This window comes from Ochlerotatus camptorhynchus, unplaced genomic scaffold (genome assembly GCF_037179485.1).
Source record: "Ochlerotatus camptorhynchus isolate MF236.1 unplaced genomic scaffold, CSIRO-AGI_Acam_v1.1 ptg000598l, whole genome shotgun sequence".
Classification (NCBI taxonomy): Eukaryota; Metazoa; Arthropoda; class Insecta; order Diptera; family Culicidae; genus Ochlerotatus; species Ochlerotatus camptorhynchus.
This window is the reverse complement of record NW_027041078.1, coordinates 831062-975240: the sequence shown is the minus strand read 5'-3', so window position 1 is coordinate 975240 and position 144179 is coordinate 831062. Positions and strand designations below refer to the sequence as shown.

General features: G+C 36.9%; 3 protein-coding genes across 8 annotated transcripts; 2 read left to right on the top strand and 1 right to left on the bottom strand.

Moving 5' to 3' along the window:
* Positions 1–1297: 1297 nt before the first annotated feature.
* Rtnl1 (Reticulon-like1) lies at positions 1298–36759 on the bottom strand. Of its 4 annotated transcripts, none has more exons than XM_065237241.1 (6): positions 35682–36759; positions 23625–23660; positions 3428–3635; positions 3153–3361; positions 2982–3087; positions 1298–2920 (listed from the first exon to the last, which is right to left on the bottom strand). In XM_065237241.1, the coding sequence occupies exons 1-6, from the start codon at positions 36505–36507 to the stop codon at positions 2866–2868; spliced, it is 1440 nt and encodes a 479-aa protein (XP_065093313.1). In that variant the 5' UTR covers positions 36508–36759; the 3' UTR covers positions 1298–2865. The 4 variants fall into 4 exon arrangements, with proteins under 4 accessions (XP_065093313.1, XP_065093314.1, XP_065093316.1 ...); XM_065237242.1 differs by lacking the exon at positions 35682–36759 and adding an exon at positions 24215–24678; XM_065237244.1 differs by lacking the exons at positions 23625–23660; positions 35682–36759 and adding exons at positions 15132–15221; positions 15293–15616.
* Positions 36760–44291: 7532 nt separating this feature from the next.
* Positions 44292–53522, top strand: lace. The gene is made up of 7 exons (XM_065237205.1): positions 44292–44689; positions 44969–45154; positions 45214–45368; positions 45436–45581; positions 52030–52574; positions 52635–52897; positions 52961–53522. Exons 1-7 carry the CDS (start codon positions 44576–44578, stop codon positions 53175–53177), a joined length of 1626 nt encoding a protein of 541 aa, XP_065093277.1. The 5' UTR covers positions 44292–44575; the 3' UTR covers positions 53178–53522.
* Positions 53523–70740: 17218 nt separating this feature from the next.
* Positions 70741–139122, top strand: Syt1 (Synaptotagmin 1). 3 transcript variants are annotated; one of them, XM_065237247.1, is made up of 9 exons: positions 70741–71071; positions 71409–71575; positions 89226–89476; positions 89820–89918; positions 89993–90187; positions 90662–90838; positions 122025–122142; positions 122317–122450; positions 137441–139122. In XM_065237247.1, exons 2-9 carry the CDS (start codon positions 71425–71427, stop codon positions 137630–137632), a joined length of 1317 nt encoding a protein of 438 aa, XP_065093319.1. In that variant the 5' UTR covers positions 70741–71071; positions 71409–71424; the 3' UTR covers positions 137633–139122. The 3 variants fall into 3 exon arrangements, with proteins under 3 accessions (XP_065093319.1, XP_065093318.1, XP_065093317.1); XM_065237246.1 differs by having other exon boundaries at positions 89226–89509; positions 122034–122142; XM_065237245.1 differs by having other exon boundaries at positions 89226–89509.
* The last annotated feature ends 5057 nt before the right edge of the window (positions 139123–144179 follow it).

The window sequence follows — 144179 nt, the reverse complement described above, 5'->3', positions numbered from 1 at the left end:
ACCTCCAAACTTTTGTTATTGCAAACCGGTGGAAGCTAACGATTTAAAATTTGCTCACTACTTGACTAGCCTATTGGTCCCAAGCAAATCGATTAACGTACCACATTATAGTTGAAATTCTAGTACTACACTATGTTTGTTTTGATTCGCTATGAAAGTTTGACAGATAAAATGAGGGGTTCGTGGATTTTCCTGGGGTGCATCGATTAGCTTGGGACCAAAGAGAGTACCTGAGCCAATAAGTAGAGCACGTTTCTTCGAGATCTTCTGGTCTTAGAGTTACCTCTATGTTATTACTGCGTTAACAAACCTAATAAACAAATACCATAAACGAACTGTATCCCGGATGGGTTAACTATCCCACAAATGGTTTGGATGATACCCCGAACACGTCGTTAAGCTCTCTTTTATGGTTATTTTTATTAGGGAATAGGGTAAACGCTCCTATAGTTGCGGTACGTTAGAAGCGTTAGATTCCTATAGTTGTGTATTGAGTCTCCATGCACAACTATAGGAACCTAACGCTTCTAACGTACCGCAACTATAGGAGCGTTTCCCCTATAGCCGGGAGTTTCAAAGCTACTTTCACAATCGATAATTCTCTGCACCAACAGCTTCTTCTTTTTCCTGGTTTTCACGCTCTGCTCTCAACGTAGTGTTCTTTGAAGCACTTCCAAAGTTATGATAATTGGGAGTTTTCTATGCGAACCAATTAATGGGCAATTTAAAAAATTAGCCGACTATTCATAATGAATCCCTCTAACCTTACATCAAATATCGTATCAATGTTTAATATTTCAATATACTTACTTGTATATAACTTTTTTTTCTTTCCTTTATTTAACGTCGGTCTCTGTTCCGCAATCTAGTGCCAATCACCGACGGACATCGATTGCCATCCATTGACGGTAATCGAATGTGCAGGAAGGCAGCTTCCACACCTGCGTAGGATATCGCACCCATTCAACACACATACATGGGGCGGGAATGTATATAACTTGCAAGCAATCTTTCTAACACTTGCATTGCTTATGCTTAGTGCAGCTCAAAATCACTCGATGTAGATTTAACGCTACGTTCAAAATCCATTTTTTTTTTTCTAGTGTAGAACAATTTTCAACGAAAACCATCTTATTAACAAACACAACTTTTGAAGTAAACCCTCAGTATTTCCCAAACAGTATTGCATTCAACCGCTTCCATACTTACCATCAAATGATCGTTCGAACAGGTTCGAACGTAGCAAACGAACCATCTTTCAAATTCGCGACGATATCAATCCAAGCAAACCAAACAATGAAAGAGTTCGCCGATGAAAAACTTTCATCAGAAAAATGCTTAGCTGTTTTATTTACTATCTATGTATGGGCAAAACATTTATACTTCGCAAAGTTATAGGTTCATTTAACTGATTTTGTCTCTGTTGTTCAGTTTCTCATTTTCCACTTTATTACTTCATTCTTTTGCATTGATGACAATTTTCTTATATAGTTGTTTTGTTTTGTTGTTTTCCTCTTACCTTCGCTTCAATAATGAATTATAATAATAAAGTTTTTAAGCATTTTGTTTTTTTTTCTTCGTGTATGTGCTTGTTATGAAGTATATTCATGTACATGCTACGATTTGCTTTGCTTCTCCAATTTACTTCTAGAAAAAGGTGAATCGAAAAATGGTTTCTGTTTATTTAGGCTAAAACAAACTCTTACGATAACGAGTAACGAAAAAGATTCGATATTTACTTTTTTTATATTTTGCTTAAATAATGCACAGGATTTCTTTTATTTCAACAGAATTAGCTTAGAGATTCGACGACGCGTGTTTTGTTGCATTTAGGTTTCTTGCTTTGCTTTGCTTTGCTTCGCTCCACTTCAAACAAGCTCTTAATCTTACGAATTACAATTACAAATATGAATATAGCGACTTTTCTTGCTGGTTTCAATCACTTTACACCGATTTAAGCGAATTATGTCTCTTGCACAAACAATTTCACAATCCCGATTAAAAGCGTGAATCTAAAATACCGAATTCAAATTGGAACAACCAAAAACATGGTAGGCGTAAAATGCGGGCTAGAATTTCCTTCTCCTGCTTGAATTCTAAACTGGATTCGTTGAAGAAATATATCACGCGAACGAAATAATGATCACAACCTCACAAAAGAAAACAAAATGGATAACGGAAACAGGGACTGTCAATGGAAAACCTTAACGATGGTTATGAGATTTAAAAAAATCAATCTTGACGATATCTGCTTCTTTCTGTACTGGTAATACTTAGACTGTTTTGATAAACATTTAAACCGAGTTTGTGGTGTTGACTTCGATTGATGAGTGAACTTCAGGTGAGTGTTCCGAATGAGTGAGTTTACTTTTGCTACTATTTCCAGAAAAAAATGATACTTCGAAAAGGATTTGAGTTGTTTTAAACTTGTTTATTGAGTGTCAATCTCAGTTTTGTTTTCGACTTCCTTCTATTTAAAGAGCTTTGTTTGGATTATTACAGCTATTACTACTACGCATATCTTTTGCTATGAGTGTGTGAGAGTTTTTGTTTTGATCCATTGAATAATCACGAGGACAAAATAAAGGCAAAGGAAAGTTAATCTTAATTTTTTATTTGTTTATTCTTCTTATCGCAATCTTGGTAATCTGCTTAACTTTAAATCGTTCAGTATTTAGATTTCATGGTTCATATCAGTAGTACTTGGCGTTAAAACGAATACATTTTAAACAATAAATTTGCGTGGGAATAAAACGTTCGAATTTTTCGTTTAGTTTAGTTTTCATTCTTTCTCCATTTTTTGTTAATAGTTCAATAAATAAAAAAATAAAAAGTGATTCTTTTACGAGTATAAACTACACCATCTTATTTATCTTTCTCGGACTCGGCCTTCTTTCCAATGGGAACGGCTGCCTTTATCCTGAAAGGTAGAAACATTTGTTAGATTGAGAACTACAGGTTGAGACATTTAGGCAACTTACTTATCGGAAACCTCCAGAATTTTGCTTCTGACCAGTTCCAAGTAAGCGTCAATGGACTGCTTGTTGTTTTCGTAGACCTTTGGCAAGGTGAACAGTGCGACGAATGCTGGAAAGTAGAAAATATGTCAGTGAAACTGTTCATTTTCGTGTTTACTGCTACGATTGCCTTACCAATGATGACGCACGTCATTCCATTGAAGATGGCACCAACATATGTTAAACAGTACAGGACAACACCAAATTTAATGGAATCAACCAAATCTTCCACCAGGAACAAACGGCGCAGTTCCGTCAGCAGGGCATTAACATGTGCCACGGCCACTGTGCTCAGCTGTTGTACCTTTTCCTGGGATAATGCCAAATCAGTATCTAGGTATTCTCTAAAGAAAAAACAAATGAGAGCATTGATTGATTTCGCTTCAAAACATTATGAATCATTCTCATACTTGAAAGGATGTCCCTCGGAGGTCTTTTGCACTGCCTGCAGTACGTTCTTGTAGATCCGGAACGAGACGGTACCGAACAGGGCCAACAGAGACACATAGGAAAATACACTGATCAACGAGAACAGCGACATGGCAATCAGGATGGTCAGGCCAGCACCGAACACGACGCCGGATTTCTTTATATCGCGCCAGTAGATCAGGGATTCCACTGAAATAGAAGAATGAAAATTGATTAAATGATATACATATAACATCGTGTAACTTGGATGCCTGCACGATGCTTTGGTAGGTATAGGAAGTTCTCAACACAGTAATGCGATAATGCCTTGCTTCAGTAGAAACGTGATAAGCTCTAGCATAGAAGTACGATACATTTGAGTAAAATATTTCACGAATACGTTGCTACTGTATTGTTCATAGTGAATATGACCACCAATTTAAATGAGCACATTGCATAGGTTTGGAAATATTTGCAACACTGATTAAATTATACAAAGGGAATGACTCTAATTTTGGACTATGGATCTAAAGATTGTGTCCATCGATAAAAATCTGCTGTTCTTTAAATTTTCTTGGAACAATGTATCACCTAGAGTGGCCTACCCAACCTTTCTGAACTTGCTTTTTAAAATGGCTGTATTCGATGAACATTTTTCAAGCTGCATTTTGTATAATCCTCATTCATTCCAGGCTAAAATTTATAATAATGAATAAAATTGAACTAGAACGAAATCATTGCTGCGATCCAGATATAAAGTCAATAGGGAATAAAGTGGTTACACTTGATTCCCTATTTTGGTTTTAGATATTTCGCAGTTAAAAAATTTAAACTTGATGCGGTTTTGGCATAGGTTGACAGGGAAATATCTTTTGTAACTTTATAAATATTCAAAAGGCTCCAAAAGTTTGTATAAATTCCCAAAACTACATAAAGAGATAGAGAGAGAAGGATTAGTAGTTTCCATTTAATTACTCTACCTTATTTGCTTATCCTTATCCTACAGTCGTGTATTAGTACAAGACACTGAAGAAGTCTGCACATTGTAGACGAAATACGCGTATCTGTCAAGGATAAGCAATTAAGGTAGTGGAATTAAATGAAAATTACTAATCCTTCTCTCTCTCTCTCTTTATACAGGTATTCCAGACGCCCACAAATACTACGTTTTTTTAAGATGAAAAATTTGGGGAGAGGTTTTATGAGGGTTCTGTAGACAATGATTTGGACTTGTAGAATGCTTAAAACCTCTTTATAACATGTAATTTTACTTGTGTTGAACTGAGGGGGACGAATCTATCTATGCTGCAGGAAAGATTGTGTTTTGCTGTGGGTAGCTGTTCACACGCTGAGTAGATAGAAAGACGATTGATGACGATTCTGAAGATTTCAATGATGCGCGATAGGTAGGGTCCAGATGTGGAAGCTGCTTCCATGGCGTCAGTAGCATTGGTGCTCAGCACGGAAAACAAATCTTCAACCTCACATCATACTGAACAATAAATCAGAAGAAGCAGCACCAATTCAATGATTCTGCTTATTCACAACTTTGAAAATTTGATGCTTTTGGGTTGAATATCCAAAAATATATTACGAATTTGCAAGCTGATTCTTCTTTTTAGTTCTTAGGAAGTTAAAGCATACGAACTGTTCTCAACAGGTCAGAAGTTAGAGAAATCAAGGGATTGTTTGTGCTTGTAATTTACAAAAAGAGGTCGTAAAGTATGTGTTTGATCCATAATACCTGTAAATTTCGCATAAAATTAGTCTTATGTAAATCTGCCTACAGTCTTTGCATATAGAAGTTGATTGTAAATTTATGTTTAAGAATATCAAAAACATGAATGTAAATATAGTTTACATCATACGAAATCTTTGTTGTTTAAGAAAAGAAATAGCAGCAAAAAGGAAGGCAGCTTAATGTTGATAAATAGTTCATCCAAGATGTCAAAAATCATTGCTGCGATATACCCTGAAACAATTGCTCATGTCATGCCATGTCTCGAAAAACAAACGTAAAAGGTCTTAAAACTAATTCAAGTCCCAGAATCTTTAAACAAGGAATTTGCACACTATGTTTTGGGATCATATTTATTTTATTTTATTTTTAAGATACAGCATGATGCGATTTGGGTGTGTAATTTTGATTTTCTTTTCGAAGATACAAAATCTTTATAAAATTTCATGTCCAAAATATAAAAAGCGTTTCGTTTCATTCCGCCTGTATGCCCAAGGTTTGAAATACGCATTTCGCATAAAAAAATGTTTATCGGAATTATGAAATCATTGGATGCATTAATATGTTTGTTTGTAAGATTCAATAACAGTTTGCAAAGCATGTGTTTGACACGTAAAACCTGTCAATTTCACGTCCTCAGAGTCGCAATGAGTGATTTTCATTTTTCACTCATTTACTCAGCGATCATTAAATCGTTGATGGTAACTCTCAGAAAGCTAAGTTGACCGATTTTATTATGTGTTTTTATGTGAAATGAGCATTTGCCACCTTGTTAATGGCTAATGTTCTGTTCTGCCTTATGAAGAATGGTTTTGGTGGTCTGCTTTGTAAGATTGTGATTCCTCCTTTTGATAGGCGCCCAATTTTGGTTCGTTATAACGTAGGTTTTGAAAATTTCCGAGAGAAAAATTAGCGAATGTCTCAGGAAAACTTTTATAGATTGTATTGTTTTACGTTGTAATTGACTCAAAATTCATTTGTTAATTGAGTCAAATTTACGCCGACAAGTTTAATGACAATACTATGTGAACAAAATCAGAGTTTGTGACACTTTAGCCATGCACACTTTTATTTTTTTTTCATAGGTAATTGTTGTATCGATTCGATATAACGTAGCGAAATGAAAAACAATGTTACTTTATATCGAGGTATGACTGTTATCCGGATTTCACAGTGCGGCGATAAAACCAGGCAGCTTTACCAACAGATTAATGAAAAGTAAATGAAGTAACCTTTCCAAAGGCTGTGAAACTAACAAGTTCGTTTTTGTTTGCTAATCTGATGAATGTTAAACTTAATTATCTTTAAGTTAAATCGTTCAGCTCAAGTGTAGGGGTAAGAGGTGGGCCCATCATCATCATTTGAAAAAAATGTTGACTTCATTTTCAGTGTATTTCTCGAAACGTTAAGGGCAGTTTGTCTTGAAAGAGCTCCTCTTGCAATGCAGAAAGTTTCATCTCGATTCGTGTTGATTAAAAAAAATATATGGTAGATGTAAAACCGAAACATGAAAATGTATTTTGCACAAATCGTCGAAAATTTGGCATGGTCAGCTCCAAGAATCGAGAAAACGTTAAATTTTGCTGAAAATGATGTCCCCGGCAAATCAAAGTTCGTTTTCGCCGACAAATTCGACCCAAAGCTGATGATATGGCAGTAGATGTGCAATTGTGTTAGTGCTAGTGAACTCTAGCCAATTTTTCTTGAAATAGCAAGCATTGTTAATCCCCAAATAATGGTCTAGTATTAACACTACTGGAATAAAGCGTTTTTTATAGAAAGCAAAGCAGTAAAAAATCGTATGTTGCCAAAAACGAGAAGTCACTGTATTAAATTCTTGGCTAATATGAAGGAATTTAGAAGTTATGATTTGCTTTCTGATGTTCTACAACTCAATACCCCCTTAAGTCTATGGATCCCTTAAATATCTAGTATGAAAAATTTGGCTATATATTGAATAGTTGTTTGCACTTCATACATCTCTTCATCGAACCATTGTGTTATAGTAGAAAACCCTGAATAAACATCTATAGAAGTTCTCAGAAATCAACCCGCTGAGAGCAGGCATAAGTTCCGATTAGAACCAAGTAAACTAGGGACAACAAGAAAATAAAAATATATTCCCGCGGTGCCTTCTTTCAGGCTGACATTGGGACTTGCAGTTAAACAGGTTTCAAAAGAACAATTGAATGCCAAAACTAAAAATACCGGTTTTCATAATGCAACTTCAAGGAGCAGGATGACAGGCAACATTACGTAAGAGAAAACAAGTTTTTTTCGTGGTGAATGTAATTTTGTTCTCTTGGTAGGAAATTGGAAATGAGTTTCCCTCAGCTTATCGGTTTTATCTAAAAATCAGTAACTTTTCATGCACAGATAACGATAATATTAAAAACGTGTGTCTGCATTGCCAGATCCTGGCCTAACCACGTTGCACTACGAAACCCTTATCACCTTGGGAAGATAAGCCGAGTAAACACGAATCTTGCCAACGTCTTCCAGTTGAAAAGTGAATGCATTTCACTTTCATCAACAAGTAGCTCTCCGGTAATGCCATGTGTTCACACCGTAACTGCTCTCATTAAGTTCGATGACATAAAAATTAAATCGACAGCTATGGTGCAATATGAAACCGAAAGAAAGTGAACGTTTTTTTTTTGTTTCTTCTTTTATTTTATTTTAGCCAAATTTTGTCTTATTTTAACTCGTCTTCCAAGATGATCATCGTCGCCAGCATCACCACTGCTCGGTGCGAAGACGGAATATCATATTTTCATTTGCGCAATGCAATTTTCCTTTCCTTTCGCTGTGAAATCGTGTACGTCCACAAAAAAAACCTTTCTAATTTCTAGCGTACATACAACCGGCGCTCGTAAATAGTCAAATGATGGATGAGCAATGCGCTTACGTTGGACTACCGTTTTGTGTAATCAATGAATCCAGTTCATCACCTATTCGTCGGTGAATTGGAAGTTCGAGTGCCAACGTGGAGGAGATACGTAAAGGACCTTGACAACTATCATCAGGAGCGCGCAACTTGGCGATCCTGTTTCCAAATTGCCAACGCACTCGGTGCCAACAAACCAGCCAACCAGTAGTATGGTATTGGCACAAAAAATACCACGCGGACCGCTTACTAATGCGGACCGAAGAAAAATAAGAAACATTTCGTCGTGAGAGATAAGTAGGTGTAGAGCTCATAAACTTACTGCCTCGGAAAGCTGCCAAGTTACCGCAGCTTCTTCACGCTTCAAGACATTGAACAAGCACTTCTCGTTCGGAATGAAATTTGAGCGGTTCAAAAAAAAAAAACAAAACTCCATTCACTAGTCCCAACGAAGATTTGACGTGATCTTTCGAATCCATATAAATCTGGTGAACACTTCCATTTGCACCGCAAGCCAGCTGTAACGCTAACGAGATAAATTATATTCAAATTAATAATGAAATTAGCGCTTAATCACGGCCCGAAACGGTTCCACATTCACTTTGAATATCCATCGAATCGAAGAAGTTGTTTGCGATCTCTTCCACATCATGACACGTTGCCAATTAGAGCAGCACCATTTCCCCGTGTAAGGTCTGCGCCATAGCGACAATGATAAACCGAAGATCTTTTTCTTTGTGTGAACACGATTAAATACCTGGTCCTCGCGGGGGCAGCTCTTGTCGGTGATAAGCATTCCCGTTTCCATTTCCGTTAGCATATCGAGAGTTCTGACGTTTCACCATTTTTGCTAAACTGTATTTCTACTTCACTACTTTAAAGTCTAAAAAGAGCTACGTCGATGACGTTGAGATCTCGGGGTGGCAGCAGCAACAGTGGCAACGAACTGAACCTGGACAACGCAGGCTTACTTATGAGAATCTAAAGCATTGGTTGTTGATTGATACACCTATGCTGCGTACAAACCCACCAAGCTTATGGAGGCCCAACCAGACAGATAGCGAGCGGTGTGAATGGCAGACAGAGCGAGAGAAACGGAGAGTGTGAATGGAAGGAAAACTACGGGACGTGTAATAACTGAGTACAAACTTTCACCAACACTAGCGTAAGCAATGCGGCTGGTTGAGCTATATCGCTCAGCTGGAATCAACAGTGCTGGCAGATTATGCTGTTTCGAACATAAAGCATGTCGAGGCAACATAAGCACTATAAATTAATTGATTGAATTTGTGTACCATTTCATTCTGTTTGCTTAATCTACTAATCAGCTCTTGTGCGAATCAAATACATAGGGTTAATATTTAATTTCCGTCGTACTAAGCACAACCTGCACTTAACCTCTTTTACACTTGATTCGTCACTTTGAGACATTGTTGAAAATCTAACACTGCTTCTTGATTCCAATTCCGTCATATGAGTTTCAATTCCGTTCAAACACATTGAATGGTCATTGGATTCACTTCTGCAACGGATGAAAGCAGACAAAATGGATCCCTAATAAAAAATAACCATAAACGAACGATAACCCAAATCATTGAACTATTCCACAAATGGTTTGGATGATACCCAGAACACGTCGTTAAGCAAATTAACCATACAATTTTTATTAGGGATTCGTTGACCGCATAAGCGCGAATCATAAATTGACCTTACCTAAAATGGTTAAAATTGTTTATAATCCCTGCTTAACTTCAACTGAAATGGTTATGGAACTTTACATGAACGTTTAATGATAAAGTTTTAACCTGAAGTATTATAGTTTTTTGGAAGTGGACCTTACAAATAATGGGTTGTTAAGAACCATTACCATTCAAAATTCTTGTTTTCTCCATACATTTTCGGAAAGAAAACTATACTAAAACCTTTTAACTTATGGTTTGAGAACATTAATGGTAATGGTTATGGTAACCAGTAAGGTTCATGAATGGTTTTGTAACATCGATCAACTTTATGTGGAATATATCGCGAATTGGTTGCCTGTAAATTACTGATTACCAATTCACGATATATTTCACGTAAAGTTGAGTGATAATACAAAACCATTAATAGACCTTACTGACTACTACAAGAAGAAAGCTAATTGTCTTCAAGTTTTGCCTTCAATATCAAATTGAAATCAATTTGGGCAAAAAAGTCGTAAAACTTGAGGACGTCATGATATAAGCACCATTGCATACTGTATAATTTTTTTAAGAGACTTCCAGTCTTAGGCTGGTTCGTCTCTAAATATACTATACCAAAAATTGATCTGAAGATCCTGCGCACACCGTCTTCCATCCATTTTTATTTTTATTTACTTCAATAAATTAAAAATCACTCATATTACACACCAATTTGCGTTTATTAAAAGGAACACATTTCCAAAACTTCACAATGTGAAAGAGGGAACGTTTCCCTTAATTTTGAGACTACCAATAAAAAGATTCTCATGAGCGCTTTTTCATACAAAATATGCATTAACGTGAACGTTTGTTTCGATGTGTAACATTTACTTCCATCTGTTTTGTATGGAAAATTTTGAAAATCAAATGTTTTGTTCAAGATCCCGAACAACAAGAGTCACTGTCAAGTGGTGGAGGTGTCTAGAATACCAATTTTTATATTTTAAAATTATTCTATCAACACACACCTTGTATGTCATACCTTGAAATAATCTTCAAAATTCCCTTTAAATTCTGTTCAGTACTACTACTTTAGAATTCACATAATTCACATTCAAAATTAACCTAGAATTTTCCTCACCATCTCCGTACAACTCCCTTCAGAATCACATTGAAATGTTATTCTATTATAGACATTCGGATCTATCAAAGAATTCTCCTTGAAGTACTCCTCACAACATTCATGAATTCTTCTCAGAATCGCATTGGAATTAAATTCATAATGCGCGTTCTATTTCGCCACAGAATACGCTTAAATCCCCCGTAGGAATCCTCATCATTTGTCTACAAAATTAAGTTCATTTCCTGAATTCTAAAAACTTTCAATTCCCAAAGGTTTGAAAATATCCTCTTAATTTTTTATTTCATATTCGACAACTTACACATAGGGGAAATGGCTCTAATATGGATGGATGGATCTAAGATTGGGCCCATCGCTAAGAATCTGCTATTTATCCATTTTATCTAGATGAACGCGCCATTGGGATGGTACTAATGGATATTTTTGGTCGCTATTGAAAATTTAGTCGATTGCTGAATTTATGTATGGGCCCAAATTAGAGGCATTTAGGCCGAAATTATATCCATTTTTAAATCCAGATTCTTGTAGATTTCTCCAAGTGGGAATTTAATTTTTTTTTTCGCAGGCACAAATATAGGTTCCAGAATTTTAAATTTTCTCTCAACAGTGCTCAACGGTTCTAAATCGGGTCCTGATCATCCTCCCAAAATTAAACCCATTTAATTGAAAACTGACAACGATTTGAAGTTTATATCGAAACTATTATGGGCTTTTTGATCATATATTTCTAACACGCAGATAAAAGCATCACCGAAACAAACATATTTGAGGTAATTTTAAACGTAAACTCAGTTTTTTCAGGCCTCAAAAATAAACTAGGTTGATTTCAAACGATTGAATTCTATATTGTTGGAATAAACATGCTTTTGAATTTAATTAAAACATAAATATTTTTGTTTTCAACATGTTTTCAATTTGATTTGAATAATTTATCTGTTTAGAGAATTACCATTCCGACAGTGAGCATGCATGAGGGCGTATACGCGATGATCGATTCTCTTCATTTATGTTTTTGATTTAAATGAACAAAATTCGTATTTATTTACAAAAAGTTTTGATAGCTGTGGTTATATGCTCAGCTACAACTTTGCTTAAGACCGCTTTTCAGTTGATTTTTTGTTAAGCTTTATTAGCGAGATTTTGAGCTCATTGGCTAGTTCATCTCGTGCTTTTCGGAAGAATGTAAGGAACAAAAGTTATTACTAGAACAAGTCGCTGATGTCTTATGATCTTATTCAATCAACTGCTCAGCATGCAGTATTGGCCTGTGGTCCAGAAACCGTATTTAGGTGAAATATATTATTAGCGCCTAAAAATCGGTTTTAATTTCTCGTATACAGAATATTCTAGAGAATTTTTCAAAATTTTATAGCGCACAACTCGTGCAATCTCTTTTAGTTGGTAATTTATAAACAATCCTCAGTAAACAATGCACCCTTTTCAAAAGTTAATTAAATGAGTAATGAATTAAACAAAAATGACCTTCACACTTTTTACAGTGAATATCGTTTATCACTTTTCAACAAAATCTCGATGAACATTTCCAATGGTCCTATCTGCTTTGATCGATTCTCTTTATCGACTTTCTTTTTTCATAACCACTGCTATGCAAACAGATTTCGCGCTAATTCTACCACATAGTTTGATAAAGGAGGTTCTTATCTAGCGTCCAAAACGTCAAATACAACAGGAAAAGGTTTTGCAGCTGAGTTATTGACGAAAGAGAAAGTCGATGAAGAGAATCGATCAATTCAGATAGGACCTTTTGAAATGTTTATCTAGAAATAAGATGGCAACTCAGTTGCTTCGGCAAAAATGTGCGCCATAGTAATTTTAAAAAGTTTCTAGAACATATATTTCTCGCGTAACATTTGAAACCGACACAAAAGCTTTTGTAAACAAAAGTTGTTAGGCCCTTCACACGCGAACCGAAGTACGTCCACGACAATCAACAACAGGGGAAATTCTCTCTTTTTCGTGGTATTGGTTTGTGTTGGCATTCTTCGGTTCACATGCAAAGGGCTTTACAACTTTTGTTTATAAAAGCTGTTGTGCCGTTCTAAAATATTAAGCCTGATTTTACGAGAAATCAATAGGTCTGTTCCCGTACTTGCTTTTCTGTAAGATTCTGTACAGCAAAAATCAAAAGCATGTTCCCGTACTTGCTGCACCATATTTATTATTGTCTTACAGCATCTTACAGAAATATGCAGCAAACTACAGTAAAAGTAAAAAAGCAAGTACGGGAAAAGTTAATTTTGAAAACCCGATTATTCAGGGGCCACTCTAAGTTACATATTAAAAATCAATATAAATCGTGAACCACTAGAGATAGAATTTTTTTTCTATTATAGTCACTTTAACACTCTTGGGTTATTCGTGACTTGCCCGCGGGTGAGATTTGAACTCGTGACTTTGGCGTGAGAAGTATTGATGTTAACCCCTACGCCGGAGCTGCCCCCAGATAGAAAATTGCTTCCTTCAACAAACTTGTTTCAAATAACTTATTCTACAACTCGAATAACTAAAAAGTTTATATTTGGAACTCATCATCTGTATAAACAACCCTAATATCTTGGACATAAATAGATTTTCAAAATAAATTATAAAAAACTTTCCCCAAGACAGTATATACATTAAACTATTGATTTAGGCACACACAATTTATTCCCCCTAAATACGGTTTCTGGACCACGCTGCATGCTCAAAAACCATGACTACTATGTCGCACGGCACAATAAGATTACCATTCCCTTAAATAATTAATAACTTAGTTGAAGATGCTAATTTCAAATAACAGACTGAAGTGGTAATTTTTATAAATTTTCCGTTTAGAGTACGGCAGTGTGAAAATTGCATATAGAGAGTTTGGTAAAGAGAGAGTTTGGGGAGTTTGGTAAAGAGAGATGATCAAACCGATTTGTACCTTCTTAAAAGTTGTCCTAGTTCGCTGTCTACTCTCTATATGCAATTTTCACACTGCCGTACTCTAAACAGAACTACCTATCAATTCTATACTTTCATCTCCTCCTCATCTATCGTATAAAAATTACCACTTCAGTCTGTTATTTGAAATTAGCATAGCATCTTCAACTATGTAAATCGTTGACTTCACGCAGAAGTAATACTACACATATAGTCAAAGTAATAAATAACTATTGCATTTGTAGTTTGGCTAAAAAACAAGCTTCATCAAAGTTGTAGCTGAGAAAATTTCATACAAAAATAACCATTGAACTATCTCTTAGAACAATATAGAAAACGGGTAGAAAGCAAATAGCATAAAGTTTGGATTTACTGTAGTAATTCCAGCCCATTTCTAAACAAACGAGTTCAAATTGTGAAACCTCCCGATTTGGAACCGTTTCAGCATTGTGGAGCATAAATTTCAAATTTTGCATCAGTCTAGTAGACATCATCTCATTTCTCATATACCTTGCTAGTTCACAAATTAGTCCATCAAGTTGATAGGTCAGCATAGCATGCAATAGTCACGGTCGCACAAATGCTTGCATGATTATCATTTTCAAAATAAACACTACGCCGTCCATCCATCGTTGAAGCTACGAAAGAATGAATAGTCACACTCTTAAATTCACGCCAAGTACATCATGTTGCAGTGTATGCTAAACTCACGGTGCAGTGTGGCACCTGCACTTTCTCTATTGCTTGCCGAGCACAAATTCGCAGAAGCGTGAAAAAGAAAATCACAGAATCACGGATAGATATTATTTTGCTGCTGTTACGCTGGTGTGCTTTTTGCTCCCGTTGCGCTCATCGAATTAAAAAAAAAACGACAACAGTAGCACACCTATGAAAACTGCGGAATGTGTATTTTTATAATTCCTCCACAGGCTGGCAAAAGGCAACAGAATACACTCGACGATGATGACCAAGTCCGCGGCTGGCGATTGATTCAGCACTGCCCGCTTCAAGCTCTTTTGTCACATTTCAAGCGGATGATTTTTTTTTTACGTAACCGAAATGACAGAATGTGAAAATGAGAATATATGTACATATATCTCAGCTCGTTATAGCACCCTCTGTAGTTTTAAGCGTCTATTCACATCACGGCACATTACATTGCAATACACACGTCCCTTCATTCCCGGTGCATTCCGGACGCGAAAAAAAGGGTTGAAGGTTTGCACATTTGAAATATCATCGAATACCTGCACTTGCTTGCAATCCGAACAAAGAAAGAACGACGTAATTAAAAGAAAAGGTTGATCGAGCAGCTGTGCTATCAAATTTCACTACGATCGGCGTAACCACTTACATCCCTCCTTGGTGAACTCGATCTTCCCAAGCAGCTTAAGGTCTTCCAGCGATACCATTTTGCAGGTGGATTTCCTTTTTCTTAGTTATACTGAACAGAAGAAAAAAAAAACAGATGATGGGATTTTCCAGAATAAATTTTCCTTCACGCAGCCCACACACCAAAAACGCACACTATTCACACGCGAATTTTCCACTGTTGCGAAGGCGCGATTCTTCAATCGTTTCAACTGTGTTAAGTATTCTCAAGAGGATCAGATCACACTTCAGTTCGATTTTGGTCCGCTTTTCTCGTTCGGTTCAGCCGTCTAAAGCCTTCTAGAACCTTATTATAGAATGCAATTTACCCCTGTGGGGGGGAAATCAAAACTGGTCGAAGGAAATCGGTTTTATTAATAACTTTTTTCCTTTACTCCGTCTATTTTCGACTAAGACTTAAATTATTTTCGCCGCCGTGAGTGAGAAGTGCAGTTCTTCTCGCGAGTGCTTTGCGTCGATCACGGTGTCCACGGCATGGGCGCTTGATCCATCGGCTACTGCGCGCCTTGGAGCGAGCACCAATCACACACATACACCCTCACTCACTCATAAAAACGATGCGCACATGTTGGAGAGAAAACATAGGCCCTCACTACACCACCCATCCGGCACGCGGTTGGCAGGTAAAGTTTGGCGCTTTAAGAACATATGTCATTTGTATGAGTACGGTCGGTTTAGCCAGAGACGCTGACAGTTTTGAATGTGCTTGTATTATCTTAGTCGGTGGTTTAAGCCTGGCGTCACAAATGTTTAAGCAGCTACGTTTCGACTGCTTACCATGTCGTTTATGTCGTTTCCACAATAATTCTTCTTAGCTATGGTTCAAATAATGCTACAACTAGTGTACTTTATACAACTGGTACCTAAAAGCTAATGTAAAGTTCTTGTGAATATGATGAACATAAATGGAGTGTCATATATCATACAAGTTTAGAATATTTATCGTGTAAAATTTCATGAAATATATCAAAATGGTATGAAAACCCTAGATTCAAGATACTGTAGACACATTCAGCAGGTGGTTTAAACATAGAGGTAACTCTAAGACTAGTAGGTGCCGAAGAAACGTGCTCAACTATTTGGCTCTGCTCTGGTACTATCTTCGGTCCCAAGCTAATCGATTCACCCCTCGAAACATAGGAAAATCCACGAACCCCCCATTTCATCTGTCAAACTTTCATAGCGAATCAAAACAAACATTGTGTAGTACTAGAATTTTGACTAGAATGGGGTACGTTAATCGATTTGCTTGGGACCTAGTCAAGTAGTGAGCCAATTTAAAATCGTTAGTTTCGTATTGATTGTTGGTTTAAATCCTTAGGAGCGGAAAAATTGCGCAAATGTTCCTTGAACATCAACAAAGTTCCCGTATGCTTGCTTCTTAACTTCTACGAAGTGCAATCAACTTTTTCCAAGGACTCTCAATTCGACCAAGATCTCAGAACATTCTCAAAACTTTAGGAAAGACTTTGAACCTCCCGAGCAGGAACCGATAGCTTATCGATAACAAATTAATATCTTAATGGGGTATGAAACCAGATTTCGGTATGCTTGTGGTATAAAACCTTGTTTTGATATTATTCAGTTACTGAAATATTTTGTAAAATATCCCGAGCAGGAGAAAATAACTAATGAATACCTCATTCTGATCTAATACCAAAATTTGGTATTGACCAGCATGACATAAGAGGTAAAATACCAAAGAATAATACCAAAAAATTACATGGAAAATACTTTGTAAATACCAAAAATTGATATTTGGATACCAAGAGAATACCTGGGTGGTATTGTTTTGGTATTGCATTATCATAATTTGGTATTGGAATGGTATTGTGGGAACATTTTTTTGGTATTATGTTTTGGTATTTTACCTCTTATGTCAGGCTCATCCATACCAATTTAAGGTATCGAGATATTCGTTCCTGCTCGGGATCAAATGAATACTGCATCAGCACCTAAAAGAGTTATTGAATTGGTATTAGAAGATCTTCAAAATAACAAACTTTGGTATTCTGGCATAAAAAAAGCGTCTGTTATCCGTTTGTTATTGTAATAACTAAATTATTTATTTGTTCGTTATTCGTAGAACATTTTTGAGGTATTATTTTTGGTATTTTACCTCTTATGTGAGCCTCACTAATACCATATTTTGGTTGCCAGTTATGCTATTTTCATACATGAATTTGGTATTAATAAGTTAATAGGAAAACCTGCTCGGGCTGTTCTACGATTTTTTTAAACATCTGGGCGAAACAAAGTTTCTAAAATTTCGGCTTATCTTCCAAATCAAACCATGAAGTTTTAAGATGAATACTGAACTTTTACAATTCTCTGATCTTCTACGAAGTTCGTTAAGCTTCTATAATTTTGGAAAAAAAGTTCCTCGAGCTTCTCATAATTCTTATGAAATTCACAGAGTGAACCGGAAAATCGGGAAAACCGGGAAAAAGTCGGGGATTCGAAGACACCGGGAAATATCAATGTTAAATCGTAAAAAATATACTTCGTGGTCTCTTCAATAAAAATAAAATTTTGGACCATGAAAAAATACAAAACCATTGGAATAGACTGGATATTCAGGATACAGTCACTTCGAAGAATTATTTAGAGAATTTTTGAATTTTTTCCAAGGTAATTTTGTGCATATTTCAAAACGAATCCTAGAGAAAACAGTGAGGAATTTCAGAGAAAAATGTAGATGATGTTTAAGAGAGTGTTTTGACTAGAATTGACAGTCAATTGTGTGAGTTCAGCTCTGTAGAAAATTTCATGGCGATTGTGAAGAGGATTCCAGGATCCACGAAAAATACCATTTGTATTTTGTATTTGAAATTATGTGAAGAGTTTTAAGGAAATTTCTATGATAATATCAAGGTCATCTAGAACTGAATTTATGCATAATTCTGAAGAATTTCAAAAAAATTCTGAGCAAATTTTTAAGACAATTCTGAGGTGAATTGCATGGGAATTCTAAGGACAAGGTGGTCAGTGAACCGGCAAAACCGGGAATACCGGGAAATATACGGGAATTTGAAAAGTAACCGGAAAAACCAGGGCATTCGTTGAGAGAACTGGGAAAAATAAATGCATAGGAATAAATTTTTACATAAGACTTTCAAAATAAACCATAAAGACAGAGTGATTCTTTACCAAATGAATGTCTTTCTCTATTTGCTGTATAATTTTCCAAGTTCAGATTCTCGTCTTATTGTTTTTTTTTAAAGAATTTAATCACTCAGCAATATTTCAAATTGATTTTTGTCGTTTCAATTTCAGATGTAAAGTGCATGGACATTGAAACAAAATATTGAAGATGCTGGACTTAAGAAACAGATATTTGTAAAAACTGAAACTGAACTATTCTTTTCTGGGGTTTTAATTTTATTCAACATTCTCATGATAAGAATTCCAGAATTAACTAGGAATTCAATTCTGCTCTGAATTATCATGGAATTCTTCTTAAATAAATCAGAAAACACTTCGCGTAACAATTGCCGTTGAATTCTTTTTGGAATTTCCAACCAACAACCGGGAAATTTTTTAAATTTGAACCGGGATTTCAAAATTAAAAGTCACTGGCAACCCTGTAAGGAGAATTCAAACGAATTAAAATAATGGAAGGAACTCAAGTAACCACGAAGCCCGCTCATGACCCGATAAAAGGGCCCTTTTTGCAATACATGGCTAATATAGAGCTTCCAAGTTTTATATCAGCAATATATCAGCTTTATATTGCAAAATGGGCCCTTATCGGGCTTGTTAGTTACTTGGGAAGCTTCAGTGAATTCTTAGAAAAAAATAAATGCGAAGAGAATCTGAAAACGAACTTCATGATTTTTTGGGGTGCTCTGCAGAGAATGACTGGACTATTATAAGAAATATTCAAGTGACTCCCAGAGAGAATCTCAAATTTACTTTAGAAGAATTCTGAAAAGAACTCTGTGAAGGAAAATGCTTTTAAATGCTATAGAACAATCAAATAAAATAAATTTTGAAGTCTTCGACGCAGAACCAAATTCCAGATACAGAAATTCTGTCTTTATAATGAAACATTCAACCTGCTTATATCTTCTGCTCAATCACATTCGCTTTTGCGTTGGGATTTGCTGGTCACCATGAGTTCACTGCATTTCTTCAAAGTTCCCTTAAATTTTTAGAATTCTATTGATTTCCTGCGAAGGATCTATTTGAAACCCATTAAATTTCAACGAAGTGCCCTGAAGCTTGAGGAATGGCGTCCCAATTTTTCGAAGCTTTCAATTTTTTTTATAATGAACATCGAAAAAGTTTTTGAAGTTTAAAAAAGTCTAATTAAGTTGGAAAAATCCCTGAACTTCAACGAAAATCCCAGAATTTCTACGGAATTCGCTAAATTTCTCGCTAATTTTTAACAAAAATTGAATCAGCTCTATAAAGTCCTATGATCTTTCACAAAACTTGCTGAAGTTTCACAAAATTCTATTAAATTTTATTATGATCATTGAGCTTCTACAAAGTAAGCTGAACATCTATAAAATTTGTTGCACTTCTAGAAAGTTTCTAGAACTTCTACGCAGTTCAATGAATGTTAACGGTGTTTCCAAAAGTTCTACGATATGTCTTGAAGATCTATAAAGTTCCTTGAAATTCTACAACGTTTCCTTTGCTTTTAAAAAGTTCTCTGAAGTCAAATATATCTTAACTTTTACGAATTCCTCCCGACTTTTAGGAAGTCTCAGTTTTATAAATCTGAAATATTGAACACCCCACCCGCAAATTTTGAAAGTAGCGGTGAAGACATCTCGTCGATCTACATCGTTGAAGATTTTTTCTAAATACGCCCAGCATCCCTGGGCTGAATAATTCATGTCAGGGAGCTTTTTGCAATCTAAAATAATGCGCCGAAAAAAACTGCTTTTGAATTTTTAAAAAAATGCATCAAAGTAAATTGAACCTTAAGGAATGTGATCAGGGCATCGTAAAAGTGTAAGAGCCTGGAGGAGGATTCGCCATCTAATCAAAAATCCTGGGTACGGCTCATTTTGAGATACTTAAATCAGAAACTCTTGATCAATTCTTATAGGAAATTTACGCCACTTTTCAAATCTGCAATAATATTTAGGGGTTACTTTTAATTTGTTGAGTTACCGTACAGGAAAAAAAACTGTTGTAACGTCACGTAGAATGTGTATGTAGATATTTCCCATGTCCAACTACGAGAGTTTCATTTACGTTACACAAAGAGATAAGTTGTCTGACTCTAAGTGAAAAAAGTTTCTATACTGGTTCTGTTATCTATATTATATAGATACCGTAAAACGGGGTATCTTTGACAATGCGGTTAACTTTGATAGTAGAATTTTAATGATTAAATTTACTCTCTGTGCTTTTTTTCCGAATTAGAATCATTGCTTTCATATTGTAGCTTAGGGTATTTCCGTTGATATGGTATATAGTTTTTTATATAATATGTGTTACATATTTTTCAAACATATTAAAAAAACAAATTTTCTTGTTTTCCGTCTGTTCGAAAAAGCACTCAAACCATCAATTATGAAATGTATTTCCAATATAGCCATCATAAATGCAATGTTGTATTCTTATTGCTTATGATGTTTTCTGATTATATACTCATTAAAAATTGCATATTTCAAGAACTAAATTATTTGAGTTTCACACATTTGCTGCTACCATCATCGAGCATTATCAAAGTAACCCCAAATCAAAATACTGATGTGCGGTCACAAGACTAAAAAATAGTCTAATTCTTTAATTTTCGTTAAGCATATTACTACGAATTGACTCTAGGATCCTCTGTACTAAAATAAAATTTGAAAAACAATAATTACTGTAAAAAATATTTAGAATATACTTCAAAAAACTATCAAAGCTACCCCGTTTTACGGCACCAGGATTTTAATGATCCGTGTCATAACTAACTAGGCTATGGAAGACCCTACTTAATGGAAACATTTTTAATTTAAAAATCTGTCGAATCAGTTTCGTCAATTTCGATTATCATATCAATTTTGCTTAGTATCATCACCGATAAAAAAAAATCAATCAACGTTAGCGATGATAAAACTGTAATCAGCGCTTTAACCTATTTTTGTAATCAATTGTTGAAAAAAATCAACCAAACATTGTTTGATGAAGTAGTTTATTGAAACTATGATATCAGGTCGAAGGACAAAATTCGGTTTTTATTCGAAGCAACCCCAGTCTCGTCACTATCAATAAGGCTAAAAACGTAACAAGGATTAAAATGTGTTCCTTCGATTACTGAAAAAAAACCTTATCACCCTAGTTTAAAGTAGTCAGGGGTTCTAGGGTTCGGTGGTAGATCTGTAACCGTAACACACCACGAAGACGTGATTTTCCAGCGTTACGGGGCTCAAATTTTGTTATTAAAGGTCCACTCTCGAAACCTGCGTGAGAAACAATTTGGGTTTTATTACAGTTGTGCAGACCATGATTTTCACTAGAAGAATGTTTCAAAATTATCACCCAACGGAGACGCCCCGGCGAAGTGATTAGCATCCATACCCCTCTTACCAATGTCACGAGTTCATATCTTCTCAACTGACCATAATAATAAAATATATAAAACCTGCCATTTTGCTTGTCTGCATAACCAGTTTCGAGCCAAAAACGAATAAGCGAATCGAGTCAGTCGAATTCGAGACCTGAAAAACTACAGTTAAGTTTCTCCTTCTCCAAATTATCACCGTCTCTGCTCCCGTCTGATAGATTGGTTTAAGAACTGGCGTTCATAAAAATGAATAGTCGCCTTGAAGTCTTCAAGAATGAAAATAAAAATCTATGCACTATCCTTGTATCTATAATTTAAAACCTACCGAACAGCTCACCGTAGTAATGATGGTAATATGTACCTAATAATAGCTACAGAAGTTCATCAGTCTTAAAACCAAAATGCACTGAATGAGCTTGCAAAATGTGCCGGACCATCGCTAGAAGTACATATATCGAATCTCTTCAATTTTATCCAGAAGAGTTCTCCTGAAGTCCCCAGAACGTGTCTATTAGGTCCTCCCAACACTCCTTGAAAGCTCCCTAGTCTACTACTATAAGATCTAGACTTACACAAATTTTCCAAACCATTATTTTGTGTTTTCAAAAACAAATCACTTTGCACATTTAAAAAATACATTCAAACAGATAGGGAGAAAGGGCTACCCAACTAATCTTGGGTAACTAAGGTTAACATGCTTGATGTATGTTTGATCGTTACCCTGTACATCGAATCCCTATTGAATTGTCGAATTTACTTATTCGTAATTGTTGGAATTTAATGTATTAATCTTACCCGGAATTAACTGCACAAATGACGTACTTAATTCAATCAATAACAAAGTAGACATAAAGTATCTTGTGTCAAATCCGCAGTCTACCTGCATAAAAGCGTTCATGTTTCTATAAAGTGAGACAACCTTCGCTCAATTGGTAAAGGTAATTAGACCATGCTAGTGGCTGCTGGGTTCAATTCCCAGTACGGCATTTTAAGAGCTTTAAGTTCCTCCTGCCAGGACGCTGATCACATCCTTTGGTCTTGTACGGAGTATCGTGGAGTCAGATCACATTTTTATGATTCCCTTCGGGCTCGAGGTAGACAACCTAATGTTCCAGTCGGGATATTTTGGCTAGAAGCGATCTGGAGCTAATGAAACTTATATATGTTTACTTTAAAAATATTAACCTTAGATTTTAAGTTTGATTAACCTTGTGTTTAGTTTGTATTTTGTACGTGTGGGTTTTTTTTTTGTCAATGTTTGTTTTCAAGATGAATAGAAATAATTACATGTTTTAGGATTAATTGAATATTTGTATCGTAAACCACATTTCAAACCTTCTTCTTCCCTTTTCCCATCCAAAAAATTGTAAATCTCCACTAACCTCAATAATGTATAACGGAAAAGATAACTCGGCTCTGTAAAGTTTATTCGATTGACCCTGTACAAATAAAGTAACTATAAAAAAAGTAGCCAAAGAAGGAAAAAAAGTTTTTATCAAACCACAATTAATTCATATGTCGATAGGATTGTTTGACCTTCTCCGTATTGTTAAATGTCAATCAGAATAACTAAACGTCAAACGTCACTGCAACGCATGGCTAGCAGCTGACAGACAATTTAAGAAAAAATCAATTTCGCCATTTGAACATATAGGGCGTAAAAAACAACGATGTCACCATCGTCCAGATTGTACATTGCCTCTTTCATGCCCTCTACAAGAAAGACCGGGTCGGCTCGTTGCCATGAACCATACGAAATATGCTCACTTAACATGATGAGCGACATGTGAATTTTATATCGTGGTCGATAGATTGCCTCTTGAGAGCCTTTTCCATCGACCGCAATCTCGTGGTTCATAGTGAAATCTAATTACACTTCCAACTGGGTCTATACCGCAGTATAGATTCGAAAAATTAAATAATGAAAAGCACGTGTAAACTTACCTACTGGGTGCAGCTTTTCCGGCTTGAACCAAGCATCTGTGAAATGGATGAAATAGAAATAAAAAGTGTTATTAAGTGTTATAATGGAACGAACATTCAATTGGGAGATACCAAGCACAAGGTTTCACTCGTTCTCGTGTATTTTCCATCCTCATGCATGCTATGCAACTGAATATAGTGAAGAACTAACACTTGGCACTACTTCAACTACTACAATTGCATTTGCATTTTTATGCTAGATAGTATCATGGAACAATTGCTTCTGAGTTGCTGATTTATAAAACATTTAGTATTAATAATTAATGCATTCTCAATTAGCTGGACAAAGGAGTTGGGTTTCTCTGCGTGCATCGATTCAAGATTTATTGTAACAATCTTAATTGATGAAAATCTTTTTCTTGGAAAAAAAAATCGCGAAGAGAATCCCCACCCATCAGTTAACCCCTGATCGGTTTGACTAGACTGATTTCATAATAATCTCATGCAGTGCCCGTTTGAGTGCTTTCCATTACCAGCAGGAAGCGAATCAACATTTGGGTCACTAATTGAGTTCATCGAAACTGTCCGCCAGCAAAAAATGGACTACTTACAAGGATTCATCACACTGCAGATTATGAGCGGGTTACAAGATTTTACGTTTCCTTCCATTCCGTTCATTGAGCCTCGACGAAACGGGAAAAAAAGTAGCTCTTCCGCCTTCGGTTCCTCGAAAAATGAAAATTATGCACTTTCCACCTTTGTTAAGTTTCGACCGTCACCTTTCGCGTACCGGAATGATTAGTTTTGCTAAAGGGTGTCACTTTGAAGTATAAACAAGTTTCCACGAATCAATTTTTGCGAATTTGTTTCTTCCGTACAGTTAAAACCAGCGAGTACGATTGTTCTGGTCGTATGTGGACACTTTATCGAAGAGTTCTGTGCGAATATCGATTTTTCCCCAAAACGTCGTCACTTGGCTCACTCTCTTCAGCTCTGTCTCTATGTCTATTCCCTCTCACCAGCACGACCACTGAGCTCAACCACGTTCCTCTTTTGTGTTCTATGACCGAAGCATGCGAAATCAACTGGCCAACTACTGAGCACAGTGGACCCTGCCTAGTACCTATAGGATCACTGCGTGGATACTCTTCTGCTCTCGTGGCCTCTCAATGTCCACATCCCATCACAGGATGTCTCTCGCATGTTCCTTTCCAGAATAGTATTTGTGTGTGAGAAGGATACATCATTTTGCGCTGTTCCTAGAAACGCAATATTAGCGCATGAGCAATACCACCCGATGAGTGCGCTATCCTTTTCAGGAAGAAAAACATTACCCATAAACAAGAAGAAACCGTTTTTCCGCAAAACATTGCCCTCAAAACCGATCTGTCATACTTTGTTATGAATCATTCGTGTCTATCGGAACAGATAATCAATATCAATCGTACCAAATATGTTGACAAAAATCCCTTACATGGTCAGTTTATGCCTTTCCTTTGTCTCATTGGTTCTAAATATTGAATCGCAATCAATGCGTTATGTACAAACAGATAATTGCTATCCCAATACTGACTAGACTTTGCATACAATCCATACATATGGGTAGCCAATAATTCAAAGAAAGTCAAACAACATATTACGACACGTGACGGATGGAGGTGACCTATCGGACATGTGTACCTGCTGCAATCAATCGTACACATATTCGGATGCGTTGTAAAGGTAGCATTTTTTTTTTTGTTCGAAGGATAATTGCGGATATGAGTCATGCACCTGCCTGGTACGATGTGGTGTAGTTTCCCCCGAAAAAGGACGAGGGTTGGTTTGCAGTAATTGCGACTTGTTGAATGAATCACTCACAGTAAGTTGGGAAAAGAAATAGGGTAGCAATGCATGATGTACGGGAAAAACTAGATGGAGTTGCAATGGTTTTGCTTTACAATGTATAGTTAGTGTTGTAAATTTAGTAGTTCTTTTTGGGAAACTAGTTTTTTTTTTTAATTAATTGATCACAACATTTCTTTACCGGGAGGCCACTCTACCGGGAAAACCGGGAGAACCCGTAAATAACCAAAAATTTGATGGCAATCTCAAATATGTTTATACATTTTTTAAATCGATCTGTCTTAATGTTTATGTAAATTTTTCTTCTTTTATATTTTCATATCAGAGGTGAAGTACTTAACAACTTTCCTTAGATTGCGATTTAAAATCATTAAAAACATCAAACATTTCCAAAGTCCTCAGGGAGGTAGGTTCTGTGTCTGGGATCTTTCAATATTTTCGATTTCTTAATTAACTAGGGAAAATGCACCAATAGTGGAGGTACGTTAGTACAATGTGTTTCCACAGTGGATTATGGAGACTCCATAAGCCACTATAGAAAAATATTGCATTAACAAACTCAAATATTATCTTAGTACATATTCACAATAATTCTCACGAGAATTCGCTCAAATTTTTCTACATAATTCTTTTGAAAAGTTACACTTTGAAAATTTACACTTGGAATATACCTTAGAATTTCCATGGAGTTCATCTTGAAAATCTAAACAGAATTATCATAGAATTCTCATCAGGAAATTCATCCCAGTAGCCCGAATGTATCTTAAAAAAATCATTTTAAATTCTCCTCAGAATTCATTTGAATTTCTTGAATTTAAATTCTTAATTCTAGTGGCCACCCTGGTTTTTAATATAGGTGTTTTATATTTGTTTTTGAAGATTCACTACGCTTTGACATAATTCGTACAGTAGAACGAAATTGGACGTTTGAGTATCTAGAATAAGGTGGACGACCTTGGATGAAAAATTCACATATCGCAAAGCTCCAAACCTTTTAAGTAAAACATATTCCATTTACAGAAGCTCCTATTCAAGCTTTACAACTTTCGCTTACAGAGCCTTCGTGAATAACAGCAGGGCTGAAAGTTAGGTTAAAAGTTACTATTTTCGATTGAAAGTTTAGGGGCACTTTATTCGTGAATATTGTCACTAAAGTCAGTTATTTGATGAATGCAAAATAAATTTTAGAGGTGCAATTAATTTTTGGTATTGCTAAAACGATATCATTATCAATATTGATTTATTGATATTCATTATTGATATCGTAATGAATACATTAAACTATTCACATGATCGTTATTGTACTGCATTTTGTTATTTAGGTTTTTGTTCGATGTTTCGAGATCGAAGCAAACGTAATTTTTAAAAAGGTTTGATCAAATTCAATAACAATAATCAAGGTTGCAAAGACTCATTTCAGCTAAAACAATGTTTTTCTAAATTATGAAATAATTAGATGCCATGATCAAATTTTGAATTGATAGGATACAAGAAGAGGTTGCAAAGAATGTTTTTGACATATTAAACCTGTTTATTTCACTTCATGAGAGTCACAGTCAGCGATTTTTCACAAACTCACTCACTCACTCACTCACTCACTCACTCACTCAGCGATCAGCAAATGGCTGATTGTGACTCATAGAAAGCAAAATTTACAGGTTTTATGTTTCCAACGCATACTTTGTAACCTCTTCTTGCAAGTTACAAGTAAAACATGCCATCATACCATCTTTTGGTTTTATTATTCCGAAAAACATTATTTTAGCTGAAATGAGTCTTTGCAACCTTGACAATAATAAGAAAGCGTGAAATTAAGGATGGCCATACAATCAGAAAAACCAACAATTAACCGGGAATCGAAATCAGCCGGGAAAAACCAGGAAATAACCGCGAATTTGGTGGCAATCTCTACATATATTTGTATATATTTTGACCGAATTCTATCAATGATATGTACTTTATTATTCTCTACTACACTATGTTTGTTGTTGTATATGCAAACTGATTTTTAATAGGTGAAATACTTAACTTAACGACGTAATTTCCCTTAGTCCGGGATAGAGAATCACTAAAAAGTCTTAGTTTCAGACACTTTGGACTCTTATAATTTATTCGATGTCCTGAGGTAATTTTACCTATCACACTCATAATGGGCTCCGAATCGTGCCATGCGAGTCAGACTCCAATCTTAGCAACTGCTCGAAGTTTTAGAATTTTTAATGCTATTTACCAAATCCTGTATCTTGAATTTCTGTGCCCCAAATTATGAATTACCTACGTAGATTATTTAAAGATTTTCACAAGACTATTCTTCATACGATATCTATGGAATTATCTCAAGAATTTCCTTAGAATCATCCCAAGATACTTTCAGAGTTGCTTTCAGGATTCCCCTGAATAATTGTATGATTCTTTCAAGCATTCCCTTGAATTTTGTTTCCTATAACATCCGTATATCGTGCATATCACTTCAGGAATCCCTACTATGAAATTTTAAGAATGCGCACTACGACTATTTTAGGTTTCAAATAATTCTTTCGAGAATTCATTTAATTAATTCTTCATAATTCTCATTGGTAAAATATCATTTAAGAATTTCCTTGGGATTAATTTCGGAATTGTCTTGGAAATCTAAACAAACCTATTTATGAATTTTTAGGATTTTTTTCAGTGAATTCCTTTGAAATTCAGCGTGACCGAAATGCCCCTTATATTCTATTAAGATTTTCCTTGCAATTTCCTCACATTCCTCTTTTGAATTCTTTTGAAAACAACGTATTTTGATCTCACATCTACAGACTGTATTCCAAAAGGTCAAAAGTTATCCGAAATTATAATCTATGTACCAAGCAACAATTTAGGTTGTATAATGCTTTTGATGACCAGCATTTGGGCTTGAATTATGCTTTAAAACCTAGATATTTAAAAGTTTTGATGTTATTTGGAGTATTTTACCATATGTAGCTGTTTTTATTAAAAGCTATGTTAGACATCCGTGAATATAAATTATTAAATCGAGTGGCCACCCTATTATTCAATGTATATATTCAATGGGCATAAAATGCATATGTTTTATCTGAATACATACGACTGAAATAGTTTGGACGCTCGGATAAACTTTCAAATAAAATCTCTACAAGTTATTACCATTAACTTTATTAAATAGAGTGAGTTTCAAACGATAAAGCTATCTGGAGGCCTAAAAATACATTATTGATAACATAGCTAAAGGCATAAAAAACATTAGTTTGCCTCAACAGCTCCGCAAAGAAGCTTGTTATGATCCCATAACTTTGCTCAGTAATATTTAGTTTTAATATGATAGGCAATTCTAATCTCATTTGTCTCACCCTGCATTTTTTCTTATCTACCTCATATTTTCGTAAGCAAATTGTCAACAACCTGTCAAAATATTAAATATAGTTAAGATTATTTAGATTTATATTACGAATGGGTAACTAGATCGAATTTCGGGAAGTGAAAGGTAGAACGTTGGCAAATTTTGGTCCTTAAAACTTTTTTTCTTAACTAAGGTTTTACGAAACCTTAATAAACGCTGCATGGTTCTGTTGAAGCTGCGTAAAATCCAGATTAATTTTTACAAAATGTTATTACGGGCAGTAGTGCAACTTAAAATGTTATTATGGTGTCATTTACCATGCAGCGTTAAAATTATCGAATTAGATCTTTTAAAACCTTTTGAGAAAAATATGAAAAATAATATACTTTCCAAAAAGATAAAAACAACATCAGTTAAGTCATCCGTTTAAAATTACCCAATGTAATTAAAAAATGAGCAATTCCACGCCACAATATACCCAGTCCCAACAAAAAATAAATAAACTGCGTCTTTCTCGGCTTGCTGTTTTTCCACATGGGACTTTTTTTTCTTGATTTGTTTTCCGTACTGAGTAGCTATGCGACCGACCCAGGGAGGCAGCTCCCACACCTCCCAAGTAACAATCTAAATGCTTGGAAGATTTATTTTTATGTTATCATTCTTTGATCATAGCATCCCTTGCAGCCTATGGTTGTATTACGGTTTTGTGTGGTTGTCATAAAATCAGGCCGTCAAGTCGTATATAAAACTCAGACTTCATAGCTTCAACGGCCATAGTTTAATGGCACTAGCGCTCCAGTTTTTGGCCTTAGGGTCTAACTCAAATTTGAAATAAATTTTCATGGTTTTATTTGCGTATTGATATGGCAAAATCTATGTTCTAACCTTGCTTCGAAATAAATTAAGTGAAGAGTGAAAATAATATTTAAGATAGGGCCAAAAACTGGCACATTTACCCTACCAACAAATACATTTATAAAACATATTTTATCCAACAGCTCTTACAAAACACAGTTTTGTACCAGTTCTGTCTGAATATTTTTAAGGACTTTTTTTTATCCAGTTCGTTTATTTGGAAGGCTCAACCCCGTTAGCTTTACGGAGCCGATAACTCATTGTTCCCTGTTTGTAACAAAATTCACTTAATTCTATGTCTAGTAGGAGTTGGGCTGAATACTGGCGGCTTACTCGAGGTTAGAAGGGTACATTGTTGAAGGATAGGATCAGAGGAGAAGCTTAGTGGTGGGTTTTCGTTGTCTCATCAGAGAGTTTTCGCCAGTATGAACTGTAGTTCAGTTCTAGATTCGTCTGGAGTTCGATTTTTTAAAGGACTTTGATCCTAAACAAATGCTTAGTAAAAATCACGATTTTCAATCCCCCCACAATTATGGAACATCTAATAACAATTATGTAACGGTCCGTCCAGCGTATCGTATCCAGTGCAAGTATTCCATAATTATGAGAAATCATTTTAATGCCACACATAAATCACTGTGTAAGAAATGTGTTCGATGGTTACCACTGCATATTGACGGGAATCATTGCGCAAAACAGTCAGGTTCAATGAGTCATTTTCATGTGAATATGAACTGCCATCTGGTTCATCATTCACTGCCTCGTGAGAGTCTGAATGATTGAGAGGTAAACGAGTCACTGACAGCCGAGCACTCAGTCATCACGTTTATTCCATAGAAGTAACTCTAAGACCAGCAGGTCCCGAAGAAACGTGCTCAACTTTTTGGCTCAGCTTTGGTACTATCTTCGGTCGCAACCTAATCGATGCACCCCTCGAAACATAGCAAAATCCATGAACCCCTCATTTTATCTGTCAAACTTTCAAAGCGAATCAAAACAAACATAGTGATGTACTAGAATTTTGACTAGAATGGGGTACGCTTATAGATATATTTGGGACCAATAGGCTAGTCAAGTAGTGAGCCAATTTAAAATAGTTTGTTTCCACCGGTCGTTTATTCTTCCGTGATGGTACCCAATCCTTATTTTTAATGACTGAGCGTAAATTTTTTTTATGAAAAAATGCCTCAATTACATGGTATGTAAGCGAATGCAAGCGGTGTGAGTCACCTGTTGGTGATTGACTGAATGTTTTTGTAGCTCTTTCATTGCCTCGTCCTTAACCGTATGGTACAAACTAGAAACACTCAGAGGGAGAGATAAGCGGAAGGAATGTTTTGAGCCAAATGAACTGTCAAAATCTGAGCCAATCGAACATTCCCATTAGAATTTTTCAGAGGATTTCTTATTCTTACTAGATTAATTAAGAGAGTATTGCAATCGAACCGAAATTCAATCACCTTTATGTTTCGTGTGCTTCTCAAAATTAACTAGTTAAAAAAAAAAAACAATATTCTAACTCTATTAATTTATTGACCTTAGTAGGTTAACTAATAGCACCAAGAAATGTGCAAAATATTGCCATGCACTCAATTATTATTTTGCACGTAAATCGAATCAAAAGTAAAAAGTCAAGTGAAATGCTAGCTTCTAGCAAGGGTAACAAGATTATTTAGGTACAAATCCCTGCTGCCGAATTGTATTTTGTTTTCTCCGCCCATCTCTCCCTCTGAGTATTTCTAGTACCTACCAACGGTCTGCACAGAGCAATGGACTAAAATATATTCAATACTCAAAAGCACTGAAAAATATTTAAATAAAATATTGTCAATACTCAAAAGCACTGACAATCATATTGATGCAAATATTGACGACGACCCTAGTAGCACACTTGTCACAAATCAATTGTAGAAACTTATATACGACTTATTTCAGTCATAAACAAGTTGCTGTAACTTATTGTAATGAAAGTGTGCTACTCGGGGAAAATATTGACGCAAAATCAGAAAAGTTTGATTTCATGTTTCAATATTTCCCCTCATTTTCTCCTTCTGTTTGACTACAGCAGCAGATAGTGCCTGTTTCTTGGTAAATTTTGTCAAGATGGTTGTGATTTGATTCGGAATATTCCATCGGATACATCAATGTTAGTGAGGAGCGACCCTGTATTGATGAACCCCCGAAAATATTGTAGAAAGTATTGACATGAAAATATTGATGGAAACATTTCTATCGTGTGGAGTGCACTGCACACTCAGCCTAAGCAGTCAATAATGTTACGCTCTGCCGGGTTTGAGGGCCTGGGGCCAAACATATGTAAGGAACCTTTAGTGCATATTCAACTTTTACAGCCATTAATTTGCTCCAAACCAGGCTTCCTAATATGACATTTCTGATGCTCAGCTCTGGTCCCCAGTCATAGTTTCAAGTATTTTAAATAAGCTTATAGAGTTTCTAGGGCAAGTCCCAATTCAGAAGAACTGATATTTAGGTAAAACTGGAACCCATTGCCAGTTGATTCGCCGTTCGTGGAGAGTTAATAAGCTGATAGATTAATGAAAGAACTGATCGAATTTGATTTTCATTTGGAAAATGTTTTGATTCAAATGATTTCAAAGAGACAAGAGAAAAAAGTGCGTTTTGCTCTTGTCGGTTTCTACATCGCATTTTTTTGTGGAAATTACCCACAATTCTTTATGAGAATAATATTAAAACATAAAATTCGGCAGTAACGAATTCTTCACTATTTGAAAAAGGGACGTTTTTCGACATTTCTATGCTACTACTGATCTTTTATTAATTTTTTCATTATTTTTTTCTGCATAAGAAAATTAAGAGCAAAGTAGCCTATGGAAATAAACGCTCAAATAGATCCATTTTTTATATGAGAAAAAATCCCCTATCGAACATTTCAGTAGTTGTCTCAAAATGACGAGGAAAGACCTCTCAAAAAAATTGTGTTTTATCGTACATTAAACTTTACAAAAAAAATCTACGTCCATAAGTAATCCGTTCACTCTCACTTAACAATGATGACATGATGAAATGTCAGTCTGAAATATTTAGCTAAAAAAAACTTCTACTCAGCGTTTCATAAGGAGTTTCTGCAATGGTTGATTCTCTTCTTGATTTTCTTATTTGTTAATAACTCGGCTGGTTTAAAATATTTCGGAGATTTTGTTGTTCTTTTTGCTAGCCAACCTTAAGATTACTGTAAGGCTTTGGAAAATTTACGGATATGTTTCACCTGTATAGAGAATCGATCATCGTATGCATAATCTTTGCTGCGCTGGATCTCGGATGCAACGTATATTCGTTATGAGTCAGATTGCACACTGGATGGTTTTTCTAACTATAAATTAGAAATTTGTACAATTTATTGAGAAAATATAATGCTTATCACTTGCTATCAACTTGATATTATGTAAATGAAACATGGTTCTCAGTGTTGATGTTAAAATTTCTAAAATGTATGAGGGCCCGGGGCCGTAGCGTAGCCCCTCTTGAACTCGCAAATCCGGACCTGCTCAATGACTATTCCAAATAGCCGAACAGCAAAGAAAAATTGAGTTTCAGACTTGACCTTCTTGAATTTGCATGAAACTTGTTAATTGTTTGTTATGGACAATCATTTACATTTCTGCTGAAATTTGGTCATTTTTAATACACATGAATCAATGCATGAAATCGTCACTTCTAATCGAATTGACGTCTGAGACCAAGCTTTAATGTAAAGTAAAGTCTTTCTAAGAAAAATATATACGGGTAAATAAATTTTAATTAATGATAGGGGAAAATGTCTCTAATGTTGGCCTATGGATCTAAGATTGGGCCCATCGTTAAAAATCTGCTATTTATCAATTTGATATAGATAAACGCGTCATTGGGACGGTACTAATGGATGTTTCGCTATTGAAAAATTAGTCGATTGCTGAATTTATGTATGGGTCCAAATTAGGGGCATTTAGGCCGACATTACATCCATTTCCCCTATCCAATTAATTTTATTTCCTTGATTTATTTTCCGTCGATCTTGTTTTTCGTATTGAGTACCAATGGTACCGATGCCAGGGAGGCAATTCCCACACCTGGACCCTACTATCGACCCATCAACTCATGGACCAAGGTAGTGTAGCAATTTTCTATCTCTCAACTGGACGAAGTTATAAGGTACAAACGGTAGTATACACTTAAAACCCGCTTTTATCATAACTTTTTTGTTTGAATTTTCCAATTTTTCAATATTCTACAAAGTTGTACGTGCTCTGAAAGGGTATTCACCACTCAAATAAAGTATAAAAAATTGAAGAAACATTCTAGAAGACATCGAAATGCTACACTCAATTCGTCGCAAATGGCCATGTCCACCTTTTTTTTCATAAGGCTGATGCAAATTTTATTTTTAATAACCTTAAAAAAATTCAAAATATTGAAAAGAGAAAAAAATACTTTCTTCAAAATTGTCTTTCGTTCTGTATCTTAACCTATTAAGTAATCTATTTACAGATCAGATTTTATTTTTTGAGATACACCGGGCAAGTTGAAACGGTAGATGTATCTCTTAGCGGAAGTGAATAATCACTGAGATTAATTCTAATATAGTAGTTTGCGGTAGTACACAATGCCTCTCAAAAATAATTACAGTAAATATTCACTTCCGCTAAGAGATGCACCGATGCACGTATCGTTTCAACTTCCTCGCGCATTTCAACTTGCCCGGTGTACCATATCATATTTTAACAGAAATGGGAACGTAAGTATTTTTTTCAATATCACTAGAATGATCCTTGGAATATCCCTAACATCTTGTTTTCAAATAGTTTGAAAATAATCCTTGGGCTACTCCTGGAAAATTTGCGCATTGCCCGGAGGTCAAAAATGACTTGGGTGTTAACGGGTTAATAGTACACTTTTTTTTTATTAATTTATTAATTTATCGTTGACGTCCCTTAAGTCCCAATTGTTATTAATGTTTGCCTTACCACCCCCCCCCCCCCTCTCCACGATGTATGTTGGACATAAATTCAAAATACTATTTTTATCAACCAAAATAAACTGAAAACAAAATCAAAACTAAATAAATAAAAAAAAATGTGTCTTTTGACCGCATGAACCAGCCAATGTAGTTTCATTGACTAAAATAATTAGGTAAAAATACTAATAATCCATTCTAAAATTACGGATAATCGAGTATATTGATAATCACCCTTGACCTGTAATACAAAAAAAAAACCGAAGCATACAAATTCTTCGATGCATGGAATAATAAAATTGAAATTATTTGACAAATCTCAGTTTGATTATCGAAAACAAAATAAAAGAAAAAAGAAACCTAACATGTCATAATTACCAAGGATGTGTCAAATATATACAGTAAATATTGCATTGGATTGATTGCAGCGAAGAATATGAGAACAATGCCACTTCTTGCTCAAATCCCTAACCGAAATCTAAATCCAAATTAGATTGAAATTCGTGACCTTCAGCGAACTAGGGAAAATGTTTTTCACCAATCAATAAAATTAAATATGCGCATCGACTATGATAGAATAAATACAACTACTTAACGTTATTGCCACATAGTGATATTTTGACAATCACAGGGTACTATTTGATGATGGTTTTTGTAATTCAATAAATTGTATTACATATTACTATTCCAATTCTACTCTAACTACCACACTATCAAAATTGGAATTGCTGCGTAAAAATACGTTCCAATTGAACTTGAACTTGCGAGTAGCTAACTCTCCAAAAATAGCTGATTAAATTAATCATTCATCCTTGCGACGATTATCGCTCGCTCCAGAGCTTTCATCAGCAGATCTCTTTTATCGCAATTCAAATTTTCCACCCTAGATGTGACACACAACCAACGATAAGTTGCATTCACTCATTCCTTTGCTAGACACCTACGACACCGAACGAAATTAAAATGACGTAATTTTCAATTTCCGTTTTCTCTGTCTACAGTCCATCCGCGCTCATTCTGCTTGCATTATGTTGGTGATAAGCGATAAGATGTTGTCCATACTTACCCAAACCGATTTTTTTGAATATCTTCTCCGCTTGAATGCACTGGTCATTGGACGATGAAATAGATGGTGGTGGTTTCGAATTCTCTTGCGGTGGTTCAACGGGAGTTTTTGGTTTGAGATCCTCTACCGGTTCGGGGACAACAGGCGCTGGAGATGGTACTTCAACAGGAGCGGGAATGGGAACTACAGGAGCGGTAACAACAGCAGCTGATGATGATGAATCATCGAACATAGGTTCATCGAATTGGTCATTTTTGGTGTGACTAACAAAGTCGTCAAATATATCATCTTTGGTGAAGGCTGCAGAAACAGCTGCTGGTTCTTCGACCTTCTGGCTTTGTACTGGGATGGTACGAACCTCTGCATACGGGTTCATGTAATCACTTTCAATTTCATCTTTCACATGTACTAGCTCATCTGGACCAGCACCGAATGGAGCGGAATCGGTAAACAGAGGCTTCTCTGGTTCGTTGTGGGATTTCTTCTTTGGATCGAACATATCTGGCTCAAGAACATCGATGAGATTGTTTATTGGAGATGCTGCTGGCTGGGAATTGATCTTTTCCTCTACTCCCATAAAGAAGTCATCAAAGTTTTCTTTTTCTTTCTCCAGCACTTTGTTGTCCGGCGCAGTATGGGTAGACGGCATCGTGAAGGAATCACCCAGTAGATCTACCTCTGGTGGAAATTTTTGTGAAATGTCTGATTTTTCTTCACCACTGGGAAAACGGGAGTGGTCCGTTATGAGGTCACCAAATTTTTCCTTTGGCAACTCGCCCAAATCCTTCGGAACACCACTGTCAGAGCTTCCCAGAAAACTATCCATTTTCGCTCTTTTTTCCTTGCACTTTACACTTTAACACTGTATGAAAGATGATCCTAACAGATATCCTGCACTCGAAGGACGAATCGACCGATGGACTGGAATTGTAACAGTTGAGGTGCAGCACCTTGGCCAAGACAACAGGATGTTTCTCTATCACAGAACGCACAGAGATTCTCTCACCGTCTGGATGGAAATTATTTTCATCTGTTTCCAGAGCACAACCACAGTTGACAGTGTATGCGGTCCACGGTTTTCAGGCTACTGTGTGATACTCGGATGTTTATTTGTGTGGCCCACGAATGGTGTTGTACATGCGCGTGTCGGACCCATAACGCATACTGACTCCCGTGGCAATCACCCGAAAGGACATTAAATGTCACCGTTGATGTATGAGTGAATGCACCCGAACAGTTGATGGAATTGAAAAAAAAGGATCAATGTCAGGCGATAGATGTCAGAGCTTATCTAGATTCTGTGAATCCTTCGATGCGCAATTTTTGGGATTCAGGGATGTAGTTCTACCACCAGACGATAGGGGTTGTCGCTATAGTTAGCTTTGTTTGCATGCTAGCATTCAAATTAGCAGCTTTTGCTACCCATGGTGATTCATTAGCGTTTCCAGTTGTGCAATGTGCCGGTAAGTGCATCGATCAGGAACGTGTACGATACGTAACAAATGACAAATCGATCTGGGCATAATATGGTCAATATACGCGTATGACACATATACAGATTTACACAGACGCATGCAACTATTATTTACCCTCATATGTAACGGACAAAGGCGCTAAATAGCGAATGCGAAGCTTTAAAAGGGACAACAGAGAGGAGTAATTAGTAAGCGATTTTGTATCTAGCTCAGTCTCTGCGTTTATTGTTGTTAGTCAGCTGAACATAAATAAATACTTTTAATTTTGATTACGATATTTATCTTTGGTCGGAACTATCGTCAAACTTCAGCTAGTCCATTTGAATTCTTTGACCACCGTCGAGCAACAATACCCGGGTAGAGGCGAATAGAGCAACATCTTATTGTGTTATTGGTAAATTGTGGGCTCTAACAAGTTCTGGCTTGACCCTCTCCGCTTTTCATGAAACTTTGCATAATTGTTCGCTGTGGAAAATCATTTAAATTTATGCTGGGACTTAGCTATTTTGAATATCAGCTCTTTTTTTTCAAAATGGGGTATTCTCTTTATTTTTTTCTATGTTTTCCAAAAACGACTCTTTAAATCGAAATTACATCTGAGAAACATTTGTAGGAATAGATAGATGGCCATTTCAGAAAAAAAAATCAACTAACGATACAGGCAATATACTAAGGCGTAAAGAATAGAGTACACAAATTCAAGCTACTGTGTCATAGTGCAGTGTCGCTCGTAAAGTAGTTAATTAATCATATCGGACAGTTTTTGGCTTTGATATCAATTAATAACTCCCTCTCCTTGGCTAGGTTTTGCACCTTACTGTTGGTGGGCGGACTTAATTTCATGCTTTATAGTGGAGTGTTGGAGACGGTAGGTTTATGGCCAGCGTTGTTTGCTCATGCCGCGATAGAATGGCGCCATGGGCAGGCGATGGGGATTACTAAGCTTCCCCACTCTGATAAACCTCTGCATGAGAGAACCAAAGATCTAGTCTAGCAGTGATAGTATCACACTTGTTACTCCTTTGTTTGAGAGCCGCGTTGTAGTACGCTTACGTATAGGCACTGACGTTGGGTGCGATACTGGCGGGTTTTGCTGCAAATCACTCTTATTTTTTTTTACGCAGATAGATTTATTTGGGTTTGCAAGAGAATTAAGCTATTGAAATATTACAGAAGGTGCCCAACTGTGCTCCTTCTTTTTGCGTGACAAGCTTTCATTGTTGTTTTTTTATTGAAGTATAACTCAGGGAACAATGTTGAACACCATTTTTGTACATGGTATTGTAACTAATCTTATATGTGCTTCATTTTGATTTGGGATAATTATTTGAACTATGGCTCGAGATTTACACTGTGGCGTGCTTCTATTGTGAAATAATCACTCATACGTATTTTTGTGGTGTGACTTAGTGGAAGCGTGTGAGCATAGTTGGAGCATATACCCTATATAATTTAAAAATCAGCTAGGAAACTAACTTCAAAGTGAAGCATTTTAGTCACTGGATGGTATCACTTGGGTCGAACTAAGATATAATAAACAGGTATAGGTCAAAATCACAAGTACTTGGAACACGTTTAATTTTAGATTAAAGCACAAGTGCAGGTACTTAATAAAGCATGGGTTATGATTGACTAGGTGAATTAGAAATTCAATCATTTATTTATTAAATTAGACTAATGAGATATCATAATCATCTAATGAACTTAAATAAGAAACTTTAAAAAGTCTAATAACATTAAGTAGATTAACAAAAGAATTAGGATGCGGGGAGTCCGCTGAGGGAGGCAACGAACCTCTAAAGTTGTAGAATAAATCTTCCTATTTAGTCTTGAACTTCAATAAGAAAACGCACGCAGACCAATAGCATTAAGCAGATTTACAAAAAGAGGAATAGTTTAGGAAATAAGTAAAAGTAGAGGTATGTGACAATTGACAGCGTTTAATATTTTGTAGGTATTGTTTTCCCCTGAGTTTATTGTACTCGATTACTATATTTTTCTCTCAATACGCGAAATCTCTGATATATGAGAGCCACATGTGAAAAGGGCATACAAGTTTTTTGTAAACAAACCTGTGTAGACCCTCTTCTCGCCAACCGAGGGTTGCCAACGCAAACTAACAACATTATCGGGAAGGGGAAACCGAAGGCGATGTTTATGGCTTGCGTTGGTGTCATATGGGTGACGAGAAAAGGGCATAAGAATGTTTGCTTACAAAAAGCTTGTATACCCTTTTCACATGTTGTTCTTGATATGCGGTTAAAGCATTTGAGTTAACTTATTTCTTAGTGTTCAAGTACTTACATTTGTAAACAGCAGTCAATGTTAATCTATAAACTAAACACTACGTGACTGTAAAATCGATCTTTCCTTATGTGGTATTGATGCATGTTTAACATTTAGCGGCTGTCGGATTCAACGCGCCTACGTCTACGGAGCTTACGCAGAAGTGATACGCATTTCGGTAGAGCTTGTCAAACGCTTTTGAGCTTATGTAGTATAGAATTTGTTCGGCACGGTCGCGAAATCTTGAAATGATTGATACGTTTTTTAAATTAACTAATTTGATACAAAGCTCAGTAGTAAATAAGTAGAATATCTAGGGAGGAAACCAAAATTAATCAACTTGCCAACATAGGCTATCACATTTATTTTGGTGGCACTCTTCAAATGATAATCAGCCGGTTTTTCTCGCTTCGGTTGTCTCGCACGGCTCTCGGAATTCGCGCGGTTTTCGTAACTTACATAATTTGGATATTTCGTTCGAAACGGATTTACTTATTCAAACGGTTTACTACGCGGATGTATATTTTTCCATAACTATCTTGAAACAATACACACGGAATCCAGTGTTCAAGCTGCCAACATAGGCTAGTCTTTCTGTCAAAGATAGAAGCAAAATTTATTCAAATGGGTCAAGTCTTGAAAACTAAGCTGTCACGCAGCTCCAGCTTGATACCCAATAAAAAAATCATCGAGGAACATGAGCATGGATTATCCACAGACAAACAGACATAACTCTTGCAAGTTGTTCATCGAACAAGCATTTAACGGACAATTTAAAAGTATCGTACCTGGGGCGCGCATAGTCAATTCCCTTGCGTTTGACGTTTACACACTACTGCCATCTGTTCAGCGTATTTAGTGCCCACCACAGTATACTCAACAGATGGCGGTAATGTTTTAGCGACGATGTTTTACAGCGTGAGAAATATTCAATGTATTATGTCTGTGGATTATCGTTCAAAAAAATCTCTTGAAATTACACAAGCAGTGCGAAAAAAATATATTTGGCCTGGATACAGCAGACATTAGCAAAGTAGAGGCATACGAAGAGATGATTGTGCAGCTAAAGGAGAAATTCAATTTCCCTACAACTGACAGAAAAGATCAGATAACAGTATTATCAGCATTGCCAAAGTCTTGGTCCGTGAATAAAGTCATAGCAGAATTCAACGCACCAACGTACATGGTGAGGCAGGTGAAGAGCCTTATTAATGAGCAGGGTATTCTAAGTACACCCAACAAAAGAAGTGAGCATGAGGTCAACGATGATACAAAAAAAAAGTAGCGGCAAAAAGGTATTCTAATTCAGAAGATGAACCTAAAATATTTAAATTTATTGGAAAAAGGAAAAAAATAGCATGTATGAAAATTGGTTTAAAACATTGAAAATATATAAATAAAAGATAAATGAAAAATCTTGTCTTTTTTCTCTCACATATTATCAGATTTTGCCAGAATAAGATAATGGTATATTTTTGACAAGGTCTACATGTCCAGAAAGTTTTATTGAACTCTGAGAAGGTGTTGCCAATTCCGAATACGATTTGGTGAGAAATGCATCATGAGCCCTTTTCATATGAAATTCTCGATTATTCAAAGTGAACTTAAGTGCTAATTAGACAAAATTGAATCGCAAATTGAGCTTCATTGGATTCTGAGATGATTTTGAGCTTCACTGTCCAAGTAACCAAAAGTTCTGATAAAAGGCTATTTGTGCAGCTTGGTTGAAGGTGGCCTATAGAATTCTAAGGAGCCTCATTTTTAAGTAGTTATAAGAACTTGAAAGTTCCGGTACCATAATTGAAGAGCATTCTAAGCAGCTTCTGACGGAACTTGAACGGAAATTTTAGAAAATAAATTGAAAAAAAAGTTTTTTGTCCTCTACACCAATTCTATATTTAGTTCGCACCGAGGGGCACGCAATACAATGAACCGGTGCGTTGAAGTTAAAATGCAATCAAAAGTACTTAAAGTAATTAATGTGTTTTGAAGTAGTACTGTCTGTAATTAAAATTATCTATCGGTAATTAATGTAATTAAAAGTATTGAAAATGTAATTGATGTACTTTAATTACGAAATTACGACTGTAATGAATGGAATTAAAAAGCAGTTAATGTTCTACATTGTGTAATTCATGTAATTAAAGCAGTAGTTAGTGAAAATAATTTAATTACAGCCGTTGCCTGCGTTGGAGTTAAAGGTTATTGCGTGCCTCTATGTTCGCACTTTTATGAAAGTTATTTCTAAAGGCAGGTATTAATGTGTATTGATTTATCAAGCATTAGCAGTAGAGAATTGGAGCTGTTTGAAGTATTAAACCCAGTCGTTCTGCGTGAGAGCCCCAGCACTAACCGCTTCGTCATCTAAGATATATTATAGTGAGCTGTTGTCCCGCCTACTGTTGGAGTTTTCAGTGCCAGCTGACTGACTTGAATACAAAACACAACACCTTGATGAATTTTAAATTGGTGCTTGCCCGCATGGTATTCCAACACACTTGTGGCGCAGTGGTTAGCAATCGTAGATCGCATGCCGAATACACGGGTTCGAATCCACTACATAAATATAAGAATTGTGATTTATTAAGCCACTGATCATTTCATATTGACGTACATTAAATTTTGTTACTAATAAAGACTTGTGCGGATTGCTTCCTGTGGCTTGAAAGTTCTGTCGGAACTTTATTTGAACTTTATGGAACTTGAAAGTTCTGTCGGGACATTATTCGAACTTTATGGAACTTGAAAGTTCTGTTGGAACTTTATTTGAACTTTATGGAACTTGAAGGTTCAGTCAGAGCTTTATTTGAACTTTATGGAACTTGGGTGGTTTAGTTTTGTGAGAAAATGGCAAATTAAAAAAATCAGTTCAGACATGAAAAAGTTTTTGTTAGAAAAAAATTTTCCATTAAAAGTGCCCATCTCGCGAATAACTATCTTGAGACAAAATTTCATCCAAATTAAACTTGGCCATTTATTTTGATCGACTCCAAATTTTAAAAATCGATTTTTTCAATGTAGGTCTCTAATGGAATTTTTTTTCAGTACTTTTTTTCGATAATTTGGACAATTTCCTAAAAGTCATCCATACAACACATTTTTCCATAATATTTTTTTTTAAATCGATAAAAAAAAAGATTGGCTTTTCTCAAAGGTTAGTCTAGATACATTTTGGAAAAAAAAACTAAGTATATGCAAAGTGGCTATAGATACTATAGATTCCATAGATAAGCGGAGGAAAAGTATAATGTAGCCAAACGAACTGTCAGCTAGTGTAGCCAAACGAGCAAGACGTCATCATGGTGTTGTTTGAAGGAGAAGTATTGTAATATTATGAGCACAAAACGCGTTCCACATTCCGATTTATTACGCTGACAACGGAAGAAGGAAAGATAAAGCAAACCATTCCTCGATACATTGTTGCAAAGATTTGCTTTGCACTTCATTTTGAACTTTTACGCACGAAACAAAACAAAATTGCACAACGAAAAGCTCTATGATGGCACGAACTTTTTTCACGGATGCCAGTAAGATCATTTATTTTTCATGATCGCCAAAACAACATTTTGTGCCTCCGCTTATCTATGGAATCTATAGTATCTATTGGCAAATCAAAGTTGCCACTCGTGGAGAATAGACGAACTATGAAAGTGATGATGGTTTCAAAATTTTCCACGGACAGGTATACGAGTGCAATCTTAAAATGCTTTTATTTTGAAAACTGAGAATTTAAATCTGGTTGTTGCTACAGTTGTAGAAAAGCTGAAATCTATGCATACACCTAAAAATCTGAAAAGAAATTATTTTTTCTATATTATATATCTATTGAGTAGTCCTTAAGTTTTCTACTAACGTATCACTAACCAGATTTAAATAAAATGCTCCATTTGCAAAATAAAGGCATTTTAAGATTGAACTCGTATACCTCACCGTGTAAAATTTTGAAACCATCATCACTTACATAGTTCATCTATTCTCCACGAGTGCCAACTTTGATTTGCCAATAAAAGTGGCTTAAACGCTGTCCAGGCTGAGCAGTTATAACATGTTATTAAGGTTGTCAAACAACACAGAAACCACCATCAAGATAGAGCTATAACATGTTTTAACTCTGTAGTCTAAACGCACTATTATTTAGTCAAGGTCCACACATCCAGAAAGATCCATTGAAATCTGAGAGGGTGCTGCCAGCTCCGAATACGGTTTGGCGCGAAATGCGTCAATATAGTGATGGAGTAATACACGACATGCACTAAACTAAGGACACGGGATATCAATATCAATAGATCAAAATTGCAGTGGTTTGATGTCCCGAACAGAGGAAAAAACATATACGAATGATAACCCAAATGATAGAACCACAGACAAACAGACATAGCTCAGGGAATATTTATCACTGTAAAACACCGTGTCTAAAACACTATCGCCATCTGTTATCGTGGGAAGCATGCTCAAAAGACGGCGATAGTGTTTAAACGCCATGGTACTTAACAATGAGCGCCACAGGTGGTGATGCTACCAACCAACGAATCTTTATATTGACCATTAATTGCTTATTCGATGCTGTTATATAAATGATTTGGATGACACCCCGAACACACGTCGTTAAGCAAAATAACAATACAATTTTTATTAGGGTCATGCGTATAATTGGGATTCCACTGTATACCTAGTCGAAACGAAGCTTTCCGGCCACCACAAACACAAATGCAGCATCAACTCGACGAAGCGCGTGTATCGGTCGTTTTTATGTTTACAGTTCAGTATGGCTGAATATCAAATTCATGCATGTATTTTAGCTGTTACTACGGCATGAAGATGTGTTGGCAGACGACCACCAGGCGGCACATGACTGATATATAACTGTCAAATTCGGTTAGTGCGGCAGAAACTGAGAGCTCGTGCGTACCTTCCGCACCGGGAATCCTTGGGCCTGCCTGTCGTGTGCGTGTGTGTCCGTTTATCTATCGTGGTTTTGACTTTTCATTAGCATATATCGATTTTGTGTGGATCAGTGGTGCGCGAGTGGCGGAGCAGAGAAAATCTGTGGCAGTAATTTTTTAGAAAGTTTGCTTTTCTTCGGGTACGACTCAAAACGGGGCACTGCGGATAGGTGTGTTTTCTACCGTAGGCATGTCAGGACTTAAGGAAAACGGCCACGCCTTGCACAATGGCATGATGAATGGCCATCACACCATTCGGCCCCGATTCCCGGAGCATCAGCAAACCAATGGCAAGAGCATCTCGGTGAGAAGTGACTACTTTTCCTTTCCCATCGTTAGTATGAGTCATTAGACGTGTGTAAACCATTGATAGTGGTATCGCCTGATACCACAAAAATGGATGAGTGAAGTAGCGACAAGAGTGTGTCCAGAATTAATTAATGCATCACACACGCCCTTGGCTATGGAATTTTGACCTAATGGGCAAAAAATAAATGGCTTCTCTTTTTTGTATGTGTCTTCCATTCGTGTCACCTGCCTTCCCCCTTGTGCGGTTTGCGCGGTTCCAATTTCCTGTCTGTAGAATGGCTTCAGCAAATACCAGCTCGAACCACAGCCGATGAACAAGGAGTACCAGAAATCATCGTACGAGCAGGTGCCACTCCACACTGCCTGCTTCACCTACCTGGGTTTCTATCTGCTGATGATACTCGGTTACATAAATCAGTTATTCTTCACCCCGAAAGTGGCAACCGAGAAGCATCGAGACGTGAGTTAATTGAAGTGACCGAATCTAATTGAACAACTTATAGAATTTCCATTTTTTAGGGTTACGTTCCACTGTATGATGCATTCGAGAAGTTCTATCTTAGATACGTCTATCGACGGGTGAAAGATTGTTGGAACAGACCCATCTGTAGTGTTCCAGGTGCGGAGCTTACGCTTAAGGACAGAGTCACGAAAGACTACGGTTGGTCGTTCGAGTAAGTGCTGTTTGTTACCAAGCAGGTGATAATTTGCACTGGCATAATGGTGATTTTTTTTTTGCAGATTCACCGGTACTGAGACGCGATGTCTAAATCTGGGATCATACAACTATCTCGGTTTTGCCCAGAACGAGGGGCCATGCGCAGATGAAGCGGAAGAATCAATCAAATCATATGGGCTGGCGGCTTGCAGCTCGCGGCGGGAAATTGGTAATGTAGCCATTCTAGAAAACTACGTACTAGCTGTTCTAATTAGTTGGTAGTTGACATGCAAATGGGTTTCCTGAATGTTTCGAGATCCTTGGATAAACAGTTTTCATGCGGGGGCTTCCATGTGTGAAGCGTAGCGTATCAAATGTAACAATGTAGTGGAATGTGGTGCGAGCTTATGAGATAGCAAAATTACGTTTCATCAGCTGATAACGATTCTGGTGCCATTCTCGGTGAATAATGTGTACATACACGTGTGACGTGTTGACATTGTAACACTTGTACCGTTGTCGTAGAAAATTGACTCATCATTTGTTGTGTGAGGAATTCCAGGGGCATCCACTAATGCTATGTATGACTGTATGCTGATCTTTACTTTTTATTTAAAGCAGCTTGCCGGTAGTATTGTGAGATTGATTGATTGGGAAAATTATTCCAGACCATTCTTTTAATTTGTTTGTCTTGGAGATCTTCAATTTTTAAGTTCAAATTCGCTCAAATTTATCCCGGAATATTACAAATTTTTACGAGATCGAGATTTTCAGTCTGCATGCAAACTTTTCAATGTCCCCGATCTTTCCATCTTGGAAAACTTTCCTCGTTCCAGAATAATGAGATTTTCTCTTAGACTGCTATCTAGAAAAGCTGTGTAGGTCCTAGAGTTTTGAGGTGTTGCAAAAGTTTCTTTATCCGAGAACTAAAACTAAAATTGATTGTTTAAAAATTGTTAAAATTGATCTTACTCCAAAAATTTTAACATATTTCTCTGTGCCTCAATCCGTTCTAATTAGCAATTCGCGATTTGACTCTAAAATAATCTTAGTAAATTGTTTGTTGTCATAAATCGTGTCAGAAAAATGAGTACAGAGTGAGGAAATGGGCAATGCACTTGCTTATTGAATTAATAAAATCATTATTTGCTTACCTAATAATAAATAATTAAACAAAGTAGAATTTTTCGAGATCAAATTTAGGTAATCCTTCAACCATTATTTGTTTTATTTTAAAGGACCATGAAACATTTTCACTTGATGATTTGTGATTGTGAGTTTATGAAAGTTCTCGAAGTGGGTCACTGTCAACGAAATATTGGAACCATTTTTTGTCACTATTTGGTCAGTTTTTTCGTTATTTTAATCACTAAAGTCACTACTATTATATTACATATCAACTACCAGTCATGGTATAACCGAAGTTTATAAAACGTGTGTAGCGTACGGTTTATGTAGAAACCAAAATGGAAATTTAAAAAAAGATGCACTTATCGACTGGATAAGTAGATTCATAAGCACCCTCCTGTCACATTTTTTTTCGCCTCTACTATACAGGGTAACTGGTAATTCCTGGGGGGGGGGCGTGCTGTCAAATCAGCCTACTGATCATTCTTGTATGAAACTGGTTCCAAACGTAAACAAACGCTGTAGGTTTCTTATGGCTTGTTTACGTTTGGAACCAGTTATGCGAGGTAGGCGACGATTGTTCGTATTTGATAGCCACCTCCCTCCCTTGGGTAATTCGTGTTACGCCCGAAAGGAGGGAAGGTTGACCACATTTGCAACAACAAATTGTATGGCAAGGTAGGTCGAAAAATCATTCCTTACCGAGTTATTGATCCATTTATTTTACATTGCCGAGCAACACTACCACTCGGGCACTCGCGAATATTACCAAAGCCCACCAGGGAGTAAGCATTACTAGGCTACTATGATCAATCTTTGTTTACTAACCACTATTCACTATAGCCACAGGCTTACTTTCGGATGAATTTGATCAGGTTCTAACCGTTTAATGTTACATTTTTGATTGCTTATGAATAACCGGCACTTTGGCACTTTGAATCAGTAGAAAATTAATTGCTCAATAACTCGGTAAGGGATGATTTTTCGACCTACCTTGCCAGGCAATTTTTTGCTGCAAATGTGGTCTACTTTCACCTCCTTTCAGGTTTTACACGAATTACCAGTAGTCTTAAAAAAAAACAAAACATTTAATTCAATAGTTGAAGATGCTAATTTCAAATAACAGACTGTAGTGGCAATTTTTATACGATAGATGGAGTAGATGAAAGCATAGAGTTGATAGTTCCGTTAGAGTACGGCAGTGTGAAGATTATATATAGATATTAGAATAGCGAACTAGGACAACTTTTAAGGAAGGTACAAATCGGTTTTTCATCTCTCTTTACCAAACTCCTCGTTGACTTCACGTAGAAGTAATACTAAAAACATATAGTCAAAGTAACATAACTGTGGATGGGAGCATACCATCAATTACTGTCAATGGTCGAAAGGTACAGTAGCAACACCTACCCCACCCGTGTCCCCTCGAGATCGTCAAGTCGACGATGACAGGAGCACATATCGTGGTAGGGGTAAACAATAGTTGCAATTTCCAAACCTACGACTGGATGCCTTCCTTCAAATAACAATTGAAGTGCGGTAAAAATCGGTAGAACTGTTTCAAACACACAGTTGGTACTTGAACGGGTCGGTTTTCATCTCTTTTTGCCAGTGGTGGCGGGGGGGGGGGGGACACCCCTCACCATCCCTCTCCAAAGGGGGAGTTTGGTAAAGAGAGATGAAAAAACCGATTTGTACCTTCCTTAAAAGTTGTCCTAGTTCGCTATTCTAATATCTATATACAATCTTCACACTGCCGTACTCTAACGGAACTATCAACTCTATGCTTTCATCTACTCCATCTATCGTATAAAAATTACCACTATAGTCTGTTATTTGAAATTAGCATCTTCAACTATGTAAATCGTTGACTTCACGTAGAAGTAATACTAAAAACATATAGTCAAAGTATTTAATTCAATTTAATTGACTAATCGTTAAACATCAACATAAATAAAACAAGCTTAATGTACCGGTGATTGTTTGAACAGAACATGGGTAGGAGCTCGTACTTTTAGTAAAGTGGTAGAAAACTCTTCTTCATTAATTAATTTTTGAAAAGTGTAAGGCAGTAATTATGTTTGATGTTTTTTGCAATATAATTTAAGGTTGTATTCTCTTCGAGGCACCAACTGTGCAGATAATTTTTCGTATGCTCAAATTCCATTCGCGGTATGTTTAAGGCATCTTACAGAATGCAAAGGGATAAATTGTGTTTAAATGTTCGACACGTAAATATTTGGAAGCCATGAGTCTGAAAGTATTTCCATCTTCTAGATATCGACAATATAATGTTGTTTGTTCTGTTGAGATCTTGATTTTTATATGTTCAAGATTGTTTAAAAAAAAAGTAGAAGGGTCTGTGCCCAGGGGCACGAACGGAAGCTTAACGTAGGACCGCTAGTGGACGGAACAAATGTGAACATTTAGTTCTTTTAATTGATCAATCATCAATTATTTTAACTCTTTCCGTTTTTTATTTGTAAGCGTACAAATTTGTAGTATTTATTTAAAAGAGAAAGTTGATAAAGAGAATCCAAGGGACTGTCAACTTGAGTATTTTCGATTCATCTACCCGACTTTAAAAGGTGTATTTTGAATTTATTGTTATTTATGATTTTTTAAGTTTTGTGCATTTTGGTATTAAAGTGTATTCAATTCACCCCTCACAGGATTTTCTTCCGACTGATATGAATGGGGCGGGGCGGGGACTTCGAGAGATTGAACTCGTGAGAGCTAATTTTCTCACAAATTTGATTTAATTGGCTTACTGGGGACTGAATATACACCCAAGGAGAATTATTCCCACTTCTCTCAAATTCTATATGGATTTTTAACACTTCCTACCAGCGTGTTCTGGAAAATGGTCGGACGATGATTAATCTCACCAATACATTCGGGCCTACAATTCCACACCTTCTATAGAGACCAGGTTGAGCCTTGATAGCTAGCTGCTTGCGGCTACTGATGACCTTGACAAATCTCCAAATAATACTCTTAACAAATTTATGGTGGTCCTGAAAAGGACCGTTTTGTAGTGATGGTTGAGCAATGCTGAGCTGGGCACGACGAGCTACTGATTCAGATCCTAGCCTAGCGGTGGGACTTCTTCCTCCTTCTCTATGGTTGCTCATATGAGCTCTGCAGCTCGCTGCTTGCAGGCAGCCTTTCATTGTTGTTGTTGAAAGCACTCCTGCTGGACACCACCACTTGCGTCGATTGAATGAGCACCGTTCAGTGGGACCGCATCGAATTCGATTTTTAAGTCTGTGTTAGGGAATTCGCTGTTTTCAGACATTCGGTGATAATTTTGATCACCATTGCAACAGTTTGACATTTGGTATTTTTCAATAGTGACCTATTGAAAATTAACTAAGTGTTCATTTTAGCACATTGGTAGATAAATTTCCAATCGTTTGGCTTGTTTAGAATTAAAATCTATCTGCTATTGGTCGAAACCTGACCTCTTTTCGTAATGCTGTGCATTTTGGTTTTTTTGAAATTGCGTGGATTCTATAGATCCTGTGGAGATCTATCTAGCCCTGATACTCTTTAATAAATTTTTGGTGACCCTGAAAAGGACCGTTTTGTAGTGATGGTTGAGTAATTCTGAGCTGGGTGTTCAACACGGATGAGGCTGTCGAGCTGTATGTCGTTTGAAGCGAGGAAGACACGCTTGGCATAGATGACTGACCCGCAGCGACTCACGAAGAGCTACTGATTCCGATCCATAGCATAGCGGTGCAGCTTTTTCCTCCTTTGATGGTTGCTTATGTGGGCTCTGCAGCTCGCTGCTTGCAGGCAGCCTTTCGTTTTTACTGGAGAACAATTTTCAACGCCACACGCCGAAAGCGCTGCTACTGCTGCTACTAATTTCGACGACCGAACACCACCACACAGTGGTGTGGTCGCTCCCAACTGTGGTTCTGAGTATGGCGATGAGTGTGCAAAATATTACGCAATTCCATCCTCCCTATTCGCACGCGCCCGAGGATCGGAGACGAATGCCACTTCGACTTGTTTCGTCTACTTACTACTCTCTGACGACTGTGCTGGGGAAGCAGCATATGCATGTAGGTAATTGGTGGATTTGTTAGTTAATTCGACGCTTTTGGACAATGCTGGACATTTACCAGTTTTTCAATAGTTTCTTGTTGAAAATCAACATTCGGAAGCATTGTTATCGATGCGTAGCCATATTTCTGATCGATTGGTGATAAAATTATTAAAATTGGACCAGGGGCAGCTGAGTTATTAACGTTCAAAATCTTTCTTAATTTGTTACATGTTCCATTTTCGGTTTTCACAAAGTGTACCCCTATATAAAAATCAAAGACGTAGTCCTACGTCAAAAAAACAATAGTTCAAAACATACAAATTTTTCATACTAAACCCTAAATCTTCAGAAATTTTTAGCTTGCGGGGGACCGGGAAAACCATCATGGATAACCGGGAATTCAGAAATTTATATTCAGTGGCCACCCTGTTTACTGACTTATAGTATGCTCAGACAACAGAGTTAGTTGTCAAATAATTGCAACACAGAAACCTCCATCAAGATGGCGCTATAGCATGTTATAACTCTGAATAAGGCATTACTAGCTATTGATTTAAATAAAATAGGAAGAGATAATGATATAAATTGTTTTCGGGAATTGGGGAGAGTTTGATCGAAACCCAGCATGAAATGTGGGACGGAAATTAAAGGTTCTTTTTTTTTTGTTTTTTTTAAACGGCGCCGCAGGAAAAAAAAAAGGTTCTTTTTTTCCTTGATTTGTTCTCCGTCAATCTTATTTTCCGTATTGACTACCAGCGAGGCAGCTCCCACACCTGGATGCTACCTATCGACCCATCAACTCATGGAAGGCGTGATCAGAGATTTCAGGGATTGAACCCAGGCCCTTTGGGTGAGAGGCAATCACGCTTACAACAACACCACTGGCGCCACTTAGAAAAGCTTCTTCATAAAAACTGCAAAATAGTAATGCAAATCATAATTTTGGGACAAACGGTAAAATTACCATAGTTCCATACGAACTTCCGTTAGAATTTATGAAGAAAAAATTTAAATGAATATGAATTAACAGAATATGAAAAAAAGTGTTATTTAAACTGCACTAGAAAATTAAAATGTGATCAGTATAATATCTGCAATGTTCCATTAATAGTTGAAACATTTTCAATCAAAGTAAATGTACACTTAGTGTAACTTAGTGTTTTCTAGCACTTTCAGCAATTTTTTTATTGACCACATTAGAAACCTAGGGTTATGACCCCAATATCGGCATAACTGGCCCTAATATTGGGCCCATACATAAAATTCGAATTAAGGCATTTTTTTGGCAATTTTAACTATTTATTTGTATTGTTCAGATGACGCATTTGTCTATAAGCAAAATTGAAAAACAAGAGATTTTTATCGATGGGCCCAATCTCTAGATCCATAGGCCAACATTAGCACCATTCCCCCTACATCATTTGAGCATTCTCTGCAACAGCGCCGAGCCCGTTGTCCTAATTCTTTGCGTCTAACCGTTTCTCGAAAACAGGCACCAACCCGTTGCATATGGAGCTGGAACAGCTGACGGCCCGGTTCCTCGGCGTTGAGGATGCCATTGTGTTCGGTATGGGCTTCGCCACCAACTCGCTCAACATTCCCACACTAATCTCGCCCGGCTGTCTGGTGGTGAGTGACGAGAAGAACCACGCTTCGATCATTCTAGGCCTGCGGCTGTCCGGTGCCGTTACGAAAGTGTTCAACCACAACAGTATGAAGGATTTGGAACGTGTTCTGCAGGAATCGATTTCCACCGGTCAGCCCAAGACGGGCAAACCGTGGAAAAAGATCCTGATCATCGTCGAAGGTGTGTTCAGTATGGAGGGATCGATCGTCAAATTGCCGGAGATCGTAGCACTGAAAAAAAAGTACAAAGCTTACATTTACCTGGATGAGGCCCACAGCATTGGGGCCACTGGTCCATCGGGACGTGGTGTCCTCGATTTCTACGACGTTGATCCCAATGATATTGACATTCTCATGGGTACATTCACCAAAAGTTTCGGTTCTGCAGGAGGTTACATCGCTGGTAACAAAGTATGTTGATCAAATTTCTGACCTGGGAATGGCCTTTTTTAACTCTATCTTTGGTTGCAGAAATTGATTAATTTCCTACGAGTAAACAGCCACGCGCACTGCTATGCTAGTTCAATGTCTCCGCCAGTCACACAGCAGATTCTCACCTCTATGAAGATCATCATGGGACTTGATGGAACTAAAGAAGGGAGCAAGCGTATCGACCAACTAGCCCGAAATACCAGATATTTCAGAAAGCGACTCGCACAGATCGGGGTCATTACCTACGGACATGAAGATTCTCCCGTTGTTCCGATGTTGGTGTATCTTTTCTCCAAAATTGGGTAAGTTTCTGCTTCCAGTTTTCCTGTGCAAACCAAGTTCCTTTACCTGTACATCTCCAACAGTGCGGTCGTTCGTACGTTAACTTCGCGTAACATTGCCGTCGTGGGAGTTGGTTTCCCGGCCACGCCTATCATGGAGGGACGGATTCGCTTCTGCCTGTCCGCGGCACACACCAAAGAACAACTAGACTACGCCCTGTCGGTGATCGACGAGATTGGCGAAACGCTTGGACTCAAGTACTCGCGAAAGCCACGGGATACCAGGCAGATAGAATATTAGATTGTTTGCATTGGCAAACGCTGAACGAAGTGAAGATAAAACCACACGGACAAACACGCATGCATCCATAAATTTAACATAAGATAGAAAGCAAAAGTATGCCTTATTATGGATAGATGAAACCGGACAAATCCACATTTTAGCGACGACTATGTTGCCGCATTTATTTGAGGAAATTTCATTAATTGTGTATTATTATTATTTATGAGAGGTTTTTTTTAATCGTGGTACTTTTTGTTGAAAGTTATTTTTCCCGTTACATTCAATAACATTTATTGTAAGATGCATTAAAGTTGAAGTTGTGAAACAATACAAATCGCTACCAGCTTTGTAATAATAGTAAAACGTATGTCTGTCAATAATTTCCGAAAAGAATCCTTAAATTCCAAAATCCTATTTCGCTATTACTATTATTTCGTAATAACAAGCTCGTGATACTAGCAGTGACAGTGAGATTTTGGACTGAAGAATTGTCAAAAGACATGTATACTTATCTGGAAGATTTTGTAGTCTGACTCTCGAGTTTGTTTAATAAAAATTTATTCATCGTTATTTCTAAATTTGTTTTCAATATGAAAAAAAGAGAGTACGGCAGCATAAAAATTAGTTGAAAATGAGCGAAGGGCCATTAATGCGACAGTATATGAGTAAGTAAGCGCACACTTTTTTGCCTGTAGATCTGAAGACATACTTCAATCTCCGCGTACATCGTACGGGTTAGGCAAAAAAGTGTGCGTTTGACTTGTACTGTCGCATTAATGGCCCTTCGCTCATTTTCAACTAATTTTTATACTGCCGTACTCTCTCTTTTCATACTGCCGTACTTCTCTCTTCTAAGACCTAAGAAGCTAATAAATTATCACACTAAAGTTTCATGTTAGATAGCATTTCCAACCAACTCTGCACATTGTAGTCGAAATACCTACGTATTTGTCATAGATACTAAAATTAATTAAGTGGAATTAAATTGAAGATGTTTTATTTAAGCATTCCGCTAACAACCCAATTTCATTACTTCAAAACTTTCTTAATTAATTCAGGAATGTCGTAAAATTACATATAACCAAAAATACCAATATTTTTTTTATTGTGTGTTTGTCTAATAACACAATAGTGCCAATTAAAGTGATAATTTTAAACGAAATTGGACACAACATAAAAAATCGAATTACCTATATTGAATATGTAATTTTGAACTAAACTGTTCTCAATCTTCAACTAAACCATGGCCCACTTAGTAATGGAACAAACTTTTTTTTTTGTTATTACAGCGCTCCTAGTGGACGTTTTCGGAAGCTTTTGAAGTCTATTTGTTAACAATAACAGTATATTTTTTCAGTTCATAAAACGCTTTTGGAGATAGTCACCATGCAAGAGGAGAACAGTTACTTGGAAAATCCATCGTGGTCCGCGTCCAAGCTGGCTAAAGTGCTGAATTTTCCTATAAACACCGTATGGCGCGTGCTCAAAACCTACAGGAAAACCTTGACAACGAATCGGAAGCCTCAAAGTAACCGCCGGAGTGGTACTTCCAACCGTCAGCTACATGGAAAGGTCGTAAGCCATCAGAAGCAACCCAGGTATCTCTGATCGAAATTTGGGTAAAAAGTATGATGCCGCCCGTACACTGAAACAAATCCATCTTATAACATTGCAATGTCAGAAGATTTATTCATTCTTTGTGATGAATGATTGATAGATTCTATTGGATTATCTCTTATAAACTATGACTGCGGTATGCAATGATTTCTATCGTAAATTCACATACTTAGTACATGATATTCCTTTGCTTTGAACGTGAATAGCGATGGGTAGGATGTGTATGAATATTGTCTGATATATATTATGGTGAAAAACTGTTACTATGTGATATTTAGAAACTAATGTAAGTTTGCACTATAATAAAATCCAGTTAAATAAACCTGTTTTCGTGATGAATATTGCTAACAAAAATATATGTCTTATAAGATAATCATGTATATTTGATTGAAGTTGCTTTTAACTATTTTTGACGTTTGTTGATATGTCGCCATGTAGAAACTATTGGACAGTCATTAAAATTTGCACAATAGGAAAACATGTATATCTTATTGGAATAGCTTTCTTTGATTTTTGACGATTTAAGATTGTAAACAGATCGACCCCAATCATTGGATAGTCATATAGATTTGCCTTTTAGGAAACCCAACGGTAAAAATTTGTTTTTGCATGGTTTTACATATTATATGATTGTTCTGCCTAAATTATTGAAATAATTTTCAACGATGTTATCGTACACTCATTGAACATGATTGTTATTCGAACTAAATATTGCTAACAACAATGATACTGTATTGAATAATCCTTCCTTGTTATTGTCCCATAAGATAAGGGGTTCCGGAAAATAATGTATTGAGATTGAAAATAAAAATGATCTTACTGCAATATTTACTTTGCTATGATTATAATTATTAGTCTTCTAAGGCTTGTACTCGAAAAAAATGCACCATTTTTATCCGTGGGTAAAAATTGATGAAAATCTGGGTATAACTAGTTTGGAGTGAATTGTTTACATGTGCAGCATTTCATAACAATCGGTTCAGTGGTTATTGAGATGTCATCGAAACAAGAAGAAAATCGCCGGAGAATTTTGCGCGCCGTCATGGAAAATCCAACTGCGGCCATGAGATGGATCGGAAGACAACTGGGAATCACCCATACAACTGTGTCTCGGGTGGTAAAATCGTTTAAGGAGTTCCAGACGACTGAACGGCGGGCTGGAAGTGGAAGAAAATCGAAGACAGCTGACCCTGTGAAGGCCCGGAAGGTGTTGGATTATTTCAAGCGTAATCCGAACCTTCCGATTCGCGACGCGGCTCTGAAGGCAAAGTGTTCCGCCTGGTTCGTTCAGCAAACCATGAAATGAGCTAGGCTTCATGTATTCAAGGTCCACAAGGCACCGAACCGGCATGATCAACAAAACACGGCGGCCAAATCCCGCGCAAAGAAGCTGTATCGAGAGTGGTTAACGAAACCGATGTGTGTGGTTATGGATTATGAAACTTACATCAATGCAGACGCAAAGCAGATACCGGGGCTGGAGTTCTACGATGCCAAATCATGGTTTGATGTTCCGGAAGACATAAGGAAGAAGAAAGTGGACAAATTTGCCAAAAAATACTTGCTCTGGCAGGCCATATGCCAATGTGGTAAACTGAGTAAACCGTACATCAGAATGGGTACCATCAACAGCGAAATTAACCGCACCGAGTGCCTCCAGAAGCGTCTGTTGCCCTTCCTGCGGTCCCACGGAGGCGAGACATTATTTTAGCCGGACCTGGCATCATGCCATTACGCGCGATCGACGTTGGATTGGTACAGAGACAATAATGTTGTTTTTGTACCAAAAACCGTCAACCCCCCAAATTCACCAGAGATTCGTCCGGTGGAAAGATTTTGGGCCATAATGAAGGCCAAAGTTCGAAATTCGTTGAAGGTGTTTAAGAACGAGCTGGAGTTGAAGAAAGAATGGATGAAAGTGACCAAAAAGGTCGGCTCCATCATTGCACAAAATGTAATGAGGGGTCTTAAGGGAAAGGTTCGGGCTTTCAGCGATGGAAAGGAAATTGAATAAAGTAATTATGCTGAAACATAATCCATATGTATTAGTTCATTCCCTGAAAGTTTCAAAAAAAAAAATCCGACTTAAAATAAGTTTTTGGCGAACACTTTTGTCTGATGCATTTTTTTTTTCGAGTACAGGCCTTACACGGCTTATTCAGATTCCAGCACTAGTACTGGAAGTTCATGAACCAGTTCCATCAACTCATATAATTGGGTTTTTTAAGGGTATTGAGGTAAATGCATTTTCGTAATCTGCATTAAAAATGGAACCCAAACCCAAAATTTCATAAATTTTGATACACTGGAACTATTTTAAATAAGCACGATTACATTTGCAAAAATCGCGCCCCTCGGTGTCACTTTGTATGGGAGCGAGCTGTCAGTTTGTCAGTTTAGTGTCAAACAGTGAAGTTATTATTTTGCTTTAAATCTTTATTTAAAAATCGAGATGAAAGTGTGTGGGTTCGAAAAAAATATCGCAGTGCTCAGAAAACGATGCTCTTTCAGATGATATATAAAAACGGATATATTTTTTAAAATTAAAGAACCCAATTTAGATGTTGTTTTATTGCACACAAGTGCATTAAGAAAGATTTGAACAAACGACACCACCGAAACGGAACATAAATTTGCCAGTGCTATTTTTCTTCACTCTAGCAAAACGAGCATAACGTTGCACTACATTCCATGAATGGGAGAGCTGTTCTTACTTCATGCTGATTGAACGAGCTCTATCTCGAAGTCAACCGTGGCCCAGTGGAACCGAGCGAAGACACCAACAGCATCACACTTCAACAGTCCTGGATCGAATCCCAAATCAGCTACAATAAAACAAAATGCAACTGTGAAAGCACTCTCGAAGCACCGCCTTCCATTGCCTATGTTTATTGTTCGATTTATTTTTAGAACCGATAAAATATATGTGTCAAAACAAGGAGTAAACTTCATGTGATTTTCATATAAATTTTAATTAGATTGATTAATGATATGTATATGATATTGCTGTGAAAAGAAAAGCTTATGCTTATGGGTTTCAAATCCATTTCAGTTAGTTCTTATAATTTGACCGATTTTTATTTATCATATGACGATCATATAAAAGCTACCAACTTATCACCATTGTAAAGGTATCAGATATTCATATAATATTTACCTGACACCTTTTCAATCATATCGTTTTGATTGGATTTTCTTATAGCGCAAATTTATTAGACTTCCACATAACAGGAATATGTCATATTGGTTCAGTGTAGTAAAGCGAATTTGCTACCGCGAAGGCGTACAGGCCTAGGCAACCAAATCGATCACTCATGCGGAATACCGTAGCTAGAGCCCGTGCTCGAAAGCTGTATGACAACATTCTGACCAATTTCAATCTTATGGATGCCGAAACCTAAAGGCCAACTTCACACAGCTTCCAGGACCAAAATCATACAAGGCTCGAGGAGGTGTCCCTGGCAGATTCAAATTTGTTTTCGCGGATAAATTCGCCCGCAAATATATGATCTGGCAGGGAATGTGCAGCTGCGGTCAGAAGACAAAGGTTTTCGTCACTGAGAAACTGATGAACTCGGCGGTTTACAAAACCGAATGTCTCCACAAGCGAATTCTGCCCTTTATCCAGTCACATTACGGTCCGGCGACATTTCGGCCGGATCTTGCGAGTTGTCACTACAGCCGGGAAGTACAACAATGGTCCAGTTTGTTCCGAAAATTTTCAATCCACCCAATTGTCCCCAGTTCAGGCCCATTGAAAACTACTGGACAATTATGAAGAGGAAACTGAAGGTAAAAGGTACAGTCATCAAAACGGCAGCTCATATGAAAAATTGGAGCGATAAAATCGCCAAAACAGTGAACGAGACCGTTGTGTGCCGCTTGATGGATCGTATTGAGGAAAATGTTCGAGAATTCCTTCGAAACCGCGACGAATAATCGTTTCGTATTTTTTTTCTTTATATATAAGGAATAGTATACACTTGAGTGAAACCCGTTTTCAAATCCGTCAATTCAAATCCGAAATAGACTGGAATGTTGTTCCATTACTACACGCTATTTCAAAACTACCCAAATTTGGGTACAATCCACCCAGATCGGTCAAAACTGAACCTACCCAAAAATGTGTAAACTGTGTTGGGAGTGACAAGTTGACAAATGAACAACATTGACATGAATTCGATCGACGTTGTTCATTTATCAACTTTTCACTCCCAACACAGTTTACCCATTTTTGGGTAGGTTCAGTTTTGACCGATCTGGGTGGATTGTACTCAAATTTGGGTAGTTTTGAAATAGCGTGTAGGTTCCGCTAGAAATGATGACTAATTTAAAGCATACCGGAATCGCATAAAAATCCAATTTCAAATGATATTCCACAGTTTCAAATAAGAAACAGGTGGAATTTATAGCAAAATTGATAACATTTGTACATGCATTTGTGAAATTGGCAATCGATTTCAAGATAAATCTTTCACAACTTCCACCGGAATTGATTACAACTTTTCACTAATTTCAATAAAAATGGAAACAACCAAATTGGCCTCATTAATGAAATCAATTAAAAAATGTCACAACTTTTGACAATTTTCAATGTACACATTTTTTAATAAACTTAACACAATTTCTAAATAACAGCATGATGTTGTTTAAAATAAATTGGTCTGAACCTGGAAAATATTGGACCCAACTCTTAACGATTTTTTTTATCCGAACGGATCTGTTTTCAATCAATTTTTAATCTCTTGAAAAAAATCCGGATATGGAGGAAAACGTTAATTGATATAGCAATTACATATTTTTGGTAGTTAAGGGTCATTATTTTACAAATTTGGATTTTTTTATTGTTAGAGAGTCTATACTTATGTTTCACTTGCTTGTTCCTTGTTGAAAATATAAAGTTTAGTAATATGAGGAGGTTTGTTGTATAGAAATCAACAATAGAGGCTTTAGACAATTCAGTGCCATCATTTCAAAGGGGCGTAATTGCATTTGTAAACAATGGCTTTAGCCGTTAGTTTCTCGCAAATAAAAGCTCACTCATGAAAATTAATTGCACCAACAGGTAGAAGAATGTTTCCTCTACCAGCTAGCATTGTTAATTTGGAGGAGTGAGCTTTTATTTACGAGAAATCGACGGCAAAAGCCATTGTTTACGCCCCTTTGAAATGGCACTGAATTTATGCTAGGCATTATAATTCAATAAAATAAACGATTGAGTTTAAAACTTCTTTTCATACCAGTTGAAGTCGGTACTTTTTGCTCTAAAATACGTCCTACTTCGACTCTGACTCCATAGCCTTGTAAGATCAACACGGATAGAAATCCTTTTATACCTTTTGGCAAATTTCTATTGCTGATTGTATGTATGTAAAGTAGCCACCATCCCTTCAAAGATCTTGTTGTGTATGCAGCTCCACTTAATAGCAAGATCAATTTGAGCTACCGATCTGAATTCACAATATCGCCGTAGGGCCAAAAACGAAGGGCTGGACCCGTAAGTAGAGACACTTACTCGAAATCCACGGGAACTTAAGAATCTCCTTCCAACGATACGATCCAAAAAATCGAATAACTCAATTCGCAATACTTATTAAGCTTCCTACAGGATGGTTTGTTAAGAAGGGTGCGTCAATCTCGCTGCAACTGTTGAAGTAGAATTCACACCACCACAATCGAATCGGTAGGATAAAGAAAATGATAGTGTTTATTCCCTCCTAGACTCCGGTTGTCATACCACTCCATCGTCCAGTTCCAGGTCAAATGATACCCTGATGCTCCCTCCCAACCCAATTTTTATTTATATAATGAAAATGTATGAAATATAGAAATGAAATATATCAGAACATATGGAGGCGAACCAGCCCCAGGCTGAAAGCCTCCCTAATAAAGATAAATCAATCAATCAATATATCAGAACATTAAATATGAAACAATGAATATAAATTTATATAGATAAAATAGTTGATATTCTGCTAATAAAATAAAAATTATTTTACATATAATAAGATGCAGTTCTATGTTTCCTCAGCTCACAATATCAAGTGGATGTAACACTGAAATTTCAAGGTTATATTAAGCAACTATATATTTTTATCTCTAATTACTAATAATGTAAGGATGTCAATGTAAAGTGTGATGTATAACTAACATGACTAACAATAAAATGGGATTACGAGAAAAATAAAGGAAAGATCCCGATATATTGCAAAGGAATCCATGACATAACGATGATTTCGAAGAGCTCCAATAGATATGCTGCCTCTACTTCTTCGACCGGTGTTAAAAACAGCACTCTCGCCTCTCACACAGCAGCACAAACCCCATCAACCACGAAATACACTCTAGCTGCTCCAACTAGAGGGATCTCAGCAGAGCATCCACTTTCCATCACCAATCACTCGCGACGCTAGCTTCTCACCGGCCGAATCAACTCACGACCAACGCCGAAATCAGAACCAAAAACTCCAGCGACCGAAAACCTACGCGTCTAATAGTGGCCTTGGCACACTTCGATTGCATTTCTGAAACACAACCTCAACGCCCAACACGACGATGACAACATTCGTCCGGGAGGCGGAACGCCAGCACGCACAAACAAAGGGAAGACAAAATGCACACACAGAACACGGTACAAGCTGAACTTCTAATGTTTAAAGCCAAACGCGAACTGTTTGACAACTTTCTATTGCTGATTATTCATAAAATGTATAAGTCAAAAAATAAGCAGATGCCTTGCAAAAAGTTTATGAAGATCATGTGTCAAATGACATATATAAATGGTCACACATACCGGTTATGTATTCTTATAGGACCTATGACTACGTTTTGCTCGATTCACGTTTTAGTTGTTATACATTTAAATATTTACTTAAGCCTTACAGTTTTGGAAAGAGGGAATACACTATTCTAACGTCGTAAGGGTCTAACAGCAATGATCGATTCTCAGCTGGATTGACATCTCTCGGTACATTTTATTTTGCTGGTAATATTGCTATAGCCAATACCAACGGCAATACAATCCTTTTAAGCACTGTATTAAAAAAAAATGAAAAATTTGTTCTCTAGACTTAAGTAGGAGTTCAAAGCGAAAATCGATGAAAATATGAAAATATCGATAATAACGATATGACCAGATGAATGAGTGGTAGTTTTGAGCTTTTTTTTATGGAAAATCATTGCTATTTAACATTTTTTTTATTTATAATCCCGCCCATGGTGAAAATAGGCCATTTTTTGACAATTTGGATACCTGCCGGTAATCATGCTGTTTACTGTAGTTACTATAACAAAAACAAAATGTGGGTACACCTATAAGAATTAAAAAAAAAACCTTCAAATTGACGTTCTAAGATCACAAATGGTTGTGGAATAATCTATTCTGAAAGTTGAAATTTTTAAAAATCTCGAACATACAGGGTTGTAGCCGAGAAGGATCTAGGCACTTAAGAGCAAAATCAAAAAGGCCTTTTTTTCAGAATGCCAAAATAAGCATTTTGGTCAAGTTTAACTCAAATCGGTGAAATCGACCACAGGTAGTGTACACACTTGAGCTGGAATGACCCAGTTGACGGATTTCACGCCAACTCATCCAGTGGTTGGCAGCACCCTCTCAGAACCTTATGGAACTTTGTGGGTGTGGAGACTTAGCAATTTTAAGCAACTTTGCGTACTTATTTTTTTCAAAATTTATCTCGCCTAACATTTGATAAGGGTCAAAGTTTTTTGTCGATTTTTTTTTCAAATCGATATAGCTTAAAAATGACAAGCCCTACAAAAAAGTGATGTATGGCGAACTTTTAGCAAATAATCTGAAATTTTATAAAAAAATTTAAATAAAATAAAAAAATCGGTTTGTACACTCTAAAAAAATATATTTAAAAATTAAAAGTCATTTTCCCAAAAATGGTACCCCTCAGATTTGCTTGATATTTTTTCTCATGAAAGGCAATATAATTACCTAACTTTTCTTCATACATCGCAAAGTGGGCGCTTTTAAGGAAAAAAAGTTGTTCGAACAACAACTTTTTCATGTTAATTTTTTTTTAGCGTGTTTCACTCAAAGTCGAATAGTAATACGCGCACAACCTTATTAAAATTCGATTAAACTTTATGGGTATACTTTTCGATAATCTGGGCGAAATCTAGCCTAACATTTGAAAAGGGTACAGAGAAGTTACCTGCAAATCGTCCAATAAGAGTTCAGAACAAAACGTTCTAATGAGGAACAGCCATCTCAGCATGGTTTGCACTTTCCTGTGATGGATTGTATTATAATATATGCATACACTCTATCCAACTTCTATAAAACCACCCTCAAATTGTTCCAAATCAACAGGTAAACTAAGTAAAAATCACTTAGTATGTTTTATTCATGAAAAGATTTCAATTCATGTATTTGTGATTAATTTAATTAGAAAAATAATCATTCATTTATTTTTATGTATTAGGTGTGTCCATTAGTAAGCAATATGCATATATGTTTATACCTCATCTCTCAAGTGAATACATATAATAGCGCAGGTAACTTAACGATTATTTAAGGCATGCCTAAAATAATCGTTAAGTTACCTGCTATATAGCAGTTATATAACAACGCAGGTAGTCACATGAGAGATATAAGGTATAAACTTAAAGCACCGCAGTCTGTTTCTACCGACATAATCTAATATTTAAGTTTGGTGATATCACAACAATGCTCATAGTTGCTGTACTGCATAGTTCTTGAAAGTGTAGTGCTGCATAGTTGTTGAAACGAAAAAGTGTTTATATATACAACAATGGAAAAATCTGCTGAATTGATTATTAAAAGGGTGCAATGTAGTGCCAACATAAACAATCCCAATTGCAGCCGCAATAATTTACGTAATTTATCATCAAGTCTCATAGAGAAAATACATTCATGGGGCTTTGATCATCAATTGGATGTAACAATGCGTATTTGTGAATCGTGTCGTGGAATTTTAGTGCACAATAGGACACCTCTCCCGAAAAAGAGGAGATCGGATGGAAAAGAATCAAGCCATGCTCGGAAGTTTGAAGAGCCGCAACCATCAACAAGTCATCAGCAATCAGAACATCAGGAATTTGATGATACACTAGGTAAATAATAATAACTTTAACTGTTTCAACTGTGTGGTTTAAGGATTGTACATCGAAGATACAACTTCATTTTCAACATTTTTTTAGAGCACGAGCTGGATGAACCGCTTATCGTACAAATTTGATCGATTGGTAGGCCAACCTCGGTGAACAATCTATCAAATTTTCACGACTGTACGATATGCGGTTTATGCAGCTCGTGCTCCACAAACATGGGGAAAATTCAGATGCGGCTTCGATGTACCGTAAACGGGGATGTCTTTGATAATGGAGGTAACTTTGATAATGCAGCTTATCCAAAAATTTATGACTTAATGCTCTTCGTATTCATTATTTTGGAAGGGAACATCGGTTTCCCATCCAAAATATTGCGTACGATGTGCCTTAAGTCATAAATTTTTGGCTTAGCTGCATTACCAAAGTTACCCCTATTATCAAAACCACCCCCGTTCATGGTACTATCACCTTAACAGCGTTATATATTAATGTGTGGTAATATTTTTTTTTTCTTTTCTTTAATTTTACAGATACAGATCCATCGCTAGAATCAATCCCATCAGCGGATCAGATCCAAGGTCCATATAATGTGGAACAATTCAATTGTATAGCTTCAACCTTACAGTTATCACCAATTTCATCGAGAAGTATGAGAAGTATGAATTATCGTGTTCAAAAATCTGCAGAGATCACAAAGGCAGTGCGTAAAAATATATTTGGGATGGATTCAGACGATGTCAACAAATCAAATGATTTTGACGAAATGATCATGCAGTTAAAGGAGAAATTTAATTTGCCTTCTACGAGTACAAATGACAAATTAAAAGCACAAACGAAGTGACAGACGACTTTCTCCGAAGAAATTAATTAAAATAATGTGGTTCTCTGTAATAGAATTTTAGTCCACCTTCCGCCCCTCACCGCCAGGTTCGCTAGTATTTTTGTTTTGAATTAATTCAAGTTGGTTTTGTGTGCAATGATCTGGCAACTCGCATTGACGGGGTGCTGTTTTCTCACTCATCGAAGGAAATTTTGATTAGAGTGAGAAAGTAAGGAACAGTCAGCGCGGGAACCGTGTGCGTTACTATAGGTGCGGCAGAAGGAATGTAGTCGTCTCTTTTGTTCTCACGGTGTTCTTACACATGATCCAATGTTACGTCACACTATATTATGCATAAGAACGTCGTGATAATGAAAGAGCTGACTTGTTTCCTTCTGCCTCACCAATCACTTTGTATCCTATTGACCAAAAATCGCAACCCGGAGTCCAGCAGCGATTGCTTCTTTTCGCATCCCAAATCGTCCAGAGTTAGCATTTTATGCTTCAGAAATCTATCGACCAATCCAACCAGTTCTTGACTGATTTCCTGCCCGGCCTTGAACATGGTCATCGCGAAGATTATAACTATAGTTGAAATGTAATCCACAAAATTCCAACTGGAGCTTCCACAGCGGGAGCAAATCTGGGCTTGATTCCTAGGGCAGTATTTACTGAATTTGACCAATATTTGCACAATTCAATGATCGGCTCGGATACCTCCGAAGCCTGCTGCTTAATTTGATCCAAATGTATCCGCAGTTGAAGTGTGATGAATATAACGATTTCTACCAAAAGCTGATCCGGAGGGGAATTCACAGTGAGGATTTTCAATTTCTCTGATAGGAATTTCAGCGTTTTCATATCCAGAACAGAGCTGTTTTAAAAGTTGAGATACTTCCTCAAAATCCACACGAAACTTGCCGTTGGCTATTCTATTTTAGATTCTATTCTTTCAAAAATAGGGTAGAGAACTACTTCGGTCTAATCGCCCATTTTGGGCCTATCGAGCAGAAAACATCAAATAAATCCATGATTTCAGAGTTAACAAGTCAATTATGGGTTTGGTACGATACTTTAGTTAATAAGCTACCGAACGAAGTCAATGAGAACGCGTGGTATGAAGGTTTGCACCCATTATTCCCAAAAACAAAAGAAGCGCTCCGACAGAATCAATTTTTTATCTTCATCCGATAGGCCGAAGTGAATTCATTGGCGTTTCAATGCGTTAGGCCGAGTTTAGAATCCGTAGGCCGAGTTTGGCATCAAGAAGCAGTGTTAGACTTTTGTCAATATCTCAACGATTGGTTTCTCTTTATTAAATCTTACGGTACGTACAAAAAGGTAAATAAATTTGGAAGTCATCAGTAATAATAACATTTAGTTTGATGCTAAACTGTGCTAGATTAAGAAAGACTGAGTGCGTGTTGTGCTTAATAGGGTGGAAAGAGGGTAGTTAACCCTACTAAGAATCTCCACTAATTGTATGTACTGCTTGGAAGCCTCACCCAAGCTAAGAATTATATCCATTAGGCAAACTCTTGTTGAATAATTCTGCCATTTCCATCTCGCTAAACTTCTCTATATATCACTGATACGAAAAGTTTCTGATACACACTGAACAGTCGATACAGCAGCGCCGTTAAGTTATCGAACACATCATTGTAGATCCCTACTGCTTTCGCCCGGATCACAAACTCGTCAGACTCGGACCAATGCCGCAACTATCGAATTGTGGTGGAGCAGATCACATCCAATCCAGACAAAATAAACTTTTGCTGATCCGTTTGCTTGTATGTGCATCGTATATCGCCTTGAGCACCACCCGGCTAACCCTTAGCAACAGCTCCGTGTGCTCTTCCGCCCAATGGCAATCTTCCAGCAAGCAAGCGCATTGCACTAATATGTGTCGTTTATCCTGAAAAAGTAAGATATATTGCACAGAATCCTTCTAAACAAAATAAACTCAGGCATAACATTTGATAACGGCACAAAAGCATTTGTAAACAAACTTTCTAAGGCCCTTTACACGCGAACCAAAGTACGCCCACGCAAACCAATACCACTTTCGGAAAGGTGATAGTTGCCCCGTTGCCCCTATCCGATGATGTTGGTTTGCGTGGACGTACTTTGGTTCGCGTGTAAAGGGCCTTAGAAAGTTTGTTTACAAATGCTTTTGTGCCGTTATCAAATGTTATGCCTGAACTAAACTTACCACCTTCCCACTGAATTTCACCGCCAAATTATAAATTCTAAGCACAAAGCGCCATTGAATTCCATCCACCGGCTCGCGACACACTCCAATCAGGTACCTCAGTGTTTCCAGCAATGCCTGCAAATGCAGTAGGTCCTCCTTCCTATCACCATCCTCCGACTCCCCGAAGACCGTCAACAGTTGCGCTACACGGTAACCGCAAAATACCCAATAATGACTACGAAGTAAGCATTTTCGAGGGAAACTGGGACTACCCATTAAACGATTTAAATTTTACCAATTTATGAGTAATTACAACTACAAAAACAAGTAGTAAGTATTCATTTTTGAATAACAAATACTAATAAATGGGTAATATGATTACTCATTTAATAGGTAGTACCAGTCTCCCTCGAAAATGCTTACTTTGTAGTCATTATTGGGTATTTTGCGGTTACCGTGTACGAAGGAGCGAATGACTTTGGTTAGAAGCACGGACTGAAGAAATCTGTAGCAAAAATGGCAACAAGCGCGAGTCATTGACAGCTCAACATCGTTTACTTGTAAGCAAATGTTAACCCGATGTGTTCACTCCTAATCATTTTGGCCTATGATCTTTTATTATACAAAAGAAAAGCAGATAACAACTAAACGTCATAATGACATGCTGTTTGACAACAGGCTCTCCCTTTCAATTTCCGTTAGAGAAAAAGAGATAACATACGGTACCCCCTACTTTAAGCTAGTACATATGAGTAGATAGTGTTGCCGTGAGGTACACTCGAAAATTTCAAATGTAAGTGCGTCAAATCAAATTTCGAGCCGCTCCGTCTGTAACTTCGTTTGTGATTAAAAGTGTTATCAGTGCTCCCTAAATCATGGTCAGTGAATCAAATAGTTAATGAGTTTAATGCACCCCATCATACAGTGAAACAGATGAAAAGGCTAGTCAGAGAACAAGGTATTCTTTGTAGTAAGAAAGCAAGAAGTGGTCATGGATTTAATGATACTGAAAAACAAATTGTTTTAAATTTCTTTGACAGTGATGATATTAGTAGGCCTATGCCAGGAAGTAATGATTATGTTTCTGAATATCGAAATGGATATAAAGAGCATGTTCAGAAACGTTTATTGATGATGTCTCTTAAAGAGGCTTTTATGATTTTTGAAGAGAAATACAAAAGTGTTAAAATCGGATTTACTTCGTTCACTCAGCTCCGACCAAAGCATTGCATACTGTTGGATAGTACAGGTACACATAATGTATGTGTCTGTACTATACATGAAAATGTTAAATTGATTATTAATAGTGTAAAATTTGATTCATATAAAGAAATTGCAGACAAAATACTTTGCAGTAGTCCTATTAGAACCATAGATTGTTTTTATCGTACATGTGAAGAATGCATTTCCACAGATAGTATCGTGAGGGAACTTACATCAGTATTAGAAGCAGATGATATGGAAGAAGTTTTATTTCAACAGTGGTTGACTACCGACCGTTGTAATTTGGAAACTATTATTAAACCTGCAGATGAGTTTGTTCAATATTTGACGGAAAAAGTTGAAAAGCTCATAACCCATGATTTTATTCATAAAGAGCAATCATCTTACCTAAGTAATAAAAAAAATTCTCTTCAAAACGGTGAAATTTTAGTGATTTGCGACTTTTCTGAAAATTATTCATTTATTATTCAAAACTCAGCACAGGGGTATCATTGGAACAATAATCAAGCTACGATACATCCTTTCGAAATTTACTACATAAAAGAAAACAAGTTGGAAAATTTAAGCTTTATTATTATTTCAGAAGTATTGACTCATGATACAATAGCAGTTCAATTATTTATATCAAAATTGTTAGATTTCATTAAACAATCTATTAGTTTCACAAAAATTACTTTCATGTCAGATGGAGCAGCGGCTCATTACAAAAATAAAAAGAATTTTGCCAGTTTGTGCAACTTCAAGTCCAAGTATGGATTGGAAGCAGAATGGCACTTCTTCGCAACGTCTCATGGGAAAGGCCCATGTGACGCAATTGGAGGAACTCTCAAACGAATGGCAAAGAGAGCAAGTCTTGCTCGAGATTATGGAAACACAATCACAACTCCACAAGAACTGTATGACTGGGCAGTTAAACAAACAGATACAAGCATAACAAAATTGAACTTCTGCTTCATATCAAATGATCAATACACAAAGATGTCCGATGAACTCAAGGAGCTGTTCAGTCATGTAAAAACTATACCTGGTACACAAAAATTTCATTGTTTTGTACCTATTTCTCAAAACATAATTTCTACTAAGCGATTTTCACATTCAAAGGAAACTCCGAAAAATTTCACTCTGTTTCCGATAGACTAATAATCAATGAAAAACTCAAATTATGTATGGAGAATTATAGGAAAATAAATTATGCACTAAACAAAAACACTAGAGTTTTCATTTATTAAAACACCATTCGAAATGCAGGAAAATCCTCTGTATTAGGCCCTTTCAAATGTTAGGCTAGATTTTTGTTTTAAGCACGCCCAGATTATCAAAAGGTCAAAATCTTTATGCTCATTAAGTTTCAACGGATTTTAATAAGGTTGTGCGCGTATTACTATTCGACTTTGAGTGAAACACGCTAAAAAAAAATTAACATGAAAAAGTTGTTGTTCGAACAACTTTTTTTCCTTAAAAGCGCCCACTTTGCGATGTATGAAGAAAAGTTAGGTAATTATATTGCCTTTCATGAGAAAAAATATCAAGCAAATCTGAGGGGTACCATTTTTGGGAAAATGACTTTTAATTTTTAAATATATTTTTTTAGAGTGTACAAACCGATTTTTTATTTTATTTAAATTTTTTTATAAAATTTCAGATTATTTGCTAAAAGTTCGCCATACATCACTATTTTGTAGGGCTTGTCATTTTTAAGCTATATCGATTTGAAAAAAAAATCGACAAAAAACTTTGACCCTTATCAAATGTTAGGCGAGATAAATTTTGAAAAAAATAAGTACGCAAAGTTGCTTAAAATTGCTAAGTCTCCACACCCACAAAGTTTCATAAGGTTCTGAGAGGGTGCTGCCAACTCCGAAGACGAGTTGGCGTGAAATCCGTCAGTTATGATTCAAACACTAGAATTGTCTAAACATTAAATTTTCGATTTCAGTGTGGGAGCTTGGTGATTTTTCCCAACCCCGACGCCAGTGGTGTATGGGTAACCGTGATTGTTTTGAGTCACGGTCACGTCTTCCTTCGGAATTTGTTGATATACCCAGGTGTGGAGGCTGCCGATGACAATCGATGTCCGACGGAGATTGGCACTCGATGGCAGAACATGCATAATGGAATTAAGAAGAAGAATCGTTTTATCCCGAAAGGAACTTCAGCTTGGTATGTTAACGCTCAAAATTCCCATTAACAACCCCATTTCGCGGCCAGAAAAGTCACGTCCGGTAATGTCACGGTAGCTTTCAGCAACGTCATCCTTTGGCAGTTCGGTCTATCAGGACTAACCCAAACACCTGTCAGTGGCAGCAACCGCACAGCTTTCATTCATACTTTTCCTATGATGTTGGCTTTCGCTCATTCATTCCCCGTGTTTCACGTTTGCTCCCACGAGTGCGGAAAGCTCCGTTGTCTATTTTTGACAACATTTCCCTCCCCGCGCGCCCTGACTTCGCAACCGCCGCACCCGGGTGATAGGCAGCCGACAGGGAAAAAGAAAAACAGCCCGTGTCAAAAACTTGGAAGCTTGCGTACGCATCCTGCGATCTGCGCATGCTTCGCTCCTTGTTCCGTTCCATCACTTGTCCAAGCGAACTTTTTTGGAGCTCTGGCTCTGGTCGGTTTTCGCTCACTCCTCAATCGATTTTCTTACTCACTTGAAAAAGCTACCATCTTGGCATGGTGTGAAAATTTTTCTGTTCCCCGTCAGAGGCTGGAAAATTTTGTGCAGCATTAGTAGTATCTCGATCGAATGTCCAAGTGCAGTTGCAATCGAATTTGCACGACTGTGTGGTGCTGATTAGATTGAAAAATGAATTGTGCGGGCAGTTGTTGTTGAGGAGGATTTTCCCGGATCCCGTGTACCGAGTTTTAAAAGTTATAATAATTGAAGAAAAATAGCACTGGACGACTAGTTTTGTCCTGTTAGTAGCAGAAACCTTCGCAGCTGCAGCAGCGAAATTGGTACGGGATTTTGATTTTTCATGGATTCATTCTGAGGAAAAGCCATAAGTGTCTGGTTTTTGAGCTTTCGAAATAGGCACTGGGAAAAAATCGAATCTGGATGGTAATCTTAACGTGAAGAAAATTGGGATTCCGTGTGATTTGGATAATTAGGGCTCTGGCCCATATAGGTCAATTAATTATTCGGTGGCTCTTAAGGCAATAGGTGATCGACAAAGCTCATTAATCAGACAAATGGATGTGGTGAAAAACGGAAATTGGCTGTTCGGTTGGGCAATGTTGGAAACTGAGCAAAAATCTCACATTAATTAATTCATGTGATGTGTGCTTTCTGCAGCGAAAAAAAATCCAAAATGGCTCCGGGTACTAATAAAATATGGAAGAGAGAGGCTGAACCCGAAGCCGATGAGAAACTAGCAGAGGCTGCAACCACCATGGTGACGAGAATCTTCGGACACAAGCATCCCCATCTACGAACGACAACAGAATCAGACTTAGAGACAGGTAAGTTGGAAATTGGGAAAAATCTGTAATATTGATTAGATTTTCTTTATAAAACGCTTCTTCTTTTTACGACAATTTGATTGGATTTTATTGATCTGTTGAAACAAAAAGAAATCAAATCGCTTAGTACGTCAGGGTTGACAGGGACCTATTTTACGCACTTTGAAGCTAATCCCGGTATGAAATGTGTAGCTCTCGCACATTTGAGAATTGCCATCGATTGATACTCCCCCGCACTGGAGTCGTCCCGTTGGGAGCTAATTATTTTGAAAGTATTTTACACGCAGATTTTCCCGTCCAATAGGAGAATATCCATTTCAACGGTTGACAATTGTGTATTTATTATTGATAGTCAAGCTTGCCGTAACAAAAAGGCTAACGACAAAGTTATGTAATTTTTCTCTATTCCACTTTACTGGAAGCGGGCATGAGTTTGACTTTTAGCTTTACTGAATTTTCAGAGAGCAACGAGAAGACAGAAAAAAAAATCAAGTTAAGCATGCTACAAGACCTATCGGCCAAACTTTTCTTTAGGATACTGCCACAAATCACATTCCCGTCCTCACGTGATGGTTCGAAAGAAATTTCAGCTAAAAGAGTTCACGTTTGTTGCCCTTGGGTGAAACTGATCAATGAGATGCGGAGCCCACGGATTTCTCATTGAGTTCCGACAGAACGAAAAATTGCTGTTTGGTGCTGCCTACACGAAATACGCCTTGGCCACACACCAATCGTCGACAGGAGAGGATTTTGCACTTGATTTTCTCAGACAGTTGGGATGATGAAGAGTGCTTTAAATATACATGGGCGTTATTTGATGATTTGCAAATGAGCACTCTTCAAAAGCGAAAGTTCATAATACGCTGTTGTCGCAAAGTGTTTGAAATATGCTGCAATCAGACATCAGAGCAATTCTTTTCCATCTCAATTCAAGGTAGAATTCTGTGCATCGGTGCTAACCAAACAAATTAAAAAAAAAAAAACACTGATACATCGATCTGAAGCCAGCAATAAGCATAGCTGCAAGTGCTTCTTATTGCTCAAGGATCCGTGGAAAATGAAAAGTCAATACAATAAGCTCTAGCTCGTTGGAAACAAGGGAAACAGCGAAAACAGATGAAAAGTATGGGATTGTTACTGTAGCTGGGGCTCTATCAATCTACGAGTGCAAAGCGGAGTGTGCCTTTCTTGTGCTTTGATAAACGATAGTTATCGATTTCTTCCGTTGCTGGCTAGCTGACTGGTTGGCTGGCGGCTGGCAGGCAGCTGGCTATCGTCAGCTATGAACGATAAAGCGACGTAATCGCACGTCACTATATAGGTACACATATTCTTCTTTTTTTCCCATGCGTACGGCAGAATGAACCCGATTGGTTGCAACAAGGATAAGCTTGTGCAATTGAAAATGATTTGTTTCTCAATACGATTGCTACAAAGTTGGCCCAAATTGCGCAGCTCATCCTCATCCATCCTGGATAGTTGATTCGGGATCAGTTTTGGTGCATTATGTCCGAAATTTAAGCTTTCATATGTATGATTGGGCAATTATTTATTTATATAATATTTTGTGATTATACACGAAAAATTCGATAAACGTAATGACATGATTCTGAAATTCTCTGAAAGCACTAACGATTAATTTTATCGAATTGATTTTTTACAGATTTCGCATATTTTCTTTTTGAAAATCTATTAAATATTCTTACACTAATTGTTTAGTTAGTTTTCTTTACTAAAGAGGTTTTCAGCCTTTGGCTGGTTCGCATCTGCTATACACTAATTGGTTATATGTAAAGTTAATTATGTTGTGTTATTATGTTTAAATTTTACAATCTTGGTTAACGCGTGATTTACGTGATTCTGTATAAAGTAGTTTAAATAATTTATGTTTTTTTTTTGTAATTTGGCAATGTAAGTTACTGCCAATGAAATATTTTACGCGATATTAAATTGAGTAGTTCAGGTACTGTCGTAAATAATAAATTACTTTCAACTCAGCTGTTTAAATTCGGTTTTTGTTGAAGCAATTGATAGGTTCACTGTAGACGCACAAAAAGCAGTTTAACGCTGCGAGCAGCAATCCAAAATCACATTTTTCAGGTTTTTTGCCATATCTAATGGATTTCTGATGTTTATATCTTGTTGTACAGCATATTGGTTTCCCTTTGGTATGGTTTAGTTTGATCATATTATATGAGAACGAGTACAATTGATAATTCAATTATTGGTTTTTATATTTTAGTTGAGTTGGTAGACAAGCCGTTTAATCAAGTCGAAACTGATGGATTTCTCCTTTTATTTTTATCCACGAAAGCGTATAGAAATTCTAATAGAATGCTCCACAGTCGAATTTCAATTGGCATTACTGAAAGAGGCCTAAGGAAAATTTTATTAGAATATAATAATCTGGTTTTGAAGTTGCAGCGACAAAAGTCGGTAGCGTGACCAATTAATTATAAAGTTGAGGAAGTTACCTGGCCATTATAAATACTTCTTCTTCTTCTTCTTCGTCTCTTCTTCAACGCATTTCAAGCTTATTGACTTATTGCGTGCTCTCGACTTAGAGTTCTAGATGCACTTCCACAGTTTCAAAATTGAGAGCTTTCGATGCCTGTACCATTTCTGCATTCGAATAATTGTGTGTCTATGCCCAGGGAAGTCGAGAAATTTTCCATCCCAAAAAATCCTCGACTGGACCGGGAATCGATCCCAATCCACCTCTAGCATAGCCTTGCTTTGTAGCTGCGCCTTTACCGACTGAGCTGAGGAAGCCCCAGAACGCTGGCAGAAGCTTATCTCCGGAATACACCGAACTGATTTAACGGCAACGACATGTTCTGCCTAGTTGCACGGTGGTCGCAAATCGGTTGTAGATGTTAATCGCTCACAAATTTTCATGGAGATCTACCATTTTATGCAATATTAGATTATTTATCAACCTAAACAAAGCCCCGTAACGTGGGTAGATCAACTTTTCGTGGTACGTTACGGGATGTCAGGACTAGGAATCGGTGGTAGATCTTAACCGATTCCTAGTCCTGACTTCTTCAAACAAGGGGAAAAGGATTTTTCAGTTATCAAAGGAACACATCTTAGTCCTTGTTACTTTTTATGCCTTGTTGATAGTGACAAGACTCGGCTTTGTCTACCGAGGATGATCTCGAAAGAAGGAAAAAAATGAGTTAGTTGTCTTCATCTATGTGATTCCAAATCTTCTAATCGTTGTTCGTAGTTTGAAGTGGTTAAGACTAGGGTTCTGATGCATGGTCATTATCGGTGTCATTCCTTAATTTTGTTGTTAAGGAATCCAATTTTGACTGACAACCCGAGCAAAGTCCAGCATCAAAATGACAGCAAATTGAAATCAAGTTTTGATATCAACATCAAACTGAAATCATAATTTGATTTCAGTTTAGACATTGACAAATTTGATACCAAATTTTGTTTTCATTTTGCTCTACATTTGCTCTTTAAAAATATGTTGTTACGGGTTTGTTTTCATTGCCTTAGCATAACATCAAATTGAATACTTATGGAAAAATGGATAGCAAATTTGGTTTTCAGTTTGCTCTCACTGATAGCAGAAATAGTTTTCAATGTGATGTCACAGGAAGATATGTTTGCTCTCAATTTTGATATTTTAACCGTTAAAATGGCCAAAACGACAACAACCTGAGTAATCATTATCAGCGAAATCACAACATCAAATTTAGATTTCAATTTGATCTCAGACTTTGCTCGGGAAAGGGGCGCACCTTTGAAGGGTGTTCCAACTCCGAAGGGTATAAATAGCAGAACCTTTCAATTAGAATCGATTCCTTGCGATGAAGGCAAGAATGACAACTGTATGAAAACCGAATACTTCATCATTTCTCAATAGTGATGGAGTAATACGACATGCACTAAACTAAGGACACGGGATATACTACAATAGATCAAATTTCTGGTCGAAGTAGTGTTATGTCCCGAACAGAAGAAAACAAACCTAAACAATTGATTCATATAGTTATTTTATTTGATCCTTAAATATTTTATTGAAATGCATCGCTTTTGTTGCAATATTTATTCCACTTTATCGTCAAGTTTATGTATTAGAGGTGTGTCGGAGGACTAAGTACTTTACGATGATATGATGAACATGTGGAACTACCACTCATTGTAGCAAAACAACTTTCGGTAGACTGTGGCCTATCCTTGCTGTTTGACTTGATCAAGTTTAATAACCTCTAAGTGTACTCAACCTGCCATTGTATGAAGGGCCAAAAACGGTTTGGGTAAATCCGTGGGCAACATCGCCCACGTGTTTCCACGGGATAAATGAGAAACTCCTTCCAACAACAGGGTCATACAACCGGTCAAAGCGGGATCCATCGTCTTTTTGGACCTACGTGAAGAAACTTAGGCGGAATGGCGGTATACCACTCGATGCGTCCTATTAAGAAGCTCGTGCTGACTCCGCGGAAAAAGCTTCTGATCTCTTCGCAAAATTCTTCAAGGATGTTTTTTCGACTACCCCTCCCGCTCATTCTCCGGATGATCGTCGTGACTGGATGAGCAGCATAGCTCATTACAACTTGCATTTGCCGCAGTTGGTGATGAAAGTTCTTTCATCTGTAGATCCTTCTAAAGGCGCTGGTCCAGACTGTTTGCCGCCATCGTTCATTAAGAAATTTTCTGCATCGCTCGCTTCACCTGTGTCGATTATCTTCAATCGTTCGCTAGTTAGTGGTGTTTTCCGCACAATGTGGAAGGTTGCGTCCATCACACCTATTCACAAAGCTGGAAACATTCACAACGTTGAAAATTATCGCGGAATTTCGATTCTAAGCTGTCTCCCAAAAGCTCTGGAGAAGATCGTATATGAGGTCGTATATCAAGCGGTTAGGCCAATAATTACCGAACATCAGCACGGCTTCGTGAGGAAACGCTCTTCAACAACCAACTGAATGGTGTTTGTCAACTCGCTGATCAACTCCATTGAAAAACGACGACAAGTTGATGCGATCTACGTGGACTTCAGTAAGGCGTTCGATAGGGTTCCACATGTGCTTGCAGTGGACAAAATGAGGTGTATGGGATTACCTAATTGGGCCACGAAGTGGCAACAGTCCTACTTAACTGACCGCTCAGCCTATGTGAGCATTAACGGTGATAATTCGCCTAGTTTCGAGATACCCTCTGGTGTTCCCGAAGGTAGCCATTTGGGGCCTTTAATTTTCATCCTGTTCGTGAACGATCTGTGTAGTCGACTGTGTTCTTCGAAACTTATGTTCGCCGATGACTTAACGATCTTTCGTACAATTAAGTCAAGACTTGACTGTTACGCACTCCAGAAGGATATTGATTCCCTTTTGCGCTGGTGTACATTGAACGGTATGCAGGTTAATGTCACAAAATGCTGCGCAATATCTTTTAGCCGTTCACGCGAGCCCTTACGACATGACTATAGGATAGGACTCAGTAGTTTGCTCTTCGTTTCTTCAGTTAAGGATTTGGGTGTTATCATCGACTCTAAAGTCAAATTCAATGAGCACATCTCCATGATAACTGCTAAAGCATTCGCCACATTAGGTTTCTTGAAACGAAACACAAACGCATTCCAGAACATCTACGCGCTGAAATCACTATACTGTGGTCTCGTCCACAGTCTTCTAGAGTATGCTGTTGTTGCGTGGGCACCCTTTCACGCTATTCAAGCTAACAGAATCGAAGCCATTCAGCGAAACTTCGTAAGATACGCTTTACGTGTTCTGCCCTGGAACGATTCGGTAAATTTGCCGCCTTACGAAGAACGGTGCAGGCTGATTGACCTGGACACGTTGGCAGCAAGGAGGAAACTACTTCAGTGACTCTTCGTGTTTGGATTGCTTAACGGTGACGTGGATTGCAACTCTCTTGTGAGCCAAATCTACATCAATGCTCCTCAAAGAGTTCTACGTAGTTACACGCTTCTGTGGCAACCTACCCATCGGACCAACTATGGATTCAACGAACCGTGGACTTTGTGCTGTCGTGTGTTTAATGAAACATTTGATGTATATGATTTTAACATTAGTAAGTCTACTTACAGACATAGAATTCGACACCTAGCCTAGAAAAGATCTGTACAACATTATGTTGAAGATTTAATTAAATAAATTAAATTAAAAGACAGGCCATCCAACAGGAGGATGCCCCAATGAGTGGGGAGAAAAGCCCGCCCTCTATTCACGAAATGTTAAAGACAGGGAGTTGATATTTCCACTCTCTCCATTCATTTCGCTTCAATCGGGTGCCCTGGTCGACCCTCAATTTAGTAATACTCGATGAACATTTCAAATGGTCCTATCTGCTTTGATCGATTCTCTTAATCGACTTTCTCTTCCGTCAATAACTCAGCTGCAAAACCTTTCCCTGTTGTATTTGACGTTTTGGGCGCTAGATAAGAACCTCCTTTATCAAACTATGTGGTAGAATTAACGCGAAATCTGTTTGCATAGCAGTGGTTATGAAAAGAGAAAGTCGATTAAGAGAATCGATCAAAGCAGATAGGACCATTTGAAATGTTCATCGAGATTTCATATAAGAGTTTTTTTTTTATATGCCTACCAGGTTTTCTCCATTTTTTTTTTTTCAATTCCTCACAGAAAAATTTTGGAAATCACTCTGCAATTATATTGGTATTCTTATTAAATCTAAAAAATCACTTCAGAATAACTTTGTCTGAATCTACATATCATCTCTATGAATGTTCTTTAGATTTTGCTTGGTAAACCCTACACAGTAGTATAAGATTTTACTTCTGAATTCTATTGATGTTTATTTCAGAAAATCGTTTGAAGTTAGCTTAGAAGTGTCCTGAAACTTTCCTTAGAATAATCCTGAAAATTTCCATAAAATCCTCCATAGCCTTCATTTTCTAAATTTTCTTTAAGCACCTTTGTAAATATATTCAAGATTTCTTGGTTTCCAAACTCTCAGAATATTCTTGAAGTTCTTGTCTCAAAGTCCCCCGGCAGTAATCTTTATAATTCCACAGGGATTTTTTCAGAACTTCTATGAGTTAATTCTCAGAACTTTTTTGGGGGTATTTTGCCCTATAATATTTCTCAGAATTTACTAGGAATGCAGGTTTATAAGACTCAATTTTATCAGCCCCCTTTTGGAAAATATTTTCCAATGTCCTAATGCCCCCAAAGTATATATATATACCATAAACATCCATCTTCAAGAATAAGAAATATTTGGTATTACGGTATTTTGAAGAAGGGCCTGACAAAATCGAGTCATTACTGTATTCATATAAAGAATACGTTTAAAAACTCCAAATGATTGTGAAACTATCTGTATAAATCGGAGCCCATGGATTTCTTGTCGGTAATACTCTAAAACTCTACTCAGAACTGCTTTGGAATCATCTTCTGGGATTTTATTTAACAAACCGATTATTCTAATGTTCTATACGACTTATTTTAGTCATAATTAAGTTGCTGCAACATTTAGAAACATAAGCGTGCTACTCGGGTTAAAATTTGACTAACAAGGTAAGCTAGCGAAATTCGCCAGCGAGGCATGGCACATCAATCTCAAAATCCTGGGGCGAGCGAAGTCCGCTGGCTGAACTTTGGAAATTACATACTTTGGTGAAGTAATGAAATTGGGTTGATAGCGAAATATTTTTCATTTAATTCCACTTAATTAATTTTGGTATCCATTAGTACGTAATTGGACTACAACGTGCAGTCTTCATCAATGTCATTCCCACTAAAGAACTTATCAAAATCTAACCGCCTTAAGTAATCATCCCTAGGTAATAATTTCAAGAACATAGGTATAAAAATGAAACTACAATGTGTTGAATCGGAACCTACCTAACTAATAAAAACCAAAGATTTAAGTAAGCTAAAGGAGAAAAATCTATACAAATCTCTATTAAGGAAAAATGATATTATGGCTACCAAGCCTTTGGGAATTTTCCTTATTAGAGATTTGAATCGAGTTTTCTCCTTTAGTTTACTTAAATCTATGTTTTTTAGTTAGTAGGTTCCGATTCTACACATTGTAGAATCGAAATACGTATCTGTCATGAATACCAAAATTAATTACATACTGTGGTATTTGAGATGAAAACACTCCCCGGTATCGTGGAATTGATCTCTTGCTTATCGTTCCGGGAAAATGCTGCGCTCAACAAGTGGAAGGATAACCGATGTCAGGATTAGCACACGGGTTCGAAATCATACCATAATCCACAATGTTATACACCAACCGATGCTACCGAGCTACAGGTCAAAGGGAATTTCTATAGCCAACTGAATACCAGCGTGGAAAAAGTTCCAAAGATTGACATCACATTGGCGACTATACGGAATATGATCGTGTCATCGGACGCCATGGTCACGAATAAATGAGCGAGAGCGAAGAACTATTGGCAGAATGTTGTGGCAATGTGCAATGTGCCATGTCGTTGGTGATCTAGGGTTCGTTCTTCCCCCATCGACCAGCGCACAATCCCACGTGGGCTAGGGACTAGATTGATGCAAATTTTTAAATGCTTGATCCACAGTACGGCTCCAAATTGGGTCCTGATTGGGTTCTCACAAAATTTGAACTCATTTGATTGACTTAGCACAAACCATATGAAGTTTGTATGGAAATCACTATGGGTAAACCAAACTTTTCGTTCGAATTTCTTAGCCTTTCACCATATTGATGTGATAAAAAGATCGAAAGCTGCACTTATAGGAAATTTTCTCACTTACAACTTAGCTGATGACCACTTTTCGATTAAACCTAAGCATCCAAATTTATCAATGATTTAAGACAAGTCGCTGCACAGTGGGACCATTCTGAAAAAAAGATGGTCAAAACCCTTTTCTCACCTTTCCCGATATTTTAGCGTTTAAGTGTCTTCGCAGTATTTTTCTATGTTATTCTGCATCTTTTGAATTGTGCATATATTTTTTATTAAGGTGGTATTACACTTAGAACAACTAACTGTTTGTAATGACAAGATAATAGGTTGCTGTCTTCGAAAAAGCTGTACTGTAGAGCTATGAATTTTATGAAACTTTGCTGAAGACACTAAGTTTCTACACCAGATACATCTCGCTAGACTTATTACGTAGACTAGAAACTTAGTGTCATAATTGTAATGCTACTGACTGGTGTTCTGTTTGCAAAGAAATTTTATCGGCTTTCAGTCTTTTAGCGAGTAAACTGATGTTTTTCCTCTACTCGTAGAAACTTAGGCTAAATACAGCAAAGTTTCATGAAATTCATAGTTCTACAACTTTGTCAAAGATAGAATCCTATGATCTTGTCATTACAAAAAGTTAGTTGTTTTAAGTGTAATACCAGCTTAATAAAAATTTATATGTATAATTCAAAAGATGCAGAATAACATTTTCTTCCAAGACACCTAAACGCTAAAACATCGAGGAAGGTGAGACAAGGATTTTGACCATATTTTTTCAGAATGGTCCCACTGTGCAGCGCCTTAGATCATTAGATACTTAGCTTTAATCGAAAAGTGGTCATCAGCAAAGTTGTAAGTGAGACAATTTCCTATTACATTATATTCAGATTACAAAAAGTTAGTTTTTCTTAGTGTAATTCTACCATAGTAAATTTTTTTAAGGATATTACAGAAGATGCAAAATAACATTTCAAGAACCTTCTTCAAAAACATCTAAACGCTAAAACATTGAGAAAAGGTTTTTGATGGTCCCACTGTGCGCTGGTGTCTTATGATCATGCTCAATCAACTGCTCAGCAGGCAACAACGGTATTCTGGGGCGTGGAATAGAGTAAAGAGTATTGTGCGAGATGAGATTTTAACTCGTGAATTTGGCGAATATATATGAATGTTAACCACTACGCCAGGGCCGTCCTACCCATAGTACAATGGTGAGTCATGTCAACTCCGAGACACCATCAGTGCAAGGAATAGAAGCAACTATCTGAAGCATGAAATTCAGGAGTCGAGCGCATATCAGCAAAGATGATCAAAGCTCACAGCGTGACTTTTCCTATCGACTGGCTACATTAGCGGGGCGTCGTTCTAGTGTGTATTATTCTCAAATTACTGTGCAAAATTATCCTGCATTAAATACAGGAAGGAATCGACGTGACTCTCGAGTGGCAACACGCAAGATCCCGTGTGAACAAGAGCAAGTAAACGAATTCCAAGAGTTCCTGTATTTGGTAGGTATTCACTACGAAAAAACTTTCAACCGACCCAATCACGTGAATTTGAGGGCATCCCCTGAGGCACAAAGGAGTATTGGATAGAATTTTAAACCTCATCCAAGCGCAGTATGAGGCATTCACGTGCTGAGTTATACATGACGGACCATATACAGGTATTCACTGGTTGTGTACTATCACGGCAACCCATCACTATGGAGCATCTCAACGACTTCGGTTCGTTTGATGATGAACGTCAACAAGACAAAATAGTTGGATGTCAACACAGACAACGCTTCCAACTTTACGGTAGCTAAGCAAGCAGTGCAGGAAGTCGAAAGCTTCCAATATCTTTACAGCCAGATACCGTCAGATGATGGGACCAAGAGTTTCATAGGGGCACGAATCGAGAGTTTTCAAAATATGTATGTGGAGATCAAAGCCGATTAGTCAACGCATCCAAATACTATTATTCAATTAATCGTGAAATCTGTTCTCAAATAATCAACCGTTGTCTCCGATGCCTCGTGGCCTCACAATTGGATCTCGAAGTCCGGGCTCCATCGTCGATGTCATCAGAAGCTAATTGCAACAGGAATTCGAGAACGGTGTAAGTCGACAGCAATTTGAACTGGGCCCCTGCCAAGGCAAATGCAAGTAAATAGTCACCCAGAATGGAAACCTTTCACGTAGGTCCTATGCACCACTTAGCTTTAGCTTTTCGACTAATTGTAAATCTTCTATATTTCACGTATCTTTAACAAGCTTAAACTCTATTCCATTGATTGCTTAAGTTCCGTTAACTGAGCGCAAAAGTATTAAAAAATGAGCAAATCGTGACCCAAACGGAGCACCGTTTATGCCAAGCATGATGTAATTGAATCAAAATGACAATGAAATAACGTTTTATAATATGTTTATTGATTTTTGTCATTTTTGGTCCATGAACTATTGTTATTTTTGTTCTTAAGAATGGATGGATTTGGTATTTTCTCCATTGTGGTACAAACAATATGAACAAAACTAAAAAAAAAGCCAGCCATTGACAAACGGCATGACGGCTGAAACAGTGCTTTGTCATTGACAAACGACATGGCCTATTTCGATGATCAATTTAATTGCGACTGCAACAAACACAGTTTCGTTATAAATATCGGTAATGAAGCACGATTTTCAAAAAATTATCTCATGTTCAAGGTTCTGACCTACATAATGCTAGTACGATATGTATCTACAAAATAAAATGTTTATGATGCCACAAATTTTGATCTTGCATGTCAAGGAATAAAAGTAATTAATTGATCAAGACGCTGATGTCCTATGACATTCTCAGTCAACTGCTCAGCAGGCAACATTGGTGTTTCCGGCGCGTGAAATAGTGCACAAAAGTCATGGCAACTATGTCGCACTGTACAATACAGTGCTGCTCACAAATCAACTGCTTGATCATGGCATAAGATTACCAATCTAATAAATAATGAACAACTATTTCATTTGTTATTTAACTAATATACAGCCATCACAACTTCAATATTGTCTTCTTATTGCTTATGATGGATCTGATTATATACTCATTCAAAGTTTCATATTTTTGGAACTAAATTGTTTGAGTTTCACGCATGTTTTTCTACATTCATCGAATATTATCAAAGTAACCCCAAAACAAATAAAACTGTTGTTCGGTCACAAGACAAAACAAATAGTTCAAATTCTATCATTTCCGTTAAATATATTACTAACAAATTGACTCTAGGATCCTCAGTACTTGTTTACAAAATAATAATTGTTGTAAACAATATTTAGAATATACTTCAAAAATTTATCAAAGAAACCCCGTTTTACGGTAGCGATATTTCTCACCCACCGCTGGTTTCATTTCCCTTTCCATTCTCATTCCTATTTTCCTACCCTTCCCGCAAATTTGCAAACTATAGAGGAACGTACCACCTGAGCCAACGTTCTGATACCTGAAACCCCATAAGGGTGAGGGAGCAATATTTCCCCGTCAAAAAATATTTTGATCTAATTTATGTTAGTTTATATTGGTGATAAATGAACACAATGTTATAAACCTGATATTTGATGTACAAACTTCAACAAATATCTACTAATTGGAATATATAAAACGCACAATTGTTACAGAGACATACTTGCCCCACCATGAGGGAATATCGCGGAAAACAAAATCCGGCAATAGACGGGATTTGAAGAGTCCATACAAGGTATAAATAATTACCTCTCAATAGAACATTTTGATATCAAAGTAAAATCAAAGAAGAGTGCCTGAGCTTTCGTTTGATGGTTGTTTCAATGATACTATATATATAAACAGAGAAGGATTAATAATTTCCATTTAACTCCATTTAATTGCTTGTATGTTCCAATCGACTAAGCTCGACGAGATCGGAAAATGTCTGTGTGTAAGAAATTAATGGGACTCATGTTTCTCGGCTACCACTGAATTAAATTGGAAGCAATAACCGCAAAATGATAGGCACTATGGTCCTATTGAACGCTATTGAATATCATTGGAATCGCACAGCTGGTTCCGGAGATATGGAACATGAACATGAACATGTTCCGGTGAGAATTGGTTACGAGACTGGATGTTACCACAATTACGACAATCATGCGACACCTTAAATCACATGAGAATGGTGGTAAACCTGAGATTCCAGGACCGCATTGGTCACATTCGGCCATGTTCCACGTACTCACGGGAAAGTGGCCAGTTTCTGACTTGATCAAACCCCTATCAACACCTCAAATCATATGAGAATTCAATAACAAGTTCATTGATAGCCATACCTACTGTGCAGGACCATATTGGCCACATCCGGCCATGTTCCGGACATCCTTATTCTTCTTCTTCTTCGCATTTCATACTTATTGTTTATCGCATATTAGCTTATTGCGTGCTCTCAACTTAGTGTTCTAGATGCACTTCCACAGTTATTAGTTGAGAGCTTTCGAAGCCCGTATCATTCTTGCGTTAGTATAATTGTGTGGCTAATATTACAATCATAACTATATGCCCACGGAAGTCCAGATATTTTCCAACCCGAAAAATTCCTAGACCGAACCGGTAATCGAACCCAGCCACCTCCAGCATAGTCTTGCTTTGTAGTTGGGCCTTTACCGGGTGAACTTAGGGACGTTCCCCCTCCCGGGAATCTCCGGGAGCTGTAAAACAAACTCATTGTTGGTCACAATCAGAACCCAGGACCACATTGACCAACATCTGGACATGTTCCGGATACCACCTGGGATGTGGCTCAAATTTGAATTAGTAAGGGGCCGTTCATAATCCACTTAGTCCAAAATATAATACTTTTTAACACCTCCCTCCTCCCTTGTAGACTACAGTAGTATTTTCTGAAATTCCTCCTCCACTCTCTTAAAGTCTACGTAGACTTTAATAATTATTAAACAAATTCAAAATCGTTGTATTGTCTCAGATTATATTTTATTCATCATTTTAAATCGACTTTTGCAAATAATATATTCAATATAAAATAAATGGATATAAGTTCTTCCGGATTGTTGGCTCAATGTTCAGATCAGCGTTTCATGAACTTTATGAAGAATGGAGAACTCCAAGAACATTTCAGGAACTTCAAGAAAACTTCTGGTAAGTTCAAAGATCCTTGAAAAACGTTAGAGAGCTTCGGGAAAGTTCTCATAGCTTTAAGGTACTTCCATGAAAATCTGAAAATTGTGTAACCTTTAGGAAAATTCCTAAAACTTCAGGAAATTCCAAGGATTTAAAAAAATGGCTGGAACTCAACAGAATTTAAAAATAAAAGTGCAGACAACGTCAAGTTGGGAGTACCATCATGAAAATTTCGGGATCTTTAATGAAGTTCCGAGAATTTCAAGAACATTTAAAAAACTTTTCATTAACATGGAACTTTTATTTTTTTAAATTGCGGGAGCCTTCAAGAAGTTCTGAAATTTCAAGTAAATTCCAAGAATTTTAAGAATGATCCAAAAACTTCAGGGTAGTTCTGAGAGCTTAAATATCGTCCAGAACTACGGCGAAGTTTCAAGATCAGATTTCAAGAAGAAATTCATTAAATTCAGGAAAATTGCAGGAGCTTAACAGAGGTTTCCAAAACACCAATTACAGATTTTAAAAGAAGTACCGCGATCTTTGGGGCAGTTCTCAGAACTTCAAAGTAGTTCCATGAATATCAGAAAATTGGCGGATTTCAGGAAATTTATTTGAGTTTCAGATAAATTTCCAGAGCCTAAGGCTAGAAAACAGAAAGAATTATCAAGAAGATTAAAAAATTAAAGATATTCCGGAGAACATCAGAGAAGTTAAAAACAAACTTGCAAAAAATTCCGGAAACTTAACGGAAGCTCCGATAAATTCAAGGAAGTGTAGAAAACGTTGGGAAGTTCACTAAATTCATCCATTCAGAAACATCCACATAATAATGTCGAGAACTTCAGGAATGGCTGGACAACATTAGAGACATTTTTAAGGAAAATTAGAGCAGATCCGAGGAATGAACGCAAATACCGAGGATTTCGGGGAAGATTCATAAAAAAGACTGCGGGATAATTAGATCTGGGAACCACTATAACATTTCAGCCACTTCAGGGAAGCTTAGAGATCATTAGGGTGGTTCACCCAACTTCAAGAAAACTACTGGAACTTTTGAGAAGTTCTTAGAAATTCAGGGAAGTCTATAGAACTAGAGAAAACTTTGAATATTTCATAGAAATTCCAAGAACTTCTGGCTAAGGTTGGTCCAGAGCTCGAATAACTTCAGAACAGCATTTCGGGGAACTTAGTTGGTACTTTGACTATATGTTTAGTATTACTTCTGCGTGAAGTCAACGATTTACATAGTTGAAGATGCTAATTTCGAATGACTGACTGAAGTGGTAATGTTTATACGATAGATGAGGAGGAGATGAAAGTATAGAATTGATAGTTTCGTTTAGATTACGGCAGTGGGGATGTTTAAAGATGTTTTAGGGTTAGTTTTGAATAATTCTGGACAGCTCCATTAGTTCAAGGAAAATTTCGAGAATCTTTGAAAGTTCTGGAAATTTCAGGAAAGTCCAGACAAGTCCTGAGAAATTTAGAAAACTTCATACATATTTTGAGAACATTACAGAAGTCTAGAAATTTTCTTCAAAAAATCTTCAGGTGAAGAACTTTATGGTAATTACGGGAACTTCAGGGTAGCTTCTAGAACATCAGAGATGGTCAATGAATCTCAGTTCAGTTCAACTAACTGAACTAGACACTCAGGTAATTTCCGACAACTGCAGTTCTGATATCCTCACGGAAGTCCAGAGAACTGCAAAGAAGTTTCTATATTTTCAGATAATTCCATCTTCTTCTTCTTCTTCTTCTTCTTTTTATTCTTCTTTAATTAGCGTAGGTCTCTGTTCTGCAATCTACACACTTAGAAACAACTACCCTAATTAAAAAAAACCATAAAAGAGAGCTTAACGACGTGTTCGGGGTATCATCCAGACCATTTGTGGGATAGTTTACCCATCCGGGATACACTCCGTTTATGGTATTTGTTTATTAGGGTAATTTTACACGTGACGGAGTCCATCTTTGACATAACAGATGAGACGTAAACAAACAAGTCTTGTAATAAAGGGTTTCCCACATCAAACTGCATCACGGGAAAAACGCTGTAGAAAATTACCCATTGGGTATTTTCTCTTGAAAATTAGGGCAGAAGTAGTTAGAGTGTATTGTTTACACTATATTTTTATCGCTGTCAGTATTTCAAAAGTTGGAAAAAATGGCGTCACCCGAAAAGCAACGTCGCGAATTGATTTTGCGCAAGCACCTGGAAAATGCTCAACTCTCTCATCGGGACATCGGAAAACAACTCGGAATCGTGCAGTCAACGGTGAATCGTGTGATTAATCGTTACTACGAAACTCTGAGCATCGAACGGAAGGAGAAATGCGGTCACAAGCGTGTCGTGAAAACGTTTAAGCGGAATCCCAATGCTTCGCTCAGGGATGTGGCCAAAAAGTTGGATCTGTCAAAGTCTTTCGTTCAGAGAGCCAAGGACCGGGAAGGACTGCATACAAAGTGCAGAAGGCTCCAAATCGTGACGAGCGGCAAAATACGGTGGGAAAGTCAGGGGCCCGGAAACTGTACACCCAGATGCTCACGAAGCCTCATTGTCTCATCATGGATGATGACTGAAGGCGGACTTCCGGCATCTTCCGGGGCTACTGTTCTTCACCGCCCAGCACAAGTTTGATGTATCGGAGGAAGTAAGGAAGCAGAAACTTTGGCAAGCGATCTGCTCATGTGGCAACCGGAGTGCGCCGTTCGTGACTACCGGGACTGTAAACGGGGAGATCTACCTCAAGGAGTGTCTACAGAAGCGTCTCCTTCCTCTGTTGAAGTAACACAAGGGCCCTACGATCTTCTGGCCGGATCTAGCTTCGTGCCACTATTCAAATGTTGTCCTGGAGTGTTACGAAGCCAACGAAGCCTACTTTTTTTGATTTCGTCCCACTGTGCGGCGCAGCAAATATAATGATTCAAATTTAATGCCTGAAATCTCGACGTGGCAGTGCAAGTGCGTATGATTTATGGAAGCTGGATCATATCACTTTAAGGGCAAGGTTGATAGAATCCACAAATGGCCATTGTCATGGCTGATTTTCTTCTATCAATAGTTTCCTTAAAGTTTTGCTGCACACATTTTGATTTAGGAGCAAATGTCATTGACCCAATTTAGCAATAATTATATAAGCCTGTTTTTGTTTTCTATATATAGTGACCAATTAGTCTCAAACATCGCTAGACTCTTGGATTTGAGAAAAATTACACGAAGTGACCGAAGATAGCAATGGAATCATTCAACCCTCTTCCAAAGCTTTTCATTGTGAATGCCGTTAAGAGATTCGAATTAGTAAAAGGCATTTTAAATGACCTTTTATAATTTGGAAGTCGTTTCGCCAATAATTGATCCCATTTATCTTTTTGATTACACCAAATTAAATCGGAGAAAAGAACTGTTCTGCATATTATGTATGCTCAGACGGATCTGCAAATGACATTGATTTTAATTGAAGCGAATGAGATAAAAATAAAGCAAGGCTAGATTATGCAGTCTACCGACCGAGTGGTGCAACTGTGCATGCAAATGTGGATGAGATAAGAAGTAACCACATGAGACATGGAAATGCTTTTTTTTTTGTTCTAATATTATCTGGAAATAAAACCATCACTCCCATCCCATACTTTTCGAGAGATAGTGTAGATTGAAGCCAGGTGATTAGATGGTTCGTAACGCATATGCGATTCTGAAGGGTCAAACTTTTGCTGCCGGAAATCACGGAACAGAAATTAAGTTGAACAATTTTCGCAGTAATATTCGTAAGAAGAGGAATCAGTTTTAAAATAATGGTCGACATTGCACGTGAGAATTGATGATATGACTGATTGAGTTGATTTTGTTTTTGTTTTTTTACTTTGCAGAAGAAAATGATGACTTTTCGAGCACCGCACTGCCAACGAAAGGCGAGGCGGAGAAGATTGGAGAGAAGGCAGCGGAGATCACCGAGGCACTGGCACACGAAATGGGCATCCCAACGTGGGGCTTCGTCTCCATCATAATCGCGGTGCTCGTGATTATTCTCGGCATCTGTGGCTTCTGCATCCGGCGCTGCTTCCGCAAGAGACGCTCCAAAGACGGCAAGAAGGGCATGAAAGGAGTCGATATGAAATCGGTACAATTATTAGGTTCAGCATACAAAGAAAAGGTATTCAGTAGAATCTCATTCATTAAATGTGTCAGTGTACAGGTGCATTGTAATATGTGCGTTCACTAATCTAACCGGAAAACAAAGCAAAAAAAAAAATCTGTTGTATTTGTTGTAAACCCTCTTTTAAAGCTGAACCAACCTAGATGCTATTTATTATAACTATTAGAGTGCTGTTCTATCGATGTTTGTAGATGTCCCACCTGTTCCATATCGCTGAACGGGAGATCTAAGCAGAACACTCTGACTACATTCATGTTTTTTCTCTTCGCGACGCGATAAAACAACCAAACTAAATTCGCGTTTTTAGGTCCAACCTGACATGGAAGAACTGACTGAGAATGCCGAAGAGCAAGACGAAGGGGAAAGTAAGCAGAGCGAACAGAAGCTCGGCAAACTACAATATAAGGTTAGTGGATGTTGAGCGGCTTAAAAGGTCATGTAATTGTGCAATAAATCTAACCTTACCTTGAATGCTTGCAGCTTGAATACGATTTCAATGCAAACGCTTTGACTGTGACCGTAATCCAAGCGGAAGAATTGCCAGCTCTTGACATGGGAGGTACATCCGATCCTTATGTAAAAGTCTATCTACTACCAGATAAAAAGAAAAAGTTTGAAACTAAGGTTCACAGGAAAACCCTCAATCCGGTATTTAACGAATCGTTCACGTTCAAGGTAATTCCAACAATGACAACGTTTCTTTCTGTTTAGCTGTTAAGTTAGTCGTTTCTTGTTTCCACCTTCTTCAGACAATCATAGGTTCCGTCCTCATAGTATTTTCGATACTCTTACCAGAAATTATTCACCACTTTCACTTTCGCGTCTTGCACTTACGTATTAGTTCGAACACTTTGGTTCCACTTCTCCATTATTGTTTGAGAACATTTCCATGATTCCGTTAGGTACACATTTCCAGAAATTCAGATATACTAACAAACCCACAGTTCTTAGCTGAATAAACTTTGCAACAGCCCCAAGTCTCTAGGCTAGAAATACTTCGTCTATCTGTATATGTGGTAAACTAATTGTTTATATGTAAGGAACTTCGCTTTCTTGTGGCGACCAGCGTCGAACTAACATCTGTTCTTGTGGTTTCTTCTTGTTTCTTTTTCTTCTTCTTCTTCTTCTTATGGGGTATATTTCCTGCAGAGCCTTCCATATGCCGACGCAATGAACAAGACGCTGGTGTTTGCCATATTCGATTTCGATCGATTCTCCAAGCACGACCAGATCGGAGAAGTCAAGGTACCCCTATGCCAGATCGATTTGGCCCAAACGATCGAAGAGTGGCGAGAGCTGCAGAGCGTCGAGGGTGAAGGCGGTCAGGTACGTGATCAGTTCCCTTCTATAGTCAGGTTTTTGATTTCGTTTTGTTTGAGACAAAGTACAGTTTATATATCACTACAGAACAATCTTAATCTAATATATTTCAACGATTACCACAACTACTACCATTACAAACAACTGTTACTATCACTAACACACAGTCTCAAGATCGCAATCATAATGTACTAACAATGATCTCCGCTGTACGGTAGAGTTACGGCAGGCTTGAATGTGATTGTAAACCAACTTCGATAACAAGCTAAAGAGACACTCTGAGACACAGCTTGAGGAGGCGCGCGTGATTTGCTAATTGTTGTCAAAAAAAAAAAGCAATAGAATTCCGTTTGACTTCAAATTTGATAGTAAAATAACAAAAGGAAATTGTGATTAATTCCAGTAACCTACACCCAGTTCAAATTCAATTCATCTTGATACTATTTGACATTCAAAGGAAATGATTTTACATGGTATTATCTTATAGGCAGTTATACTAGACTTCAGGAGATTTGTTACTTTTTTTCGATATCTTATTACATTTCATACTTCATATATTTGCTTACATGTTAGTATATTTTCCTTTCTATTTGACGTGGAAGTATAGACTAAGAATAATTATCTACAAAAAAAATACATCTCTAATATTCATTCATATTATTATATACTACTCTTGATTTTGGTCTCCAAACGGCTTTAAACTGTTGTTTTCGGTTGTTTTGTTTCGTACAACACACGTATTCTTTTGATTGGAAACAAGCTCTAGTACTACTAATAACCGGTTGTTGCGAAGACTCATTATACATTGAATCAAACCAAACAAACCAAAAAGAAAAGCTAAATTGAAAGAGGTGAACAACTAACAAAATTGTAGACAAAATTAAGGTGCATCTACAATTCATTGCAAAGGCTGTCTTCATTCATGTTAATAGAACGAATCTAAAGGTTTTCGTGTATCTCTATATTAATTTTACGTTCGATCAATTGTTTTGACCTAAGCTATTCCTGCTAAGAATCACAACATTTAAATAACGCAATTGAATTGGTGTTTGTGATTTTTTTAAGTTACCTTGTTTTACCTAATACTGTAGTAATTTTTCTGTTGGAAACTTTATTTTACAATGATTTCATCCTACCAGTAAAATCTAATCTCAATATTTTGCAGAATATACCCCTAGGGGAAGTGCACCAGTTATGATGCTAGTTAAAAATTTGGTTCCCTTTTTGGAATGTACCTATGTGATTGGAATGGGTGGGACTAAATACTGGTACCATCGCCTATATGGGATTGTGTCATAACTGGTGCATATGCCATATCTGGTTCTCTTACCCTACATTTCCATACTTTACATTTGAAATACCCTTCGAGATTGTGTATGAAGTTTCTTAAAAATACACTCTTAAAGGAGCATAAATCTCAACTTCCTTATAACATATGTTCAATGATTGCCATGGACATAAACAGAGAGAAAGGGGTGGGAAGTTCAAATGCAGAATGTGTGCAGAATGGGTAAATACGGAATTTTGAATATTTTGGTATGTTTAAAAGAAAATTTATTAACCTTCCCATCAAATTGTCGAAGTCCCCCCGAACTCAAATGTTTGTCTCAGATATTTAAATTTCCTGAAAAAAATCTGCGTTACGTGATTGATGAAAGTTCAGAAACGCTACCGAGCTGAAAGACTGGATTTAGGAAGTGTTTCAGAATTCTTGGAAATGTGTTTCATTGTCAAATATTTGAGATCACGCTCTAAGAAAACTGTTAAAGGTTATGAGGCTTCAATTTTAAATATTCTGAGGTTGCAATTTTTGACGTAGGATTACGTCTTTCGGCAACATATTAGGGTGCAATTTAAAAAAAAAACCAAAATCTACCGCGTTACAAAAAGTGGTCAGGTTTTGATCACTTGTAACCCTGTCAATAGCGGATGGATTTTATTTCTAAACAATCCAATCGATTGGAAATTTATCTACGAATCTGTTAAAATGAACACTTTATCTTTTTTCTACAGTTCACTATTGGAAATCACATAAATGTCCAACTGTTGCAATGATGATCAAAGTTATCATCGATTGCCTGCAAACAATTGGTTTCCCTGACACAGTCGCCGAATATTGAAACCGAGCACGTAATCCTACGTCAAATCTTCGGTCGTGTCTTGGATACAACCTCTTACTTTTTTTCTTAGTGTGGGACATGAGATTTTTTTTTGAAACTTCAGACAGAAAATTGTTTAAATTCCTAAACTTAATGAATTAAGATTTCAAACTATGTGGATGAATGATGATATTCAAGATGATGGACTTTAAAAAAATCCATTAGATTTAAAAAAAAAAAAACGTGAATTCTGGCACTTTGTCGAACAGTGTGAACTTTTGTGGAAATTCCATAGGAAATTTGCTGAGTGGAGATTTTAAAAGGAAATTCTAGGTAATACAGTTCTGAGTAGTCCTGAATAAAATTTCAATGTTGTTTTGAGGAGAATTCCAAGGTAAACAAAAGCGTCCGCTGAGGTAGTTATGAGTAAAAATCTAAGGAAATGCTTATGCAAATTTTAAGGATATTGTGAGGAAAATACAAAACAATTTCTGAAGATAATGTCTTCCTTTTTTCCTCTGTTCGGGGCGCAAATCAACTGCGGCCAGTAATTGTATCTATTGTGGTATACTCCGCGTCCTTAGTTTAGTGCATGTCGTATTACTCCATCACTATTGAGAAATTATGAAATGTTTGGTTTTGATACAGTTCTCATTCTTTTCATTATCGCAAGGAACCGATTCTAATTGTAAGATTCCGCTATCAATACCCTTCGAAGAGTGAGAGCACAATTTCCAAGGAATTCTGAGGAAATTCCAAGGAAATACTAAAGATAATGTAAGGCAATTCCGATTAGAATTTCATTGTTATTTAAGGACAGTACTTAAGGAATGTCAAGGAGTAGCATTCATAGGTAGCTTTGATGAGAATGCGAAAAGAACTATGACTCTGTCAAAAGAGTTTCAAGAAGGAAATTCCGAGAATAATTCCAATGGATACACACGTCGATTATTTAACAGGAGTCAGTATTTTTTTCTAAGTTTTTGAATTGCTGAAAAACTCGGTAAAAATTCAAATGATCGCTATCGGTAAGGAATCATTGATATCGATCTATTATTATATGGGGCTAACAGAACTAAGTCTGTACAAGTTCGGAACACATATTCTCAGTTTTGAATTTTCCACAGAGTTTTTAAACTTTTACCGAACAGTTCCGCAATTCAAAAATCCAGTAAAACCTTATTGACTGGATTAGTCAAACAAACGATGAGGTACACCGGGGCAAGTTGAAACAGTGGGCGTTACTATTAGCGGAAGAGGGTAATCACTGTTAATATTTTTTACAGTATTCTACCCAAGTAAACATTGGCACGTTATTTCGCCTTCTTGTTTATACATATACATCTGAGCAACGGCTATACCAGTATTTGCAAGTTCTAATGAGGCCCGTATAAGGCAAAAAAGGGCCACTTATTTGGATTATTGGTTACTTGGGTACATACCTAAATGCATCTTATTACTGTCCATACAAGTACTTACAAACAGCTCAACCTAAATGCATCTTATGACTGTCGAAACAGCTCAAGGTTTGTTTATTTTCATTAGTTATGAAATTTATAACAAGCATTTTTTTTCCAAAGCGCTTTAACTTCTACAAATAGTTGAGTTTTCTGTATTTTCTTCATTTGTTTGCACTAGGGAAGCAAATGAGGGCTAATGATAGTGATTATATAGAAAATCCCGGCACAAATGAGTTTGTCCGAACAATTTAAAGCACTTCATGTACACCGCATGGAGTAAATAAAAATGAGGACAGAGGGGTAAGATGAAATTGTAAACATCACATTATCAATACAAAAAATCAGTTAAATTGGTTTGAGATAGACCAAAAAATAGTGGTTGTGTGTGTGTAGATAAAATCCATCTCCCACTACTGACTGGAAGTGCTTTTATGGAAGAAACCTGCCTGCACCTTTTTGTTGATAAAACTGTTTTTACCGTAGATGCAAACATGTTTAGCCCTAGAAATGAAAGTTGATAGCTCTACTGTAAATCCAATGACCCATTTCAAGAATGCCTATTCAACACGTACATTCCGATGTCGTCTTCATATGCAATAATCCCCGCATGAACACATTCACATATCATATGGATATCTGAAGTGTATTCACACTTCCAGAATCATAAAAATACTTCTTTGATACTGGCAGATATTTAGTAATAAAGTTTAAGTTGCAATTCATATGGGTAAACAGAAATAATTATATAGATGGCAAATAAATTTAGCTAAGCGTTCCAAAGCGTTAGTTAGAACAAACCGTACCTCATACCACGAAACAGGAAGAATATGATTCTACATTCAACTCATATCACTGATCACTGTGGCAAACACTAGGGATACGTGGGATTTGAAAATTATCACTTGAAACTCTTTTTAAAACCACTTCTGTGCTTTCAATTTAACTTTTTCTAGATCAAAATTGTAATTATTTTAGTTTTTGCAAGAGTGAAAACGACGCAGCAAAACAAAAACACGACCTTTTCGCAGCGTGGCCTGCTTCGATCTTGATAGTGTTAATTTATTTTTTCAGAGTGCTTTAAGATTCAAATTTGTAGAATCCGTTTCAATTTGCCCCGGTGTAGCTTATTTTAGAAGACATTCATGGAATCCCTAAGAGTATTTCATGGGATTCAAAAGGGAGAGTTACATGGGCATTCTGAGGTGCATTTTAAGTAATTTCAGAATTCAAAGGGAATTTGGAGGATTATTTTCTAGATAATGCTGAGGAGGGTTCCATATAAAATTTCAAGGAGTATGACTAGGGAGGGAGGTATTATTGAGAATTTGCAGTCAATTCCAGAAAATTTCAGACCAGAAATTTCTTTTAAGGTTCTGTGGAATGATTTTTCAAAGCAAATTGCTCCTTAGTTCATTAGATATTATGCCCTCCGCTATTTAGGAATCTGGGTATCCTTGAACAAACTTAAAGAAGTACATGAGATGCGCTCTATAAAACATGTAACATGGACATAGTTTTACTTAAAGAGACTGAGACTGGAATAAAGAGACTATTTTAAAGGTAGTATTAGAACTATCATCGAAATACGATGATAACGGTTTCAAATGTTCTAGACAAATGTTCCTTAAGTAATTTTCTACAAATGATCCTTGTACAAAAATAATGCTATATTCTTATGTTGGCAGTATATGGCCAAAATCGTGAATAATATCCCATTTCATAAAAAAAATCTGCCCCTGAAAAATAAGTCCTGTGCGACAATGTTAACCTCTTAAAACCGCAGGTAATCACAAGAAGCTGTTTTTCCGGGAGTTAGTAGGTGGTAGCTCCATTGCAGAATTAGTGACTATTTCCTGGAAATTTTCGTCCAATATGAGGTCACTTTCACTTGCAATATGCCCTGTATATTTACGCTACTGTTATCAAAATGATAATGGTGCTGCATTCATACTTCAATGTATATCAATCAATCAATGTATAACTAGAAAGATTTCACTGAGTTTTTATTTTAATGGATGAGGAATCCAATCTATCAGTTCACGGCACTGTAGGAGAGCACTCACATAAAAAGTAAACTCCCAGTGGAGCCTGCACCACTATCCAATGCACACTTAAAACGAAACCAGATGAAAAATATCTGAGTTTTCACACTTATATTCACCTCTAGATTTTTTTCACAATTCGATAACATTCATTATTTCATATAAGATGTATAGCGAGGAAAAAACAGCCAGCCGAAAGCAAGCCAAAACGCACGGATATAAGAACAAAACAAAACCATAGAGATTGCTGACATTTGTCGCTACGTAGAGGGACGTCGCATATAAATCATGGCCCACTTTGTAATGGAACGACATCATTTGAGTCTATTTCTGACTTGAATTAAAGGATTTGAAAACTGTTTTCACTTAAGTGCATACTGTTCCTTTTATTTTAAGAAAAAAAATACGAAAGAAATTAATCGTCGTGGTTTCCAAGGAATTCTCGAACTTTTCCCTCAATACGACCCATCAAGTGGCGCACAACGGTCTCTGTCGACTGTTTTTGGCGATTTTATAACACCAATTTTCCATCTAAGCTGACATTTTGATGACAGTACCTTTTACCTTCAGTTTCCTCTTCATAATTGCCCAGTAGTTTTCAATGGGTCTGAACTGGTGACAATTGGGCGGATTGAGGGTTTTCGGAACAAACTGGACTCCGTTGTTATTGTACCATTGATGTACTTCCCGGCTGTAGTGACAACACGCAAAATCCAGCCAAAATTTCATCCGACCATCATGTGACTAGATGAAGGACAGACATTACAACAGACGTTTCTGGAGACATTTGGTTTTGTAAAACTCCGAGTTCATAATTTTCCCAGTGACGAAAACCTTTGTCTTCTGGCCGCAGCTGCAAATTGCCTGCCAGATTATAAATTTTCGTGCGAATCTATCCGCAAAAACAAATTTAAAACTGCCGGGGACACCTCCTCGAGCCTTCGCCTTGTAAAATGTTGGTCCTGGAAGCTGTCCGAAGCCGGTCTTTACATAGGTTTCATCATGCATAAGTATGCACCCATCGGACTTGGTCAGCAGGTTGTCATACAGCTTTCGAGCACGGTGTCCTGCTTGGGGGGCGACCCCGGCGTAGTGGTTAGCATCCATACCTCTCACGCCAAAGTCACGGGTTCAAATCTCACCCCCGGACAAGTCACGAATGATCCAAGAGCGTTAAAGTGACTTTAATAATAATAATAATAATAATAATAAAAATATCCTGCTTGAGTGATCGATTTGCTTGCCTACTGGCGCGGTATGCCTGTGAGCCTTCGCGGTTGCGAATTCGCTGCTCTGTATTATGGGAGGCATCATACTTTTTACTTAAACCGCGATCGGACATACCTCGGTTGCTTCTTAAGCACCTCACGGCCTTTCCATGGAGCTGACGGTTGGCAGTTCTACCATAGAGGTAACTCTAAGACAAGTAGGTCCCGAAGAAACGTGCTCAACTTTTTGGCTTACCTCTGGTACTATCTTCGGTCCCAAGCTTGTCGAATCACCCCTCGAAACATAGGAAAAACCAATAACCCCTTATTTTATCTGTCAAACTTTCAAAGCGAATCAAAACAAACATTGCGTAGTACTAGAATTTCGACTAGAATAGGGTACGTTAATCGTTTGCTTGGGACCAATAGGCTACTAAAGTGGTGAGCCAATTTAAAATCGTTAGTTTCGTATTGATTGTTGGTTCTACTCTGGCGTTTACTTTGAGGCTTCCGATTCGCCGTCAAGGTTTCCCTGTTTATTTAGAGCACGTGCCATACGGTGTTTCTAAGAAAATTTCAGCCACGATGGATTTTCCAGGTGACTACCCACGATTTTTTTTTTCTACGCTCGTCTTGCATGGTGACTGTGTCCAAAACAAGAGCGTTTTATGATCAGAACAAATTCACTGTTATTGTTATTGTTGTTGTCAACAAATAGACGTAAAAAGCTTCCGAAAACGTCCATGTAATAAGCAAATGAGTCTTTTCCATGTTTGTGGGTCATGGTTTACGTAGTGTGAGATCTGATTTCGGTCGCGATTTACCTCTCTTTTTCGAACGTTCCGTCCAAACACATGAAAACGTCGTTGAATTCACTTTGGAATACGGGCGTTTCTTTGGCTTTTGAAAAGAATTGATGTAGATATTCATATGATGCGTTCTCATCAGTGCTGAAAAAAATCATTTCTTCTACACGCTATTTCAGAACTCCCCAAATTTGGGTAGAATACACCCAGATCTGTCAAAACTGAACCTACCCAAAAATGGGTAAACTATGTTGGGAGTGACAAGTTGATAAATTAACAACGTCGATCGGATTCATGTCGATGTTGTTCATTTGTCAACTTGTAACTGCCAACACAGTTTACACATTTTTGGGTAGGTTCAGTTTTGACAGTTGTGGGTGGATTCTACCCAAATTTGGGTAGTTTTGAAATAGCGTGTACACTCAAGTCAGCTAAAAATGATGGCAACCTTAACAGGTACACAGAAATTCAAAACAACCCAAAATTAAGTTCTTTTCACTCATCTCCCATGTTCCGTACGATAAGCCAAATTTGGGTAAACCGGCTCAAAGTAGTTTGCATTTAAGCACGGCAAAAAAAATTACCCATCGCTAAGTTATTTTCAATTTTTTTACCCAAAATTAAGTTCAATTAACTCAAATTTGGGTATATCGCATATTACTCAATTTTGGCTTCTTGTACGGAACTAGACGGTTGAGTCGAATCTTTCGTTGTATTTTTGACAATAATAGCGAGAGGAAATGAAACGGACAGAGGTCAAATAACTCAAATTTGAGTTTAAAAAACCCAAGCGGTGGGTAGTTTTGTTTTTCTGTGAGAACAACTACCTGCATGAATTTGAATTTTGACATAACAGCATCAAGGCAACCTCTGAGTATCGAAGTCAAAATTTATTTTTCTTCATTATCGCCTCTGTTGTTGTCAATCTTAATATTCGTCTTCATCTTAGTGCAAATGCAAAATTATTATTTTCATTTTACACAAATATAGCGCTGAAGAACGTGTCGTTTTGGTTTTTACACACAGATCGATGAAAAATTATTGCCTCATGCTGAATTGATGATGATATCTAGGATTCAGGCTTTGGGTTCGACAATACTCAAAATAATCATTTTGTTCAAAATGAATATGATTATTTTACTTTTGAAGATCACTTCTGATTTTGACAATTTTGGGTTGGATAATCAAGCACTGGTGAACATAAAAAACGCCTATTCATTGATGTAATATGAACTCGTTTGTTAATTTCGCTCGGAGACAACTGGTTTCTTTTTGTCTCTGACGTGTTTTTCTTCTCTCACGGAAAAAAAAAACCGTGCAAAAACTATTTCATTATGGGCGACGCAGTTGACTGTTAAAATACAAGAAAATAGATTCCCTGTCGTAAAAATTCTGTCGTTTCTATACGTTCGCCCGACCAATCGGGCGCTGGTTCACATTTGACAGAAAATTGGTTCATGAAAGGCCCCCTATTGTCTCCTCTTCAACTTAGCTCGTACGTAACAGTGAAGATTTTCAAAACAAACGCAATTTATCTACACTGGGTTGAAGCGATTGTGATAGTCAATGATAAAAACAGGTACTGGTTCTTATAGACTTTGATTTGTAGCTTTTGAATTAAGCTATCTTGTCATTGGAGGCGAACCAGCCCCAGGCTGAAAGCCTCCCTAATAAAGATAAATTAATTAATTAATTATCTTGTCATACGTATGATTGATTGGGTCACGCCAAAATCATGGATTTATTTGATGTTTCTGCTCGATATGAGGAAAATGAGCGAAGTAGTTCCAAAGATGAATACTAAGATGAAACTGTCGGAATAAAAACTTTCTATTTTAGTGTCTTCTTTCACGGTCCCTTTCATCCAATGAGAACCCCCCGTATTCAAGGTAATTTTGTGGTTTTGCTGCCCCCTCGAAAGAGATGAAATTTTGCGCTCATTTTTATCCAGGAGACTGGCAACCCCATATCAATCCTAAACGTTTGACAGTAGGCAAGATCACGGGCCTTATTTAAATACAGCCCGCCTGACGTATACATGGTGGAAAGGGACGGAAAATCTTGTAGTAAGCAGAGAGACAAGAGCAGATGATAGCATCAAAAACATGGCCGCCAGCCAGACCCCTGTTTTTATCAAAACAATCACACCAAAATCAGAGATGTCCCATTTTTTAATTACTCGATTAACAACTAATCGGTTATTTTTTGTTCGCTGTGCTGCCATTTTTCCACCAATGAGAGTGCAGCACATGTTTGAAACGATCGGTGATGATCCTGTGGAGATGTTAATGCTTATATCGGCATGATATAGCCGATTATAAATAGTTTACTTTTCGGTTCGTTAATCGATTAAACGATTATTCGAATGAAAATCGGACATCACTAGATGAATGTGAAACGTCATTTCAAATATAAGGCCGTTCATAAATAATGATACAATTTGAAAGGGACCGGGGCTAATCACAAATTACGTCTCCATGGTAACTGAATTAAACACGAGTGTTCACCGGTTGGTAGTTCTCTTCATCGGGAAAAATTTCTCCCATACTGAAATATTTTCCTGATGAAAAAAAATCAATGATACGATCGCACTTACCCTTTCAGTTCTTGCGGCAACCTTTGTAACACAAGCACTCGCGCAAATATGTTATTTTCACCTAGAGGGCACTTCTTGAAACCTGATACTCTCCAAAAACTTCTTCAAGTATTGGCCTATTGGACATATTTATTAAGTTTCATGAAACATGTTTAGTTTCACGTTGAGGGAGTTTCAAAGTCAGTAGATCTTAATTTTTTCTCGTGTTGTACTGTGTACAACAGCGCGAGTACTGAAAGGTTAACGACAGAGCCTACTGTGATCTTCCACTTGTTTACAAGGTGCCATAAAAAAATAAATACAAAAAGAAAAAAATCAAAAAAAAATCATTGGTAGACTTAAAACTTTGCATTTGTTCTTTTTTGGTAGGAAGCGGTTAGCGTTCAAAACGACAAATAAATTCAGTGCTAACATTTGAAAACGGCGCAAAAGCCATTTGTAAACAAATGTTTTGTGGGCCCTTTACTCGCTACCCGAAGAACGCCCACGCAAACCAACAGCATCGTCAGGAAGGCGAAAATTTCCCCTACCCGATGTTGCTGTTGTGTCGCGTGGGTGTACTTCAAGTAGTGAGTAAAGGGCCCACAAACCATTTGTTTACAAATGGCTTTTGTGCCGTTTTCAAATGTTAGCACTGAATTGACGACAAATAAAAACGATAGTCAGCAAACTGTTAAATCAAAGTTGCTCGCTAACTACTTTTAATAGTTGAAACTTTCAAAATGAATTGTGCTTCTGTCAAATTAAAAGCGGAACTATGTTAAAATTAAAGGCGGAATATGTTTAATTTCAAGCAAATTTTCGACTTGAAAATATAACATAGTTAAAATGACATATGCGCCTTTTTGAATTTAAAATATGAAATTTTCAAAACAAAAACAATTCTTTTCAAAATAATAAAATTTATTTACTCGTAATACATATTAAATTATTGTTTATATTAATACTAAATTGATGTAAACAGTATAAAAAGGTTTAGAAATATGTGTTAATGCTATCGATGGTAATGCCTTTCTTTCATCTAGGCCTCGGTGTTGGAGCTGTCCTCACTTTGAGGGGAACCGCGATCTTCAAGTGCGATAGCAATAGGCATATGCTGATGTCGTTACACGGATAGATACAGAAGAAGGCGACCCTAAAAATTGCAACTGATGGCATCGTTCTTAACTTGGGTTCTGCAAAAATATTCGGAGCATTGTTCAATGGTATTCTCAAAATAGTACTTACAAAAACATTTTTACATCGTTTGGAACAGCTCATCAATGTCATTCCTGCGTAGATCTTGTGATACAGGTTATAGAAGTTTTCTGCCTCTTTGTCTGAGTCTGAGTGACGTCATGTTAAATTTAGCGGCAAAAGAAGACACAGTGTTGCCAAAAACTTTGTTATGAATTGGTATTTTCGACAGCTGAACATATTTTATTTAAAAATAAACGCTTTTAAAAAAAGCAAACCTTAGACACAAGTAGCACACACGGCATTCATTGTATAGCTCTTCTTTATGTCATGAAATTTTGAGTTACTGAAATCAAATCAAAATAGGCGGAGCAATATTCCCTGTTTTACTTTGAGCGTGTAGTGTTGTTCAGTGTGCAGTGAGAAAATGTCCTTTTCTGTCTGAAACCTTGGTTAATGGTATCTTCCCATATGGATTTAAGGATACATATGGCATATGGCGGTGTTCCATTGAATAAGATAGCTAGAAACGACAGTTTGTCAGAAATTACTTTACGCAAGATTTCAATACCTCCTTCTGTATTCTTGTTCAATTGTAACAAAAGCATCGTCAAACTGCTTGGCTCCCAATGACAGTTCCTACCAGCTTGTGTCTGGCTCCTTTTGACGGTTATATGTTTCGAGTCTGGGTCTTCCTCCCAGGTTAAAACTACGAAATTCGGGGATCGTTTAATTTGATGTGGCAATATTTGTATCAATACCATTTTTGTTTTTGTGTGTGTAGTGATGTAAACATCGATGCATGTAAACTTAAATTTTCATGAAAAATAGCAACTTGCTAGAAATGTTGCTTACAAAGATGGAGTATTGCATTTGGAATATTACATGATATGTCTCATAAATTTATTTTTATGGTTTAAACTTGTATGATGTATGACGGTCCATTTATTTGCATCAGATTAACATAAATTCGCACTACTTTTTTGAACTGTGCAGCTCCAAAATTTCGTGTAGGTTTGTGTCTCGGGTTTAATGGGAATATTTAATTGAATCTCACATCATAAGTTGTGTCTGGGTTCAATCCCAGCCGATGTCTGAGGTGATAAAATCTTTGGTTACGTCTTCCTTCAGAAGGGAAGTAAAGCCGTTGATTCCGGCCCATGTGTTGATGGTTGCGATTCTACCGAGATGTGGCAGCCAATGCTGCAAAATCTCGACAATGCACGGTGATATTGAAAATTCTGCTTTGGTCACTCATTTGAGCTAACAGTCACAGTCAAGGCAAACCATATCAATTGTCAATGACAATGCTGTCAGTGACGAACATGTGTAGGTTTTTTAATTAACTAAATTTGAAATGAAATTTAATGACTTGCGTAACACAATTACAGGGAGCCGTTAATTTGAACAAGCACCTACGTCCTGAACTGCTACGATAACAATAATGTGACACAGAATATTCAAAATTACACTTTTTGTTACCAGGTGAATCATTGACGAAAAAATGAATGAGATTTTGACGAAGATTTTTTTCAGGATCAAGTCTGTCAGTGACTATATGACGAACAATATTGTCAATATCGCGCGAAAGTCTGTCAATGACAATGAAAAACCTCAGCACTGGTGGCAGCTTGTCTCCCTGGCATTCCGTCAATGGCTGGTAATCGATGTCCGTCGGTGATTGGCGGTCGATTTCGAAACAGAGACTGCCGTTAAATAAAGGAATCATGAACATTAGTTTGTGATTTTTACAAGTGCTGTGCATTGAAATCAAAATCATACATTGTTATTTTTACAATTTCTTATAAAATGTTTTTATGCAAAAAAAAATTGTATTGATATCAAAATCTTTTAAGGCATGGGCAATAATAAATACATAGAAACAAATTGGAGTAAACCTCAAAAATATCAAATATTGCATTTAACAAATCCGATGTTTTATATATTGGTATTAAACATATTTTTCTATTTTTTTCAAATTATCAAAATAAATAATTTTCAAAAATTTTAAAACATTTTCTTCTAATATTCTGCAATTTACTTATATGAAAAGGTGAAAAAGCCTGCGACTAAAATTAATTATGTTTGGTAATTTTCAGCCATTTCCTCCAAACAACTAATTCCTGTCTGATTACCTTTTGATCTAAAAAGCTAAGATTTATTCTGGATTGCCAATTTATGCATTCAATCGGTCGTTAACAGAACTTCAGCAAAGGCGCCACTTGCAATGAATTCAAGATGCAGCAATTAAAAGCGAGAGAATCAACAGAATTTGATCAAACAACTACATTTCACTATTTTCGATCTGTAAACAAAAAATAATAATAACAAACAACAATGTTTAGTTCTTTCTTTGTGGTCTGATATTACTTTATTTTCAAAAACTAATTTAATTGACGTAAGTTATTTTTTTCTTTTTCCTCAAATTTTTCTCTGCTGTGCTTACGCCTGTGAATGGTTGTGTCTTCATCAAAAAAAATATATCTAAAAATATTTTATATGCATGTAACTGCTTCAAAACAAACTATAAAAATCGATTAAACCATTACACGTAAGTATCGTTTTCATAAGGAAAATATTTTAAAGCCTACATTATCCAAGTTAAAGTGCCGCTGTATATTGTTTGACTGTATTGGCTTTTTTGTATAGCTTTTATGTAACTATGTACAACTGTATTTACTGCAAATTATCATACCAAATTGCTGTGGATTGTCTACTAACCAAATAAGATTACACCGTTTTTGTTTTTTATTTCTCTATTTGATTTTTTAACAAAAAAATAAATAAAACAACAGCCACAACAAATTCAACAAAAAAAGACATACAAAGATAGCAAACATTACCGCGCACACTCAAAACTTTTTTTTTTTTTCCTTTTGATGGCAAGATAATTTCTCTTACCCATTTATAAGCGGACTCCCCCACTACACTAGTTGCTAAATGGTTGTGAAGTGATAAGATTCTTAAAACGAAGGTTAGCTTCTTACTACTACGATATATTTATCTCCTTTTCTTTCAACTACAATGCTATTTCTACTATTGAACATATTTTATGAAGACTCATCTGATTTCAGCGTTACTAAATTTTTCACTATTTTACTATCGTTTTTAGGCACTCGAAAGTTGCAAATAGTGATTATTTAGCAGTAACCTTTTTCAGAATTTACTCTTTTATTTGCGATTTCTTGGTTACAGTATTGAATAGAAACGAAAAATTCTGTATTCTTTAACACTGAAGTTTTTTCTGATCACATACTTTAAAGTAGTTCAGTTTATTTCAGTAGATTCGCATTGGAAAATTATCGTTTAGATTATATTTGAGCTTGAAACTCTCAATTGGACACTCCTAACAAAAAAGTATTTGCACAAAGTTTCGTTTATGCTTTGTTTACTCTATTTATATTAGAGACGGAAAATTCTATAATTTCTCAATTGGTTCCTTCTGTGAACTGTCATCAACAACAACAACAACAACATCTCACAGAAGAAAAAAAAAACTCAACAACTTTTCACCAAGAAACTCATTGAATACAAATGTATACTCTCGTTCAGTTGATCATGTTAAGCTTTAAACGTAGTTTTGTAAGAGTTACTCATTCATTATATAGTTGTGCTTATAGATGTAGAACACTGAAAATTTGATTTAGTTGAATGGTTCCTTTTATCTTTTGAAATGTATGGTTTGGCTTCCAAGTTGACCATTGAATCCAGTTTGTTCAAGTGGTTTCTTTCTGTAACATTTGTGTACTATTCTATTTTGTACAAAATCAAAATTTTCCGGCTTGTGTTTGATGTATTTAGTTTATGAGTTTCCTGTACTACAATTCGAACCACCCATCTCAGTGCCTTTTACCCTAGTTTCCAAATTACCACCGAAATCACATACGAATCACGCCGAGTTGTTTTTCAATGTACAAACGGTTTTGCACAGTCGGTTCATTCGATATACATAGTGTAGTTAGATTTGTACAACTGCTTTTTTCTCCACAACGCTTTTTCCTTCCCTTACTTAGAGCTTGATACAAAAAATGCTGGTAGTTCTTTATCACTCGATCAATCCGTAGTCAGTAGAAGTAACGAATCAAGATTCGAATTTTGAAAAGAAAACTTTTTCCAACATGTGTACATATCTTTGTTTCGTTTCCTTGTAAATCTAAATCGATCATTACATCCATCTGCAGAAAAGTGGCCCTAAACCAATTTATACCTAAGAACAAAGTTTGAACAGAAAACATTTGTGTTGTATGACTCCAGTTAGCTGGTAGTTCCAGCTTATTAAAATAGGACCCACCAAAACGTCCACAAATATTTGCCATTAATGATTTTACACCCTTTCCCTCCTGGAGGTAGCCATCACCGAAATTTCGAGTTTACCAGGAATATATTTGGAAAAATGCTACCCATCTAGCAGCATATGTGATGAAGTGACATAGGTTAAAATATAATTTATGAGGAGGGATTGAAAGTATGAGAAGCTGAAATCTCATGCAATTCTTATCAATTAGCATTGAAATATAACAAAAATTAAACAGGTCAAATACGAGGGTTTGTTCGTTTCTTGAATAAACGCCTACCGTTGGAAACCTTGTGTTTGTGTCCATTATTATTAATCATAGCGAATAATCCACACCCCACCAAATAGTAGCGCTAATAATCCAAATAAAAATACCAAACAGCCCTGAGTTTTAGAGTTACTTCTTATTATTTGCTGACATTAGATGAATGTAGAGTTTATCCACGTGTACAATACTAGCATATTGTTTGATTAGCAAATTTTGTAAAATGCTCTGTGTTTGTGATTTGCTAAACATATAAAAGACAGCAAGTTATCCACTACTTACCAATATCCCCCCTAAGTGTTGGAGTTTAAGCGTGTGTACAACCGTTAGTTGATGCTACTACTACTACTATTACTCTTACTCTTGTTGATTACTACTTATACGCATTCGAATTCAATGAATGGTGTTTTCGACGGGTTTTGTTTGCAGAGACAGTCTCCATTCTCTAAAAACTGCAATAATGCAGCAAAAATACAATGTATTTTACGGGTTTTCAAGTCAAGCCTCCCCCTTTCACCAATTTCCAATCTAGTTTTCCTTGATCCCAGCTACTACGCTCGTATTTGTTTGTATTTTTTGTCAGACGATGGGACATTTTCTATATTATTGACGCGGATGTTTTTTGATGAACTTAAGCTGATGATTGTAGACACAGTTTTAAACAAATCTTGAAGTATTTTAACTTTTGACGGATGCATATCTATTGAAACTTCCCGTATAATGGTTCATGTTACCCCAGTTTAGGTTACAATAATCTTTTCAAAAATTAAAATGGGATTGGCAGTCTAAATCAACGCTGATGAAATAATATTAAACTTTTGACCTTTATACAACTTCTATTGTTTTACATTTTTAGTAATGTTTTGTATTTCAATCAAGGAAAAGTTACCAATAGACTCCGTAATTTGAAAAGACTCTTGAAACCTAGGTTTATCTAAACTTCAGGGAAATCATTCCTAGGATGGGTTATGTTTATGTTTTAGTGAAATCACTCTCAAAGACTGATTCTTAAATAACAGTCTGAATAAAATTTATTTGTGTACAAGTAATTGGCCATTTTTAACCAAATATTTAACTATAGGGGAAATGGCTCTTATGTTGGCTTATGGATCTAAGATTGGACCTATTGCTAAAAGTCTGCTATTTATCAATTTTATCTAGATGAACGCATCATTGGGATGGTACCAATGGATATCTTTGGTCGCTATTGAAAATTTAGTAGATTGCTGAATTTATGTATGGGCCCAAATTAGGGACATTTAGGCCGACATTACATACATTTCCCCTATATGGTAATTTTTGAGATCATGCACTAATAGACTAATAGACCGATCAATATTTGAGCAAAGATATAGCCTTTGCTTGTTCGAAAAATAGCGAATTTTGTTAAATCTGACTTAGCTCAGTTGGTAACAGTAGGTCGGTTCCTGTTGCTTTAACTTCTCTGGGTGTAGAGAATTATTGTGCCTACCACACAATATAAACAATCATTCCAGTAGTTTAAAATGCTGTTTCCTACCACTCGAACTTTACCGTGGAACAATATTTCGATATTTTTTTTTTCATCTAGAGCCTCGAGAAAAAAAGGTTTTATTTATGCTAAGCTTGAAAAATCTGGAATATGTTGCTTCATTTTATTAAAATCGCTGGTAGAAGGGCGTTCCAAAACTGCTCGATAATATGATCAATTCAGGCATAACATTTGATAACGGCCCAAAAGCATTTGTAAACAAACTTTCTAAGGCCCTTTACACGCGAACCAAAGTACGCCCACGCAAACCAACAACATCATCGGATAGACAACTATCACCTTTCCGAAAGTAGTTTGTGCCGTTATCAAATGTTATGCCTGAATTAACAACTCAGGGGAAACCTGTCAGAATGGTCTAACTCAAAACGTAAACAAGGACTTGGGTCGTCGGTTTCTTACGAATGACAACACACCCACCCAAACTAACTAAATCATCTGACAGAGCAATGTTTGTTCTATGAGCTGGTGCAGTCTTGTAAGCGGTCACGGTAGTCGACACATTTTCTGTGATAATCGACTGTCTTTGCCTCCGAAACTTACAAGCTATCATAGTACAGTACCAAACTCAAATGTCATTTAACATGCTCTGTCATACGACACTGTCGCCGAATACCGTCACGAATGTATGTATTTTAGTTTTTCTCATAATAAGAGCTGCTGATGTTGTGCTTGTGTGAATTCTGAAAATAGCAAGCAATGATGTCCTAGAAATAACACTTCTGATCATAAATGGTTTAATTTACACCAAATTGAGGAATTAGAACCAAATCACACATGTCACATGATAGTTATTTGGAAATTTTCTTTTTGCTCGAATGTTATTCTACCGGTTGTGTTGTGTGAGAGAGACGACGGTAGAGCATGAGTGTACGATTTCAAACAGACTGTCGCGCACGACAAAGAAGCGAGTGTCGTAAAAAACGTCAACTGTTTCAACCCATGAGCTGGTGTAGTCAGATTCCGTGGGTGTGTGGCCATTTAAGAGAAATCGACGTTCAAAGTCATTGTTGACGTTTCGAGTTATACCCTTCTGACATGTTTCCCCTAAACTGTCCCCTGGTGCAATGAAGTTGAGAACAGGTTTTAAGATCCAGTTGGAACGTAATAGCGAAAGAAGTAAATAAATATTGCAATTCCCTGCAAAGTGCCGTTCTACCCATCACTATAATTCGGCTGTTCGCCAATCGAGCTGATTGTTTGTATTCGATTAGTGTTGACTAGAGAGGGTCTAGTATAAGAGAGGAGCGGATTCAAAACAAACTACCTTGGCTACCTATACCTAGGTGAATTCTAGCAACACTGCCAATGCAATCAAGATAGGCGCTGCTCGATTGGCTCTGGTTTTGACAGTACACACTCAATCTTGCTCGGTAACAACGGCATTTACTTTTGCTGATATCTCTGCAAAATATATGTTTGTTAGCTGATATTTCAGCAAATAGTTATTTGTAAGCTGATTCTCGGCGATTGTTTAACTGAATCTCAGCAAAATAAATTGCAGAACTACTCGGCTGTTGGAATCTCGGCGAAAAAATTGAAGTGTGTACATTTGGCTCAAAACCAGCCAGACTGCTCCTCTCTTATACTAAACCCTCTCTAGTGTTGACCCTGTTATAGCTAGTGAGTGGTTGCAACCCTTTCCTAAACTAATGGCTTTCAGATCGATTGATTAGAAAACCAATTAATTGACGCGGTGGGTAGAGCTTGTTACCTATCGCGCTTTTCGGGGGATAACTGTACACACTTAATCTAGCTCGGTAAAATCTCCAACAGCCGATTATCTCGTCATTTACTTTTGCTGATATATCTGTAAAATATCTGTTTGTTAGCTGATATCTCAGCAAAATGATATTTGTTAACTGAGTCTCGGCAATTGTTTTACTGGACCTCAGCAAAATAAATTGCAGAACTAATCGGCTGTTGGAATCTCGGCGAAAAAAATTAAGTGTGTAGATGAAACGCTAAAAGTTTGTCAAAATTAGCCGTCAATCATTTCTGATGACTGCAAGACGCTGGAATCAGTGCACAGAACAGTCAGGTTCAATGAGTCATTTTCATATGAATTTGAACTGCCATCTGTCTCATCATGCCTCTTGAGAGTCTGAATGATTTAGAGGTAAACGAGTCACTGACAGCCGAACACACAGTCAGTAGCTCAGTCAGCACGTTTATTCTTCCGTGATGGTACCCAATCCTTGTATGGAATGACTGAGCGTACATTTTCTATGGAAAAATGCCTCAATTACATGCTGTGTGAGCGAAGGCAAGGGTTTGGTATAGACGGTCTGCACAGAGCAATGCATTGAATAGTGCTGTGCTTTCACACTCAGCATAGACAGTCAATAATTTCACGCTCTGGGCTGGAATATGGGAGTTAGAAGGTGATTGCTTTACCAAATATCCCATTTCAAGACACATCACTTCCGAAACTATGCCAGCATAGGATATTGCATTATCTGTGTTGATTATGGTGGTTCAACATATCGATTTTGCTCCACCATGCTCAATCAATTTCAAATCAGGTCCTGATAATTCTCCCAACATCATACTTCACTGGCCCTTTTATATAGTTTATATGGGAATTACCACTTAGAACTTTTTGTTGAAAAGCATGATGTTCTACAAACATGCTCCATCAACTGCTCAGCAGGCAACATAGGCCTTAAAACTCGTGAATTTATTGCTTCATTTTCTCGTAGAAGGACGTTCAAAAACTGCTGGACTAAGTGATTAATTCCCAATATAACGTACTTAAGGCACATTATTAATTATCGGAAATATTATTGGAAATTTTCACAAGAAACTAATCCCTTAGTCGAGCAGTTTTGGGCTGTCCTTCTACTTGAGATTTCAAGAAGAGAATGCAGTTAATTTAAGATTTTTATGCCTAGCATAAATAAAACACTTATTCTCGAAATTCTAGAGAAAAAAAACTTCTTAATATTGAATCGTAGTAAAGTTTGAGTGGCAGGAAAAGCCATTTTAAACTACTCGAATGATGTGATACTTTGACGCAGCAAAACACGAACACATCATTTTTGCGGTACCGCCTACTTCAATCTTTTTGGTGTGTACTTAAATGAAAAATGTACAGACTATAGAGGGTTTAGTATAAGAGAGGAGCGGACTGGCTGGGTTTGAGCCAAACGAACTGTCACAGCCGGAGCCAATCGAGCAGCGCCTATCTCGATTGCATTGGCAGTGTTGCTAGAATCAACCTAGGCATAGGTTGCCAAGGCAGTTTGTTTTGAATCCACTCCTCTCTTATACTAGACCCTCTCTAGTACAGACAACTCTTTGGTGCAAGCCATGTAAATATTAAATAAATTAAATTTTATCTTATTTGACAGAACCTAGGTAATCATGACGTTTGATTATTTCAAACATTTTTAATGACTGCTGTCATGATTATTGAGATTTATCAAATCATGTAAATATTTACTAGGAGTAGGATTACAGTATCGCCTCGTTAATCCGACACTCTATACAACATTTATTTAGTGTGAAAACGGATAGCTGATACGCCGTAGATCAACTGCAAAGGGAATAAAAATCATCGTTTTTTCCTTATTTGAAATCATTCTGGAAAGTTCTGGATTTTCTAGACTGACATTTTTCTTGTCTACCGCCAGGCCAATTGATTTCTGAAACCACACACTTAAATATTTTCGCCGAGATTCCAACAGCCGAGTAATTCTGCAATTTATTTTACTGAGATTCAGTAAAACAATTGCCGAGACTCAGCTAACAAATAATATTTTGCTGAGATGTCAGCTAACAAATAGATATTTTGCAGAGATATCAGCAAAAGTAAATGCCGAGGTAATCGGCTTTTGTAGATTTTACCGAGCTAGATTAAGTGTGCAAGACAAAACGTGTAAAACCCGTACCAAGTGCTTCCAATAAGATTAGATTTTACACCCAAACGTAGAATGTAAGATCTTACAGTTTTGTACAAAAAATTAATCGGATCAGTCAGGAATCACTGCACGATCAAATTGTATAATGTGGTCGTCGGAAGACTTTTCAAATGATTGTGTAAAATTAAAGGTTGTATCTTATGAAGGTTTTGTACGAACAATATGACTCTAGAAGATGTTGTTTGATCCCTACAGACCGTTGTAAGAACTACCATTACATTTTTCGTAAGAAATATCTGTAAAAAAAAAATTCATGCTTACACATATGCCATTTATATTGAGTTAAACTACAACAAGTTATAGTTCATTTTCTCGCTCATTGAAATTAAATTGTAGTTATTAAAGGGTGTACTCGATAAAACTGGCACACACATGCTGTTTTGAGTATTCCACTAACAACTCAATTTCAAAGCTTCATTGCATTTTGCGATATTTTATTAATTTTGCCATTCCTTGTTCAATTTATTAACGAATTATGAATCTTATTTTGAACGGTTTAGATGGTTTAAGTTAAAATGAGCCGAAATCATGAAGTGTAATTTCTGTTCAACTGCACAATATTTTGAAATACACACTTAGAAATAACTAATTTTACACGTGACGAAATCCATCTTTAACATAAAAGCTGAGACGTAAACAAACATGTCATGTAATATTAAGTGCTTCGAGACTGAAAAGTTCGTTGCTCAAGGAAAAGGACGTTTGATTAAGCTATATTTCGCGTTTGTTATGACTCAAATTTATGTCAAACTTGACGCTCGTATATGTCACTCTCAGAGCACCTAAAATTACATGAATATTTCTAAGTGTGTATAATATTTACCAAAAAAAAAGGTATCGTTCCATGAGTCAATAGCATCAATGACGAATGAATTTCCTTGCAAAACCGTTGATTTCAAATTTGAAACTGTACACATTTTTTTTAGATAGCATGTTGTTCTCATGACTATTATATGAGATAAAGCACCTCTCAGACCGTCATAAAAATTACATTTGTACGTTATGGGCCTCCCCTAGCTCAGTCGGTAAAGGCTCAGCTACAAAGCAAGACCATGATTCCCGATCCGGTCTAGGATTTTTTCGGGTTGGAAAATTCCTCGACCTCCTTTAGGCATAGAGTATGATTGTATTTGCCACACAATTATTCTGATGCAAAACGAGCATCGAAAGCTCTCAATTAATAACTGTGGAAATGCATCTAGAACAATAATCTAAGAGCACGCAATAAGCCAATGCGCGATAATCAATAAGCTTGAAATGCGTTGAAGAAGAAGAAGAAAAAGAAAAAGGATAAGAAGACGTTATGAACTAAACAATCTTCAATGAAAATATCAAGTCATTTGGTATAATAGTTTAAAAGTTACAGCTTTTTATGTGTGTCCCATTTTTATCGAATACAACCTTTAATTTAGAAATTAACAACGCATTTCCACTGTGTTCAAAAGGTACTTCCAAAGCAACACACATGTTCTATAACAATTTATACAACCTTTGTATAACTGGTTTTTGTTGCTTAGCAGTTTACTCAACCTAATTCTATGAATTTGTGTTACTTGAGCTATTGCAGAAATGCGTAAACAACTATTGTAGTAAGAAGAATTCTTGGGACGCGACATTGTCCTTCTTTACATGCCATGACAGTAAAATCTTGTTTCAATTCGTTGATCGATCCTAATCTTTGATTGTGTTCAGATTTTCCCCGTGAAATCCTTTATAAAATTAGGTCCTAAATCTATCAACAAGAAAAAGGTTATAACAAATGTTTATGAGATCATACACCTAACGCACTACTTAGAAGTGATCTACTCACATTCAATCAAATTTGAATTATTTTGAAGGCTTGAAGAATTAGCCGAAAATTAAAATTAAATCCTTTGAACATTCACTCAATAGGTCAGGATTAATGTTGAAGGCATACCTGCCTATAATCCTATATGGAAAAGTAGGCATTGCGATAATGTCAGTCGAAGTTACGAAGTGCGATTCCCATGTAAATATTTGAAAAATCATAGTAAATCTAAAATATTTGTTTCAAGTTAAAATCAGTTCTATTGAAACTTGCCTGTTATGTTATATCAGTTAAAAATATGGCAACTCGAAAATCAGAACTGCAACTTCACCTCTGGACGATTGAGTTTAAGTATGGAACTGATATGCGATTAATTTATTTGATGGGACAATCTGACTTAATGTTGTTTTCACAGTTTTTATCGCATAATATGAAAGTAGATGCCAATTGATAGTGGATAGCGTTGTTATCTCAAAATTGACGAAAATCCATAAAGGATAGATATGCGATTATAGGCAGTACAACTCGTCGGTGTTAAGTCAGAGGGGACTAAACTATCCAAATTATAAAAAGTTTAGATAATGATTGCATTGTATCAAGAATTTCCTGTTACTAACATCAAGGACAGGCAAACATAAACAATACTACTAATCAAACGTTATATTCGTGAATTACATAAGAAACAATTCTACTAATCAATCGTTAAATTAGTGAATGTTATGAATTGGGCTGTTAGAGTAATACTCATACGAGCAAAACGGTGATTATTTTCTATTTAATTCCACTTAGCATTTTTTATCAATGAAATCAAAAATTATCATCTTGTTAGCTCTTTTGAATCCATTTTTCTCGATATTGAAAACATTTCACTTAGTCCGATCTGACTTAACACCCAACAACTGATCCAATAGATCCAAATCAAATGGTTAGTATATTCATTCAAGAAGTCATGTTGATCAGAAATCATTCTGAACCATTCTCAGGGAATATAGAGAATACTTAAGTAACTATTTTGATTTTATGAGAATTCTGTAGACCATGATTTAGGCTTGCAGAATGCTTTAAAACCTCTATAAAGCTAGCTATGTTACTTGTGTAGAACTGCAAATGGTTTTCTCCGATTCAGTTTTATTTTGGTAGACTTAAAAGTTCACTGTAATAGTGCAATCTAAATGTTGTTGGATTAGCCAGTGGAAATGGTATAAAGAATCCAGGCTGTTTAGAGAACTGTTATTGGTGGTCAATAGTAAATAGTTTTAAACATTTATTCCGTCACTACTCTATCGACCCATCAATTAAGGAATACACAGATGAATAACATCAACTCAGGTAAAACTATTTTTTGCAAATATACGCCACTGTTTGAAACAAATTCTGTGGAATACATTGGAAGATTAGCATGTAACTCGAATCAGAACTGTCTAAACCATCATAAAAAATAAAGAACATATAATGTTAGGGTCATTAGCTGACATTAGCAAAGTAATCGCAAATCAGCCCTATCTTGAAATTCGATCGATCAGTGGTTAAATTACAGTTCTGCTTTTTGGATAGCCATATTTTTCGCTATAATAAAACATGCAAGCTTCATTGTAACTGATTTTAACATGATACAACTATCAATATTTACATGGGAATTGCACGTCATAACTTCAACCGACATTCTCTCTAGGCCTACTTACTTTTGCTGCCATAGGCAAAATAGTCCTATTTGGCATCTAGTTGCTTTCCTAACTAGACTGTTCGACTAGATAGAGGAATGCTGTCTTAAGTAAAGTTGTGCATATGGACAAGACCTATGGGAAAGTGGACTGTTCAGTTGAGAATTCCACTACTATGTGGCGCTAGTGTACCATTTGCTCGTTGAATTGACAGTTCGATTAGATAGAAGGTTGCTATCTTCAGTAAAGTTATTCAGATGGACAAGTCCTACTGTATGGTGAACAGTTCATTCCTAATCTAAGCGGCGTGTAACATTTGACTTCTAATTGTTCGCTTTAACAGTGGACAGTTCAGTTAAGATTTCAATCACCACGAAACGCTAGTAATTTATTTGGCTTCTAGTAATTGTTGCATGCTAAACTTGACTCCTGGAGTTGATAAAAGGTTGCTTTTCTCAACAAAGTTGTTCAGATTGAACTAGACGTATTGAATGGTGAACAGTGAACAGTTTTGTTTAGAGCTCTCTCTTTCTCTCTCTCACCAGGTGCTAGTGTCCCAGTTGACATCAAATTGCATTTTTTTAACTTTACAGCTCGAATAGAAGGTTGTTGCCTTTGGAAAAATCGTTTCAAATGACAATAAATGCTGGATGGTTAGTAGATCAATTTAGAATTCATTCACCAGGCGGCACAATAAGAAATTAATTACTGTCCAAATTCTGCAACTTCAAAATGTTAGATGATGTGAAGTGTTGTAACAATCAGTTAGTTTTATAAGATCCATTTTAATTAGTGAATTATAACTAGGTGAAAAAGTAGCTTTAATTCAGCTACCGAACGCTAAGTGTAGATATTTGGAACTGCATTTTGAATCTTGAGAATAAATCTTCATTCCAGGATATTGAATATCTTCTAATTTGCTGGAGCTTTTGTTTATTTTTAAGTGTCATTATTTTGAAATTTTTATTAAATGGTGCATCAAATATAAATTTGAACTGATTAAACAAATAAAAATATTCAAAAATATTTATTCATTTAGATTCAGCATCAACAGGCTCGTTACCCCAATGATGATTAGTTAAAACTACTGACTACTGACACTAATAAAGAAATAAACTAAAATCTAAAAACAACTCGTTATGGTTCGTTCTCCAAGAAATTAAAACAGTAAAGGTTCATCGCATTAACTCACGTGACAAGTGAAAGTCAAACATAAATGCAACTCTGTTGAATATTCTTTCAAGACCGATGATAGCGCTATGCATGCCGTAGTTAGTTCAAATCAGTGGCGAGTGAGCATCTGATTGTTTCCTAAGAACCTAGGCTGCACATTGATGTTCATTTGTTCCAATACAGCTGGGCAATCAACTCGATTCTGCAGAACGTCAGCAAACATAGCTCTTAGAGTGACGCGGCGCGTGTTGAGAGGTTCTACACACTTAGAAATTATCGCCGACTTCGGTAATTTTTACCACAATCTCAACAGCTAATCTGTTCGGTAAAATTTGGTCAATTAAATTTAATTGCTTTTAAGCTGCTAGTCGCCGAAATTTGTAGCGTTAAACTGACTCTATTCGCTCAACTCCATTTTGATAATATAAAATCTTTATTAGAATACATTCCCATAATGTCCACCGTGTAAGCAACAAAACTATCAATTAATACTGACACTTTCTGTCATCTCAAAGAATCAATTCAAATGTTGACGTAATGTTTATTGATGGTTGGGCCCGCTAGATATGTTTCACATCGAAAATGCGTCACACATACCAAAACGGCCATACCTACTGTGCATTTAAGGGGCAAGTTGATTCAGGAAACATTGCGTTGAAAGCATCTAACCTAGAAACGTTAAGTGATGCTCCATTTTTCGCTGATGGTTGAGACATGAGCACTAACTCTTGTCCTATCCTTTAATGGCTTATGGCTATAGCGCCATTACTTGCTTTCTGAAAAGGAAAGAGAGAAAGGAAAAGGACAAGGACAAAGGGAAAAGGATTATATGTACTCTATGAACATAAGCAATATTTTTGATTTGAAATATACAATATAAAAATTCATAAGGGAAGTCGTCACTACTCGAGTCTTAACAAGGCATAAATAGTAACAAGAACTAAAATGTATTCCTTTGATTACTGAAGAATCATGTTCCCCTAGTTTGAAGTTGTCAGCACTAGGGTTCGGTCGTAGATCTTATACCAGTAACGCACCATGAAAAGATCATCTACCAGCGTACTGGTTCCTTAAATAAACTTGATTTGCATATTTCAAACTTTAAACAAGCCCCAAAATTACGGAAAACATTTAATTTTCTTTAAAATCTTGACTCCTTTGCATCTATAGTTGCGGTAGTGTTCCTCTAATAGTGGAATTCATTAGAAACCAATGCGCTCCACTATTAAAGGAACCAAAGTTAGCAACTACCACAACTACTGGAACAGAGTTCCTTTTAATGGAGAACAAGTTTTCCCAAAAAAAAAAAGAATTAGAATTTAATCCCAATGTAATATGTTTCCAGCAAATTAGAGGTGGAAAGCTATAGATTATTTATCTTTTTAGGATAGGATTTTTTTGCTTTTTTCTACACCGCGTTATTCGAATGGGAGCTAGATACCCGGGTATCCCGGCGCACACATAACGGTCAATGATCTATCTATTTTAGCTGAATAAGAACTTTCGGGGGTCGAAAAGTATACAGTCAAAAACGAAAAAACTACCATCTTTCGGAACTAAAATATTTCTCAAAATAACGCGTGGGACCCTTCTTGATCATGGTCACGCATTTCGTTGATTTACACAAATTGAACGATTCCATCACTACACTTTATTAAATATTGAAATGTGAAGTAAGTTGTTATCCACTTTAGCATTGAAATTTAATCTTTAAAGAAAAACAAAACTTCTAACTGTTCAAAGCGTGCTCTGGCGTTTTATTTGGCAGTGGATATGGGGCGATTAAAATTAAACTTATTTAAGTTATCAGGATTTTTAAAAACACATTCCTGATTTTTGGGAGCATTTTGTTAACAAAATTTTAATTTAATTTGGTTTATTTAAAATTTAATTTGGGATCTGTGAGGTTAACACAGTTTTATCATTTTTTTTTTCTAATTAGGGATATTATTACTCTCTAATTCTTGCATGATTCCGGAGTAAAGATACAAAATTTGGACGATAATAAGTCTTCATATTGGTGCAGTATGTCTCTCCCCTTAGTTGAGGGGAGAAAAAGAAGCGCTGAGCTTCAAATCTACCTACGTAGCGTAAGAATCCGACAGGAGAGAAAGGGTTTCACACACAAATGTTATTACAATCGCTGTTCTCCAAGTAATTATGGTATAAAACTTGATCTTAGGTATAAGTTCATGGTAACTACAAAAACATTCTAGATACTTTTTTACAAAATTCATAATATTCATGCGTTTCTCATCCTTTGTTTGAAGACGTTGTTTGATTTTAGACCATCGTTACAAAAAAAAAAAGATTTCATTTGAGCTGGGTGTTTTCCTGAAACAAAATTTCCAAATTCGGAAAGCTTTTGAATTGACTGTATTTGCAATAATCACTAATGATAACAAAACAAACCGAAAACTCAAAATCGAGAGGAGATCTTTGCATTAATCGATTCTCAGTATCATGTGAAAGCTGACAAAACCAAAGTATTACAACTCGGATAGTTTCGCTTGATCCAAACTCCAAACATATAGACAAAGAGTTACGAAATGTCATTTTCAGTCAAGCAAAATGTGATATTGATTACCTGATTTATCCCGAATCAATCTTCTCCCTTCAAATCCATTTGAACTGTCCTGTCCAATTCTCTCCTCAATTGAATTGAATAACATCACAAACATGAAAAGCCGTTGAAGCCTTGAAACCACAATTTTGGAATGAGTTGAGCAGATCCAATAGTTGAATGAAGCGTTTTAATATGCTGAAGTTTTTTGACGACAATGATCCCCCCCCCCCCCATGAATTGTGGGTACAAAGTAGCAGGCAGAACTTGTTACACTCGTGTTGATATTCCTTGATGCCCTTTCCTGCCATTTCATAAGCTAATATAATTGTTGTTCTTAGGTACACAAGGGATAAGTTTGCTGTTCCCAGTAATCCTTCTGTTACTGTTTTAACGTTGTTTGTGTCACACCTACTTACTTACATAGTCCCAGAAAACAAATTAGTATTGTCCTTGTTTAGCATAGTACAAAGCGTTTCATTGTTATATTTATAGATGAATGCAAAACTGAAACCATAATAAAGCGAGTTGCTGATAAATTTGAACGCTGTAAAAATATGCTATCATATATACTTTTGCGTACAGTTGTATTTGCGATACATATAATCAGTAGATACGATACAGGCGAACTGTGATTACTTATGCAGTTACAAATATTGTTTTGTTATGTGTTGACCTTTCCATTCGAATCCGTGCTGCTCAAACAGTAAATCGAACCCAATTCGAACTTCCTGATGATTTAAACGAACCAAATCATCCCGTCATTGAAATCTTCTGTGCACTAGACTTCATGAGCGCAAACTTTTGTGGATGCTCCTTTGACGTGTTTCAGCTATGGGAACTCTATAAATTTTAAATTTAATCAACAACAGAGAGATAGCATTGAAAGATTCCTACAATTTGCAATATATGTACTGTTTTGTGACTTTGTGCAGCTAGTAAAATATAAATTTGTGGTAGCGTAAATTTTAGTTGATTTGATCTTGAAAAAAAAAACTGAAATCTAGATCTGCTTTCGGTTGGATTGCTAAGTGTGATATTTATGCGCGATTTCCCTTGATCACAATCTCATCTCAAGCTCCTTTGATCCTTTTCCCTTATATGCTCCGATACACGTTGGTTTTGAAACAAGCAAAACCGTGCAAAGTCACCGATTCTACTTCAATCAGGATAGGATTTCAAGAAGGGATTATCCCATGTTCTGCACTGGCCTGCTGGGATGTGTTTACTCAACGTTAAAATTTCGACAGTTCTATTCTTCAAGCTTATTTCGAGTGAAAATAGGTCTTCATTTAGTCAATTCAAATAGTTTTGAAAACTATGACACCCTAGAGAGTTACAAGTTTTAAAGGAGTTCAAAATAAACAGTTTGTTTGGCCCCCAACCATGATAAGCTCAATGTAATATACCTATATATAAACATATAATCGCGAAAGCTTGTCGGTAACGCTAATATCTTTCTTTTTTTTTTGGCAAAAGCAAAGTTAGAGAATGAGACTATGAGTGTGTAGGTAAGTGAATTATCCGCCAGGACGTGAGAATTGGAGAGAAGTAAGATAGTGAGAAAAGAAGTGAGCATATTAATGCATCGAATTTTTCCGAGCAACGCCAGGGATCTTCAGCTAGTTATAAATATAGAAAGAAATACAAAGACTCAACAATGAAACTCTATAAAATTCTTAGTTGGCTAATATTTCCGACTAGCATGTTAAAATGATTCCACCCCATTTGAAACCAGAGTTTCATCTGAATCATCTTAGAGGTTCATTGTTCTTTCTTTTCCAAACAACCTAGCAGTGTAGATACCATATTGGTAAAAAAGTGCAGTATATGGAATAATCCCAATCATTTGTTGATACCCTGTAATAAACAATCAAAAGACTTCGATGAGACGCATGTTGAGCGCAACACTTGCAAGATGGCATACATTTTAAATTCAACACCCGGTCTGAAATTCCTACATTTAGGAAGTACTTGTAAATACCAACTAATTTCAACTGACAACACCTTACACATTTCCGAGTTTTGTCACACACGTCAAGTAAATGACTTAACCAGAGCAGAAGGTTACCAGTTGAATTCCAACCTCCAAAAACCCTTACCAGAATAGCATCAGAGTCAAAAGCAGAGAAAGGAAATCCAACAAACAAACTCCAAACCTTTTCCCGCTAATCGTTCTTTGAATATATAAACCCAAAACAACTGTAAATGCTATCTTTTAGAAGCACGTAGAAACATTATAACAGAAAAGAAACCAAAACTATTTAAAACCTATATACATATATTGTATTTTCGCTGCTGGTTTTAGAGAATCAAAAAAGCATGATATCCTGAAGATGTCTTTTTTGGTTTTTATTTATTATATTTTTATATATATATATATTTAACTGTGCTGCTAGACCAATATATTTATTTAAACAATAAACCAATATTAGCTTTCTGCCCAGAGCTGCTCCCCAAGCAGTTACCATAGTGATAATGCTCTACAATGTCGGTTTTCTCTCTGTTTTCCATCTCTTTTTTCACTTTTCTGTTGCCTTGGTTTCCCCTTATAAACATTAAAAAAAAAACCTCCCGTCAATTTCAACCATCACCATGACATCACACAGGATAACAAGCTGGGAGACATCTGCTTCTCGCTGCGCTACGTACCCACTGCAGGTAAACTTACCGTCGTGATCCTGGAGGCTAAGAACCTGAAGAAGATGGACGTCGGTGGATTGTCAGGTAGGCATCTTTGACCCAATCAAAATAGCAAAAACAAACTGTCAACTGTCCAACTGTCAAATTTAGCATTTTTAACTTAACTATACATGTAACATATTAACCACACTGGCTATGAATATATATCATGACGAATGTTAACTAACGAAATTTCCCTTCTTTTTTCTTCAATTGTAGATCCATACGTAAAGATTGCACTGATGCAGAACGGAAAGCGTTTGAAAAAGAAAAAGACTAGTATCAAAAAATGCACACTAAACCCCTACTACAATGAGTCGTTCTCATTCGAAGTTCCTTTCGAACAAATACAAGTATGCGAGAATGTATTATACTATCATATAAAAATTCTGTGTTGTGTTGCATGTTTCTATACATGCCGTACTGTATATATATATTGAGCGTTTTCTCCTGCATAGAGTTTATTTCTGTACATGTATGAATCGAATTTAAAACTTACGTTGAAATAATGTAACAATATGGAACACGCCACATTTGATATTTGTCTTCACGAATCGATGGGAGTCGGATTTTAGTTTTGTCCGATTCCATCGTGGAGGAACAATAATTACATGCATACATTTAAACTTACCCAGAAAGCATGCATCCCACTGTACAAGACTTCGATACATACGCCCCAACTTCCCAAAATAACAACTCAAAATGCTTCGATAGCGTCCGTTGTGCTGGCTTTGATTTCGGACAACGGAGCATTTACAGACCAATCGGATACATCAAACACTAAACAATGTTCACAGACATTCAGATGGTATCACACGAAATCGATTCCAAACTAATAAAAACACCCGAAAGTTGTAACACAGTGCAACATCTATTTGTCTGTGGCATGAAATCTGTTGTTGTAGCATTGTAAAAATTTGTCATGTAGTTCATGTTTATGATTTTCGTTTCATTTTTCCATGTTTTCTGTTCAAATGGCACTAACACTTCGTGGGCGCATTAAGCTTAGCACAGCCTACTGTGTTGATCCGATGCTTCAAGGTTGCTTAGATGAACGTTGTTTTAGTGTCATTTTAGTTTTGTGTGAATGCTTTCCATGAAAGAAGAAAAAAAAAATGCTGGAAATGCTTTGTTGTTGGATGAAAGATATAATTAACCGCGGAACCGAATCCAGCACAGCCTTTCTCGTATACTGTAGTTTTGTGTCTATCTGTATATAAAATCCCAACAATGACGGATAATTACCATAATATTGTTTATGTATGTTTGTACTAGAGACAACCAATGAATCTCTACTTCTGTGAATTTCCAACTCTTTCAAAACTCCTTTCTTACTTTAAGTTTCCTCTGGTTAAATGAGAAACAATCGTTTAAAATGTTTCAAAACATTTCTTCAATCACTTGCATTTCGGAGAGTAAGAACCCTAACATTTGACACTGCAGTAACATACTCAGGATAGATACTCAACTCTGAGCACGCCCCATTCCAAAATCACATTTCGAGGAAGCGTGACATTTTTTCGACACTTCTTTTATCTAGTTCAAACCAAGCAATCAAAAAAAAAAAAAACCACATCAACATCACACATGAATAAACCCAAAGGATCACACTACCTAACCGCAAAGCCAGGAGATCTCGTGTGGAAACAGAAGCGTGAGCACATTCCAATCCTTGGGCAAATATGAGAATATAGAGCGTAACCGACTAAGTATTATCAATGTATTTTTTTCTTTTACTAAGAAAAAACTTCTTTTTACATACTAATCTTCCTTCTCTTTTATGAACCAAGAAGCTTCGTGTTCCTAACAGACCGTGTAAGGAGAGTGTTTCCGCACTGGAAGTCTTGCCGTTTATATCGTTTTCCTTTGTCTACGTATTCGCTCATTCTGATAACATATAATGTAATTTGTCAAACGTTTTGTTGTTTCATCTTCCACTATTTCGTTACTTTCAAGACAATCTTTTCGTGCTACCTGTTGTTCTTATCAAATTTCTCCCAAAACAAAGATTGACGCGAAATATTTAAATATTTTGTCACTTGGAATGGAAACAAACGAAACAAACAAATGCATTTGCTTAACTTTGACAAAAAATAACACAGTTTTGATCGAGTATCAATACATTTCCGTTTACAAGTATTTCTAGAAACAACCGAAAAGAAATATACCAACACAAAATAAACGAGTAGGATTTTACACTAAAATACTTGAAATGCCAAATCATCATCATCAACCCCTATTATAGGTGCGATAGTTTTTCAATCTTAACCAGTCGTTTAAGTTGACGCTTAATGTAAATACTATCCCACCTATACGGGTATCCGTGATGATCAAAAAACAAAGCGGAGCGCGCAACGGTGTCTGCATGGACACTTATCCCCTTTCCAACATAAACAAAGATAACACGTCGATGCAAACACCTACAACACGCACATCTGCATAAACATAAAAAAATATACAAATAACTAAAACTCCCCTCCAGAAGGTAACATCTATCTCTCTATCTATCACTATTTTTGTTTTTTTTTTTTTTTAAGACTTCACAGAAGAAAAGAAATTGCAAGAAAATGGTTCAACGGGTTGAATTCTCCGCCAGCGACTCCGTTGAACTGTTTTCTTGTTTCCAAAAACGGCGGAAGACTTTCTCAACGGTTGCTTAGATCCAAGGCAGTTTGGCATGCACTGCCCCATCAACGTGTCATAGATCTGTTTAGTTGGATTTGCATGGAATGTTTTGTATTATTTCCCTATATCCACCCACTAGGTCCTACATATATGAACCAGACGTTGTCTTTTCTTCATCGGGGCGTTTCGATTTGCTTATTTATAGACTGTTACTGCGTTTGACAAGCGAATGGAATAGGTTCAAAAGGCTGTCCATTAACAGCTGCGGTAGTAAAGGGATCACTATTTTTATGCATACATAGTTTATGGACGATATGTTCAATTCAAAAAATTGTTGGTTCATGAACAGAAAAGAATGTTTTTTTTTTCATAGGAATATACTATAATAGAATAATTCAACTAGCAATTACATGTACCTATTTCTTAGAGGTGGTTTTCCAGCAATATGGTCTACAACGCGTGGACCGAATGTTTATGGGTACAATAGACCAAAGGGGCTGCCAAAGTAGTACGATAGCGACTCTTGATATAGAATGATTATTTTTATTTATTGTATTTGATTATAGCGAAGATAACATATCCAGAAGACTGGCCACCCATCAGATTACTTAGACCGTTCGCAATGCTGAGTTTCAAAATTGTTTCAAACTACTCGTCAATTCTATAATTTGAAACTGTCAAAAATAAAACTGCAACACGATCAGCGCAACGCACAGTTCTAAAACATGTTTGTAATCATCAAGTTCCATAAACTTTACTGTTCTCTAATGAAGTTCTCCGTTTTTTTTGTGGAGCTCTTCGAAACATCTTCAACACATCCAAAGAAATTTGAAACAGAGTTCCATTCGTGTTTCAAACTCGCTCAGAAATAAAACAGAATAGTCGAGCAGTTGCAAATCTGGTGCAAAATAGTGCTCGAATAATGAAACTGCAACTCAGCATTGCGAGAGGTGCGTTTCTGTTCTAGTTTCAAATTGAAACAGTCCTTATAAAATACAACAGCATTGCGAACGGCCTTACACACTCCAATCGAATTTGAAAGCAAAGACCCAACCTAAAACGAAAGGTTTGCGTATTTGCTCTCATTTCTATCCGGTGGTTTCACATTTGCTCAAGAACTATTGTATTTGTCCCATGGATTCTGGCAGAGTGGTCAGTCTTTTTGATATGTAATCATCGATTATTGCTACTGTGAATGAAATTATTTGTCCCATGGTTGTAAAAGAAACATTAGATAAATTATTATTATAGAACCGTTTTAGTTAGCGCAATCAGACATAGTTTTAAGATTTTAGTCCCTTACAAAATTAATTCATGGATGAATTTAAATATATTAAAAAAACACATAATTTACATTGATATTCCGTAAGTACATAGGGCGATATCAAAAACAATGACTTAATTAGTAAAATCCTGGAGTATTATAAACCCTCTAGTCATCCCACCTGCGCCATTAAACGGGGGATGATAATCTCTATCCGGTTTTTTTTCTCTTCGATAAATTTCGCTTTACGATGACGCCAGAATTCTTTCACATCGCAGTTGGCCTGCGTTCAATCCCAACTGAGGTCTTTGGGATTCATTGAAAAATCGCTTGTCACGTCCCATGCTGATGGGTTCGATATGTATGGTCAGTAATTGGAAAATTAACAATAACTAAAAAAAGAGTTTGAAGTCATTGTTTATTTTTGGAAGCTACACATTTAGAAAAAAAAACTAATTTGATACGTGCCGTAATTTTATATTTGACGTAAAAATGAAACGTAAGCAAATTCGTTATGTAAGATTAAGGGCTCAGAGATCGAAAAAAAGGCAACGCAGGAAAACATCCGATTGATTGAAGTAAAACTTCATATCTTTTACGCTTCAATGTCGATGTCAAATCATAAGTGACGCTTGTCAGCCTAAGAACACCTAAATTTACATGATTTGTTGTGTGTGCAGGTTCTTATGAAAATCAATCCGGAATGGGGAAATGTAACTTTTGACAAATTCTCTGTGATGTCCCGGGTTGGAAATACTATTTGCATACACACTTCTTCTTCTTCTTATTCGCATTTCAAGCTTATTGCTTAGTATGGAACGGTTCGACTGGGAATTGATGTGTATTGTGAATGGCTGTTCAGTCTCGACAAAATCAAAATACTGCTATTTAATTTTTGTCCAACGTTTCGGTCCGTTTGGTCCCTGAAGAAGGTCCCAAACGGACCGAAACGTTGGACAAAAATTAAATAGCAGTATTTTGATTTTGTCGAGACTGAACAGCCATTCACAACGCTTATTGCTTAGCGCATATTAGCTTATTGCGTGCTCTCAACTTAGTGTTCTAAATGCACTTCCACACTTATTAATTGAGTGCCTTCAATGCCAATACCAATGCATGAATTTGTATATTGTGTGGCAAAAGCACAATGATACTCTATGCCCAGGGAATTCGAGGAAATTTTCAACCTGAAAGTTTCCCTCTACTGGAGCGGGATTCGAACCCGCCACCTCCGGCTTGGTAATACCGTGACTTTACTGACTAGGCTATGAGGCCCCATATGCATACACACTTAGAAATATCTAATCTTACACGTGACGGAATCCATCTTTGACATAAAGGATGAGACGTAAACAAACATGTCATGTAAAATTTAGTGCTCAGAGACTGAAAAGTTCGAAAGTACGTTTGATTGACCTGAATTTCGCGTCATTTATGATTCAATTTTATGTCAAAATAGACGCTCGTATATGTCAGTCTCAGAGCACCTGAATACAGATAGGGCTTAGAACTAATTTTGGGCCTACCAAGCACAACCTGCCCTTTGCCTATATTTTTCGAGCTGATTTTTTTCGAAATGGATTTTTTTTTCACTGCAGACTTCTTCTAAATGTACTTACCTTTCCGTACGTACTGTAAGATTTAATAGAAAATTACAAATTGTTGAGATATCGTTAAAAATCTAACACTGCTTCTAGACGCCAAACTCGGTCTACGGATTCTAAATTTGGGCTAACGCATTGAAGCGCCATTGAATTCACTTCGGCCTATTGGATGAAGATAAAAATTGATTCGGTCGGAGCGAGTGTTTTTGAGAACAATGGGTGAAAAAATTCATAACACGCATTCTTATTGACTTCGTTCGGTAGTTTTTGAACTAAAGTATCGCACCAGACTGTTTGAACTAAAGTATCGCACCAGACTTGTTAACGCCGAAATCAAGCATTTATCGGATGTTTTCTGCTCGATAGGCTCAAAATGGGCGATTAGGCCGCAGTACTTCTCTACCCTATGTACTGAAGACCAGGGAGCCACTCAATTGAAGCCCTCTGCTATTTCCATAAGAGGCAAACTAGCTGAAGCCTCTATAACAAAAAAAAAATCAGAATTAACAGTTTCACGCCAAATGATGAATCGGAAAAATTCGACCATCTCCTATTCGCATGAAACTTTTCATAAATGTTTGCTATGGGTAGACATTCACATTTTGCTGAAATTCGGCCATTTTTGATCTTGTAAAATTTTCAAAATAGCAATTTTGCAATTTTTCAAAAAATTGTAGCTCGAAAACGGCATTTTTGATATAATGACTTCTGAAACAAAGTTGTAGAGAAACATCATATTTTTCTGGACAAAATATTAGAACAATGTTTTTGATAAATCTAAGTAAAGCAAACCTAAATACTTCATAAATAAAACAGTGAGAAGGCTATTTTCCATTTAATTCCACTAAATTAATGTTGGTATCAAAAAATCTAACCCCTTTAAGTACTTATCCCCCAGGTAAGAATGTCAAGATCTCAGGTATGAAAATAAAACTAAAATGTGTAGAATCGGAACCTAGCGAACTAATAATAACCAAAGATTCAAGTAAAGTAATGGATAAAAATCTATACAACTCTCTAATAAGGAAAATCCCCAAAGGCTTGGTAGCCATCATAATGAGGTAATGCAATTTGGCTATTAGCGGTTATCCAGCTACTTGCTAATTCAAGCGTAACTATTCAAATCGACGTATCTGCTTTTGTAAACAATCACTTCAATCGATGATTTGTCTTAGCTGCTAACTCACCCCCACGCAAACAACCACCATAATCAGGTAAGGGAATCTTCCCCCTACTAGCTGGTGTTGTGAGTGAGCTAGCAGTTGCCACAAATTGTCGATTGAAGTGATTGTTTACAAAATCAGATACGTCGATTTGAATTGTTACGCTTGAATTTATCCATTCCAATCGACAGAATTGTCCAAAACGTTTTTACAACGCTCCAAACTTCTCAGGTGAGTGTGACTATTGTTGGCAGCCTGTTTTTCTTCGGCAGCCTTTCCATTTGAAATGCGTGAAATCAGCAGTTCTATTTATTATCGGCAACTCGAAATCAGCCACATTTTGTAGTGCACACATTTCATTTAAAGCAAAATATGGCATAGCCTCGGGCATAACGGGATTGCCCAGTCGTAAAACTGCAATCAAATTGAAGCTGAAAGACTAAGGAATCGTGTGAATACATTCAGTAACGTGTTTTGATGGAAAAATACAGTGAAATTTTAGTTTCCGAAAACAGTCAATGGATGCCAAAGCCGACATTAACCCTATTAAAAAATTGACAAAAATCGCAGATCAAGAACCTTTGGACATTTTTTTTTAACTTTTTGCTAGAACGGTTTTTAATGGAATTAAAAATAAATTTAAAGCATTTTCTGTGACTGTGTATTTAACTCAAAAAAGCGTACCACCAAACAGTTCAAAAATTAGACCAAAAGTTCTTGCTCTACGAGGGTTTTGATCATTCCAAATGTTTGCATTGTCATAAGCTTTTCTTTTTTTATTGGAATTTCATAAACTGGGCAAACATATTTTTAAAAATTGGGTTTTTAAATATTTTTTTTATTAATTTTTAATAAAAAAAAAATTTTGTTTATTTTTCCCAAAAAGACAATATTTTACTCTTTGTCTTTATTTCAGACGTGATTTCGAGCAGATATGCCACTTTCGTGCTACAACTTTTAAAATAAATTAAGGACGATATTTTGAAAGTATTTTAGATTAAAAATTGCCAAATTGTAGCAAAAATTTGAGTCATTCCCAAGTCATGCACAGTTTCATAAAAATCGGAGAAGGTCGATTCAAAAAATAGTCTGCTTGGAATCGCTTAAATGCGAATGGCTATGATCTTAAAACGCAAAATGAGCGCAAATAAGCCGAAAATAATGCCTTAAAATCGCATATATGGTCTAATAACGCCAAAATGGCATTGCATAAATATGGCAAAGTTTTTTTTTTACTGGGTTCTTATTTGTAAATAGAGGAGCAAAAATTAATAATCACTAAACAAAACCAAAAAAACTACAAGGGACAGCCCTATGGGGTTGTACGCAATGATGACGTAGGACTACGTGGTCTTATATAATAAATCTTATTTGTTAACTGCAGCAGAAGCCTGTGTTTAGTGTAGAAATAGGAATTTGAGCAAGGTTCTCTCTGTTTATACTATTCAGTATGACGCGGTTGACATAGTTGGCCCACAGCGACTGACGAAGAGCTGCTGATTCAGATCAATAGCAGTGCGGCTTCTTCCTCCTTCTATGAATGCTCATGTGGAGTGCAGCTCGCTGCTTCCAGGCAGCCTTTCGTTGTGTACTGGAGAACAATGTTCAACGCCACACGTCGAAAGTAACGCTGCTGCTGCTGATGTCGACGACCGGACACCACCACACACGGTGATTGGAACTGAATCCGATCAGCGGTTGAGGCCGGCCTTGATAGCTAGCTGCTTGCGGGGAGCCTTTCGTTGTGAACCGGAGAACACCACCACTAATCACGCGGTTATTGAATAAACTCGTTTGGTGAGACCGGATGGAATTCAACTTTGAAATCTGTGCTAGGGAAATCGCTTTTCGCAGGCAATCGGTGATATTTTTAATTATAATAGAACGGTTGCACATTCATGCAAACTTCCAATAGCATCATTTTGAAAAATGATAGTCTTAAATTTATCAGATGCGTAGGAATACTTCTGATCGATTGGTGAGAAAATTATTGAAATTGGTCCAGGGACAGCTGAATTATTGCCGTTCAAAATCTTTCACAATTATGTTATATGCTCCATATATAAATCACAGACGTAGTCCTACGTCAAAAAATCCTGATTACAGCCCTGTATAAGCGTCATAAATTCCCTCAGCTAAAAACGTTAAGTCCAGGATTTGTATCATATTAAGATGTCGGAAATTTATTTACGGTGAAATCGGGAGAAATTGAGGAGTTAGTGAAAGATCACCTACATTTTAACCCATTAGCGCCCAAAGATCTAAGTATAGAGGAGCATTTTTTTTCCTTAACAGAAATTGAGAACGTAAATTATGTTTTCAATGTCCTTAACATCTTGTTTTCAAATTATGTGAGAATAATCCGTGGAAAAATCACGCATTGTCCGGAGGTCAAAAACGACTTGGGCGTAAAGTGGTACATATCTGAAACAAGATCTGGTAACAAATCATAAAAGATATACCTACTCTCAAGGTGGGTCAAGTTGATCAAAAATATGCAACGTCATTTAAGAATGGTCCCATATGTAGAATTATGCGTATGGTACACTGCACATAAAAGCATAACTGTCCCATATATCTGCTTGATTTCCTATTCATATGGGATAGTTATGCTTTTATGAGCAGTACCGTATGCGTAATAATGTTTGCACCATTGAGCAATGTCAAAATTTAAAAAAAATTCTCGAAAATTTCGTTTTCGAGTTTATTTATTTATTCAAAGGGCGGATGTTTCTCAGAGCCTTAACTATGTTAATCATCGATCGAGTTTCCACTTGCTGCAATTACGGCCTTCACACGCTTCCGGAATACATGGCAGTTTCTAATAATGTAGTCTGGATCCATTTATCTCCAGGTACGGGTCAATGTTTGTCTGAGGCTTGCTGTACTCGGATGGCGTTTAGAACAAGCCTTGGCCTTCATGACGCGCCATATTGAGTAATCCAGCGGATTAAGATCGGGGCTGGATGGCGGCCACATATCCTTCGCCCAGAACGGAAAATGTGCCTGCAACCACTTCTGAGTGCGGTTCGAGGTGTGGCACGGAGTCCCATCTTGTTGAAATACAACATTTGGCTTCGAACCGTACTGTTCTTTGATCCACGGAAGAACATACTTGCTTAAAATCTCGATGTAGACCTCCGTGTTGACCTTGTTGCCTTCTGGAATGCCATCGGAAGCCACCAATCCAAACACCATAACGCTAGATACACGTTCTTGTGCTCGTCGGCCACGTCTTTTACCGGAAGAGAACTAATATACCGGTCGGTTCTGGAATTTGATACGGGATCGACGGTAAACATGCTCTCGTCGGTGAACAGGATTACCGGATTTTTTCGCTTAAGGAAGTTCAAGATTTTCTTGCATTGTTCGACTCGTAGCTCCCGAATGCGGTTGGTAATCATGTGAGTTTTTTTTCCGTGCCCTCGACTTCGCCCCGCAATCTTCCTTTACGATCTTCCGTGCCGTAAAGTCACTGATCCCGTGTTCCTTTGCCATTTTCCTTATTGAACGCACTCGAATCTTCCTTTTGATAGCAACGACAACCCTCGGAACCCGAGCTGACCTCGGAAGACCTGTAGCCACCTTCGCGGATAGTTGTACTTTCTTTTCTCGGTCTAAAACCCTTTTGACGGTCCACCGGGACACTCCCACAGCGATTGAAATGTCTTTTTGCGACATTCGGCGAGGGAAAAATCCCGAATACGCTGCCACTTCGTCATGGTGCAACTGTCGAACTAAGTAAATCATTTTCTTTTATACACAGCCTACTACGGTAGGTTACGTGCATGCAAAGAAAACCAAGACATTTTATGCACAGGTGAAACGGGAACCTTATTTGTACGATGGTGCAAACATTATCACACATACGGTACACTTCTTGGAATTTAACTTTAATCATAACCATGAATCAGGACAAGATTGCCCCCAAAATGATCTACAACATCCCTTGAATAGGAGAATAAAATTAGTTTTTCACCAATTTTAGAAGTATGCCACTTACCCTCATCTTCTTCATCGTCTAGATCGTTTAACACTTCATCAGTTTCGGCTAGACTTATCCTGCGATACGTTTCAGTGAATTGGTAAACGGCGTCGATGGCAGCATACTCTTCGTGTAGGAATAGTCGGGATTCATGATTAACAATTTGCGATTTCCGCATATGCGTAACCGTAGCCACCATATTCTGACCGCGGTCGGTTGTGATCGTATACATTTTGTTATATATCTTCAGCACCTCTTGCTCGATTGTATCTTGCAGCTTTGAGGATGTTTGGCTACCGATCATTTCTTTTACCACTGAAATGAATTAACAAAATGTATAGGTATAAAAGTATTTTAAACATAAAGTTGGTGGCTTACCTAGACAACGACAAACAATCTTTCCTTCGTGGTAATACCTCTATGGTAATACTGCGCTGTAACCCTGAGGGAACGATGATTTCAACGAGAAGCACTGTCAATTTTTACATTTATCATTTTTACTTGTATTTCAGATGAAATTGCTTGCCGCGCAAGAACCGCTGCTTCTGACTAAACCTCTGGCAATTTTTTTGGATACACTTAACCAATGTTTGAAAACCTATCCACTCTGGAACGTTTAGCGGTAGCGAGTTTACCGTCGCAAGCTGCATGGTCAGCGATTTCACAAAACTGGACCAACTAATTTCTATTTTTTTTTTATAAATCGCTGTAATGTTGGCTACTTTTCTCGTGGTTCTAGAAGAAAAAGTCTCAAAATAATGTTTTATTTCAAAGTTCAAGTGGTAGTAAACGTCATTTTAACTGCTCCAATGAAGTGGTTAATTGCCGTCTCTCGGTTCGTATTCACCAACAATTTTTCAGTTTTTTCTTGTGTGGAGTGTGAGGTTCATCAGCTTCGGCAATTTTAATCGGGGTTGATGGTAGACCAATAGCTTCCAGCTTCTGTGGATATTAGGATTTTACATGTCTGAGAAAGTTATCGTGATTCACTTTTCCGATCTGGACATACCTGCAGTGGCCTCGATCAGTTTTCCACCTTTTCTTTCTGCGTGTTCCGATCCATTTTCGGAAATGCAATTTTCTTCGCTTTTGCACGACTAGAATAGTAATACGTTTGACAAAGTTTTGTCCAAATAGATCAATGAAAATGCTGAGGTTCAGAACTGTGCTGTGGCTATCGCAGTATTTTACATTTGATTGTCGGTATACAGTAGCGCCAAAAGCATGCTGTGGTGAGTTCAAAACTTGACCATCTAAATTGATCAATTCAACGAAGAAACAAAGAGAGGATGAAACTGAGCAGCTTGCTTCTCTTATGAACTTAACTCGCCACTGTAATGAACCAAGCTATTTTCTTCCTCTCTCATTCGTAAGAGAGTTGGAATAATGGTTCGCCAAAATCAATTGTGAGATTCACACTGCTTGGTTCAGCTCACAGATTCATTTGTTATTGGAATACAATATTCATACATGAGTTTTGGTGTTATAAATCATGCATGAGTTTTTGAGCATATGAGAGCTCAATGAGATTGTAATTGAAACGATTTTCCGAACACTGCTCGCACACAAAACAAACGGTAGAATAACATTCGAGCAAAAATAAAATTTTCAAATAACTATCATATGACATGTGTGATTTCGTTCTAATGGATCAATGGAAATGCTGAGGTTTTGACAGAACTGTGCTGTGGCTACCACAGTATTTTGCATTTGATCGTCCATATACAGTAGCGTCAAAAGCATGCTGGGGTGGTTTCAAAACTTGACACCAATTCCTTAATTTGGTGTAAATTAAACAATTTCTGATCAGACATGTTATTACTAGGACATCATTGCTTGCTATTTGCTTGCACACAAGCATAACATCAGCAGCTCTTATTATGATAAAAACTAATAAAATACATACATTCATGACGGTCTTCGGCGACAGTGTCGTATGACAGAGCTTGTCATATGACATTTCAGTTTGGTGCTGTACTATGATAGCTTGTTTTGCAAGTGTCGGAGGCAAAGGCAGTCGATTATCACAGAAAATGTGTCGACTACCATGGCCGATTACAAGACTGGTTAGCATCCATGCTTTTCACGCTGAAAGACTTGAGTTCAAACCCAGCCCGGACATGTCCGGGACCTAAAATGTGTTACAAATAAACATTAAAAATGGTAGTTCAACAAGACGTTAACAGCAAAACTTGAAGTTATGTTGCTTGCATTTGAACAACTCTTGACTGCATAGTGAAAGTATAGTATGATATCAGATTCAAAGTGTTTTTATGTTATTTCATACGCAAAGTTTCCGATTTCAGAATTGGTTGAAAATGCTATCTAATATGAAGCTTTAGTGTGATAATTTATTAGCTAGAGAATGGTCTTAGAAGAGGGTAGGTAGATAGTTCCGTTAGAGTACGGTAAAGGGCGAACACGAAATTATTGCGACACCGAAAATGTCATGCCAATTTTCTTATAATGTTTAGAGTCAAACCACAATTTTAGGGTAGTTCTATACATATATTTACTTCAAAAATCAAAAGAAAAGTTAATCGATGGAGCCTTGAATGTAAAATTGAACGCATTTTCACTTGATGCCCTCCATCAAAGTCTTTACAGTGTCATCCGGTACCAGTTTCTCAGTTTTTTTTTTCCATTTTCTTAACATGTCCTTCTCATTTTTGACTGTCTTCTTGCTCTTCCGAAGTTCCCGCTTCATTACTTCCACCGGGCGCAGCTCCGGACAGTTTGGCGGATTCATGTCCATTGGAACAAAATGGACAGAATTGGCCTCATACCACTCCAGGACACTTTTAGAATAGTGGCATGATGCCAAATCTGCGGAGCTTCGTCGTGCTGCTGCAAGAACGGCAAAAAGCGCTTCTCGAGGCACTCAGATTTGTAGATCTCGCCATTTACTGTGCCCTTTGTCACGAAAGGCTCACTCCTCAGTCCGCAAGAGCAGATGGCCTGCCAAATGAGATATTTGGAGGCGAACTTCGACATTTTCTTCTTCTTAAATTTGTCGTCCACATCGAACTTGCTCTTGCCGGTGAAAAACTCCAACCCCGGAATTTGCTTAAAATCGGCTTTTATATACGTTTCGTCGTCCATCACACAGCAGCCATATTTTGTCAGCATTTTCTCGTAGAGCTTCCGTGCCCGAGTTTTAACCGTCGATTGTTGCTGCTCATCGCGGTTTGGGAAGTTCTGTACCTTGTATGTATGTAGTCCAGCTCTCTTCTCTGCATTCTGGACGTAGCTCTGCGACATGCCGATCTTTTTAGCCAAATCACGGCTTGAGACGTTGGGATTTGCTTTAATCATCCGCTTCACCTTTCCCTCCGTCTTTTTGTTCTCCGGTCCCGGTTTTCTTCCAGCTCCTTTGCCGTGGTCCAACGTCAACCGCTCCTGGAACCGCTTCAACACTCTGGAGACGGTTGAATGGTGAATGTTCAACATTTTTCCCAACTGCCGGTGCGACAGGTCAGGAAATTCCAGGTGTTTGGAAAGAATTTGTTCTCTCAACTCGCGTTGGTTCACCTCCATTTTCGTTGAATCGAAAAACACGACTTCGAGTTTGACAGCATGTACACAATACACATCAATTAGAAAGTGTGCAAAATTTGGTTGATTTTTACCCAATGGTAAAAAAGTTATGCCCTGTTGAATGTGTCGCAATAATTTCGTGTTCGCCCTTTAGTATGAAAATTGAATAGAAGTTGAAAATGAGCGAAGGGCCATTAATGCGACAGTGCAAGTCAAACGCACACTCTCTGCCTAGCCCGTACCATGTACGTGGAGATTTGAAGTGTGTCTTCAAATCTACAGAAAAAAATATCAGACGTATGTCGCGACAATTGAACGCAAAATGAGTTCTCATTATTATAGGAACTTCAAAATTTAATATCGATTTGCTTTCATTCGATTCGGGAACGCGCTGCTCCCCCACTGCTCTTTCAATCTGTATTGAGAACCCCATCAACTGTGCCAAATTTGGACGAATTTGGTTGCGATAATCCCAAACATATTTTAAGATTTATCTTACTGGATAGGGGTGTCTGTTTTGATCGAAGCAGCAATTTTTCACCGTAGTGAAGAATAATATGTAGGTATGTAGTAAATGAAGACAACTTCGGAAGTAGGCATGATTCGTCCTTTAAAAGTATTAAACTTTCGTGTTTCTTATATCCAATTAACTTAAAACTTACAACTCATCAATTACACATTAAGCCTCGCAATTACCCATTGGTCTTCAAAACTGCAATAGCAAAACAGAATAAATTTAGGTTCTATAAATCTATAAAAGTTGAGTAAAGCAAAATTGTAATTTCTGCTTCATAACTAACTGGCCCAGCTACCTACTGCCTGAAAAAAAACCGTCTACACATTAAACAAAATTGTATGCAGCATGATATAGATAAATTTCTAGATTTGATTTGAAAAAGTCTTCCGCCACTACTCACGTATCGTTTTACTGTAAAAAAAGCAAAACAGTTTGTAGCGTAGCTCCTCTTTGGTAAATGGTGTAAATCTATTGTTGTTGGAATTATGTGCGAGAAAACATTATCCAATCAAAGCTGAATGTGTTTCAACCATGGAAACGGCCTCCTGCGATACGCTTACTAATCAAAACTAATTTTCCCGTTTCTTCTCGCTATTTTCTTCTACCTCTAACAACCAAAAAAAAAACCAAACCACCTCCCATTCGCAGAAAGTGAATCTGGTGGTAACTGTGGTGGATTACGATCGCATCGGTACGTCGGAGCCCATTGGTAAGGTCGTTCTAGGCTACAACGCAAGCGGTACGGAGCTGCGTCATTGGTCCGATATGCTGGCATCGCCGAGACGTCCGATCGCACAATGGCACACCCTGAAAGACCCGGAGGACGACAAGAAGGACTAAGGCGGACCAACACCGGTGGATAGTGGTGGTGAATAAAAGCCACCATAGCAAAACAAACAAAACAAACCAAAAAAAAAAAAACGAGAGACAAGAGACACTGATTGGATCAGCAGAAGAATCATAGTGGACGCATTAATTGACTAGGAATAAAAGAAAATCACATATACACTAATCGAACAAGGCAGTGGATGTGGCGAGCGAAAACTAGGCACTGTTGAGGTTGGATGGAACATCTTGATACGATGGTTAATTCGATTCACAAATAACGAAGCTCTATCAGGTTTATGTAAAAAGAGGAAACAAAAATGTTAATGTTTATTTCGTTTTTTCTTGAAAATATGTTGAAACACTAGTGGAACGCCATTGGACGGAGTTATATAATCGGTCGTTATAAAAATCAATGAGAAAATCCATAAAAAAAATAGTTTGGTTTTTGGGTTTATTTTTCGAATTGTTATTAAAGAATTGGAAATTTATCTAAATTTCGGCTCCGACAATGGCGTTCCAGAAAAAAAAACGTGGTTGAAAATTTGAAACTAGCTCAGTTTTCTATGCGTAGCATATTGATAGGGTTATGAACGTATTAAATTGAACTATGGAACGTGGAGTAGAACGGAACATTCGGTCGAGAACCCAGAAAGTGCGCCTATTGTGCATCTTTTCTAGCCGCTGCATATCTCTAAGTGAACTGTGAGTCACTGCGTGACGGACAAAGGATACATTAAACTAAAAACTAAAAACAAATACAAAACATTAGCATCGATGCCTCGTTGATTGGTTGAATATGGTTATGAGTTTCTTTACTAGCGACTAATTCACGCATACAAGCAAAGTCACAGCCACACAATTGATGCAACTCAATAGATAGCTCTGAAATGCGAAAAGATTAAAATTAAGATCAATAAAAGCAAAACGTAAAAGAAACAATATACATGGTCCCAATTCGATGTCGTAGAAAAGAAGCACAATAATAGCCTAAATCATGATAAGCAGACGACAGTCACACCGACAGTTTGTGAGTAGGTAAATCAAAGGTGAAATGTAATTCAACTTGAAGTAAAGCAGAAATAAATGTGTTTTAGGACTTTTTAATTAGGCAAGGATGACGACTTTCGTATTTGAATTCGATCGATAGATGAAAAAAACATATGCTGAAAGAACGAATGGCAATGGGTGTAATGTATAATAAAAATAAACTGAGCTAGAAATACGAAAGTCTTGACTTGTTTTGCATGCTGCATTCATTACAATTGTGTGGATTTTTCGATTCCGGACAATATACTGGAAAATAGAGGAAGCAATTTTCAAAAAAAAAACCCCTTTTTTACGTTGTAGTTTGATTACGCTGCAAAGTTAATTTTGTTTAAAAATGTTAGTATCTTGATACGAGAGGAAGCCTTTGCATATTCGGCCATCCAAGAAGGATCGATTCCAAGGCCGAATTGCTGAACTCTGCTTCCTAGGCGAGACCACAACCAGCTATGTAAAAATAGTAAAAACAAATGAAAATAAAATCTACCAAAGGAGCTTTTGACTTTTTGAACACCTCACCGAACGAACAGGATAAGTCTAGGACAAAAGTTCACAATCAGGCATTTGGTTGCTCATCACGATAGTAGCATTCCACATACACACTCACACAAGAAATAGAGAATGACACTATTATTAAGGTAATTTTCCGTCAGAAGCAAGTATGGGTTCAAAAATTCCATAGATTACTGTAAATCAGTTTGATGAAATATTATTACGAAAACAGTACTTCTTGTTGAAACGAAAAAAAAAAGAAAAGTTATAAAAAAAATGCTATTTACCGTTAAATAAGATGATCTATCTATTGAATTATATATACATATTATAAAGTTGATCAAATTTGAATACGAATATTCCCATAAAATACAGTATTTGTACACTCAGCTATATCAGTTCAAAAATTCTAATGGCATTAGCAACGCGATAAACTCTGTATAAAATCTCTCAACAACAGAAAAAAAAAGCAAACTTTGTATCTATAGTCATGTTCAGAAAAAGCTATATGTCAGGAGACTCCAGGTGTTGGCTAAATTTTGTACCACGAACTTCATTTCATTGGTGTAAAATTTAGTAACGCAAACATCTGAAAGCCTTCAAGTCCTATCCCTTCCTTTCCTAAAAAAAAAACAAAGACGCAAGTATAAACGTGATTTACTAGTGATCTACTAAATATCATAACTACTAGAACTAGTATCTCTAGTGATTTCACTGTTAAGACTAAACATTTCAATGTAAACCTGTTCAACGAATCCAGAAAACAAGTATTTCTGTTGCTGTTACTTGATTTGACCAATATACAAAGTTTACCAACCAAAGACATCTTCAGGTCATTCTGTTTAGTTGAACCTACACAGGGTAATCCTGATTTCCCCTTGATAAACTGATCTAATTTTCAAAACGGCTGAACGCTCCCCACTCTTGCCTGTTGTTTGAACTCTGCTGCTGTTTGTGCCGTGAACACCAAACTGGAAATGCAGCGAGAAATATGATTTGTCATGTAAATATAATTAAACAAACGAATGAAATTTATTTCGAACCTTCCAATCAAAAAATAACAAGAGGGAAGTATGAGAAAAAATAGGCAATAATTAAGATACTTCTTGTTATAGCCCTCAGTGCACCACGTAGAAGAATTAGAATTCAGACTGCACCCCTAGCGAAAGAAACAGAAATCAAGATATAATAACGACAACTATTCGAGAAAAATCAAGTATGTGACAATTGAGAAATTTAAACTAAACATTCCTTCATAGACAGTAACAAACGAGATCCGTTCAGCTGCTTTTAAACATCATTGCTTTACGCGCAATTTACCCCTCCTATTTGAAGGTACATTAGGCTAAAGATTTTCTCTTCCGTACAAGTAACAGGAAAAAAAAACTGAATCACGTACATGAAACACAACAATCTCTCAAACCGTGTGGACTGAGGCGAAATGGTTTTAAAAAACAAAAAAATAAACAAAAACAGAGAGTAACTTTAAATGAATTATTTGGGCAAAAACAGAATGATGACTGTTAGCTAAAGACATTTTATTTGCAATAGGCAAGAAACAAACATCGACACAAACACATACATACATTCGAATCGACCCTGACAAACACACATACCCACACACGACACGGACACAAACACGGAGCAAAAATGGGAAGTGAACACGCAATGCAACAGAACCATAGGACATGCATTTTAAGCATTAAAGCATTCCAAGACGAAGAAAAACGTATATGCTTACTTGCAGAAAACAAACCAAGAAAACAGAAAAAAAAGAACAGAAACTTAACTGTAATTTATAAATATTGAAATGAAACAAAAGAACAAGTTAAAGTTAATTGCAGTATAAGTAAAACCAAATATAACAATAATTAGACATATACAAAGGAAAAATGAACTTTAATCATCAAACAAGTAAAAGAAATATTGTGAAATAATAAGAATATGTATATTTAAGGTATTGTAAATCAAAACCAAAAATAAATAAAGTATTATAATAATAAAAATGCCTCGTGAAAACCATATTTTATTGGACTGGGTGCAACTCTGCAGTGTCTTTTTAGTTCTTTAACCATATATTATGTGTTTATATAAAACGCTATTATATCACATATTGGTGCATTCGAAGGTTCCAATGTAGTTGATTTGCTGTTACACTATTCTGTCATCCTTCAATCGCTCTTGATTCTTAACAATGTTGAATATTTGGACGTGATCGGATAATCTAGTTTATACTTTATTGAAGCGTGTAACGGCACGTTTGCAAAGGCATAGCTCAGCCATTTCTTGATGAATTTCAAAAATTGTGCTTCTTCTAAACTTCCTAAGGTATGTATATTATTTTGATCGTAGAAAAATTGAAAATATGGTCGTCTACTTTTTTAAAAAGCGAAAAGAGTCGTTACACGTTTTTTAAAGTGTCTTCATGGGTTTTACAAGTGGCTTAAGATCTATTATTTAGATTAATGGGCAAAAATGTTCATAATTAGCAAGAATATAGCCATGATTCCTATATATGGATCCTGGAGACAACAGAACGGTCCTCCGGAAGATCCGGAACATCCGTAAAAGTGTTCAATCCATGAAACTGATCCTAGAGCTCTGTGGTTTTTTTTTTTTTTTGAAAACATTAGGATCTGTGATATAAGATAGAATTTGGGGTTGTGACATAAACACGGACCCGGATAGCCATGGGACCATCCTCGAGAAGATCCGGAGCATTCCTTAAAGTGGTTAATCCATGAAAAATATTCTACAACTCCGCGCTGTTTTTTCGAAAACACGTGGTACTGTGATATAAGAAAGAATATGGCGTCGTAACATAAACATGGACCTGGATGGCCATGGGGCCGACCTTCGGAAAATCCGAAGCATCCGTAAAAGTAGTTCATCTATGAAACTGATCCTAGAACTCCGCGTTTTTTCAAAAACACTTGGAACTGTGATATAAGAAAGAATTTGGGGTCGTGACATAAACATGGCCCTGGAGGGCCACGAGACAGTTCTCCAACATCCTAGGTACGATGTCTCAATATGTACTGAACATCGAGATCAAGCCAGCTTTTGTCCTTATGCTCAGCGTGTGGTTTCTGTCCACACTGAGCTGACCTTTGGACACCTCCGTTATTTTTTTGGAGATGTACCGCCCCAGTCAAACTCCGCACCTGGCACTGTCCATGACTTGGAGTATCCAGATGTCTTACTGTCATCGGCGTATTGTGTGAACGTCGAGGAACTGTGGTCGTGTGTGCCGTACGGGCCCAAGGGCCGGACCCTACTGGGGCAGCCAAAGCCACCCGTTCGGATCGCACGCCCAGAGCCGCACGACGGACGCGATGACCGCAGGCTCGGTCTTCTGCATTATGGCCAGAAATGACGACATGACTGAACGCTGAACAAGAAACCTTATGCTAGGAGGTTGCAATAACCTTAGCACTTGTTCCACCTGATCATGTAAGTAAGGCAACAGTACGAGTGGTGGTATCTCATTGGTGCCGGGAAGATAATATGTTACCCCGGTTCCCACCTATTCTGCACCTCTTATATCGCCTTACAATGCCAGACTAGAGTCAAGCTCAACATGGTCTTCTTTCCCCGCTAGTGTTTCCAAGCCCGTTCCCTTGGCTGTGGTTTTGCTAGATAGTAGATAGGGACAGAGGGAATCTCGTTAATCCATTCATGCGCGTCACTAATTAGATGACGAGGCATTTGGCTACCTTAAGAGAGTCATAGTTACTCCCGCCGTTTACCCGCGCTTGCTTGAATTTCTTCACGTTGACATTCAGAGCACTGGGCAGAAATCACATTGTGTCAACACCTGTTGAGGCCATCACAATGCTTTGTTTTAATTAGACAGTCGGATTCCCTCAGCCGTGCCAGTTCTGAATTGACTGTTTGGTGATGACTGCAGCGCCCGCGGGACACACACCCACACACGGGATCCCGCGAAGGCCCCACGCGCAAGCGTGCACCCACGAAGGAACGCATTGAGGCAAACCCCCACCGCGAAGCGGGAGCATAGCCCGAGTCATCCCAGTCTTCAGAGCCAATCCTTATCCCGAAGTTACGGATCTAATTTGCCGACTTCCCTTACCTACATTAATCTATCGACTAGAGACTCTAAACCTTGGAGACCTGCTGCGGATTCGGTACAAGCTGTTGAGAGTTTGCGTGCCCCAGTCTTCGATTTTCAAGGTCCAAGAAGAGAATATCGACACAGCAATTTAATACCATGCTCTACCAGCCTGTCCAATCATATCTCTCTATGAAAGACTTCCATGGCTAGTGTGAAACATCGGTAAATGTGGTCCACAGGCATGGAAAATCATTTGCATTCATTTAGTGCATTAATTTACATTCATTTGCTCCTAACTTTTTTATCAACAGAATTCCGCAAAATGATGTATAGAGCTTTTGTAGGTCTTGTTATTAGCTACAACATTTATTAAAAACCCAAATCCGTATCTCTTATGCATCACGAACCAGAGCAAACAGAATCCACTACTATTTTTCAGTGAATGTATTTTACATTCACTGAAAAACAGTAACGAGTTCTGCCCGCTCTAATTCGTGATGCATAAGAGATACATATTTGGGTTACTGGCAAAAGTTGTAGCTAATAACAAAACCTACAAAAGCTCAATGCATCATTTTGCGGAATTCTGTTGATAAATAAAGTTAGGGGAAAATGAATGTAAATGGATGCACTAAATGAATGCAAACGATTTTCCATGCCTGGTGGTCCACCTAATCTAATCTAATCTAACACCAACACAGCCAGTTCTTGAAAGCATCCTGGAAAATGATATATATATATATACATCATTTTTCTTGTCTATTTGATATATTTTTCACATGGAAGATGCGTCACACATATCGAAACGGCCAGGCCTACTGTGCAGCATTTAAGGGGCAAGATGATTCAGAAAACATCGGGCCTGTTTAAATTGAAGATTTAAACACGATGCTTCAGAATCCAATAAATGGATGAAATGTGGACATCTCATACCGTACGTTCCGATTT

Coding starts and splice junctions, on each gene's coding strand:
- Rtnl1 (XM_065237241.1), bottom strand. CDS start 36,507: ATGGATAGTTTTCTGGGAAGCTCTGACAGTGGTGTTCCGAAGGATTTG. Junction 3,362..3,427: donor TCCGAGGGACATCCTTTCAA/GTATGAGAATGA, acceptor TTTTTTCTTTAG/AGAATACCTAGATACTGATT. Junction 3,088..3,152: donor AATGACGTGCGTCATCATTG/GTAAGGCAATCG, acceptor TCTACTTTCCAG/CATTCGTCGCACTGTTCACC.
- lace (XM_065237205.1), top strand. CDS start 44,576: ATGTCAGGACTTAAGGAAAACGGCCACGCCTTGCACAATGGCATGATG. Junction 45,155..45,213: donor CAACCGAGAAGCATCGAGAC/GTGAGTTAATTG, acceptor TCCATTTTTTAG/GGTTACGTTCCACTGTATGA. Junction 45,369..45,435: donor GACTACGGTTGGTCGTTCGA/GTAAGTGCTGTT, acceptor TTTTTTTTGCAG/ATTCACCGGTACTGAGACGC.
- Syt1 (XM_065237245.1), top strand. CDS start 71,425: ATGGCTCCGGGTACTAATAAAATATGGAAGAGAGAGGCTGAACCCGAA. Junction 90,188..90,661: donor ACGAATCGTTCACGTTCAAG/GTAATTCCAACA, acceptor TATTTCCTGCAG/AGCCTTCCATATGCCGACGC. Junction 122,143..122,316: donor GGACGTCGGTGGATTGTCAG/GTAGGCATCTTT, acceptor CTTCAATTGTAG/ATCCATACGTAAAGATTGCA.